The 111,855-nt window shown below is 43.5% G+C and overlaps 4 protein-coding genes across 18 annotated transcripts; all 4 read left to right on the top strand.

The window, feature by feature from the left end:
• The first annotated feature begins 2,414 nt into the window (after window positions 1-2,414).
• Window positions 2,415-55,990, top strand: LOC127600719 (transcription factor HIVEP3). Of its 4 annotated transcripts, XM_052065429.1 has the most exons (10): window positions 2,415-2,686; window positions 34,827-34,872; window positions 40,048-42,382; window positions 42,823-43,118; window positions 43,201-45,117; window positions 46,198-46,328; window positions 50,919-51,094; window positions 51,276-51,377; window positions 53,087-53,787; window positions 54,626-55,990. In XM_052065429.1, exons 3-10 carry the CDS (start codon window positions 40,396-40,398, stop codon window positions 55,256-55,258), a joined length of 5,943 nt encoding a protein of 1,980 aa, XP_051921389.1. In that variant the 5' UTR covers window positions 2,415-2,686; window positions 34,827-34,872; window positions 40,048-40,395; the 3' UTR covers window positions 55,259-55,990. The 4 variants fall into 4 exon arrangements, with proteins under 4 accessions (XP_051921389.1, XP_051921390.1, XP_051921388.1 ...); XM_052065430.1 differs by lacking the exon at window positions 34,827-34,872 and having other exon boundaries at window positions 51,306-51,377; XM_052065428.1 differs by lacking the exon at window positions 34,827-34,872.
• Window positions 55,991-64,128: 8,138 nt separating this feature from the next.
• LOC127600773 (endothelin-2) lies at window positions 64,129-68,726 on the top strand. Of its 2 annotated transcripts, none has more exons than XM_052065568.1 (4): window positions 64,129-65,556; window positions 66,153-66,309; window positions 66,449-66,562; window positions 68,041-68,726. In XM_052065568.1, the coding sequence occupies exons 1-4, from the start codon at window positions 65,469-65,471 to the stop codon at window positions 68,084-68,086; spliced, it is 405 nt and encodes a 134-aa protein (XP_051921528.1). In that variant the 5' UTR covers window positions 64,129-65,468; the 3' UTR covers window positions 68,087-68,726. The 2 variants fall into 2 exon arrangements, with proteins under 2 accessions (XP_051921528.1, XP_051921527.1); XM_052065567.1 differs by having other exon boundaries at window positions 68,020-68,726.
• Window positions 68,727-70,693: 1,967 nt separating this feature from the next.
• phactr4b (phosphatase and actin regulator 4b) lies at window positions 70,694-99,683 on the top strand. 10 transcript variants are annotated; one of them, XM_052065444.1, is made up of 18 exons: window positions 70,694-70,850; window positions 71,731-71,880; window positions 78,746-78,858; window positions 78,983-79,027; window positions 85,309-85,479; window positions 85,732-85,812; window positions 87,803-88,306; window positions 89,455-89,802; window positions 92,041-92,172; window positions 93,139-93,664; window positions 93,881-94,164; window positions 95,171-95,369; window positions 95,531-95,586; window positions 96,029-96,090; window positions 96,181-96,318; window positions 96,415-96,491; window positions 97,976-98,793; window positions 99,015-99,683. In XM_052065444.1, the coding sequence occupies exons 4-17, from the start codon at window positions 79,015-79,017 to the stop codon at window positions 97,989-97,991; spliced, it is 2,607 nt and encodes an 868-aa protein (XP_051921404.1). In that variant the 5' UTR covers window positions 70,694-70,850; window positions 71,731-71,880; window positions 78,746-78,858; window positions 78,983-79,014; the 3' UTR covers window positions 97,992-98,793; window positions 99,015-99,683. The 10 variants fall into 10 exon arrangements, with proteins under 10 accessions (XP_051921404.1, XP_051921406.1, XP_051921409.1 ...); XM_052065446.1 differs by having other exon boundaries at window positions 70,700-70,850; window positions 71,728-71,880; XM_052065447.1 differs by having other exon boundaries at window positions 70,843-70,974.
• A 2,935-nt stretch (window positions 99,684-102,618) lies between these two features.
• rcc1 (regulator of chromosome condensation 1) lies at window positions 102,619-107,947 on the top strand. Of its 2 annotated transcripts, none has more exons than XM_052064527.1 (10): window positions 102,619-102,747; window positions 103,530-103,621; window positions 104,226-104,413; window positions 104,567-104,746; window positions 105,784-105,880; window positions 105,970-106,092; window positions 106,181-106,321; window positions 106,769-106,888; window positions 106,972-107,124; window positions 107,244-107,947. In XM_052064527.1, exons 2-10 carry the CDS (start codon window positions 103,561-103,563, stop codon window positions 107,417-107,419), a joined length of 1,239 nt encoding a protein of 412 aa, XP_051920487.1. In that variant the 5' UTR covers window positions 102,619-102,747; window positions 103,530-103,560; the 3' UTR covers window positions 107,420-107,947. The 2 variants fall into 2 exon arrangements, with proteins under 2 accessions (XP_051920487.1, XP_051920488.1); XM_052064528.1 differs by having other exon boundaries at window positions 102,680-102,747; window positions 104,279-104,413.
• The last annotated feature ends 3,908 nt before the right edge of the window (window positions 107,948-111,855 follow it).

Below are 111,855 nucleotides of genomic sequence, written 5' to 3'. Positions count from 1 at the left end.
GAGTTTGTTTCTGGACAATAAAAGCGGGCTGCACAATGTTTAAACTTCATAGCAACATGCACAGGCGTGTAATAAAGTATTTTCCAACAAAAATACCGTAACCTCCCAAAAAATGGTTTGATTCCACCGATCATTTCAAATGTACACTGTAGTCATGCAGTAGAAAATTGGATGCTCATTGTAGAGCGAATGGCGGACAGACGGACAAAGAGAAAAATGGCTGACTCCCAGCAAGTGTCTTGGAGGATTTTTATCAAACATTAAGCTAGAATGGAATCTAAGAATGGTAAACTGACTGGCCAATATGATAGACAAAATTGTGGAGGGGTGCATAGATGACGTCCTACATGTGCCCTGGAAGCTTTTGTCAAACATTAATGCGGAATCGAACAAAGGTTGATGGAAGGTGAACCTTCACTGACAGCTTTCCCTCCATTGATTGACAAGTGAATAACATAAAGAACTTCCTTTCAACTTCTGAGTTTGTTTGTCATTTGACTTTAATTTGCTAATCCCAGACTGCACACTAAGTGCTTGTGGGACTCTCCAGTATGCATGCATGCTACCATCCCCTACCAACCCCCCCACCACCCCCAGTTCAGAGGTGCAGCTGATGCAGTTATGTAAGTCAGTGCAGTCGGCGTCTGCTGTGAGCCAAATGCCAGGCCAGTCTGGTTACATAAGCCTGTCAGAGTCATATTGTAGCATGCAGTTGGGAACGCTCATGCCGCTGCGTCTTCCTGCACGCCTCCCATCGCCTCCTCTTGTCTCTCACTTCCTCCCACACATTTTTCCTTTTTGCTCTGCTATTTAAAAAAAAACAAAAACTACCCTACCCTCACACTTTTCCATCCTTGCTTACCATGCTGCTCTTCTCAACACCAGGAATAAAGAGAGAGCAGATGAACAGGTGGTGCTGACCATAAAAGAAGTGGCTGTTTTATTATATTAACATTCAATGCACTGTAAATTTAGGCCGTTGTGGTTAACCCATTATTGAACGAGGTGCTACATTCGGTCATTGAAGTGGTTGTTATGAAAACCAAACAGACCTTCGGTTTGAGGCAGTTGGACTGTGGGACTTGCAATAAGTCAATCCAAACAAATCATTCGTATGGACTATTGGGAGTACAATTCTTTTTAAATTTTATTTATTTTTTATGTATTGTCATTCTATTTTCACAACAAACACCGCGATTCAGTGGCATGCTCGTGTATAATAGGTTTGAATTTTCAAGCATTTCAAGGGTCGTCTGAGGTAAACGACTACTAGATGCAGTTCTCTAAAATCCGACAGGGGGCTTCACTCAAATACAAAACAAGTTTGAAAAGCTGCACACAACGCATTTAACCCAGGAAACCCCACGGTGTCTCCCTTTTGAAGTGAAAACTACTTATTGGGTACTGATTAATGCGATTGGCTCACAGTTTAACACACCTCCGAAATTAAAAAAAAAAGTTCAAATTACAGTAAATTATGTGATTACGAATATATATTAATCAATGGGGAGAAGACACTGCTAACCCCCCCCCCCATTTTTTAATTAATTGAGGAGTGTGAAAGGTACGTTTTAGCCACGTGTGTAGGATTTTGCTCTCCTGAAAAAGAACCCCAGCAAACAAACTGGTGAGATACTATACATGTTACGGGGCATTTTTTTCAAAATCAAATCATCCATGTATCTCTAAGGAAAATATTGAAAGATCAGTTTGAATTGCTATATTGTGACTACAGGTCTCCAGGTGCTTTGGGGTCATCGTTTGAAGTACAGTACAGTATATATACATTCATTCATTCATCTTCCGTACCGCTTGATCCTCACTAGGGTCGCGGGGGGTGCTGGAGCCCATCCCAGCCGTCTCCGGGCAGTAGGCGGGGGACACCCTGAATCGGTTGCCAGCCAATCGCAGGGCACACATAGACGAACAACCATCCACGCTCACACTCACACCTAGGGACAATTTAGAGTGTTCAATCAGCCTGCCACGCATGTTTTTTTTGGAATGTGGGAGGAAACCGGAGCACCCGGAGAAAACCCACGCAGGCCCGGGGAGAACATGCAAACTCCACACAGGGAGGCCGGAGCTGGAATCGAACCCGGTACCTCTGCACTGTGAAGCCGACGTGCTAACCACTGGACTACCAGGCCGCCGTATATATACATTTAAGACGATAATAAACATTTTTACTTATTACATATTTTTAGATAGACGGATAGTTGGGAATTCATACATATACGCTTCACATGAACCTTCCAGCAGCTCCAGCGGTAGAGAATGAAAACTAACAGTACAGTTTTTATCGGGGAGTGCCTCTCGATACATTTGCCAGTGGCTGCGCTGTTCTGCTCATGAATATTCATGAGGTGGGCGGTAGGAAGCCGGCCCACTGGAGGAGACTGAGAGGGGGCGGTGCCCACCGGACCTGCCGTGCGGGGTGGTGCGGAGCAGTGGAGTGTGTTCTACGTGATGTTGTTTTGTTGTGGCGGTCAGCTGAATGTGGACCGGCTGTCCGCTCTGACACCGCGGCGGGAAGCCCCCTAACGCCCCTCTACCCTCCCTCCCTCCCCAGGACCCACGGACTCGGAGAGCGGCTCCATCCGGCGCATCACAATCCAGGAAATGCGGACCGCTGGTCCGTTCGTCACTAGATAAATGGCTGCAGCGCTCGTACAGTAGCAAACTGGTAAATATAAACCCGGCTAACGCGGTTTGTGTGTGGCTTTTGTTGTGAGTATGGCAGCGGTTTGTCACGGTGGGTGAAGTTAGCGACAGAATGACGTTGACGCTTCCACATGCGGGCAGTGACGTGAAGTTGGTTCGCTGGTTACCTTGTACGCGAAACGCGATGTGAAACATGAAATGATGATCGTGCTTTTTACGAGAACAGGCATTTAGAATTTTGGTGAGGCGATCCAAACTGCTTCCACCCTTATGTTTGCACCATATTGGGGGACCCCCCACCCCCTTTCGCAATTGAATAATCCTAAATTGACCAGCATGCATGCAGGATACATCTAAAATGTAAATCACTAAATGTATTTGTTGGGGACTACACTTCCACATGGCACATTTCTACTGGATGACATCATACTTTAGCTTCCCAAATGATTGTGAGCTCGGCTTTACTCAACGCTACAGGTTTATTCTCGCTGGATTATGTTAATAGATTTGGCTGAGATGTGAGCCACGTGAGGGGCTCTCCTTTAAAACATGAGCTCTTATTTGAGAGGAACATCTGTACAGATAACAGGTGGATGACTGATGGGGTCTCCTCAGGGCAGGTCAACTTTATTGTTTGCTGTAGTACAACTAATAAAGCAACAATATTTATACATTCTGCCTGGCACAGTACACCGCCGTTTAGTTACATGAAAACATACATTTGTTGTAGTGAATAAACATTTTTGGACCACCTGATAATAATTTTCCTGTAACATACCTCAGGATCTCTCATCAGAGAGTGGTTGTGAATCACTGCCCAAATAATACTCCAAATTAAAGGGGGCAGTTTGCAGAAAGTGCCACGCCCGACAAAGAACATCTTATCACAGACCGGAAGCGTGACAAATGAGGTGTCAATCATTTGCTGTAAACTCACAAGCACGCTTAGAGCAGGTCACCGGCATACCCTCATCGCCTCGTGCTGGACAGATAGCTTGGGGTCTAGGAGCATTGCTTAAACTATTTGGGAATAACCGAGCATAAGCGTAGAAAGCAGAGCGAAGGAATCTCAGGCAGCGGAGAGATTTCAGAAACAATGCACAAGTCATCACATCTTTCTGATTGTCAATTTAATTTACATTCCCCCCAAAAAACTTCATATGAATGTCATTATGAATAAATCAAGCTACCAACATAGCAGCCCTGGCTAACATCGGCTAGTCTACAGTGCTATTGCTAGCTTTGTATTGCTAAAGCTGGTATTTTGTTGAAGCTGGACAGCGTTACCCAATATCTATAGTTTGTTGTCCTACTAGTAAGGGGAATAAAATCCAAAATTCAGAGCACAAATTAGATTAAGGTCTAAAATCCAGTATATTTTAATCCATATAATACATCCATTATCCAGTTAGTTTAAACATTTTTTTTTTAATATTTCGCAATTCATTGTGTCATTTTTGCAGTTTCACTGACTCTAGCATAAGAGTTCACATTTCTGTGAATCAAGGTTACTGACTACCTTTCAAATGGCACTTTGGGCCCATAATCCTTTTGACTGTTTTGAGAGAATAAAATAATACCATACTTTTGTGCACACTTGTCCAGTCACATTTTTTCCAGTTGTTTTATCTTTATCTTTTAACTGAATATTTTATTTTGTTATTTTTTTGGATGGGTCAGTAATGCCAGGTATCGGTATTTCAAGGTATCAATTCTCAAAAGGCCGCCAATACCAGGAACCAATACCAATCAATAGGCCCACTTGTTTCATTTGGTTGCAGGTTTTTCTTGCTTTAATGTAAGTACAACCAACAATTATTTCCACATGTCTATAAGCAGCTACACATGCAGTCCCAAGCATTTTTGTGTAAAATCCAGCCCTTGGGGCTCTGCTGCGGCGTACCTCCTCAGCTCTGTTCTGTAAATGACTGCACAGAAATACAGTACAGTATCAGGCCACAGCGGTGAAGGGGGATGAGTGGAGAAAGGCCAATATGCAATTATTTCTTATTGAATCAGCACAAAGCAGCAGGCTCACGGTGCGTCGCTCTTGTCTGGATGGAGACCACTTGTGGTGCCGGCTGAAGAAAGGCGCTAACTCAGCAGGCGCCCAAGGAGTGGGCTGCACTGTGTACTTTTTTTTTTATGGGGGGGAGAAAATTGACATCATAATGCAGTAGATCCTCAAAACATCCAGGAGGTGCTGGAACCATTATCGGCATTTTTGGTTTCCGCATTGTCCACAGGAACATGGATATTTTTAAAAACAGATTTTTTGACAAGCTTTGGCTTTTGCCCACACACAAATTGGTGGCTGCAGTAGTTAAGTAAGGACTTAAGGACTGAAAATCACAGCCCAGTCCCTTTCTGTATGTTGGTTGGCTTCACCTGATTGTAAAGTAGTTGGGAAAACAAATGATTTTATAATTTTAGAAAATAATGGAAATATAAATACTGTTACATTTGTATTCCTTTTAAAAAAACTACCTTCTATTCCGATATTCTGTAGCAAGTAGTGAGTCTAGCGAGTATGTAATAATTTTATAAACATATTTGTGCCGCCCTGAACCATGTTTGGTCCTGGTCACGTTTGCTTCATGGACCTTTTTTTGCAGACGCATGTTCTGCAATTCAGTGCCATGGCTGCTAGTGAGCAATACAGAGATGGACAAAAGATGGCCATGGTTTGTGGTCGCCTTAAATTAAAATAGGACGAAAATAAAGTTATGTGTAATTACTGCAAAGCGGAGCTGTGGTAGCTTGGGAGTAGCTTGCGAGAAAATGGCCACACGAGAATCATTAGCTAATGTAATATATCCTACTATTGCTAGTTAGAATGTACTCTATGGGGTTTGTACACTACTCAGCTTTATATTAATTTGACAAATGACGCTTGTGTAAGTGCCCCTCTTTCATTCCTTTCACAAAGCGCAACTCAGGGTGTGATACTTTTTCAGTAAACTAGTAAACTACTACTTTACTGGAACAAAGCATCTTCCACTAAACTTGGATCTGCGCAAGCTGAAGCCTCTCGAGCTAACTTATCTTAGCATAGCTTGCTCCTTCCGTCTCTTATCAGCGCATCACTAAGCAGTGATCGTTTATGAGTGTGAAGTCATGTGGGAAATTTTTTGAAAAAAAAAATTCATAAGGAGCAGGCGAATGTGATAGTTGTGGCAATGAAATGCTCCTCCCGTCCACTGCCAGCGTGCCATCGGAACAGCCAGGCAAAAAGTATTCACACTCCATCGTTATAGGTAAAGACACTTTAAAATAGACACCTACTGTACTTGTAAGAGTAGAAGAACTGATTGTGCCGAGTTAAAAAAAAAAAAAAGAAACAAATGCTACGATAGCTAATGATAGCAACTGAAAAAATACACCTCAGTCATATCTGCTTTTTCAGAGCAGATGGAATGTTTTGAAATTCCAAGAAACAGGTACTGTAGTTTTTCGGCTGGCACAAGGCACAATACACCAAGGATCATTCTTGTAGCTGACCACAATCAAACAATTCTGCAAAATATTTATGAAGGACATTTATGACATTAAGTACTTGTATTAAGTATCTAGCATACTTGGCCAATGAATTTGTTCAGACACAATGAAAGTGAAAACACACCGCAGTAATATTACGAGAGACTTGAGTCAGTGTGTGCGCGGCCAGTCTGCGTGTGTTCCTCCATGCCTCCCACTGGCGCAACACTTAAGATGGAAAAGGGCACTTTTCTGCCAATTAACACAGCAACACTCTGCGCACTCAATTCCTTCTTTCACCTGGCATCCGCTCACTCATCCACCACGCTGACTCAGCCTTGCAGGTGGCAACGTGTTGATATAAGCGCACCCGATGCCAACGCTAGAGAGGTCGTGTGGAGTTGCTGCCCCTTCAGACCTATCCTTCTCCGACAGAAAACATGCTATGATAACCGCTGATGGAAAGATCAGGAGCTAATGCGCATTTTTTTTTCTTGACATGGAGATGGGTTAATGTCACCCCCCCCCCCCCCCCCCCCAGGGTGTGAAACAGATGGCGTCGTGTCTGTGATACTGAAGAAAAAAGTGAGCATGAGTGTTCAGTAACGGTCTGGCCTGCTTGACAGATTCCTCAAAGCACTGAATGTTTGCGTGTGTGAGCATGCAAGACATTTTTGTTTTCTTTAGGACAACAAGCAACAACTGTGACAGCGGTTTGCTTCAAGAAAAATCTTTTCATGTACAGTATGTCCAAGGGACGGGTTTTTAACTTCTCATTCAACGATGGATTAAATCAATTCATATTAAGTGTACAGTGTAGGGCTAGGCAATTAATTGTTATTGAGCTTTTGATTTGGGATTTTCGCAGTCCTAAAAACAAAAAATCAAATAATCAAAGTAAAATGATTAATGTACCGAACGGTTCAGTGAGTTTATGCAAGTTCCTATGCTGTGAATGCACCCAGAACGCACCGCACCGTGTTGCTGTATCAACTAGCATGCTCCAAACTGTTCATTGACGCCCTTGTTGAAATTTGAGATTCGGGAGTGGAATAAGTGATACATTTTGACATCAATGAATAATTAAATGCGTTAACCAATCATGATTTCTGTATTAATCAAAATAATCATGATTCTTTTTTTCCCCCCCAAATCACCCAGCCCTGAAATAAAATAATAATGTTTGATGTTGATGCTGAAATGTTGACTTGAACCAGTCAACCAGTTCCACATTGAATTTAGATCAATACTGTTTTATGTTATTTAGTTAGTGTTATTGTCATATTTGAATCACATTTCCAACAAAATCTGTCACGTTGGCCCACATACAGTAAACATTAAGTCCGACATTTGCATGATTGGGGTCAGTGTGTGCTTGTCCTGACCTCATGTTAACCTCTCACAATTGAAATGGGGGACATGACTATACAGTATATGTGCTAGTGTGGCTTCCTCATATGTGCCAGCCTGACTTATGTAATCTTGTGTGGACAAGGAGATAGGCAGCGCGGGCTGCGCTTAAAGAGGACTGGCAGGAGTGACTCATTGAGAACGTCCCTTCATTAGGGTTAATCATTACCTGCATCTGTGCTGTTGCAAACTTGAGGGTTGACTTTTGTCCATTGCTCCAAATAAGTTGATCAGACAGCGTGATGTTATGGCTCCGAGTGTCTTGGTATTTTCGCCAACACACAATGTGTCTGCTTCTTCTCCATACAGCTGATGTTATAATCTCCCCTGTGTATCAACAGTGGTCTTATTTTGTGCGTGTTGACTTTCCACAGTGGCGAGTGTTGTGTAATAGCGTGATTGTATGCTTTTGTGCCTGTACACCACAGGTATGTAAGAGAAGGGCTTGGTCAGAATTTCATTGTTGTAAGTGGGGGGGACGTGATCATGGAAGACGCAGTACACTGTGTGGACAAACGTATTTGGACACATGGCCAGTACATACATATTCACAAAGTGGAAATGGGACGTTTCGTGTCATTTCTCATTATAATAATTAATAAATAATGATTAATATAGGCAGCACGTTGATCGAATGGTGAGCACGTTTGCCTCACAGTACAGAGGTGTAGGGTTCGATTCCGGGTCCAGCCTTCCTGTGTGGAGTTTGCATGTTCTCCCCGTACCAGCGTGGGTTTTCTCCGGGTACTCCGGTTTCCTCCCGCATTCCAAAAACATGAATGGCAGGTTAATGGAGCACCCTAAATTGTCCTTTGGTGTGATTATTATTATTTGGTGTGATCCTGATAGGACGCTCTAAATTGTCCCTAGGTGTGAGTGTGGGCGCGAAAGGTTGTTCGTCTGTGTTTGCCTTGTGATTGGCTGGTAACGAGTTCACGTTGTACCCAGCCTACTGCCCGATGACAGCTGAAATAGGCTCCAGCACACCCGTGACCCTCGTGAGGATACGCGGATTAGAAAATGGATGACGGATGGATCATTAATAAATCTATTGTCTTTCATTGAACAAAGCGGGTCACATTTTGAAAACCACAGCTCTCGCTCAACCCTTAATTAATTGTGCTTCCGCGTTTAAGTCCATGTTTTGTAGCTTAACAGTTATGAAATTCTGAAGTGAACAGTGTAGTAAAACATTCTTCCATGGAGAGTCTGTGATGAGAAATGAAGATGCACGCTGGTATGTCTGTGTATATTGATAAGTAATGCAGCGGAGGGATTGCATTTCACCACTTGCTTGATGGATCTCTTCCAAATACTGTTTTCTCTGCTTTGTTACATCAGGTTTGCAACCACACTTACACTAATTGCAGCTGATAATGCATATAGATGAGTGAATGTGGGAGTGTGGGAGATGCGGCACCCGCACTCACCTCTTTCTTTGTCTCAGCATATACTTTAAGACGTCCCCACAGGAACAAGACCTGAGGATTGCAGGGGGATTTATTGTATGCGGGAATCTAAGAGGGGGCTTTTGGGAAAGTCCTTCCAGGCCTGGTGCGCTTTTGATGAGCACATCTCGCTCATATCACCCAAAATTCCCCTCTCGGCTTGTGACTAAGGTGCAGTGATTCTTAGCTTGGGGATGTCAGAGCAGGATTCTTGTAAGTTATTTTGTCTTTGCTGGTTTCATTAGGGATGGGAATTCCCTTCTTCAACTATGGTAAAAAATGTTTTTTAAAATTTGCATTACTTATGGCATGTGACACTGAACTTCTGTTTCCACTCCAGTATCAAATGGAACAGAACACTGCATCCTGAAAAAGTCCTTTTGGGTTGTGTAAAGAGTCCTCAAGTAGTTAGCGTAAAAGGAAAAAAAATATAGAATTTTTTTTTTGCCTCGGGTACCCACTTGATTGGTGAGCACCTCGGAGAGACAAGACAAGTCAATCGTTCCTGGCATACATGTCAAGATGGTAAGAAGACAATTTCAAAATAAATTGTCCCAAATACCTCAATACACAGACATCAGTGACTTTGTATGCCTTTATTTTGAAGTTGTTCATCTTTCCGGCTGGAGGCTTGATAGGTGGAGCCAAGTTTCATTGCTCACACAAATTTATGCCGCCAACATCAACATGTCATCCTGAAATAATTTTCAAATGCTAATTAAGGAAGCTAAAAAAAAATTTAATTCATTACATTGACATTGTCTTATATGGCTGTATGGATAGTAGCGAACTGCTAGCCACTTAGCAATTGCCCGATATAACTTGACTTCTTTTCAAATGGCAGTTTGCACCCAGAATCTTTTTTACTGTTTTGAGAGAATAAAATAAAGTTTGCTGCTTTGCACGGTTTGAATTTAGGAAAAACAAAAGTTCTAAAAATAAAAAACAATTGGTCATTCATTAAGTGAAACCTTTTTTTTCTGTTGTGGATTTTTAAATTCTTGAACCAAAAACAAACGTATATATTTTTATTCTATCCAAGCACTTGATTATTGAATATATTTTTTAGTAGTATATCCGAGTACGAAAATATTCGATAGATGCAACTTTCAGGTCTGCTTTGATGTTACTCAACTTCCCATAGCTGACATCATGCTGTCCTTCTTTTGACAGCGAAATGATTGACGCTGAATCAACAGCTCCTGTGCTGGTTGCCACCTCATTTCCTGCAAGACAATGAAGGATAAATTCCACAAAAAGAATTCTTAACTAATCCGTTCCTTTGTGTCCAGTCTCTCTCTGTCCCCGGGGTTGCTGTGAAATGAAAGGTCATAGCTCAGTGTTTGGGTCATACATGTAATTTCACGTAACATGAAATAATCCAGATATAAAATGCGCAAAAGACATTAGGAAACCCATTAGGAGTCTGGCATGTGAGGTGTGATTGTGGATGGCCTGCATGTATTTGTTCCATACTGCAGTGTCTTTTGTTGGCAAGCTTCGCCTTACTTTGTCAGTTCAGGTCATTTAAAGAACGCCTCATTTTAGAAGCTGTTAATTATGCACAAGCGTGGTTGACCGTCACTCGGTAAGGTTGCTTACTTTTCATCCTACCAAAGGTCAAAACCCATTAGATTTCCTTCAGATGTTTCCGTTTTCTTGTGGTATCGTGTCTCTTGTGAAACTGGGATGATTTTCCCAGATATACAGTAAGTCCTTTCATGAGACATGGTGTTCTTTTCCATTTGATGTCACTTCACACCATGAGACGTATTTACTGTACTACGTCTGTTTATGTACACTTCACAGGTATGGCCCAACATGTTTATATACATTAAATGCATATGATGTTTTTGCTGATGTGTCCATATTGCTACCCCAAAGTGAGGGCGGCTTTTTCAGGTAATTGAAGGTCAATATTTGCCCGCGTGTGCCCTCAGACAACTTTCCTGGCTTGGTCTAGACAGAACACAGGCTCCCTCTGTGCTTCAGTAAAATCAGGCAGCCTGTCATATTCTTGGTCTTGCTTTGCCAGACTGATCTGACTTCCCTGAGTTTACACCATGAAAAAGCAGTGGTTATCCCCACATGTGGAAGCTCCCTTTTTTTTTTAAACAGATCCACAAAAAGGGATTAAAGTTTAAAAAAAACCCACATCGGATCACTCACAGAGGCATGTGGCTAATTAAATTCAACTGGTGTAACGGTTTCACTGTAGCATTAGGATATTATTTATTAGTTAGAAGAAATATGTAAACTAGTATTTCACAAAAAAAGGTCTTATTTCAGTGCTAGTCATCCGTCGAGCTTTTCAAATGTGAGCATGTGCAAGTGTCCATCTAAATGTACCGCACAGACTGTTGCAATTAATGAAACAGACAAATGACCGGAGTCAGCCTAAGGTTTGCAATTTAACTCATTTCGTCTGTCCTTGTTTCAATTATATTGCTGTGTTCATTCTTTTGATTTGGAAAATGATGGCTGTCCTATTGGCTTGATCACAATTGTAAGTGTACAGGAGTAACGCGATTTATGAATGACTTGACTTATGGGTCTGTTGAGATATGACCCGTTGCTGAGATGAGTTTTGTGTCTGTGTGGAATAAAAAATGTCTATTACGACTACTCAATGGTGGCATCGAACTTCACAACAATCAGAGGTTTGTCAGATGGTGAACAAATGGGGCTAAGTGTTTACTTTAAGTTGTTTATTCCCGCACCGACTTAAGGTTTCCTGAAAAAAATTAACATAATACAAAGAGAATTAGAAATTTTGTATTACCATGACACCCAAAATTTGTCTGGAGAGGAGCCGCTAGCGTAACGCTAGCACCCAATCCAAACCGCTAATTGGCTAAGAAAACTAGCATTGATGTTGTGGTGTTATAACCCTTGAAGCGAAGTATATTTAAACACAATTGGTGCAGCAATGTTGACTACTTACTAATATCACTGAGCATTTGTGACCGTCTTTGTCTTTATTTGGGTCGACATGTATTATAGATTCATCTGCTGGCGAAGTCATGCCCAAAAGAAACCACTCAAGAAATTCATAAAATCATGAAAAATCAACTGGTGATACTTTTCATTCTATTTAGTTAGTTGTGTTTTGACTCTATGTTTCAGTTTTTAGTTTTACTTTCAAATTTGCATGACATCACTCATGTACTGAACTACTGGGAAGGATCCTGGGGGTACCGTAATTCTTTTGTGCTTGTTGCGATTTCAAAGTGGATTTGTGTGGATTCCAGATCTGTTGTCTTGCAAAGGCTACTAATTGCTAGGTTAACAGCCAAACAAAGGGCTTTACCTCTGTTTCACTTGATGGTAAAATTCAACAACAGCACGCAGCAGTGAATCATTGTAACATCAGTGAGTAATCCTCTGTCACATTGGTCACACTCTTCTGGCACAATAACCTCTGAAGATGAATCAGGTGCAGGTCCTGAGCATGAGTTTCTTTATGAGTAGTCAGCAAGTTGGCCATCCGTTGTCCCATCTACCACGCTGATTACAGAAGCGTTTATCAGTGGCGTGAAGACACAATATTGCCCCCCGACCACCCCATCCCTCCCCCAGCAATCCTCCTCCTCCACTCTCTTACCGGAGCGAAACCCCAGAGTTGCTGACACAGACTCACCCATTGTGTAATTGAGAAAATAAACAGATGATGGGGGGGCAAAAAAGCATGTGGTGCCCGTCATAGGACTATGTGTTTATCCTTGGCTGTGGGAATTCCAAGTCAGTTTTCATCACCATTGGGAGAGCGAGAATGGATGAGGTGGGAGAGATTGTAGGTGAGTGGGTGGCTGGAGAGAGTGGGCAAATATTTGAGGCTAACATTCAACATATCTTTCTGTCCGTGTATATTTTCTACACTAACTTTCTTTAAACGGGTGATATGTTTTAAATTATCTTTGGTTATGATTTTTTTTTTAAATCTTGAGCTTTATAGGTCATATATTTGAATTGATGAAGTTATGTTGTTTAATTGCTTTGTCTTGAAACAATGGGGTTGGAATGGATTTTACTGTTTGGAGGCATCCAAGGGAAGAGTGCAAATAATTCTAGTTTGCTAAACAGTCTGTTCTTAGAATTTAAGAAACGTCACTGCGGCTGGACTAACACTGATGACTGGGCTGTGGTAGTATTAATTGTTGTCTTTGTTTGATTCAATTTGTTCATTTATCAAGACAGAGCCTGTAGTCAGTGACGCTTAAGCAATTTCAACTTTAAAATCTGTATTCAAGCGTGGTAAGCATTTGGCTACCACGTCTGCCTTCAAAGGCAGAAGAGACTTCCAATTGCCCTTATTTCTGAATGTATGAATTGGTTGTTTGTCAACGTATGCCCTATGAATGGCTTGCGCCCAGTCCAGCATGCACCCTGCTTTTCGCCCAAAGTCAGATGGTATGGGATCCAGCTCAGCTTTGATTCTGGACTAGAGAAGCATTTGAAAATTGACGGATGTATGTTCTATGTTGGAATGTCCTTTCATAGGCACATCAGTAGGATTCTTGTGTACCAAAGATTACTATATTAAAAACTCATTCACTGCCTGCCCAGGTACAACAATAGACCTTTGACTTCTCTAGGGTGTCATGTAAAAACATTGAATTACATTTTGCAAGTGGATTTTTTACATTTCTGGGAAAAAGTCAAATAAGGAAAGAAAGATGTGCTTCAATTTAAGGTGTTTTCACTTATGTAAGCTTGCCATCCTCAAAAACCAGCAGTCAGCAGTCCTGTTGTTTGCACCCAGGTAGTCCCAGAGTTTTGCACTGTCAGCAACAAGAAGGAGCAACCCCAGCTAGGTCACCGCAGAATTTGAATATTCATCAGTTGTGCTTGTGCCATGGTTGTCCTCCGAGGAAACATTTGCCCTGGTCGTTTGCCATAGATGAGAAATAAAGGCATTCTGGTTTTATCTTTGGATGACTTTGACTCGGACAAAAGCATCCACAGGGAAATTAGGATCTTCCTGACTGTTAGCGTGTGGCCAGCATTGGAGGGTTCAGCTCCCTTGTGTCTCTTGGATTTTGTTTCAGCCTTACAGTCTCCTAACTAGGTGCTATCTATGTAGCTAATGGGCATTCTTTGAGAATACACCATCTGACTGCCACTGAGTAAGTGTCCATTACTGCAGGAGTGCCTAAATTACAAAGAAGAGGGAGATGAAGAGAAACAGGCCGACAAGTAAAAGCTACTGAGTTGGAAGACGTGGGTTGTGGGTTTAATAGGTTTCCACATCAATCTTCTTTGTAAGCATGTGAGAAAGTTGCCCCTTTCTGCAAAGTGGTTTGAGGAGTCAGTACAGAGTGAGGAGAAATTCAAGGAGAGCTGTTGGTCCAGTGTTAGGTCGCTTGCTGACTGTCAGAACTGAAAACGTTGCCCAAAGCAAAATCACAGACCTAACAGTGTCATCATCTGTGGTGTCCCTCAGGGTTGGGTGCTGGGCTCCACCCTCTTCATCCTTTATCTGCTCCTCCTGGGCAACCTTACTAGCAGATATGGGGTTACAAATCACTATTATGTGGTCTAGACACACCTCTCCATAAGGACAACAACCACCTCTTCTGCCCATTTGCCAACATTTAACGTTTGGACAAAAATTACGCTGGCAGGCACACCAGGAGAAAACGAGACACAGCAAAAGTGCTTACAGAAGAAATGAAATAGCTTGTCAACAAAGGAGAAGATGACCCAATCGCGAAAATACCAAAACTGAGATAATAATTAACACAAGCAAACACAAGCTTACAGAAAAGCGGAGAATCAAGAACGGAGGACGAGAATACAGAGCAATATCGATGAGAGCATCTAGAACACTGCACTTGAACAAATGGCATGAGCAAGGCGAATTATCCGACAGGCAGTTGTCGACCCGGATGTACTTAAATAGTCCGTATTCAAATGAGTAACCGGTGCACAGCAGCAAAGACCGAAACACCTCTGCCACCTACTGGAGACTAAACAGAACGGAATTATGACAGCTGTTGGTGCCATTTATGAGACAAGAGGACAGGTTTTTCTTATTTATTTCACAAGTGCAGCCATATTTTTTATAGGAGCTGCACTTTTCTATGCTGAAAATATCTTGTGCTAATGTTCCGTCCCGTGTTTTCACAGCATGCGTCGTGTTGCATTGCTTTCTGCACTGTCATCTCCACAGACGAGATGGTGCTGTCAAACATGCCTTTATGACTGTTCACATATGTGCCTCTCCTCAGAAGCAACATTGGAATTCAAGTAGGAGGGTGGCTATTTATGTATCCAACACGAGTCATCTTTTAAGTATTCCCACTTTGACTGTCCGTCAGTTTTGGCTGCGCATGCCTACAAATGACCTCACTGTGTTTGGTTAGGTTTTCGGTACGGTCCTGTCGGAAATATTTGGCAATTATTCAATGAGGTTTTTCTTATGCTACAGTCAGACCAAATGCTTTGCGCAGCGTTTCTGGCGATGCGCTTATATTGTCAATGTAGTTCGCGTGATCAAGTGTACAGGTGGCGTGCGTAAAGCAAAAATTTTGCTTAGTGAATTGGGAGCAAGGAAGTTTGAATATCTTATAAATCGACTAAGTTGTGAAAGTACCCTGAATGCACAATGTTATTTGGGCAGCAAGGGTATGACGCGCATGTGATTCCGCCCTCCCTAAGCATGCCTAAATTTATGACAACCCAGTTGGAGATTACTGTAAAAATTAAAACAACAAAAAGAAGTATGCACACACATTGTCTATTTAAGTCCAAGACATGATTCATGTTAAAAACATTGCCATTTCTAATGTGAAAGCCACTCTAAAACCCCAATTAACATGCTAACAAAAAAAATTAGGTATTGAATCCCCATGAGCGATATTCCTTCAAATAATCCATATTCACACATAATAACATAACAATATTGCAAGGCACATCTTGTTTCAAATATATGAAAAACTTATAGTACATATTAGTAGGGGTCAATCGCTTCCTATTCTTCTCATCTCATCGTGTTTACTCCATGCATTCACGGCCAACGTGCGCATAGCAGGAAAAGCCAGTATTACTTTTTAAAATTTTTCTATGGATTTCATTTTAGTATATTCCTATTTTACTTTGTTACTCATTTCCTTTCGGATTATTATTTCAATTTATATTTAATTTTTTTTTTTGAGGATTCTAGGAATTTTATTGTCAGCCCAATACACAATTCCACAAGTCCCAGATTAGGCCATAAACCAAGATTTGTGAAAATAAAACTAGAACAGCAAAATGAAATAAAAAATATTTGATGAAGAGATATGGATTTATAATGCCCAAGATTCTCCTTTTTCGAAAACATTTTCGTCTCCACGCATAACAACTATACTTTTAAATGTCCACTGATGTGCTTTTTTTTAACTGAAAAAGAGACTGAGGTTGGAAAAAGTCAAAGTGGATGTTTTAAAAGTGGCAGTTATTTTCATGCAAGTACTGAAAATGCATGTGCTGTTTGTTAAGTGTTTTGTGTTGGCGCGTATGAGTGAGGAACCCAAAACAACAATGGTGGACCACAAGGCTTTTCGAGTTTGGCAAAAAAAAAAAAAATATCAAAACAAACCCCGAAAAAACCTCCAGCAAAGTATATGTTTATGGTACCAATACTGTATATAGCGTAGACGCATTTTGAAGCTCATAGGATTCTCTTGTTGTAGTGTTAAAACTTCATATTCAACTTAATATTTGAGCAGGTGATTTACAGTAAATGTTTTGCGTAAGCTAGTCTGACATAAAAAATGAACAGCTAAATTGTGTTTTTTTTTTAAATAAAAATTAATTGTCAAAATAGCAATGCAAAACTTTAATTACATCATGTGCTTTGCAGAAGCACGTTGCATGATCTTGCTGCACTTCATTGCATGCCGAGACCAACATAAACACCACATTATCTGTTCATTTGCTTGGACAAAGACATTCCAGACGAGATTACTTTAACATTTGAAAACATTAAAACATAACCTTACAACATGCAATTAGGGTTTTGTCGAGTTTATTTTTATGAAATATTTTGCTGTATAACCGTTTTGATTGTTTCTGGGTGGGAAAAAACGAAATATGGAATTGGACAATGTCACGTTCTGTCCGAAGCGATAGCTATCGCTTCGTGCAGAACAAATGAAATAAAGGTTGGATCCCCGGAGAACAGACAACGAAAAAATCTTGTCAACGAAAAAGTGTCTTTAATGACAAAAGAACAGAAAGAGCCCGACAGGGAAAAACGGTAACACAAAACGCTGGTCAAATAAGGACCAGGAAATAACAAGAAGGGTACTCTAACAGAAAACGCTCGCGGAAAACAACACGACGCGAGGAGGACCTGAATTTGGCGGAGAATAGAGCAATACAACAACTAGGAGCAAAACGCGAATAACGGCCGTAAGGCAAAAAGGCAACGGGTCAATTGACAATAGCGAGATCGAGCGCGGGTGCAATATGGCACGGCATGGAATTCTCCGGCAGTGAGATGACTGCCGGAGTCGCTTGATAAAGGCAGGTGATCAGCCCGAAATTAACAACAGGTGTGCAGTCGGGGAAAAGAAAGCCCGCCCCCTGCAGGCAGGCACGGAACGTGACAGTACCCCCCCCTCAACGGACGCCTCCCGGCGGACCTCCCGGTTTGGAAGGGTGAGCGGTGTGGAAGTCGCGCAGAAGGGACGGGTCAAGGATCCAGGAGCGAGGCACCCACTGCCGCTCCTCAGGCCCGTAGCCCTCCCAATCGACCAGGTATTGGAAGCCCTTGCCCCTGCGCCGAGAGTCCAGGATGGCACGAACCGTGTACACCGGGTCACCGTCGACGACCCGCGGAGGGGGCGGCGGCGTGGGAGGAGGAGCCAAGTCACTGGAAGAGACGGGTTTGAGAAGGGAGACGTGGAAGACGGGGTGGACCTTCATGGTAGGAGGTAGACGGAGCCTGACAGCAGCCGGGTTGATGACGGCCTCAACCTCGAAGGGACCAGTGAATCGAGGACCCAGTTTCGCCGAGGAGCCGGCCAGGCGAAGGTCCCGAGTAGCCAGCCATACCTTCTGCCCCACCAGATAGGAGGGGGCCGGGCGCCGACGACGATCCGCAATTTGACGATTCCGGGACGCCGTGCGGGACAATGCCGCCCGGGCCTCCCTCCACACACGATGGGCCCGCTTGAGATGATGCTGGACGGAAGGGACCTCCACCTGCCCCTCCTGTGACGGGAACAGCGGCGGCTGGTAGCCGTAGGCAGACATGAACGGTGACCGGCCGGTTGCGGAGGAGACGAGGGTGTTGTGCGCATACTCCACCCATGGCAAGTGGTCGACCCATGACGCGGGACGGTGGAGACACACACAGCGGAGGGCCGCCCCCAGATCCTGGTTGGCGCGCTCCGCCTGTCCGTTAGACTGGGGGTGGTAGCCGGAGGTCAGGCTGGCAGTGGCTCCGAGGGACCGGCAGAACCGCTTCCAGACGCGAGACACGAACTGGGGCCCCCGATCAGACACAATGTCCGTCGGAATGCCGTGGAGGCGGAAAACGTGTTCGACCAGGAGGTCGGCGGTCTCCAGCGCCGACGGTAACCTGGACAAGGGCACAAAATGAGCCGCCTTGGAGAAGCGGTCCACGATCGTGAGCACGACCGTACGGCCCCGGGAGGGGGGAAGGCCCGTGACGAAGTCCAGAGCGATGTGGGACCAGGGGCGTGGCGGAACGGGCAACGGTTGGAGCAATCCCGCCGGAGGTTGACGGGAAGACTTGCCGCATGCGCAGGAGGTGCAGGCCCTGACGAACTCCGTCACGTCGCTCCGGAGCTCCGGCCACCAGAACCGCTGGGAGACGAGTTGCACCGTCCGGCTCACCCCCGGATGGCATGCCACCTTGGATCCATGCCCCCACTGCAGGACCTCCGAGCGCAGGGACGGAGGCACGAACAGTCTCCCCGCCGGACACCCCGCCGGCACCTGAACCCCCTCCAGGGCAGTCTGGATCCGCTGCTCAACCTCCCACTGGACGACCCCCACGATGCACTGAGCTGGGAGGATGGTTTCCGGGGGCCGGTCCCCTCCCGTGGGGTCGTGGAGACGGGAGAGGGCGTCGGGCTTGGTGTTCTTCGACCCGGGGGAGTAGGTGAGAATAAAGTCGAACCTGGTGAGAAACAAGGCCCACCGGGCCTGACGGGGGTTTAGTCTTTTGGCGGTACGGAGGTAAGCAAGGTTCTTGTGGTCGGTGTAAACGGTAAAAGGCTCCTTTGCCCCCTCGAGCCAGTGCCGCCACTCCTGCAAGGCGGAGACAACAGCTAACAGTTCGCGGTTGCCCACGTCGTAGTTGGATTCGGCCGCTGTGAGTCGACGTGAGAAGAAGGCGCAGGGGTGCAGCTTCTGGTCGATGGGCGAGCGTTGAGACAGCACCGCCCCCACCCCTGAATCCGAGGCGTCCACCTCTACAATAAAGGGAAGATCAGGGTCAGGATGTTGAAGTACAGGGGGACTGGTAAACGCCGCCTTTAAGTCTGTGAACGCAGCGTCCGCGGTGGAATCCCACTTGAACGGGGTCTTAATAGACGTCAGGCGGGTCAAGGGGAGCGCCTTCTGGCTATAGGCCCGGATAAACCGTCTATAGAAATTGGCGAACCCCAGGAAACGCTGCAGTTCTTTACGATTAGTGGGAACCGGCCAGTTCGTGACTGCCTGTGTCTTGATGGGGTCTGCTCGTAACCTACCCCGCTCAATGATAAACCCCAGAAAGGAGATTACGGGAACATGGAATTCACACTTCTCTGCCTTGACGAAGAGCCGGTTTTCTAATAGGCGCTGTAGCACCCGCCTAACATGTTGCTTGTGCTCCTGTAACGACCGGGAGAAAATCAATATATCGTCCAAGTAGACAAAACAGAAGATGTTGATCATGTCTCTTAGCACGTCATTTATGAGGTTTTGGAAGACGGCAGGAGCGTTAGTGAGACCGAAAGGCATCACTAAGTACTCAAAATGGCCTAGAGGGGTCTTGAAAGCGGTCTTCCATTCATCTCCCTCTCTGATACGGACCAAGTGATAAGCGCTGCGCAAATCTAACTTGGAGAAAATGGTGGCGGATTGCAATGGGGCGAAGGCGGAATCTAACAAAGGTAGTGGGTATTTATTCTTTATGGTTATCTCGTTTAACCCACGATAGTCGACGCAGGGTCGCAGGGACTTGTCCTTCTTTCCCACGAAAAAAACCCCCGCCCCTAACGGTGAACGCGAAGGTCTAATGAGACCTGCGGCGAGCGAGCTGTTAATGTACTCCGTCAACGCCTCGCGTTCAGGCCGAGACACCTGATACAGCCTCGAGGTCGGCAACGGAGCGCCCGCCTGCAGGTCTATTGCGCAATCATAGGGGCGGTGTGGAGGTAAGGAGCGCGCGCGGTCCTCGCTAAAAGCCCCCTTGAGGTCCCGATAGCAATCCGGCACTCCGTCAAGGCAGATATCCTCGGGGGGGGTGACGCGTTTATACCCCCCGACGGCTGACTGTAAACAGTGCTGATAACAGTACGGACTCCAACTATCTATTGCTGGGCGCGCCCAGGAAATTACGGGGTTGTGTACCCTAAGCCAGGGTAACCCAAGGATAATAGGAGCGTTGCGGGACCGCATTACCAGAAAACGCCGATGCTCGACATGGTTACCCGAAAGTTGCAGTTTCAATGGCTCCGTTCTGTGCGTAACGACCGCCAGGAGACGCCCATCGAGATCGCGAACCCGCTTTCTATCAATAAGCTCCTCCAAGAAACAACCCAACTCGGAGGCAAGCTCGGTGTCCATCAGACAATCGTCTGCTCCTGAGTCTACCAGGGCCCGAACCCGCCTCGACCGGGAGTCACCAAATATCTCCCCCTCAAGTTCCAGTCTGTTGGGGTGTCCCGATCGCGCGTCGGCTTGTCTAGGCTCGGGGGTTAACGCGCGGGATCGTGACTCACAGTACTCGGGATAGACGTGAAAAGATGATCCCGGAAGGCTGGTTGTGGTGTGAGGAGAGGTTTGGGTGTTGTCTCTGGTCGTACGACGGCTGGCACGGCGACTTCCTTCCTCTCCGCCAACGTCCTTGCCACCCAGCTGCATAGGTTCCGCCGCGGGTGCCGTCTCCCGGAATACTCCCCGATGTTCCTCACGATGTGGAGAGTGTCGATACGGGAAACGGTTTCCCCCACGCTCCCGGCCCCGCTCCCTCAAGCGATTGTCCATGAGGAGAGCGAGGTCAATCAGCTCCTCCAGGTCGGTGCTGTGGTCGCGGGTCGCCAGCTCGTCCTTGAGCTGAGAGTTCAGGCCGCGTCGAAACAGTCCACACAATGCTCGATCACCGTATCCGCTCTGTGCTGCCAGAATCCGGAACTCGATCGAGTAGTCGGCGACCGATCGTCTTCCCTGGTGGAGGGCAAGTAGCCGACCCTCTGCCTCTCGGCCCCGCACGGGATGGTGGAACACCCGGCGAAAGGCTGTCACGAATTCAGGGAACGATGATCGGAGACTCGGCTTGGATTCGCTGGTCGCAATCGCCCATGACGCCGCCGGACCTGTTAACAAACTCATGATATAGGCCACTTTGGCAGCATCATTAGCGTAGGCAGACGGCTGTTGGTCGAATACGAGTGAGCACTGGTGAAGGAAGTGACCACACTGCCCATGCTCACCCCCATAGCGAGGGGGGTGTGGAAGCGATGGTTCCCTCGACATAATGGTATGAGAGGGGAACGCTTCCGGGGTGGCTGGATGGCCCCCGGAGGAATGGGGTCTCCGTTCCTCCACCCGTGTTAGACGAGGCTCGTAATCGTCGAGCCGATGAGCCAGCATGGAGACCGCGCCTCGGAGTTCCGAAATGGCTTGGCCCTGCTGACTCATCTGTTGCTCTTGTCGTGCAAGAGCGGACAATATTTTTTCGACGTCTGCGGGATCCATGGTGGCCGGAGAATTCTGTCACGTTCTGTCCGAAGCGATAGCTATCGCTTCGTGCAGAACAAATGAAATAAAGGTTGGATCCCCGGAGAACAGACAACGAAAAAATCTTGTCAACGAAAAAGTGTCTTTAATGACAAAAGAACAGAAAGAGCCCGACAGGGAAAAACGGTAACACAAAACGCTGGTCAAATAAGGACCAGGAAATAACAAGAAGGGTACTCTAACAGAAAACGCTCGCGGAAAACAACACGACGCGAGGAGGACCTGAATTTGGCGGAGAATAGAGCAATACAACAACTAGGAGCAAAACGCGAATAACGGCCGTAAGGCAAAAAGGCAACGGGTCAATTGACAATAGCGAGATCGAGCGCGGGTGCAATATGGCACGGCATGGAATTCTCCGGCAGTGAGATGACTGCCGGAGTCGCTTGATAAAGGCAGGTGATCAGCCCGAAATTAACAACAGGTGTGCAGTCGGGGAAAAGAAAGCCCGCCCCCTGCAGGCAGGCACGGAACGTGACAGACAAAAAGACAAACCAATGAAATGTGTTCAATACCCCAGCAGGACAAGCGGTCGGTGGCAGCCAACGTCTGGCAGAAGGGGGATCTTTTTGTCTCTGTACATGAAATTATTTTGGTTTTTAGTTGCTCATTTAAACATACTCTCACTGCTGTTCCATTTTGCGTGGCCGCATTTCAATTTACATTAAGGTAATGGACTTACAGGAAATATTTTTGCTTGCACTGTTTGTTTTAGATTTAGACTTTATTGCCACGTACGAGGACGTCTCTTTCCATAAACAGCAAAAGGCTTTAATGGCAACCCACTGATATTTGCCAGACCACAATGAGCAAAGTTAAAACTGCTGGCAGGAAGAAGTGGGTTTATTTGCTTGCACTGTATATTGAACCGTTTGTATTTCAGCTGGGTATTATACGCATATATTATATTAATATATGCGTAAGACTCTTAGTATGTGAATGTAACATCCAGATAGTGTTCTCTGTGAGGCTTGGCAGGATTCTGATGTGCATGTATTTGTAAGCCTGCACTTAACTGTATCGTGGTCACTTTTTGGGGGTTATTTCCCATATACCTTATGTGTGTGTGTGTGTGTGTGTGTGTATATATAAAAACAACATCGGACATCTCAGTCCAGAAATGTGCAGTGGTGGGAACAGCAAGGATACTGTGCAGAACCCTGGCCTCTGGTAGAGGATCCGAGCTGAATGAGGGACGGACACTACCCGAGGAGTGAGACGAGGATTTTTTTTTTTTTATATATAGAGAGAGAGAGAATGAGAGAGAGACCGGTGCGGTACAGTAGTCCACTGGTTAGCACGTCTCACAGTGAAGAGATACAGCCTTCCTGTGTGGAGTTTGCATGTTCTGTCCATGCCTGCGTGGGTTTTCTCCGGGTACTCCGGTTTCCTCCCAAATTGCCAAAACATGCATGGCAGGTTAATGGAACACTAAATTGTCCCTAGGTGTGTTTTGTCCGCTTTATCCGCATGAGGCTCGCGGGCGTGCTGCGGCCTATCCCAGCTGTCTTCGGGCAGCAGGCGGGGTCCAGCCTGAACTGGTTGCCAGCTAACCACGGCGCACACAAAGAGGAACAACCATATTCTTAAATTTCACCCTAACAATACAAGACAGAATTGCTGCCGTGACTGTTGTTTGCGGCCCTAGACAATCAAAAAATGTCAATGTCAAAAAAATTGGGCAAATGTCACTTCCCGTGACACCACTTTATTTTGTCAAAGTGCACTCTGTGACTTGGTGTAAGCTAGTAGGAACCAAATTCATGTTGTGAACGGTCAACAGACAGTACTTACGTTGCTCTGTATTTTTGATGATCTGATAGCCACTGCACTCTATTCGCGCAGCGCTGCTGCTGCCAGTCAATAGCCTTGAGTGATCCCCTGTGCGACACCCGCTAGTAAATATTGCTATCGACAACATTTACAGTACATAGAAATGGATCCCACCTTGAGTCGAACATACAAGTACAGTAGATCAATGCCGCAGCCGTATGCTATGTGGCAAAGAGAAGCGATCTCTCTCTAAAGTTGCATCGTTCACATGCCGCTTGGAGATGTGTCAAGTGTTTTACATTGCAAGCCAGAACTCATGGGATTAAAACTGAAGCATTACCTGTACACTGAGCATTATTTTCAGGAATACTGTGGTAGGCTTTTGTAGGTTTGATTGGTCATCAATCAAACAAAATCACACCGTTGGATTTTCTTGTTTTTTATGTCCTACTTACCAGTACTCGTAAAGAACTCAACACTATTATTTCTGAGCACAAAATAGCTACTATGATATAATAAAGCAAGTTTGGAAATAGTCATTCTTGTTTTTTTTTTTTTAGATTAATGCCTAAAATTGGGGGTGGCACATCTTGGTAGGCGGGCACGGTGAAATGGCAATGTGTGTAGTGAGTAGAGTGGCCTCAATGACAATTTGTCTCTTGACCTGAAAGAGATGCAGTCAGATTAAGTCATTGGAAATGACCGGGTAGTGTTAAATAAGGGCTTGCTTTTGTCTGCTGTTGATTATTTGGGCTCTCTGCTGCAAGGGGGTCAATTTACCTCGGCTTTGGATGTGTTTGGAAGCAAATTGCTTTCTAGAGTGAACAATACGACTGCCGGAATATCAAATAACCAATTGCTCGGATGCAAGGATTGTGTGTCTAAATGTGCGTGCGCATTTGTGTGTTTGTCCTCAAAACTAGAGATGGAGCATTTCACAGATACAAGGCATACGTAGTCACGCAAGATGTAACAGGAAATCAAGGGCCCTCGCCACCTACACTACATCAGTGCACTTTCTCACATTCTCTAGTGTCCCCACGCTCACTTGTCTTCTCGCTGTATTCCTGCACTTTGCTACTGGGAAGGCCATCTCTATTTTAAGGAGATCTTTGCTTAGAAATGATCGGACGACACTGGGATGATGATGCTGCTGTTCAGAGAAAGTGTGCCCGCAGAGTGGAGCGGTAGCCGGTCAGGAGAAGATTCGGATTTCTCCTCTCTGTGGTTTTATGTTGTAACGACAGCTGCAGGAATGCACCGCTAATTCCCCTAACTGGGGTCATGTGGCCCTCGGGGCCTTACGGCTTGATAACCGCCCCGGGACGTTCAAAAAATTTCATATGGTTGTGTCATTCGTGTTTATGCACAATAGGATTGTGGCAGGAAGTGTTTCCAAGACGGTGCCGTCCGTCTTCATTAACTCATTCAGTACCAGCCAAATCTAGACCAAGTCTGAAAAGACGTCTTTGGGAGTGAATGAGTTAAGCGGCGAATCGTCTTCAGCGCACACTAATGGGCAGAGCCTGTGACGTTTTTCCATCTGTATGTCCAGTAACCCAAAAGGGGCCAGTTGATTGGCAGTAGAGTTGGTCAAGTTTGAAATGAAATATATATATGTGCCTATTTTACGTTATTAATCTAAATAATAACAATAATAATTGTCCCAATGATGGAACTTGTTTGTTTTGTTTACCCTTGTTACCAAGGAGCAGATATCGTTCATGATCTCAAGCCAGCTCCACCTTGTTTTGACAGTGTAATTTGTTTGGTATTCTGTTGTTAATGTCAGGATGCTTTTGCATGTTGGTTCTCATGCAGCCGTCAGTGGATTTATCGTGAATCTGAGTGGGTGAGGTATTGAGGAATGCAATTTTAGGAGTCAAATTCCTTTTTTGTCACTGGCCATGTTGTAGTTTTGGTTTCCCTCAGAGGACTGTTGTGACACAGTCGTCTCATACTATTGTGAGTACCCAATAAATTGACAAATAACTATTTTGAAATCAGAAGTCAAGAAAAATAGCTTATATTTGAATTAGTTTCCATGAATTCAAAACAATAAAACGTTAAGTTTGAATGATTTACCAACTGATCATTAATTAGTGAAACATTTATCAAATAATGCTCACATTTCACCCACCTACTGTACATAAAAACTGACTGTTGACTGTTGTTTAGTTTTCCGCAACACAGTGGTTAGGTTGTGCTTCCCTTCCCTGTAAAACGATTTTTAACCATGAGAACTTTGTGGCCCATCTGCAATGTGAATCACCTTTGCATTATAATGCAAAATAGTTAGTTTATTTTATTGAACATTGAAATATCATAATATGGATTTTTAAAAAAAAAGCTTTTGTGACGCCATCAGTTTGACCACAGAACCAATTCTTTCAATTTCTCAAAAGAAATATTTATCCGAACAAATCTGAGCTAGAACTGCAACAAGGAACGCATTATGTTTGACTTTAAAAGTTCAACAGTTTTAGGAGCCTTGCAATCACATGCAATGGGAAAGTTGGAAGATCATTTTATAGTCAAGAAAAACAGCTACTCTTGCCCATTGAATAGACACAATATATTTTTTGCTCAATCGTGTGCATGAGAAGTTACAATATACCGGTAGTCATTTTGAGTCATCGTTTGTCGCAAACGCTGACTCAGTTGACATGTAAGATCTTTTTATACAGTAAAGAACTTGTATTCTTGTGTTGGTTTCTCTTGAATGAACATTTAGCAACACGATCACAACCTAACGCGTGTTTACCAAGAGCTGGTTTGAGACGCACCTCATTCTGATGTGTTAACTACATTTCTGAACTCTAATAACTGCTAGGCCATCTTCAGTACTCCATTATGCATCTTTCCCAGTTTTGCTCATCCCATGCAGTATTTTCACCCATCCTGTTATTTTCAAAATGCTTTCCAACTCTCAAATATTCACACCCACCTCCTCATTTTATGAGCACACACGCTCCGAAGAGATTTGCCCACAGTGTTGGTATATGTGCTGTATGGAAGTTGAAGAGGGGTTGACCGTGCACTGTCCTGTGAGTGTCTGGTGCAGCGTGGCATTGAGCAGAAAGGCCAGCGGGGGCACACGTAGGCGACGTGAGAGTAAACTGTAAACTGACATGTCGGCTGAATGGAGTGGTTTGTCACAGAGGGTAAGTCATTACTCGGGCAAGCTTGGCCTTGAGGAAATCAGAAGGGAGCCCCTCCTTGTCCGGCCAGGGTGAGGGAGGTGTAGATTGGGTAATGTTGATACATTCTGTGGCCTGGTCCACTGTTTGAACCTAGCTCGGTCAAGCTTCCACCTGTCGATGCTTTCCTGCATGTGTGTTTGTGTGGGCGAAGCTAAAAGCACCAGCAACCCTGACTTGACAGGTCCAGTTAACATGGTTGCGCCTTACTAAGATGTCTAGATAAGGCAAGGTGACGGGTCAAGCAAAGTGCAATGGCAGTGCACGTGTTTCCTCCTGTACCCTGGCACAGATGTGCAAAAGAGGAAGTAGCACAAAGGGAAAAGTCATTTACCGGTACTTCAAATCGGTTGTTTTTGTTGTTGAACTAGAGTGGCACTTAGTTGAACGCATACCTCTGCCAAGATCAAACGACAATGCCTGATGGTGGTCCTCGCAGCTAGTGTAATGTTTATGGATTAGCATCTAACAAAATGTGATTCTTTTAAGGTGACGGATTGAATTGAGAGTTAATTTGATTGACTGTCATACAGGCGGCGTGGGTCCAGCACCCACTTCGTGTTGTTGTGAATGATTCTCTCTCTTGGAACTTTCCTTGGCTTAGTCTTTGGCCCACAGTTAGCTGTCATATATTTGCGTTGAAAATACATGGATGGATGGTGAATTCATGATTTTGATGTGATTAATGATTCTGGCTTAAATGAACCTGACTGTCTGCGATATTTACATTTAAAATGTGGGTGGGGCAAACGTATGGTTAAGGCTTCTGTTGAGCTCAGACACAGTTTTTGGACCCAAATGGCAGGAAGCTTCTTTTATTGATGCAATCGGCAAGGTGAAGTAGCACCAGCAGATCACGCAGGCTGGCAGAGGGAAGTTACAGATGAGCAGGAAAGTCTTTGGTGTGCGGCAGGTGTGGGAGTGATCTCACCTGTCTGTGTTTCCAGGTCTGGAAGAAACAGAGCAGACTTGAGTGAATTTCACAGGTTGAGCCTGAAGGGGTTTCTGTGACCCTTCATCGATGACGGACTGGCAAACTGCAGTGGGCAGCTCAGGCATTTGCAGTCGAGGTTTGCACAGGTGCATCTGATCAGCCTGATTGGCCACCACCTGCGGGAGGGAGGGAGCAATTAATTCAGACTTGACTGCCAGATCACCGCAGCTTCATTCAGATGCCTAAATAACAGCCAATCGCAGCTTAAAATCTTTCGGTGGACTGATGACACCGAGTCATGTCGGGAGAAGAAAGTACAGCAAAAATCCGAGATTCGGAGCATCGTGATGACTTCAGGGCAAGTGACGTTAAACAAAATAATATATTTATTTAGTTAGCTAGCCCTTCATAAATATAAAATGTGTTGTTTTTTAAAAAAAAAAAATTATTGTTTATTCCAAAATGACCATTTACTAAAGTCTTCCTTTGCGCTGGAAACTGTTTAGATTTTGTTTGTTAAAAAGTTGCAAGGGTGGTTGTCGGGGCTGGCTCCTCATTTTGTGATGTAGAAATTTGAGGACCCAGTCGTTTTCTTGGATGTGTGTGGATGGGGCTGGAGTGGTGGAATTAGCAAGAATGCTCAGAGATGGTTAAATGGATTAAAACATCACTTTGGTGGTGTTCTTGGTGAAGAATTCACATTTTAACATAGCTAAAAGCTCCAAAACATGTATTTAGTATATTCTATTTCAAGGGAAGGAAGAATCTCGTGGTGAATTTTGTGAACGCTTCCTTTAATTGCAGCGTTTCTTTGAGCAAAACAATCATGCCCACAGGAGTTGCCGTTGGTTAAGCCTGCATTGCTGTAACTCAGCCTTGAATAGCTTTGTCATTGTCGTCCTTTCCACTGAGCAACAAAGTAGTTGCGACTGAATCAGCACAGTACCTCTGTTGCTAGCAGAAAAATAACACTCTATTTTGCCTACATTTGGCTCAGAATTGACCATAAGCTGAACAATGTCCCAATGTCCGTGTCTACTAACATTGTATCCAAGTGAAATAGTGCAGGAGATATCACCAATTGATGATGGCCAAGTCTTAAGTAAAACTATTCTGCAGTTCGTAAAATATAGAAGCGTGGGAAATGGTTGCAGGTATGCACATTACAAACTGTTTGCCAGTTGATGGACAAACAAGAGTAGAACAGTTCTTGAGTGTCTTCTGTGCAAATGCATTTTCCACAGTAAAAAGAGGAACAATGAAACAGTTCCCGTAAGCCAAAATTTAATTGATTGTTTTCACGCACGCATAAACACCGAAACATAAATGAACCAATCAACAACTCCCATCACAGGTAATCTGCATGACCCTAAATGTTGTGGTGTGGCATCTGAGACGGTATCTAGTTTGAACTAATAGGTGTCAGGGGAGTTAATTTTATTTCCTTTCCGATGTTGTGTCAAGGCAGACCATCATTATCACCACCATCGAGGCCCACCATGACCCAGCGAATGAATTGAAAACAGCCCACCGTCGGCCACGGCGAACCATGTGTGTGACATTGCTCTTTAAAGCTTGACATTGACATCCATTTATGAGACTGGTGGGCGCAGGCAGGACAGTTTATGGCAATCGCTCTATTCAAGCGGTCTAATTTCGGCTTTCATCTTCATTTGCAAGATGCCCGCTGCGTGAATTGTCTTGATAGACCAACTAAAGACTGTCATAAAGGACCACGTGGTTTCCTTATATTAGGTTTGCAAGTTCAGAATTGCTGGGGGCGGGGTTTCAGCTCAAAGATGTCGAGTGAACCAGAGGGTTGTTACACTCTGTGTTTTGCTACATCAGATATCACAGCTGCTGAGGACACAAATTGATCTGCATTAACAAAAGAGGACCCGGCTCCGCTCCATTAGCTGGCAGCTTGGTTGCATGTGTAAGGCCTCTTCTCTCAACCCCACCAAGCATTACAGCTCACTTCATTCTGGTGCAGTATGTCGTTTTTCGGGATGCCATTCTCGGAACACAAATTGTTTTGGGATGCCAGTGGACTTTTTTTTTCGGATTTGGATGAAAGAAAGCAAGGAACCAAATATGAATAAATTGATGAGAAAACGAAGCACACTTCAAAAAGGAAAAACTCTCTTCCATGATAGATTCTTGATAAATTGCATTTGACTTGGCATCTTTCATTCATCCATTCATTTTCCAATCGGCTTCTCCTCACAAGGGTCACGGTGTGCTGGAGCCTATCCGAGCTGTCTTTGGGCAGTTGGCGTGGTACACCCTGGTTGCTAGCCAATTGCAGGGCACATATAGACAAACAACCACCCGCGCTCACACTCATACCTAGGGAGTGCCCATGCATGTTTTTGAAATGTGGGAGGAAACCAGTGTACCTGAAGAAAACCCACGCAGGCACGGGGAGAACATGCAAACTCCACGCAGGACGGCCAGTGCTGGAATTGAACCCGACGTGCTGACCAGTTGATCACTTTGCATCTTAATGTTATTATTTCACAGTTCTTTACAGTTGCAGTAAAACCAAAATGAAAAATAATTCAGCGCTTGAGTGAAGTCGCAATGGTGCAAGAAAGAAGTCAATATATATGAAAAGAAGAAAGTTGACATCAGAAGCCCACTCAGGATGCTTGAGATAGAAATGGCTTCTTCTTCCTGTTTTCTTTTCCCCCCAAATTCATGGAGTTTGAGTAAAAGCTGTCCACAGTGGCTTTTGTACACTCGGTGGGCTCCCTCTTGAAATAGATTGTGTTTCTGTCACAACACCACATGCATATGGACACAGGACATCAATTTACTGGAATACCGCACATCTGAAATAATCTGACCTCAGAACCGAACAGAGGCACCCCTCTTTGAGTGCTCCCATATTTGCACATTTTGTTGTCAGTGTCTGCAATTTATGGCACAAACGTCTCAAAATATGCCGTTCTGTGTGACTGCCTACAAATGCGTGAAACGGCACCTTGCGATTGCATCAAGCAGCATTAAATGATTTCTTGTAGGCGCGATGTTGTCGTAGTTGCTTCGTGTAAAAAGCGCAAATTTGTTTTTTTACAGCCCTCTTTCGCCAAACAGAATGTTGCATGCCGAGAAACTTTGCAATGTCAAACTCAGATCTGGCCCTTCAGTCTATGTGGCCAGGAGAAGTTGTTAAATGTTTTTTTGGGGGGGGAGATTTTTCGAGTTAGTCCTTAAAAAAATAAGAATCAAACAAAGGGGGAATGATGTAATATTATTGGGCGATTGCACCTGTCCTCATCCTTTATTTCTTAAAAAGAGGACAAATTATTCAATTGCACTTGACGTTTTTTTTTTTGTTTTTTTTTTGCGCTGGTCCAGAACCGATCAAAATATTTCAATGTACTACTGCATTTTGCATTTTGTTCCTTTGATCTACTGAATGTGAAGCGAACCCAAAACCTTAACATCAAGGTACGTACTGTACCGGGATTTTTAAATGTATTCATTTTTAATGTACCACTACACCTACACCTATTATAGATTCATGTAGCTTCCCTATTACTGTAGGTAATCATGACTTTGATATGGTTCGCAATGAAAACAATTTTGATACCCGTGATCTAGTACAAAAGGGCAATGTGACAACAGATGGGTGAAGGTCCCTCACTGGGAGGTACTGTATTGAAGGTGCGGTGCTGCAAAGGATGACAATGAGCACATTGACTCCAATACAATACGAAGCATCGTCCAGCAACGTATCGCATCAGGGCGGCACCATGGCCCAAACAACGCTCCTATTGAATCGACTCGGAACAAATGAGAGGAACCAAAGGGTCAAATCAAAAAGAGAAAATAGCATCGCCTGAATTGTAACTTCATGATAAACATACTGTAGTATCAGGATAAAATTATATATATATATATATATATGTTTTGGTATTATTGCTTTGGGGCAGCATGGCTCAGTGGGAAAGAGAGAGTCTCCCAACTCAGAAGTTGGGGGTTCGATACTCGGCCATTGTTGACGTGTCCTTGATCAAGGTAGTGAACCTCAAGTTGCTGGTGATGCTGGGTCATTCGTAGCTAAATGGGGAGTCAGTGTGAAGTGCTTTTAGTGCCTTAATAGGTGGAAAAGTGCAATACAAGTGAAAGACCATTTATCATTATTATAGGCGAGGCTTATGCAGAAATAAAGGCAAGCGGACCATGAATTCATAAGAAAGACTTTAATTAAGGCGGCACTATGGGCAACTGGTTAGCATGAAGGCCTCACAATGCAGAGGTGCAGTGTTCAATTCCAGCTCCGGCCTTCCTGTGTGGAATGTGCATGTTCTCCCCATGCCTGGGTGGCTTTTCTCCGGGTGGTCCAGTTTCCTCCCAAGTTCCAAAAACATGCATGGCAGGCTAATGGAACACTCTATGCTTAGGTGGGATTGTGAGCATGAAGGGTTGTTTGTCTATGTGTGCCCTGCGATTGGCTGGCAACCGGTTCAGTGTGCCCCCTGCCAACTGCCCAATGAAGGCTGGGATAGGCTCCAGCACTCCTGCGACCCTGGTGAGGATAACTGGATTAGAAAATTGATGGATGGATGGACTTCAATTAGAGTTGTGAACTGACTAAACACTTCTACTTGCAGTAAGCATTCACTTCGGCTGACTTCACAGAATTCTACCAAATGAGTGTGGCGTAAACATTCAGTAAATCATAAATCGAATTATGACAACTATGCAAACAAATCTGTGGCTTTATTGATTGAACTTTTCATGTTTCATGAAAAAAAATCTTTAAATTGGATATGGACTGCGCTTCTTGAGCATTGGGTTTATGTAGAAACGGAAACACTAAAAATAAAATAAAACATACATTTAGTGTATATGAGAACTGCCCACTATATCGAAAAAATCAATTGTCATCCATATTGGCACGTGCAATACGCGTACCCCAAAGACGAGCAGTAAGTTTCACATTGAAAAACTTCATTTCATGGTGAGATGCCATTCCTATAGATATTGCAATATTAAACCATATTGCATGTTTTTCCCCCATTACGTGCAGCCTTAGCATATAAAATATATCCAAAAAAGCCTTTTTTTCACCCAAATTGCAGCCTTTGCGATTTGAAAATTTCGTTCCACTACAACACCATGTCAATTTGAATTTGATTAATTGTTCGGCCCTACGTCGGGGATAACATATTATGATGAAGTAAGCTGGCAAAAGAACTGTCATGAAGCACCTCCTCCTTGTGACGCATCCCGTCATCCCACCAGGCGACCATGTGTTGCTGGCCTGCGTAGTGCGCCTCTGCGTTCCCTTCCGCCTCCTTTCTGATAAGCCCCGTTCTATGTGGCGGCTCGTCGCTCTGTGAGCGTGTTTATTTTAGAGCCTGTGAGTCACACTTCCTGTACTCTGCCAGTGAGGCAATGCTCTATGGAACAGCAGGAGCCTCGTTCATTCTCAATTCTCGCCTTCTCTGTCCTCGTCTCGCCCTCTCGCTTTCTCTCGTGTTGTTGCACAGTTGATAGGCCCAGCCTCGCTGCTGCGTAATGCGGGGGCTCGCTTGAATGGATGACACTCTGGAATTCATTTACAGATGCACTGCTCCGGCAGGAACCGGCAGATATACGTAAATTACACATGTAGGCACAAAGTTTATCGCTCGTGCAGACTTTCTCCCCGCCGACCTCTCCGATAAGAAGACATACAGCAAGGAGATGCCCCACAATGTTGCCACGTTTCCAACACGCAGCTCAAAAGAGGAAACCCCGATCTGACTTTTGTGTCGGTGGAACAATGATGGCTGTGTCTGCTATGTCGGGTGTGTGACATCAGCATGTACACAACTGTGTCTAACTCATCGGTTACTAAATAAAACGTTTCCCACTAGAATCCAATTACAGCGACATTGCAGATTTTTTTGTGGAACGTATCTACTATCGCAGAAATTCCTGCCCTATCGCCAAAATCTGCAATGCCCCTGCATGTGGAAATGGAGAACCACAATCACAGTCAGTAAAACACGTAAAACCACAAGCAGACTCTGCATAGATATAAACATCTGGGCAACCTCCATTCAATGACACCACAAGGCCCCGCCTCTTAAAGGCAACGCTCAAAAACAAACACATACTATCAAACTTACATAAACGCCTTAAAATATTTCGTCTTGTTTCGATTTTTTTGCGGCGCACTCATCTCCTGCTTCTGTTCAACCACAGAGACAGTCAGCTCCAGTATTCATTTGTTGGAGGTGCATACATGGAATTGGAATTGTGTTTCCAAAGGTAGTCAGAGTGTGTTAATCCATCTTTTAAGAAGTCAAACAATATCCGATAAAGGTGTTTACTAGCATTTTTATCAGCTTGAATTCAATGGAATAAAATTCGGTTTTCTTAAGTGCGTTCAAACGTACTGATTGAGTCAAGCCCTATTCTCCACCTGCGTACCCGATTGTACGTCAACAAACCAGGTGGCATATTTTGGAACCATTTCCTGTGGAAATATTAACAGATGCGTCCCATACGGAACTCAACAGATCCATGTTGCTTGGTAGAAATACCGCGTTTTGAAATCTCTGCTTTGGCCAATGAATGTTTGTGCCAGTTCAAGAAAGAACAACAGACATTCATTTTATCAGGTCGCGGCGTGTGGCTTTTTGTTTCACTTTTCTGGTATGCCACCCCAAAAATGTGTTTTGAAGCGATAGTTACGATGAAGAGCAGATTTACTCGTTGACTGAACTCGACTGGAAGAATATCAATTGCTTTCGATTTCCTACCACGCCTTTCCACCTCCTCTCCTAACGTTTATACAGTACAGTGGAAACATTCATTTGGTGTGCCCCCCCCCCCCCCGCCCCTCCATCACTCTGTTTTTACCTCACCCCCACCCTCTCTGCCTCTCTCGGAAACACACCCACTCAAGCAGTCATATCCGCTCTCACTTTCTGGCTCTCCATGCTTGTCTCACAGAGCCTGTGAAGCGTCTCTGAGGGGGAAGACCAGACTGCTCTGTCAGGTAATCTCAACTCTGACTCTCTCTCTCTCTCTGTCTCTCTCTCTGTCTGTCTGTCTTAGAGACACCCTCCCTTTTTTCTCTGTCTCATTTAAATCCATCTTTGTCTACCTCAGAGTGCTGAGACTCGCTTGACTGTTTTTGTTTGTTTAATTTTTTTTGCTTCGTCACTACCTGTCAGATAAGTTCGTTGACTAATTTCATAAGTGCATTGCAACTGGGATATTTTTTTTTTTACCTCTCCTGAAAGCAATGTTTGTGGGTGTTAGATTACACAAAAACTATTTAACCAAATTTAGCAGCGGGGTGTGACATTGACCAAGGGAGACCCATAAAATTTTAACACGCGTGTAAAATTTTTCCTTATTTTTGTTCATTTATCATAGCTGTCTTTCCCATTCCCCTTTATTTATGTCTGTGAGCAAACTCATACGGAATGTGCATTTCTTCCACCGACAGGATCGGAGCGGAACAACCTCCACCAAAATTGAACATGTTGCTATTTTGTTACCAGTTGCAGAAAAGTCTCCTGCTCACTTTCTCAAACTTCGGAAACAATCAGTGTCCTGCAGCAGCTTTAGTGATCGATCATCAGGTGTCTGGCAGAAAATTATCAAATATTACTTAATTGGCCTGCCTGTTATACATTTACAGATCATGTATCTTTGTTCATCTATCTATGCCAGTAATGTATATTGGCGGGCAGAACAATTAATTGCTCTTCCATTAGATAAGGGTAAATAATTTCTATGTATCCCCTCCCCCCCCTTACTTTGATTCAGGTCTTTTTGGCATTTTCTTTGTTTTGCGTATATGCCTTGATTTGCAATGAGGTGACTTGGCCTATAAAGGTTGGGGAACACTGCGCTAAGCAATTGAAGAGAACTACCGCAATGTTGTATTATTGGCCTGGGTGAAAGCTTTTTTTACTTTTTTCCTCTTTTTGTTATGACATTTTTATGATGCACAGATGAATGAGTCAGATTCATTGTGTAGGTTGAGGTTAATATTCTGTTGGCTGCAGGTAAACATTGAGTCATTTTCACTCAAAATACAAAAATTCTTGGAAAGCGCCTCTTTTGTCTCCCTCTGTCTCTCATCTCCGCTGATTATCTAGCATTGACGGGCATTACTGTTCAAATTGTGAAAAGAAAATCTATTCCTAAAATGAAGAAAACTTTTTTTAAAAATCGAATTTATACATATCTTGTTACTTTGCTCAGAATATTTAAGATTTTGTCATTTCATAACTTCACCAAAGTAGCATTTTGTCTGTTGTCAGGAATATTCCAAAAATGTTATCAATGTGAACTTACGCTCGTATTATCAAAGCCTTGGGAAATCCTCCTAGCAAGGTTCTGTGATCCCCAAACGTCTTGAGTGACGGAGGGCTCCGGTATGTTTTGTTTCCTCAGCTGGTGTCCGCCGCCACCCGCTGACTTAAGTGGCATCCACCAGCGAGTAAGAGTTTCTCTGCTTACGTCTGACATTTGCTTTAGTCCTTTCAATGTTCTCTTCAACCCGACCGTGCTGTTCATGAGTTACTGGGAAGCATGTGGGATTTTGATTGAAAGCATCATGGGATGGCATTCTCACCTCCCATTTTGCATTTGACCAAAGAGTACAACCTGAATATGTTCTCTTCATCATTGAAATTAACCGGCTCTCCACTTCCCAAGAAGTGGTGGATGTCAAAGGTCATGCCAGCTTGTCAGTCCATGCCGAGGGCAAGCATCTCTCACTTCCTGCTGCCACTGTGTGTTTGTAGTCGGAGAGGATGCTGGGAGATATATTTAGACCTCCAGCTCCCTCTCCATCTGCCGTTGCTCAGAGTAGGTTTGTTTCCATGGGAACCAGCACCAGACTACCACCAGTAAGAGAGAACAAGGAGAAAGAGGTGTGTGTGTGTGTGTGTGTGTGTGTGTGTGCGTGTGTGTGTGTGTGTGTGTGTGTGCGTGTGTGTGTGAGAAGTGTGTGCGTGTGCGTGTGTGTGTGTGTGAGTGAGAATATGCGTGTGCATTTCGAGAGGTGAAGGGGAGTAACAACAGCTTTTTAAAAAGCACTTAAGAGTGTTTATCTGTCCTCAGGGTGCATCGCAATTTATTGTTTAGCCCATATTGGTATCCATCATTACCAGCTGTGTGAATACATGTGGGTATTGATGAGAAAATGAACATGTACTGAGCTAAGCGTTTTCTTTTATTGAATACGCAGCTCTGGAAGTAGATTAACGGGACTAGATGTAGGCACGTGGAAGTGTGTTCATGTGTGTGCATGTGCATGTCTTGCGAATGCAGGCATCACCAACGAGCACTTCAGTGTGCCAGGGCTCCCCTGAATACGAGAATCTCACATACTGTAAATTGCTCACTTATTCACTCGCCTTCCCTCGGAGGGACCAACTGTCAATCATAAGAGGCAAGCATTTGACTATGATGAGAGAGAAACACTGGGTTTCATGAATTCTTGTTTGGATGCCACGGTTGTCTTGCGAAAGAATAAACTTTCCAAAAGAGTTTTTACCGTCGCAGTGACTTCACATTACTCGGGCCCAACTTCCATTGCGTTTGTCATGTTCTTGTTCTTGAGATCTCGAATGTGAAATGACGAGCCGATCCGTATCGCCTCTTCTGGTTGTAGCCAAGTAGTCCACCTTGCTTCAAGGCGTGATTTATCAACAATCATTGAGTTGATTGACAAACTCCTGCAGAAATCAAAATCTACTCTGTGAATTTTAAACCATTATTTTAAACAGAGCTTAAAGAGAAAATGACGGCTTAAACATTTTTCCTCTGCAAATGGTTGAGGGGGAAGTCAACAATCGTAAAAGTATTGATTGAATGAATGAAATGCGTTTTTGTGTGTGCAATAACGATTTACCTTGTGTCATTATCACTCAAAAGATTTACTCTTTAAACACCATATTCATTAAAGATCACTGAACTTTTCACCGGGAATAAAAGTGTTTGTTTGTTTGCTTGTTTTTGTGGCCGGCGTTGCATATCGTCATCATCAACGTATCATGATTACCATGTTGTTTTGTATACCGTCTTTGTTTGTAGCTATCTAGCTATGTTGCTATTTATAACACAGTCAGCAAGTACTTAGTACATCTGCACAATAGTTCTGAGATTTTGGATCTGAATTCTGGGTGCTCCGGCATCCTCCTTCAATCCAAAACCATGCATGTTGTGAAACATTTACGAGACCAAAAAGACTAGACTAATACACAAGAAGTAGATATTGTAGTGACATTTCATTTATGTCCTCATTACCCTATTTGCTAATACAATAAGTCAAATGTAATTCATATTAATGTAGTTAGATTAATTTACTTTGTATTATTATGGTATTTGGATAATATTACTAAAGTATTTAACGGGTAAGTAGTAGCTGTATTGGAATACATTTTTAAAGTGACACTCCCAACCCTGCCCAGAGTTAAATTTGCCGGTCTCCACCTCTTTTACACCTTTTGCCAACAGTGGCCATCATCTCCTAGAGGGACTTGAGTAAACGATCCCAACCTCAGTGGATGATGCACAATCGATTTGAGTGAACACGCAATTGAGCACTATGTGGGATCTTAGTGAGTCAGGCCCATTGTGTTGATAATGGGTGATTCCTGTTATACAAATATGATAAAGTACACTTCCCCGCATTAAACAGGGGTCACCACAGGACACTGCAGCTGATTGGCTGTCACAGTCAATATAGAGACTGCAGTCTGGACATAGGACATGGTCTTGTGGGGGTTTTACTTACTGTAGGCTGGCTACGTGTGTGTGTGTGTGTGTGTGTGTGTGTGTGTGTGTGTGTGTGTGTGTGTGTGTGTGTGTGTGTGTGTGTGTGTGTGTGTGTGTGTGTGTCTGTGTGTGTCTGTGTGTGTGTGTGTCTGTGTGTGTGTGCGAGCGGATAAGTGTATGTTTTGGCATCATGCGTAGGCTCCACTCAGGCATTCCTTCCCCTCATCTCTCTGGCAAAGCCCTCAGTGTATTTCCCCCCCCACTCAGAGCAGGCAGACCAGATTCCATGAATAATAGAAGCTCTCCCAAACCTTAAAAAAAATGAAACTCATCGTCCCGTTTAAATTTCTGCATCAATATATGAATGATCATCACATTTAAACTATGATCGCATAGTCCCTTAATAACTACTGTTATTCTAGAAAAAGATGTGCTACTCTTTTTGTGCTGTCCCTCCTTCGACCTTCTGTTGCGTACTCTATGACGTACACATTTAGACATTCGTCCTAATGACCTTTAACCCTTCTATTGTCCTCTCGGGGTGATTCAATCAGTAAACGAATGTCGTGTCTGAGAGTATGAGTGTGGTAAAAACATTCTACTCCCATATGTCCTAATCTCCTACACATGTGCTTATAAAGACTAGGGAGCATGTGCATTGCCAACCATGGACATCTGTATCTAAAGCAAGGGAAAATATTCCTATCGACTACCTAGAACGTGTATTGCCAAAGAGTTGGAGGATTCATTTACTTTGGCTGAAGTAACAAATAATCTCACCAAACCTTGAATGGTAGATGGTAAATGGTTGACTAACATACAGTATTTGTTTAAAAAAAAATAATTGTACGCCGATCTGTACACCAAGTTCACAGCCTTAATTTATTCCACAGAAGTTCTGGCTGTTCAGCCGTGTCTTGCATATGTGTTATGCAGAAAAGGTCTTCAAAGTAGACTTTGGCTCAACCGTACTTGCTCAGTTTACTGATCCAAATGAGAACACCCCCCTCCAGTTATATATTTCAATCCTGTAGCCAAATCAGACAAATGAAATCTGCAATTCCAACATTTGTTTTGATTCTGTGCCCTTAAAACGGTGGTCTCCTCTATTTGGTACCATTGCTGTGCATGTTTCATGTGAAGACCTGGGCTGCTCTGGCTGTGCTGTTCATTGGTTTGTTAATCAAGTTCTCAGATGGAATTATTTTCTTTTGAAATAAATAGAGGCACAATGCTTACATACAAACTGATACAAATGTGGAAATGCATAAACGGACACTGTTCTAACTCATTTTTAATAGTTTACTGTAACTGTGAGAAATCAATAATTGCGATCTCCCTTTTCCAAATTTTATTTGCAACATTTAGAATGACTTATAGTGTATTTTACAAACTCATCCTTGTTTTATGTTTTTGTTTTGTTTTTCTGTAGGACTGTTCAGAGGTTCATCCACCTACACTATCAGGGACCAGCATAGGAGATGCAGTTAAGATATTGAATGGGCTGTTGGGATGGCAGAAACTGGACACAAGAGGAGTTGCTGTATACCAAGAGATGATCTATGTTTACTTACATTAGTCCTGCTCCAGGGCACATTTTAACAATGCCTCTCTTGGCCCTCTTGAATACCTTCAGGCCCACGCTGATCGAGGCGCTTTGGTGTGATTTGTCATCACCGTCCACAACGCCTTGTCTCTGACCTCACTGCTGCCATGTGGTTAGCCGCATGAGGCTCCAAGAGCCCTTGCGTGTGTGTCTGTGAGGCTTCCTCCTCACTCTATGGAGGCTGAGCCCAGCCATCCGGGTGATGGGGATCGCTCTGGAAGACAAGAGCAGCACCATGCGACAGCAGAATCCTCTTTTAAGTCCTGTCCACAGCTCCAACAGCCATCTAATCCTCGTCCAGTACACAGAGCTTTGGGTCGACTGCAAAACCGCCAACCCAAACGTGCTGATCTTCTTCGGTTACAACAGCAAGCAGTAGCATGGCAGCACACGGAAAACCTAGGTCCTTCAGGAGGCAGCTTTTTCTCTCCAGGTTCCGCATCGACTTCATCTCATCACACGCCATCCTCCACCCAGGTTGAACATGGCCAAAAGCTCTCTTTACAGTCAAGCCAAGAGACAAAAGAAGGGGTTAGCTCTCCCAGGAAAGGAGAGAAGAAACCCCCAAAACCAGGGAAATATGTGTGCACTTACTGCGGTCGTCCATGTGCCAAGCCAAGCGTTCTGCAGAAACACATTCGCTCCCACACAGGAGAAAGACCTTATCCTTGTGCCCCCTGTGGCTTTTCTTTCAAGACCAAGAGTAACCTATACAAGCACCGAAAGTCCCATGCCCACCGAATTAAGGCAGGCCTTTCATCCAGTCGTGATGAGCCCAGTTTGAGTGGGCCAGACTGCAGTGGTATTGGAGAAGACGTCGAGGAGCATACAGAGGCAGAAAGCACCGAGTCTGAAGATGAGACAGGCCACCACAAAAAATCTTCCAAGGAGATTTTGGCCCGACAGAAGAAAGGTGGTAAGGATCTACCAGGAGGATCAGAGGCGAGCCAGAGGCCTGAGGATACTCAAGCAGTCAAACAAAGGCTTGCACTGAGGCTTAGTGAAAGAAAACGTGGGCCAATGGCTTCACCTGATGATCCTCCTTCATCCATCTCAACCTCGTCATCTTCTCTTGGCCCTGGCAGTAAAGGCAGCACAGAGTCAGGTTACTTTTCTGGATCAGGCAGCACTGACCTGTCCCATGTTAGCACTCCCAGCGCCAGTGCGAAAACATACGCAGAAATCATTCTCGGGAAATATGGAAGGTTGGGAGGGCAGCAGCGTAGTCCACATCATTCTCAGTCTCCCCTTTCCTCACTCTCTGGAACAGAGGAAAAGAGTGTTCCCTTTGCTGTACCTAAAACCCAAGTAATAGAACACATTACAAAGCTTATAACCATCAATGAAGCAGTGGTGGACACTAGTGAGATTGATAGCGTAAAGCCCAGGCGCTCTTCTCTGTCAAGGAAAAGTAGCCTGGAGTCACCCAAATTGAATGCCCCGAAAGACCCCTACGTGTTTGATCCCAAGGGAGAAGCCCCTGGTCCCAGCGGCTTAAGGCACCTTCAAAATCCAGAGACAGAACCACCAGTCACCCCGGCCTTGTCAACAGTTCCCCTTCTCAGAAGCCGCTCAATGCCATCTTCAAGCAGCCAATTAGAGTCTTCTGCATCTGGAATAAGATCCAAAAGAGGCTACCGCCTCTGCCATTCATTTGATGACCAGCAGGCCATGACAACAGAGATTAATATTGGTCATGCTCACCGCATGTTAAGGCGACAACCTGCCATTGAGGTTCCTTTGGGAGCAGAACTTATGCTGGAGGAGAATCCCCCCAACTCCTCTTCTTCAGCCACTGGCACTGACACAGGTAGCCATCCAGAGCAACAAGCACCTCAAAGTACATTGAACCCATTAGAATGCAAAGTATGTGGCGCATGCTTCCAGCATGGTGACGGCTACAAGGCCCACAAAGGTGTGTGCACAGGGCAGCAAACACTGGAACAGGAGAGTGGGGATACAAGTAAAACCTGCAGAGAGGATCGCCCTCAGATGATGATGCACTATAAATTCAGAGCACTGGCGATGGCTGTGAGGAAAAGGCGGAAAGAGGAGAGCATAGAAGAGGATCTTCCAAGTCCTGGGTCTGGGACCGTGTCAGGGAGTTCTGCAAGCATCATTCCAGCGGCAGGTCCACCAGGACTCAGCCAAGCACTCTCAGGTTCGCTCTCATATTGCTATTGTAGTGCATAAAAAATAAAACGTTATTCTGTGGAAGCAATAACACTTTGCATCCTCGTAATGATTCTCTCTTGATATCACAGAAACCAAGAAATTGTGTTCTCTCAAAAAGCAGTCAAATATATGAAAAGCTAAACACTGTTTTGGACTGCACAAGTCCAGTGTGCAATATAAAATACCCCAAGTGGCAAAATAGTTGTCTTTTTTCTCATTATATATACGGTATATATAGTAGAATATACTTTACCTTCAGGAACATTTCAGTTGCTTTTTTTAATACGCTTGTCCAATTATTCATGTTCATGTATGTTACAGTATTTGTCATTGAATGAAATGCTAAAGCCTCATCCTTCAAAAGCAGTTTATCGTTAATTCACACATAATTTAAAGATGCATTTGTCATGTCTCTGTTCATGGTAGATATAGGTGGTACCATACAGACGGAGTCGGGACAACAGCAACATAGAGATCGGAAGGGTGTGTCTGTAATCCAGCACACAAGCTCCTTTGAAAAGCAGGAGACATCCTCAATGAAAAGTGAGGGCTCAGACGTTCAAGAGGGTCACCAAACACAACAACCCCATCCAAAACCATCACCTTCTGCATCTCGCCTCATCCGCCAGCCCAACATCCAAGTGCCAGAGATTCTTGTTACAGTGGAGCCTGATGCTGACATGCCATCCATGTCACCACCAGAGACTGCGTCATCATCGAAGGTATAATGATTTATCACAACTAAAACGTACTGTATATCTTGTGCAATTTGAACCCTTTGCCTCAACTGTTCATCTTTCCTAGGTGACAGACAGAGTGGAGGAGTTTCAGTGGCCACAGCGTAGCCAGACTCTAGCCCAGCTCCCTGCAGAGAAATTGCCCCCAAAGAAGAAAAGACTCCGCTTAGCTGAGGCAGCGCAATCCTCCGGGGAGTCTAGCTTTGAGTCTGTGTCACTGCCTCGCAGCCCCAGTCAGGAGAGCAGCATGTCCCACACTTCAAGTCTTTCTGCTTCTTTCGAAGATGCAACACGGTCCGAGCCTACAGTCTGGGGCACCAGTAGCCAAAGCACCCAAATGTTGACTGTGCCATGTACTTCTCAACAACACAACCAAATCCACAAGGAGATGAGGCGTTCAGTGTCAGAGCAGGCCCCTCAGAAATCAGAACAGGTCTCAGATACCAGAAGCAAATCTTTTGACTTGGGATCTTTGTCCTCTCAGCAGTCAGCATCCTCCTGGAAAGAACGACGGAAGTGTCTTCTTGTGAAGCACGCAACCTTAGGGGAACCCGAGCAAGAGGAGGGGGCCGGTACGGGTCAGTTATCCAGAGCAGAGAGTCCAAAGCCCGGGCCTTCCCACTCAAGCCATCCTCTTTTCTATTCACGCTCCCACTTCAGCCAGGAAGACACAGGGAATGTCCTGCAGTTGTTACAACCACAGATCCTCCCTCGAGATATTCTTCCTCCGCATGAATGCATCCAACAGACATTACATGTAGGACCTCTATCCCAGCTACTCCCAGTCACCACGGCGTCCCAGTTCATGAACAGAACCTTTTTACGTTCGCAAACTGTTCAACCTCTACAGGTACACCCAATGCAGATCCACATGGCCGAACAAATGGGTATACCACTCCACAAACTTCCTGCTTTAGTTCCTGTCCAGTTTCCTTTCAGTGTGAGTCAGTCTGTGTGCTTGCCTCCCACACCATCACATTCCACACAGGTTATATCTCCTCCTTCCACAGAGGTAAGGACCTCTTACCCCTACCCACGCCCACACATTGCAACGTGTGTGGCACAGCTTACCCCAACGGTGTCTCTTGTGGTACCAGTCCGCCTCCAAACCCACATACCTACCTATACACGTGCCATGTACACCACCCTGTCCCAGATGCTGACCTCTGCTTGTCCACAGGACCCCATTTTTTGCACGACCGTGACAATCCTGGGCAAAGTGGAAAGGCGCAAGTTACAGAGGTCTTATTTGAAGGTCCCAACACCAGACATTAATATTAACCTTCCTGGGGAACTGCAGTCACCTTCTGTCGAGGAATATGGTCCACTTGGAGCCGGAGGGAGTAAACGGATGCTCTCACCTGCAGCCAGTCTTGATCTCAGCACTGAGGCTCAACGTCACCAGAAAAGAGTTAAGGAGGAAGCAGAAGGGGAGCAACACAAGTCTGAAGTAGAGGTGGAAGATGCAGACAACAAGGTACAAACGGAGGAAGAAAGTAAAACTGGTGGGGAACAATTGGAAAAGGTTGAGAAGAGAACGGAGACGCTTGCGGTAACCGCCGTAAAAGAAGAGGGGGAGGTGAATCCAAGGCAAAGGGAAATTAACAAGGAGGAAAAACCGTTGGAAGAGTCAATTGTGAGAAGTCAAAAGGAAGAGGAGCCTCAAGTTAAGGAGATGAGGATTGAGAGAGCAAACACCCGTTCATACCCGAGCCTCCACACAACAACCTCTGTCAACTGGTGCTACCTGAACTATGTCAAACCCAACCCAACCACACAGAGGGACCCTCGCACCTCAGTTTACTCTTCCTGGAGTGTTAGCGGACATAACCCAAACTTGCCAGGTGTCAGCACTAAGGTGGCCTTGTCACTGCTGTGTTCCAAACAGAAGTATAGCTCAGAGACGTACACCATTGCCACGGCTCCGAACCCAGCCAAAATTAAAAATCCCCCCGCAAGTAGCAGTGCTCCACGAATGTCAGAGGTAAAAAAACAAAAAAAGTTTTTAAAAAGCATGCTATGTAATATTATGATCAATATGCAGTTACTGTCTGATGGCAACAAATAATAATGGTGTTTGAACGAGTTCTGGCAGCCATTTGAACTATTAGCAGGGGTGTGGACAAAAATGTTGGCACGGTAAGCAAATGAGCACCAGAGGTTTTTTGGTGTTAATTTTTTTTCCCGACCCAGCCACCTCGTGGATGAACTTAAAGATTTAGGTTTATCGTTAGTCATTTTACTATAACAGATTAACCTTTTTTGTGTTTAGTTTTTCAGTTTTCATTTCCAAATTCCAACAGCATATACCATCGCTATTTAGTCAGTATAATTTACTGTTTTATTTCAAGATATCAAATTCATATTTAACACAATTGAGTTGTGTGGCATGTTCAAAAAACGGAATTTCCCACTTCTGACTTGCAGTGTGGGACTCTGTGATCAGCTTGCATACTTCCGTACAGTTCTCTCGGGCAGCGGGAGTTCTCTTTTTTTGCACCGCGGGCTGTATTTTGACAAACCGTCTCGTTGTGGTGGCCCTCCTGCACATATTAAGCAATCGTCTCATAGCGAATGTAGCTGTTCGCGAGCATCCAGCCTTGTCAAGTCAGCCGCCGCAATGGCTGTTTATAGGCTACTAAGCAACGTGTTGCGAGGATCAACTTCTACATAAAAGCGAAACAAGTACTAGTGTGCATTGATAGCAATTTCTCACGAAGCTTTTATTTTGAAGTTGGCTCTCCGAAGCTATCACTACGGTGGCTCCCTTGAGACCGGTCTGACCTATAAGTGTTCAAAAGCTCGATGACAGACTTGAACTGCAGCGCAAAATTCTGTTTCCAATGCTCATGCGCACTGGCGTACCACTTTTGTGCAGCCCCGACTATTAGTCCAAAACATGTGTAAAAAGATATTGCCATTGCCTATTTAGCTTCACTTTAGTTTTCGAGAGCACAGATAATCTAATGGACCTGGGAGGTGACCTTCAGATATTGCGAGTAGAATGCCACAAAAATATTTATCAATGCACTTTGTCTCGTTTTCCTCCGTGTCTTGAATGTAGGTACATCCGATCCCAGCCTGTTCCTCCACGGATGTAACAGACCACCAGCATGAAAAGGAGGAGAATGAAGAGGAGGCACCTTCCACCTCAAAACACTGCGAAACATCTCGTGTTCGCATCTTTGAAGGCGGGTAAGAGCCATTCCTTCTCATTCACCCGTTGCGGTCATGCATTCACTGTCACAAGCAAATCTAAAAGTCTGTTAACAAAAGTAGTGCACAGGGAAGGATCGGGACTGGGAATAGATGCAATTGTAGCTGCTGCCAACTTTTCCCCGCTCTCTGCTGGCACAAGTCTGAGCATCAGAGGGGTTCATTTGGAAAGATAACAGCATGTTTGTGCATGCGCATGCTGCCTTCTCTTCGACAAACTCATGAATGCCTGAATTCACCAGTTATATAATACACACAATTGTCATGTTGGGGTTGAGAGAGAGAGAGAGAGAGAGAGTGTGTGTGTGTGTGTGCTTTTCTTTAAACCTGCAAATGTTTACTCAGCTCACTGTACTGTGTTCACAAACTGTGTGTAGTTTCCATAAATGCAACAGTGATCTTTTTCCAGTTGAGCCTGTCTTTCGCAAGGTTTGCTCTGGTTTGAGCTCAAAGGTTTACCCAGGAGGTGTACGGTAGATCTCTTTACACCAAAGCAACTCCAGAAATAGACACGATTCAAAAGGAATAGGAAGAACAGATGGAAAGGGTCAATTCATGAGAAAAATAGAACAGTACAAGTTTATTGGTGATTAATCTTGTCCAAAAGAAATAGAAACAAAATGCAATGCACGACTTGACTGCTACTAGTTAGCTGTCTAAACAAGATAAATGGAATTAATGGAAAATGGAATTTCTCCATTGTGAGACTAATAAAGGTTTTTCTTTCTCTCTTATAACATGACATCAACTCGTGTGTCTGTAACCGCGCATTTCAGTTTGTCGTCAACATAATAATGACATATTTAACAGTACTGTAATACATTTAGTAATATTTATTAATTAAAGGTTAGGTAGGGTTTGTCCAGTGGTTAGCGCATCAACCTCACAGTTCAATTCCACCTCCGGCCTCCCTGTGTGGCGTTTGCATGTTCTCCCAGGGCCTGCGTGGGTTTTCTCCCACATTCCAAAAGCATGCACGGCAGGCTGATTGAACACTCCTAATTGTCCCTTGGTCTGAGTGTGAGCATGGACGGTTGTTCGTCTGTGTGTGCCCTGTGATTGGCTGGCAACTGGTTCAGGGTGTCCCCCGCCTAGTGCCCCAAGACAACTGGGATTGGCTTCAGCGCGCCTGCGACCTTTGTGAGGATAAACGGATCAGAGAATGGATGGATGGATTGATAACGGTTAGGTTCAGCAATAGGTGGCTTTTTTTTCTTCACTGAAACATCATAGCTACAGTTTAGATAAAAACACAATGTCGTGTCCGTATTGTGCAATCTTTTTAGGTCAAATCCAAAACCCAAAACCTTAAAAAAGTAAAGGCAATTTTCAAATCAGCTTCAAAAATGTGTTACGGGATTAAAATTTACTGTTGACCAGCGTCATCTACACAAAGGGCATTTGAAACAGGAGCTCACGAGCCTCTATTACTTTTTAAATCATTTGTCAAAAATACAATTTATGGATTAAATGAGTTAATTAATTCTCCATATAGTTCATCCACAAATGTATCTAGTTGAACGTTACTATCCATTAGCTGTCATTGAAATGTAAAAATGATAAATAAATCAAGATGTATTGTATTGTCTTGTATTTCTACTTTGCTAGTAGTGAAACATGAGATGAATACTCTTCCCCAGTTGCGTTCTGTACCTTTCGCTTATTTATTATTATTTTTATATGTAAGAACATTTCAATGACGTTCAAATTTAGGATCCACTCCTTTTGGTAATGTTTTGTGATGACAATTTGATGGACAAGTGTAGTGTCGAAGAGCAAAAATGTGTTTGCGTTTATCAGTATTTTGTGATTCGTGTCAAGATTTCGATTCAGGAAGTGTTGAGGATCAGACCTAACTTTGTTTTGTTGGATTGTGGAATACAGATGGAATCTTTCCAATAGTTTTGTTTCGTTGATGATGACAAGAAATGTAAAACGGACAAATCACGAGTATTTATCGTACCTGTTGTCACTGTCCACATTTCTTCCACTCTTTCCTTTTGAGAATATTTAAATTGTGACTGGCTACCTCACTGAACTCAAGGTTGGTTCTGAGGTCTGTCTTTGAGAACAGAAATGAGCGATTTCCATTTTGATTGTGTGGTAACGTGCAAATTGATTCCCATGGTCAAAGTTGTAATCACTGCCAAATTGTATCCACATCGACAGTCTTCTTTTTGTGTTGATGCGATGTGCTGATGGGATTTAACATTTAAACTGCTCTTTGGAGCAAACGGTGATTGCAATATAAAAGAGTAGAGTGATTCCAACATATTTGCCGTTTGGGTGTGATGCTTTCCGCACAAAACTAGCCTGGTGGTCGTGCAGCTTCCGCCTTGTTTTTCTGGAAATATCATAGGATATTTTTAGCTGTGGTTAGAAAATACATGTCAGTAAACAGTAACGCGCTCCTGAATCACTAAAGCACCGTTGAGATTTTCTTGGTGCTTTTTTTTTTTTTAATACAATTTGCTGTTGCTGCCGCTGGTATACAAAAGAAAGCATTGACAGCTCGACATCTTGCAAATCTGGTTCATGTCCTTTCATTAAACACAGTCAGCACACATTGGGTATTTACAATATCAGAATGGATTTTGAGTGTGTGTGTGAGCATTTTTACAAGACGACAATTCATTCAGATTACCACAAAATACCTTTTGGTAAACATCTGGATTGTGTATACATACCTTTTATATAGAGCAGACCCAAATGTGTTGGTTGATTGGTGCATCGTGTCTATTTTAGGTTGAGGGCCGTAAATAGGTTTCCCTTCCCTCCCTTTAGCGGTCAGCAGGGCCACCCGAGCAGACAAATAGCTAATAATGTGTGTTTGTGTGTGTGTGTGTGTGTGTGCGCGCGTGTGGTTGTGCATGTGTGCGCTAAGGGTGTAGCGGAGGGAGCAGCATGAGACTGAGTGCTGCAAGCGATTTGCTGGGTATCACCAATCCACCTCTATAAAGACAAACTTGTTTCTCCAAGAAATCTTGTGCATGCGTGTGCGTGTGCATGTGCATGTGAGTGTGTGAGTGTTTGTGTGTATACATGTGCATTTGGCTGACTGTTTTTGCAGTGTTCCACATCCGCTTTCATCCTCCCATCGTAGCCTCGAGTACGTTTTTGTTGTCCCTCATTAGCATAAAGTTTTATGGGGGCAACAAACAGCACTGTGATCGGCTCCAGCAGCTGTTCCTGCAGATGTCCCGTAAACCACTCTTATTTACTCTTTTAACCCTCAACCCGAGGGTGTGTTAATTGTTTTTTAAAATTTGTTTGTTTTTACTTTGATGTATTTGGGGTTTTTTTTCCTTCACAGTATTTCGTGGAATAGACCCCCACCGGCCACAGCATTAAGTACACCTGCACCATTCAATGACATTCCAAAGACTACAGTAGTTTGCCGTGTCTATTATGTTGCCCCCGTCATGTGCATTAAGGTAATCGAAATATTAGGAGCACTTATAGTACAGTACAAACTAAAATAACGTAACTGTATTTGAGGAAGAATACATTTATTTCTTTAAATATCTTCAAATATCAACTGCAAGTTCAAACCTCTACATTTCAATAGAGCAGTTCACAACATAACAAAAACCCCCAAATTCATAAAAATGAATCAAATGCATCGTACTCAATCAACCCTTTTTATTTATGGACAAAAGTGATCCTCTTTTGAAGACGCAATTGAATATCCTTAAAGCTAGCAAGTTGTTTTTAATATTGTCCACCTTTATTTTTTTTTTCTTTCTAATGAATCCCACTTGCCCAGCCGTGAACAAATAATCAGAGGATGGAAAAATGTCACATCACACTGAGGCTTTACAATGGCGCGTAGTGGTGAATGTGAAATCTTATTGGCGCCAATTGGTTAGAAATAAATAAATAACAGCTATTTCTGCAGTGTGTGTGTCCTTCGTGACCACTTCTGATTCTGGTTGCCCTGGGCAGACTTTATTCATATGGCAACACAAAGGCTGATCTCTGATTGGACAGGGGAGAAAAACAACAACACACTAACTTCTGGAAGCTGAGCAACCATGACACCAGCCATGAAATAAAGACAAAAGACTGATGGAAATAAATAAGTTGTAAATGTAGGTCAGTGCTTTTGATGGCGTTTAGATCAGCAGAGCAGGACCTGACTGCACACAACTGATTTGATGATTCTTTTTATTTGTCTGATATTTATTGTCATGTCAAATCAATTGTGCAGGTGAACCTAATGTGGTCTGGCGAGTTCGACACCTTATGTTGATATTTTTTTGTCTTGATTTGTGATTCTTGAGTTCCTGCACTGATGAAGACTCGATGCTCTCTGTCTGCTTGGTTTCGAATTGGTGAACTTTAGTGTCAAATTTGACAACTATTAATGATTGTCAAAGTCGAGCCCGTTCGATTGCCACCATGACTGTTTTGAAAGTCTGAGTATATTTTTCATCCGTTGAGGATCCAGGCAGCGAGATGAGCTTATTTGTTTAAATATTCAAGCAACATTACTTTTGTGAATTTATGACTTTATGTTGTTTCTTTTTTCTGTATCAATAACGCATGCCCATCCCGTCTGTCTGTCAGGTTTAAGTCTAACGAAGAATATATTTACGTTCGAGGGCGTGGCAGAGGAAAGTACATATGCGGGGAGTGCGGCATCCGCTGTAAGAAGCCCAGCATGCTGAAGAAGCACATCCGAACACACACTGATGTCCGTCCGTACATTTGCAAACACTGCAACTTTGCCTTCAAAACCAAAGGTTAGGGGACGGACGGTGAAAGAGATATTTCAGTTCTGTCATGTTTGTCCATTATTCTGTCTGTTTAATGAAATCCATCAACTGCTTGCATTTTATCTCTGTTGTCGAAAAATGTCCTAGTTTTCCTTGGCCGGTGGAAATTGGCGGAGGTTTTAATGTGATTTTCATGTTCCCTTCGCAGGGAACCTTACCAAACACATGAAATCAAAAGCTCATGGGAAAAAGTGCCAGGCAATGGGAGTGTCTGAACCATCCGCGGATGAGCCAGAGAGCCAGGAAACAGGTATCGGGGGCAGGGGGGTGAAGAAGTGTCGCTGTTCTGCACTGACAGCTTACGCAACCTCTATGTACTACTCCCCAACCGTTCGGCCTTGCATAAGGAAAAAGGAAAGATAAATAAATGAAGAATGAAGAGCCTTCCGCGGCGCTCTTGTTTTTGCACAATAGCACCTACTTTACCAGCAACGCCTCATTATCTGATCGCCCTCCCACCGTCACGTCTTCTTTGCTGTCATTCTGCGCTCATCACATACAAGGACGCTCCGTTTCTACTGCGATTTCATTCATTCCCTCCCGACATAGTTTGTGAATAGGAATGTGATGCTTTTCAACCAGAGTCTATTTATAACACGACTGTGATGGGTTATGGATTGTCAGCCAGACGACGCCTTTTCTTTTCCTACAGCTAGTTCTTGCACATAATTTGTATTTTGCTTTGCGTGCATTTTCCAGTTCCCAAGGTTAATCTGTTAAACCACATTTTCTTGTCCGCCTCCAACAAAGGGTGAATTAATTAAAATGGAATAAAAACAAAATATGATTTTCTTAGAGTTCCACCATGTTTGAACTATTCAAAATGAATCAAGTTTACTGACGGAAAATTGAAATTAGCATTTTACATTCTTAGCGGTGCCATGGTTAATTCCGTCATTCAGTCTTTTCTTTCCGCAAAGGATTTTTTTTACATGACATTTTCGGGGGGGCGGGGGGGGGGGGGTTCTTCTTAGTCTTGCCAAGATGGAAAACACAATTGCACAATTGTACCATCTACCAACAAATAACTATGAAATGTCCTAAACAGTCCTCATCTGGAAGAACCAGACCACGGTTGGGAGGTGCTCTCTGTATTGTGTACTGTTTGTGTCCCTTGCATTATCGTCCCATCACTGAAGAAACTGCATTTTAAAATGTTTACTCAATTAAAAGTTAGGGGAGACAAAATTAAAATAAATGATTGGCCCTATTTAGTTAATTTTTTTTGACTTAATGGAGAGTGATGTAAGACATGAGGAGTACCGTATTTTCTGAATTAGTGATGGTGAATGCACGCCAAATAAATTCCTGCGAGGGTGCACATTTTTATTCGTATTTTCATGATTATTTTAATCTTTTATTACTCTGCTCAAATGCCTGCCAACTCACTTCTGAACAAACTGGGTTGAAAATAAGTGGACATTTTTGCTGTTACTAGAAGCACATACATACAAGTGCACATTTTGGTGCTTACTAGTAATACCATTCATCCATTTTCTAATCCGCTTCTCCTCAGTAGGGTCGCAAGCGCGCTGGAGCCTATCCCAGTTGTCTTCGCGCAGTAGGCGGGGGGCACCCTGAACCGGTTGCCAGCCAATCGCAGGGCACATGTAGACAAACAACCATCGCGCTCATTTTATTTCGTCATAATGGTAAAACCTTTTCGCATTCCGATCCTTGTTCATGGACACAGTGTACAATCGGAGGCAAGATTCAAACCACCAACCCGTTGGTCATTGGGTAAGCAATACCACCCAGTGAGCTAAAGTGTACAAGTACATTGTTCTGAAGAACTGTTCAAATGGCTTTCCATTCCTCTTAGCATCCTTGCTGGGTGGAGGTAATAAATAAGCCCACGGCAGAAATTATCATACCGAGTTTATGCTTGGCATACTAGGTAATAAATGGAACGGATGTGAATTGAAGTGATGTAACTAAGAGTGGGTTTCTATTTTTCAGCAGGGAGCGGTGAACGTGCATCTTACTCCGAGGAACGGGAAGAGCACCAGTTTTCCAACGCGGAGGAGTCGGAGGATGACGATGACGACGACGACGACGATGACGATGATGATGATGATGATGATGATGATGATGACGGCAACGAAAATGATGCGGAAGAGTCTCGCGATAACCCGCCTTCCTCCTGTTCGTCGGACACCCTGGCGTCGACAGGGGGTCGGTCCAAATGCAGCAGTCGTTCTCGGCAGTGTACACCAGAGCCCGAGCCCGCCGGTCTCAGTTCCAGTCCGGGCCTGGAGGCTTCCCAAAGAGGAGCTTGGCAAGGTAGACGAGCCGCCTCGCCGAGCAGCAGGAGAGCTCTGTTCTCCAGATGGAACTGGAAGGCATCACCGAGAGCCTTCTCCCCCAGCAGCGATAGCTGTTCCCCCAGTCACAGCCTCTCTCCGCGCCTGGAGCTGTCCTCACCCATGCACAGTCTGTCCCCGAGAACTGAGCTACCTTCACCCAGCCGGCAAGTGTCACCGTCCCATGATAGAGGACAGTCTCCCATCAGACCCGTCTCGCCGCTTCGTCCCAGCTTGCCAGGCTCTTATCGGTTATCACAAGCTGGGACTCCACCCTTGCCGATTGGAGTGCAGCAGAGGACCCACGGAACCCTTCCTTGGGAACACCACTGCGCAAAGCGTAGTCATATGAAAGTAGTAAGTCCTTTGAATTTATTGTCCTCAGTCATGTGCATACACTGCTCACAATTTGTACGATACAGACACGACAGAGCGTTTTTTTCCTGCTATGCTCTGATGGACGTCTGGAACTACCAAGGTGGAGAAAACCGTTTTGCCTGGGATACCGTGCGGCATTATGTGACCAAGTACATTTTTTAACATTTGGCCTGCATTTCACTAATACGTTTGAACAACTATCAAGACGTATGAACCAATTTGAAAATTTTCACGAGAGAGAGAGAGAGATTTTTTTTTCCTCAATACATTTGTAATAGGCATTATGTCGACACAGATTTTAGCTATTCGTGGGCCGGCCCAGTCCTATTTCCCCCGCAAATAGTGGGGATCTACATTTTTATTCTGTTAATTAATTGGCAAAAGGTGGATACACAGTTTAATTGCATGATATATCAAGCCGTCTTGTGGCGAATTATTACGTTAATAAATGTAAATAAAATATAGATATCGAAGATGTGGTGTGCGTTGGTTTTTTGTTTTGTTTTGATTTCAAGGACAGCTCCAGCTTTTTGCTCTCCTGGGGCCAAAGATTGGCTTGACCAATATGTAGGGGACGCTGAGAAAAGAATTCATGAATATATTTTAGAATATAATATAAAATGGTGGAGGGGCTTAACTGGGGCTACGCAGTTTTCTGATGTGGCTATAGCACCCCACTCCCCCACACCCACCCCCCAACCTCGGTGTAGCGCCACCTTGTCTATGCTGCCCCTGACCAAATGGCTAGACCAGTGTTTGGGGAGCACTGGTTTAAACGACATTCACAAAATGCTTGTTTTTGTGTTTCCCCCTTCAGGACAAAGATGGCAGTGCAACGGATTGTCACGCAATGGCAGACACCTTCTTGTTCCCGCCTGCTTTTCGTCTTTCCACATGCGAGAGTTATCCCAGCCACCGAGCAGGGGACAACATCTTCAGCCATCTTCCCATGCACTCCCAACAAGCCAAGGTCCCTTATCTGATGATTCCCATCGGAGGGATTCAAATGGTACAAGCCAGGCCAAAGTCGAATCCTTCCACGCCCATGTCCCCGATGTCTCCTTCCACGGAGGGGCCATCACCGGCCAGGCTTGACTCATTCTGGGGCAGGACCCCAGGACCTCAAGGGAGTAGGACTCCCGGGAGTGACTGGTCAGCGGACTATCAGGCAGCAGGAGGCAGCCAGTCAAGACAGTGCAGTGTGGGTGCACAAGTCATGTGTTCCAAACTAGAGTTGGAGACTATGGACTCAAAGCAATATGGCAGCTCAGAAAGTTCCGCCCACACGTGCAGGCGTGCTACGGAGTCGAGCAAATGCCACACTGAAGACGGACGCTCGGAAGCATCATTCAGTCAAGCAGGCCCTGTATCTTTGTGCCTGATTGGACAGCAGCTAGAGGCTGAGGGCACAGCGTCAGAGGATGCGGCTAGAGAAGACCAGAGCACCTAATTTGATGCATCTCCAACTTGCTTTTTCAGTCGCTACATTCGTCTTGTTTTCCAATGGCTTTCTTTTTCATTTTTTTTTTATAATACAGTTTTCAATACTATTGTTAACTTAAATGTTTGTTCTTTGGCAATATTCAGGTTTGTCATAAAAATGCACTTTTTTTTCTCTGTGAAAATAATGTTTCTGTAAATGTATATACAAGAATGATATATGATTATACCCTTCCCGTATCTCTATTGATACCGGTCATGCTACTGTCTGGTTGAATTTGTGTCAGAGTAATATGAACATGTGTAAATGACCAAAATCTTAAATCAAAATGAATTATCTGTTTCAACCCCACCCAACCCCCCCAGTATTCTTACAATTATAGTTACTTGTGCCTTTTCTGTCCAGGTTTGTGTTTTGAGGCGTATTGTACAGATAGAAAATGAGAAGGCTGTGAAATTTTATATTGGACTTTTGTGTCATTTAAGGAAGATTTATATTCGGTGTTCTGTTTTGTTCTTAATAGTCTTGCTTTAATTCCAGGGTAACCAAGAGTCACATCGATTGATATGTTGAAGGAGCAGCAGAAACTCGTCAAAGGAAATGCACTGAAGTTCTATTTTTTATTGTAAGAGACTTTGGATGAGAAATGTCTTTACAGGGAAGAGCGCTCCTTATTTATTGCTATTTGATGACAACGATTGTTGTTGTTTTATTTTTTACTCTTTGTTAAATGGGAAAAACTATGTTTCTGTTTCTTACTTTTTTTTCATGATGTTCATGCAATTTGAATTGGGGACAAAGATGAGGGATGTAGCTTGACTGGTTCTGGCGGATCAAGTGCCCTGCAAATTTAACACGCAACAAAATTTGCAGTCATTGGAAAAAAATAAAAAAAATAGTGCACCAAAGACCCTTTTGGTTTTGCCTTTTTATACACTTAGAATCGAGAGTGGAAGTGTATCCCCCCCCCCCCACACCCCAAAATACTGTGTCTCTAAAAAGCCACCCAGTGAAATAATGCGAGGTTATCACGCAAAAAACAAAGGATTTTCATGACATTAATTCATCCCTTCATAGTGTTACTGTCACGTTGCGCCCGAGGCGATGAGAGATCGCCTTGTGCACAACAAAATAACGAGGTGGATCCCAGGTAAAGCAGACACGAAAAGATCTTGTATGGAACACAAAAGGTTTTAATAACGAACAGAAAGAGCCCGACAGGGAAAACGGTAACAAAAAACGCTGGTCAAATAAGGACCAGGAAATAAGGAAAACAACCGAAAACGCTCGCGGAAAAACAAAGAGCGAGGAAGTACAGAAATCGGTAATCTAGAGCAATACAATTTAGATGCAACGCGAATAACAAGAGCAATGGCCGTAAGGCAAAAAGGCAACGAGTAATATCAATCGAGAAAATGGCGCGAGAGAGCAATGGCACGGTAAGGAATTCTCCGGCAGTGAGAGGACTGCCGGAGCCTCTTAATAAAGGAGGATAATCAGCCCGAAATTACGGACAGGTGTGCAGATGGCGGAGGGAAAAAACCCGCCACCTGCTGGCGGGCACGTGACGTGACAGTACCCCCCCCTCAATGGACGCCTCCCGGCGGACTACCCGGCTTGGATGGATGAGCAGTGTGGAAGTCGCACAAAAGGGACGGATCAAGGATCCAGGAGCGGGGCACCCATTGCCCCTCCTCCGGCCCGTAGCCCTCCCAGTCGACCAGGTACTGGAAACCCCTGCCCCTGCGCCGAGAGTCCAGGATGGCACGTACCGTGTACACCGGACCACCATCGACCACCCCGGAGGTGGCGGCGGAGCGGGAGGAGGCGCCAAGGTGCTGGAAGACACAGGCTTGAGCAGGGAGACATGGAACACGGGGTGAACCTTCATGGAGGCCGGTAGCCGGAGCCTGACTGCGACGGGACTGATGACGGCCTCGACCTCGAATGGTCCAGTGAATCGGGGTACCAGTTTTGCAGACGTGCCGGCCAAGCGAAGATCCCTCGTTGCCAGCCACACCTTCTGTCCCACCACATATGAGGGCGCCGGACGCCGACGACGATCTGCGATCTGCCGGTTCCGTGTCGCAGTGCGGGACAACGCAGCCCGGGCCTCCTTCCACACGTGATGGGCCCGCTTGAGGTGGTGCTGTACAGAAGGGACCTCCACCTGCCCCTCCTGGGATGGAAACAACGGTGGCCGGTACCCGTAAGCCGTCATGAATGGAGATCGGCCTGTGGCTGAAGAGACGAGGGTGTTGTGGGCATATTCCACATAGGGTAAGTGGTCGACCCAGGATGCGGGACGGTGGAGGCACACGCAGCGGAGGGCCGCCCCCAGATCCTGATTGGCGCGCTCAGCCTGTCCATTGGACTGGGGGTGGTATCCCGAGGTCAGGCTGGCCGTAGCACCGAGGGACCGGCAGAACCGCTTCCAGACGCGAGACACAAACGGGGGCCCCCGATCCGACACAATGTCCGCCGGAATGCCGTGGAGACGGAAGACGTGTCTGACGAGGAGGTTGGCGGTCTCCAGCGCCGACGGCAACCTGGACAAAGGCACAAAATGAGCAGCCTTGGAGAAGCGGTCCACGATCGTGAGCACGACAGTTCGACCCCGGGAAGGCGGGAGGCCCGTGATGAAGTCCAGGGCGATGTGGGACCACGGGCGAGGAGGAATGGGCAACGGCTGGAGCAGTCCCGCCGGAGGTTGATGGGACGACTTGCCGCAGGCGCAGGAGGTGCAGGCCTTGATGAACTCCGTCACGTCACTACGGAGCTCCGGCCACCAGAGACGCTGGCGACGAGTTGTACAGTCCGGTTCACCCCGGGGTGACACGCCACCTTGGACCCATGTCCCCACTGCAGAACCTCAGATCGGAGGGAAGGAGGTACGAACAGCCTCCCCGCTGGGCATCCCGCCGGCACCTGAACCCCCTCCAGGGCTGCCTGGATCCGCTGCTCAATCTCCCATTGGACGGCCCCCACGATGCACTGGGTCGGGAGGATGGTCTCCGGGGATCGGTCCCTCCCCGCAGGTTCGTGGAGACGGGAAAGGGCGTCTGGCTTAGTGTTCTTAGACCCGGGAGAGTAGGTAAGGACGAAGTCGAACCTGGTGAGGAAGAGGGCCCACCGGGCCTGACGGGCGTTTAGTCTTTTGGCGGAGCGGAGATAAGCGAGGTTTTTATGATCCGTATAAACGGTAAAAGGCTCCTTTGCCCCCTCGAGCCAGTGCCGCCACTCCTGCAAGGCGGTCACAACTGCCAACAGTTCACGGTTGCCCACGTCGTAGTTGGATTCGGCGGCACTGAGTCGACGGGAGAAGAAGGCGCAGGGGTGCAGCTTCTGGTCGACCGGAGAGCGTTGGGACAGCACCGCCCCCACCCCTGAATCCGAGGCGTCCAGATCTACGATAAAAGGATAGTCAGGATCAGGATGTTGTAGTACAGGGGGACTAGTAAACGCCGCCTTCAGGTTAGCAAACGCCGCATCCGCGGTAGGATCCCACTTAAACGGGATCTTGACAGACGTAAGGCGGGTTAAGGGAAGCGCCATCTGGCTGTATCCGCGGATAAAACGTCTGTAGAAGTTGGCGAACCCCAAAAAGCGCTGCAGTTCCTTGCGACTGGTAGGAACTGGCCAATTAGTGACCGCACGCGTCTTGATGGGGTCCGCTCGTAACCTGCCCTGTTCTATAATGAACCCCAGGAAGGAGATGACGGGGACATGGAACTCACACTTTTCTGCCTTGACGAAGAGCCGGTTCTCCAGTAGACGTTGCAGCACCAGCCTAACATGTTGCCGGTGCTCGTGTAATGACCGGGAAAAAATCAAAATGTCGTCAAGATAAACGAAACAAAAAATGTTAATCATGTCCCGTAAAACGTCGTTAATAAGGTTCTGGAATACGGCAGGGGCGTTCGTCAGTCCAAAAGGCATAACTAGATATTCAAAATGGCCCAGGGGGGTCTTAAAAGCGGTTTTCCATTCGTCACCCTCCCAGATGCGAACCAAATGGTAAGCGTTGCGCAAGTCTAGTTTCGAGAAGACAGTGGCCGATTGCAGTGGGGCGAAGGCGGAGTCTATCAAGGGTAAGGTCAATCTTGATCGTGATCTCATTTAATCCCCGATAGTCTATGCAGGGTCGCAGGGTCTTATCCTTCTTCCCCACAAAGAAAAAACCCGCCCCTAACGGTGAACGCGATGGTCTAATGAGACCTGCAGCGAGCGAGCTGTTGATGTATTCCGTCAACGCCTCGCGCTCGGGTTGGGATACCTGATACAGCCGCGAAGTCGGCAACGGGGCGCCCGCCTGCAGGTCTATAGCGCAATCGTAGGGGCAGTGTGGGGGCAAGGAGCGCGCGCGATCCTCGCTGAATACTTCCCTAAGGTCCCGCTCACTTCCACGCTCCCGGCCTCGCTCCCTCAGGCGATTGTCCATGAGGAGGGAGAGGTCGATCAGCTCCTCCAAATCGGTGCTGTGGTCGCGGGTCGCTAGCTCGTCCTTTAGTTGCGAGTTCAGGCCACGGCGAAACAGTCCACACAGGGCTCGATCGCCGTATCCACTCTGTGCGGCCAGGATCCGGAACTCAATGGAGTAGTTCGCGACCGACCGCTTCCCCTGGTGAAGGGCGAGTAGCCGACCCTCTGCCTCTCTGCCCCGCACGGGATGGTGGAACACCCGACGAAAGGCTGCCACAAAATCCGGGAATGAAGAACGGAGATTCGGCTTTGCGTCACTGGTCGCAATCGCCCATGATGCCGCCGGACCTCTCAACAGACTCATAACATACGCCACCTTGGCGGCGTCATTAGCGTAGGCAGACGGCTGTTGGTCAAATATGAGAGAGCACTGGTGTAGGAAGTGTCCACACTGCCCGTGCTCACCCCCGTAACGAGGGGGGTGTGGAAGCGAGGGCTCCCTCGCCATAGTGGGATATGAGGAGGGCGCTTCCGGGGTGGAAGGACGAACCCCGGGGGGTGGTGGTCTCCGTTCCTCCACCCGAACTAAGCGAGGTTCGAATTCATCGAACCGATGAGCCAGCATGGAGACCGCGCCGCGGAGTTCTGAAAGGGCTTGGCCGTGCTGACTCATCTGTTGCTCTTGTCGGGAAAGAGCGGACAATATCTTGTCGATGTCTGCGGGATCCATGGTGGCCGGAGAATTCTGTCACGTTGCGCCCGAGGCGATGAGAGATCGCCTCGTGCACAACAAAATAACGAGGTGGATCCCAGGTAAAGCAGACACGAAAAGATCTATGGATGTATGGAACACAAAAGGTTTTAATAACGAACAGAAAGAGCCCGACAGGGAAAACGGTAACAAAAAACGCTGATCAAATAAGGACCAGGAAATAAGGAAAACAACCGAAAACGCTCGCGGAAAAACAAAGAGCGAGGAAGTACAGAAATCGGTAATCTAGAGCAATACAATTTAGATGCAACGCGAATAACAAGAGTAATGGCCGTAAGGCAGTGGTCACCAACATGGTGCCCGCGGGCACCAGGTAGCCCGTGAAGACCACTTGAGTAGCCCGCCAGTGCCTGGACATTGTGATTTGCTAGTAGAAATTATGATTTAAAAATGCAAACATTGGCAGTACTGTGAGACATTTCGAAACACGATCAAAGTCTGACAATTTAAATCATCAAGTATTAAAAATAACACATCCTCATATTATTGAAGGTATTTTGGACAAATATGTTATTTCAGACGTGTATCAATTTGGTAGCCCTTCACACAATCGGTACACATGAAGTTGCTCTCACCCTCAAAAATGTTGGTGACACCTGCCGTAAGGCAAAAAGGCAACGAGTAATATCAATCGAGAAAATAGTGCGAGAGAGCAATGGCACGGTAAGGAATTCTCCGGCAGTGAGAGGACTGCCGGAGCCTCTTAATAAAGGAGGATAATCAGCCCGAAATTACGGACAGGTGTGCAGATGGCGGAGGGAAAAACCCCGCCACCTGCTGGCGGGCACGTGACGTGACAGTTACAATTTTCAGTCAGTTTTTTTTTAGTAGCAGTTTTATCCGCATGGCACATCCTGACTCTTTCAAAAGAAAGTAATCACTTTTTAACTTTTTTTGTTTTTTACTTTCTAGGATACACATGAAGACGCCAAATTTACCCCTATTTCATCTCAAGAAAAAAATACTCCATAAAGCATGATGCTTTTAAAACAAGTCGCCACTATGGGTCTCCTTTACTTTTGGTGATGTGCAACCAACATACATTGTATGACCAAAAGGTGATTTGTATCAAACTGAAACAAATGTCCCCATGTTTTTGGGGTGAACTTAATCCTGTTTTGCAGCTATTCATTGGCTGTATACTGCTTTAGTGTAGTTCACCCTACTGACGACACTTGTGTATACAAAATGCAGACTATAATTTTTTTTTGCTAATTGCAACCTGTGACTTTTGGAACAAAACACAACACAGTTTAACAGGGAAAAAAAATAGTACAATATCAGGAATCCAAATCAGAATGTGCATTGATGATGATATAACATGAGTTTGATTGGAATTGGATGAGTGGTTTGCACGTTTGCTCCACTGTCGACAGGTGTCGGATTGAAAAGCAGTCATTGTTTGGCACTGAAAATGGTAGCAGGGCATGTGCTGATTTGCATTTAAACTAAGTTTGAATGTAATTGATTAATCCTAAAGCAACCAAATGAAATTTATAAGAGGGCATGCTCGTTGTTGCAACTACATCTTAGTTGTTTCTTCTCACTTAGAAATCTTTTTTTAGAACATTTTAAATTGACTTGTACAGCTTAGGTCACGGAAAAGGTGGAAACAGTAAGAAGGATTTTACTTTGTCTCTTGTTTTTTTACATCACAAAAACCTGGCATTTCAACAGGGGTGTGCCAACATTTTATATTTTGTATACAGTTTTTACTTACATTTCCCATATGTGTAACAATACTGAATATACAAGTGACAAGTCAATATTGTGGGGTGATTGCTTTTTGTTAGGTGTCCTGGCATCTCGCCACCCCAAAAATTTTGTGTTCTGGTAGTTTTTTAGTTAATGTTGGGAAGTTGAGTGACAGCATTTTTTTTTTAATTGAGTAATAAATGGACCATTGTGGTTCACTTTTTGGTTCATCTTGAGCATGAATGTGAAGAATGAAACATTGTTCAACGTTTCGTCTTGAAAATATTTACAAAGTAAATTTCAAATGGATTTTTAAAAAACTGTTGGCGCATTTGTCAAATAGCCTTGACTTGGACTGTATTCGTGTTTTCTAATACTTTGAACAACCCCAACCCCCAGCCATCCTCCTTTTCTCCTAGGATCCATATTGAATAGTGACTTGAAAAGTAGACCCCGCAAACATCAAACGCCATTCACGGAAAGAAGCTAGTGCATTTTGACAAGGTAATGTGAACCTTTCTTCTCTTTCTATTTTTCTCATTCCGCACCTGACGTGACAAGACAAGTTTGCCCACCAGAGGTCCTTGTTCAATCGTGAACATTCATCCCATGCATCTTGAAAGTAGAAAGTGGCTGTCAGTGAACATCAAAAACATGTTTCGAAATTGGCTCTTTCCAGATCGATTATTTTGGATATTTCCAAATTCAGCATTTCTATTTCATCATTTAGGCCATTCCAGAATTTGACAACATTTTGGGACATTTATAGTCATCCATGCGCAAAATACAGAAACATGCATGTGTTGTGCAAATGTAACTTTGGCTTAAACGTGATTCCTCAATATTTAAAAGCATGCATCCCTCAAATGGCTTTCTTTCTTTTATTTTTTTTTTAACACCTGCCTCTTGATGACCACAATACACCTTTCTAATTGACAAAACAGGCTTCGGTTCAGTCTCCCCCAGTTAGTCATAATTTTGTTTATGTTCCTCATGACGGGTTGTAACTGGGAAAGTAAATTCCTTGTGTGTGTGTGTGTGTTTTTTTTTTTTTTTTTTTTTTTTTACATACTTGGCCAATAAATGTCCTAGTTGTAATCATGCTCTGAAGTTATGCCTTTCTCAACATAGTTGCAAATCTGTGGCAAAGACCTTTTTATCTATCTTCTAGAGCAGTGGTTCTTAACCTTGTTAGAGGTACCGAACCCAACCAGTTCAAATGCACATTCACGGGAACCTTCATTAGTGAAAAATAAAAATTCTTTTTTTTACAAATTCAAGACGTAAAAAAACGTGTTTATTAAAAACAGGAAAAAGTCAACACAATTAGTATATGTGTAAAGTATACATAAGTATTTTTTAACTGTGCACAAAATGAACCAGCCAGTGATGGCCAAGCGGGCATGCCATAACGAATTGACATGTTGAGTCGGGTGTGTCTTAACCTCCAAGGCAGAGGCTCCATTGAACCTCTGAGGATCGAACTCATTTTAGTAACCACTGATCTACTAAAGTAAGAAAAAAGTGACCTAGAGGAAATGACATTATCAGGCCACTGTAATTGATTTGCCCAAGAGCTGGCAGGAAGTAAGGCCACTCTTCTATTTTTTTTAAATATATTTTTCTTTTCAACCAAAATGAAGTGTGTCACTCAAACCAATCCAACTCTGTTGCTCGTATCACAAAAACACTAATGTTTTTCTTTTATTTCATTGGCAAGTTTGCTATTGAGTCATTAGCATAGCCTCTACAGAAAAACAAAGGACCGACAAAGTTTAAACCGAAATTGCAGGTAACAAACTGAGAAAATCCAATAAAAACAAAAAGGGCTTGTACAAGGCAAGATAAAATGGAAATCCAAAATTACAAAAAATGAAATGCCATGAGTCCAAATACGCAAAACTTGAATCAGTAGCTATTAACAAACAAACCAAAATACTCACAAAACAAGAATCTATCAGAAATACGAACATGAAAGGAACATCTAAAAAAACGAGAATCTATCAGAACTTTGAACATGAAAGGAACGTCTAAAAACGTCTCTTGAGCATGAAGAACAAGCAAGGTCAATAGTCTGACGGTGACTAGGCAGCTTGGCAGTCCTTCAATACATGGCAGGCTTGATTGGTCACACAGGTGCAGCTGCGTAAGAGCCACGCCCTCCACTCCAGCTGATGCTGAAAACAAATGCAGAAAGAGCCAAAACATGATAGTATGTCCACACATAAAACATGGCTATAATGTTTCAGGTTCCAGTGTTACGTAAAACTCACTCTTGCTGTGACAAGACATTCCAATCAGGCTTTATAGAAAATACACTACAGCAAGAACAGTGACACCGAGCACCTGCTTCTTTTCCCACTTTTTTTGGTATCCAAACTGTTTGCATGCTATCCGATGTGTGTCCTTAAAGTGATGGGATGTCCGTGGAGCGCAGCACATCTGCGCTCCCGAGGGAACTGAACTTGTAACCTCCCGAGTAAGAATGTCTTGTCCTACGTGTGCAGTCATGATGCTGTGTGGCCATGTCACACATTCCACACATCCTGATGTGCAGAGCAATGTGTTCACCAATTATGATCTGAATTCTATGTACTTACAGGAAACATGTACAGTAGAGTGGCCTTAAACACCCCGATTACCCCCCCCCCCTCGACACACACACACACATACACACACACAATTCAAAAAACATCATGTGACCTGTACGACAATAGTTTGTAAAAAGCAAGACAATGCAACTTTATTTATATAATGCATTTCAACCACAAATGAACTCATTCACTCATTCACATACAGTAGTGACAAAAAAAAGTCATGATCAACACGTTATAGTGAGGGAAAAGCCGTCAAATTCACAAAGCAAGGAGATGACTCAATTTTTAAGGCAGTAAGAGTCTAGACCATGAAAAGGTGATTCACCGTGTTACAGACAGTTCAGGATCAATCATTTAATTCTGAATGTGCACGGTGTCTGACTGCTGACATTCGTAATCAATTGTGTGCATGTTCATATGAATGGCTTACCCTTGGGATGCATCATACATTGTGTAAGAGCAACATAGAAATCACTCATGAGTTATACACACGCTCCATTTATTCGTGATACTGTACAAAACAGGCAGAGTTCAATTGCAAGGTCATCTCAAATAAAGCTGTTGAGGATCTTTTGAAGTGCAGTCTATGAGGGTGGGGTCAGGGGGGGGGTCACCCGTTGTGGTTCCATGGCACCTCAATGCAACTGTGGGTGGAGCTGTTGGTCTGACATCATTAAAGAGAGTGAGGAGTGGTTTAAGAGTGTTACACTAACGCAACAGTGACAACACAGTAATGACACAGTTGAGGACATTACCGACCAATGTGTCCTCTCACATCACCATTTTACTTCTCATCACACTTTGCCTGTCTCTGCAGCATGGTGAGTGCACTTTTATCGTCTTTGTCAACGTTTTCATGAATATCCTACAATGTATCATTCTTGCTATGGAATGGTACACATGACACAAGGTGCATGCACTGCATCAACTTTGCCAGCGTCTCAGTGATGATGGGCAAAGTTCACAAGCAAACTTAACTTGTGGACTACATTGCACACACACACACGCGCGCACACACGTGTGTGTGAGTGTGTGTTGTTTCTTAAAAGTATGCTCACTTAACCATCATTGTAATTGGAAATTCACCAATTTCAACTGACTGTTATTTGATTTAAATAACATGCCACACCACTATACCGCACTGATTGTTGTACTGCCTTGTAGTCATGTGGTTTCCACTTTAAGGTGCCAAAATATGATTCCTTACCATATTAATCCATCTATGGAAGGGGAAAAAAACATGATTCAGAGCATATTACAACATGTCAAACCTCCTATCAACATTAATGCGAAAAAGAACAATGCATGTCTGTTTTGTTTTGTTTTGTTTTTTTCTTCATGGCTTCAACATGTTTTGCTTGACTGGATTCAAACTGCAGTTGTGATGAATTAGCATCTTTTTTTTGGTCACAAACAGGCTGTGGGCGCCCACTGGTGAAGGGCCATGACGCGCGTGCCCATCACGATGTCAGAGCAGTGAAGTTAAGAAGCAAACGTTGCGCTTGTAGCAGTGTGCACGACTCTGAGTGCTTCTACTTCTGCCATCTGGATATTATTTGGGTCAATACGCCCAGGTGAGTATGAAGAAGTGAATGAGTGACTCTCGTGCTTTGAAACTAAATCTACTTCTCGATCTATGATTAAATAGGTTGCGTGTGCAAAGTCAGAGCAAAGTCTTTGCTTACAGCATACTATCATTGTGAATTTGTGCAGTAAGACAACACTTTATGGCCTCGGTGGCGCTAAGGCACGACAACCGAGGTCTGCAGGCAGGTGCACTTGCGCTAACCTCGACGACCTAATCTGCACTCGTTTCTGCTGTCGACGGTGAGTACACCATGTATTAATTACCGGTAAATGCCTCAGTTCAATTTTTAGGACGTATTGTAGTGTTTTTATTTTTAATTAAGTAAATATTTTCCCATGGCGATGACTCATAGCGGTGCAGTGTATTATCATCCTTTGTGTGTTCATCGCCATTTTTTTTTTACATCGCTCGATGTACACACGCTTCGGGTTATGCTCATCAAAATAAAGGCCACACAGGGAAGAAACGTTTGATCATAGTTGACTCGGCAACTTTATGAGACTGGAAACAAATACGTCCGCCTTATTTCGCGTACTGCGCAGTGGAATTCTGCTGAGTAGTGGGCTTGACCGAGGTTAATTTTAAACATTTTAGTGAGCCCGTAAAGATAAGGTGTTCAATGTTAATGTCAAACATGTACACTATAAAGAAAAAATATACAGGTATTGTGTTCTGTTGATACATCTAGATTTTTTTCCAGGGCGCTGAATGACTTGTTTGAATTTATCGTGCTTTTTCTCCATAGCAAATAATAGAAATGGTATTATTTCGTCCCAAAGTGCAATGTTTTCATCATATATCATTTATTTAACCCTCGTAGTCCACCGCTTGCGATAAATGTAAAATTATGTCTTTGAATCAAAGGCAAAGGCATTCGGAAAAACACGAGAGAGCTGAAACGTATGGAGGGGTTCTAAAATGGCCTAAATATCATGACGTCACCGGCTGATAATTCTCAGGCATTGCAGCAAAAATAAAAAAAGGTTTTGATTCCCTAATCTTCACAATTTACATATTTTGCACCATAGAGACCCATTATAATTCATATATTTGAATGCATCGTAAACCTAATGTGTAAACATGCATTTCACGCGATTTTTACGTCAATCGCTTTGTTTTCGCTTGGACAGACGTAAGCATGCCACATTGTTGGGTTGAGGTCATTCCAATTGTGCAACTTTTAGGTGCCGCCAGAGGATCGCAAATGAGTTTGCCTTTTTGCAGGAGGCTTCAAACCAATCCATTTTACATGAACACGTCCGGTCGGGATTGTTAGTAGGGCTTGGTTAGGACCTCCAGACACAATTTTTTTTTTCCTTTTGCAAAAAATAAAGAATAAAAAATCCCAAAGAACTAATAAAAACTATATATGTTTGGATAGCACAGATGCCTCTGAACATTTTGAGTGTTTGAAAAAAAAAAGAATGTTTGTAACACAAAATACATCATTACAAAAATTGTAAAATGCGTAACTTAGGGTTTTTTTTCATTTGAAGGACCCAAGGGTTAATTGTGCAAGAAATGCTTTAAGTCACCTTTTAACCTACAAAGGTAACCCTCTGAAATTCCTAAATTAAAATTATAGTACAGTCCACACCCTTAAGGACATGTTATTTCCATACGCTGTAAAAAAAAAAAAAAAAAAAAAAAAGCTCAAAATTCCAAAGCAACAAACTTTGATGACTTCTTTTCACAGAATTATTTTGTGTCCCCTCAGAGGTGTGACAAGCAGGTCAAAGAAAGTCTACAGTGCATCAGACTGAGGGAAACAAAAGTCTCTGAGGCTAAACATTCGCCAGGCGGCATCTGAACGGTTTACGCTGCTGAGACGGTGATGCAGGAAATGAGCTGACAGGTGATTCCGACGAGGAGAAGTGGAAACACCCCGAGGATGTCCATCCAAGGAATGTGTGGAAGGTGACAGACGTCTTGCAAACACACAGCTGAAAACTGATGCGGAAGATAAGAACTGTCAGGTCCGGAGCACTTTGCCTCCAGATGTCAAGGTCTTGCCTCAACCATCTGAGAGACGAGCATCACACATGAAGAACATGGAAGTCAGGAAAGTTTTACACTTCACCCAATTTTACTCATTATATTGTAAAATGAGTTATCGTGCCTATTCAGGGTACTTGTTGTTCATCATGGAAACAGACATTCAAATGTGGAAAGTACAGCACCTCTTAATCATTCAGAGTTTACCTGAAAACCTCTCTGCGCTGCCTCCTACCTAGCAGGTTTATTACATTTGTATGAACTTCATCAAATGAACCAGAATAGTGATTCAATCAAATGTCACAATACTTTTATTTGATTATTGATTTGATTTGTAAACGGCCGTATCGTGAATTTACATGATTTTTTTTCAATGAGAATAAACGCATGCCCTAATAAAGCACACAATTTGCTCGCTTGTATTGCCAACTTTGAGCTTTTTCGTTTGCTTTAGGAAAATGTACTGCGCCAATGAGAAAAATGATTCAAAGGGTTCAATATTTGACGAGCATTTCGGGAAAGAGAGGGGCGGGGGTGGACCAACCCCATCGGTCTGCATACGGAAAATTGGCGAACACATCTGTGACTTCAAAAGGGGGTCCGGGATGGATGAATAATCCCGAAATTCTCCACTAAATCAATATTCAATTTACTGTACTCGCTATTCAGATTCAGTACAAGCGCTGTTTGCACAAGGATCCAAGCAAAGAATGCAGTCACTTTGCTCAAGGGGATGAGTGTCTGGTACATACGGCAAAATGGCCCTTTTACCGTGTGATCGCTTGTAATACGCATACCGTGCGTGCTAACGTGCTTTTGCTGTTTGACTGAATAAGTGATTTTCATTGTTCCTATGACAGTGAGGATGAAGCTCTATTCTGGTCTAGTTTACCGTTTGTCTGCAGACTGTTAGGCTCCAGCTTCCTATGACCTGAATGGGACCAACATTCCATACAGAATATAGATGGAGGAGCACCACAGGTTTCAAGTGCGCGTCCAGAAGCTTAAAACCTAAAGTCCAAAGACAGCCTGAAGAGACTCCAGCACGCCTCCCACCCTCATGAGGAAAAACAGTTCAGATTTTTAGATGGATGGATCATTTTAATTTACTATACTCATTGCAATCCTCAAAGGGAAATTTAAAGTCACTGTACTCATGTCATACGTCATTTTAAAAATCATTAAGCGGGTGAATCTGGTAAATAGCTTCAACGCCCCACTGGTGTGGTCCATTACAGTATATAGATGTGCCTTTGACGACTACAGCCATTTTAGATGCAGCGCTCTACTTGATGGCCAATAAAGATTCATTCAATACATTTACCTGTCATATACAGGTACTTTATCACTTAGAGATAAACTACAAAACTTGTTGCGCACACTAAACCATAAATGTTGATTACAAAGGATTTACAGTATTTGTTTGTCCAAAATAAAGGTTACTCTGAGTTTGTATTTATGGTTAAGAATTACATGGATAAGCCTTCGGGGCAAAAGGTTCCTCACCTTTGCAGTGCAGTCATGTCAGCTGGAGCAGTCAATATAATACCATAACAACCCAAAGATAACATTTGAGTTTTATACTGTGAATTGTTTTATCAGTAGGACCCGCAAACAGCATTCAGTGCCTCTCCCGTTAGAATCCCTGACGTATCCTTCTGTTTGCCTGTCTCAGCCAGCCATTTGAACATCATTTTCCTTTTAGAGCAAGATGATAACACTTGAATTTAAAAGACATGTCTCTGACATATCCACTCGGGTGAAAGAGTCATGGCCTCCTGCAGAATATCAGCTTTGTGCTCAATCATACAGCCACAGATTTCACATGGAATCAGTCACACTATGAGTAAATTGAGATGAGATCGTTATTATAGTTCATTCTTATTTCAGTATACTTTCGTGACATTTTTGTTCGGTGGTGTGCGGTGAGATTTTTCTCAGTTGAAATGCTGTGTTTTGGCCCAACAAAGGATGGGAAACGCCAAATAGAGGTCTGCTCTGACGCCATCTGTCCAGTAGATGGCAACGTCGAGCCAGAATAGCTCCGATCCGATGTTGCCATGAATAGCTTCGCTTCACTCCACGATTAATCCATTGAAAAGGATCATAAAGGCAATGCACGTATAATCTACATTTACCAGATCCATGTGAACTTGTAATATAGTCAAGAGCTAAATGGCTATAGTCACGAGAAAACAAGATTGCCTTTATTCCTATTTGTAGGTCTGAAACGCTTCATATCTGAGTTAAATCTTCTCGATGTATTTGTGAAATTGGAGCCACGTTATTCCTCTCATTGTGAAAAGTGTAGTCGAAGAAATCACATCGACGGTCGTCCGACGACCCAAGATAGGAAGTTGGCTAACAATTATCCACCCTCTTCCCTACTCGGATTGCTGGCTGGTCGCAGTGCACATTGGGTAATGTAGTGTTTACGACACTGATACTAAGCATTTCACAGCGGCTACGCAGGAGCCACAGCCTCAGTCAAGGACTACCCGTACCACCATGCCCAGCTCGGGATGGCTTCCGGTAAGTGCAAAGTGTTTGGACTTTGGGGTTTTGGGAGTATTTGAAGTGGGTGAAAGTGTTCGTCGGTGGAATTCCTTGATTGATCTTTTTACTTTGCCGATAATTTGGGGGAAAAGAAAAGAAGGTGAGTCACCAGCGAGGAATGCGAGTGCTTTGTGTACACAGTTGTTTTGGAGGCAAGATAACCAAAATTGGCTGATCGGCTACGAGACAAACACTTCTCACGATTAAACATTCGTGTTTTTCTCCTGGGAACCACTGTAAAGTAACAGTTATTATTTTTATGGGGTAATTGCTGGTACTCGCATTTAATTAGGCTGCATTTTGTACCTATTGCCTGCTCAGGGCGTCCACGCACAACAATGGGTGCATGGAGATCTGTGATATGTGTATATGGAGCGATATATTTGTTTCATCTGTAGTTGCAGCGAGCTTCGTGAAAACTTACAGGTTAATTCGAATGATTGATATTGCATTTTGACAACATGCCTCTCGCCGCAAGGCCTCGGGTCATGACTACCCCGTTTTTCGCCGCCGGTATGCGCCAACGTCAGGCGTGATCGATTAATTATTTAACACTGAATTTAGTGCGAATAGCATGAGTTGGGTGTCAAATGACAGATTATGAATCATGAATAAGAACACGATCGTAAATAATGTGTATGTACAGTACACTATCCCGGCGAATACGCTGGGAAAGTCAAACCTGTCGACAATCGGGGGAAATACTGAGACAGACATGTTGAGTCAGGTCAATGCTGTTCAAAACGCGTTCCATGAATAATGAGCTGGGTGGGTTTTACTCTGAAAAATCACAATGGGATGTGTACGTTTTTTCTCTTCCGCCGACTTGACTGGTCCTTGTCATTCACGTTAGCAGCATCTCCAGCCCACTTGGCGCGAGGAGCTCTCCGGCTGAAAGACGCAGGTCGATACTTGAAGCCTTTCTCCTCTACACACCTCCGCTTGACAGCCAGCGTTTAGGGACTGCTTCGATCTCAGCTCGCTTTAAATATCGTCATCTAACCAGGTAATTTTTGTTCATTGTCGCGGAAATGAAGCACTTAAACTATTTAGACAGCCAGCCACGTCGTTATGTGCGGAAAGTAGCACGCCATGAAGTGCTAATCAGGTGTTGGGGGCCTGCCTTTCAAAGTGTCCAGTCTGTCATACATTGGTGTGTTCGTCTTTATTGTCTCGAGTGTTAATTTGTTTTTTTTAGACATTGAATGTCATATGGTGATTGTCATTTGGTTGAAGTAGTATGAACGTGCCATACGTTATAAGTTTATAATCTATGTGTTTGTTGTTGTAGTGTCTCTTGTTGGCTACGCCTGTTCTTGAACCTATATATCACCCACTGTTATACCTATACAGTATTTCCGATGGGTTCATGTTCTTCTGACTTAATAGCTCCTGAAGTCAATTTGCCCCTGAGAGAAAATGCTGTTTGGAACAGAAGCTCTTTCCATCCACTTTCAATTGTACGTTCCTCTGTAATGGGCCGTTTAGAAGCAGCTTAGATGGGTTCGCTGTCAGCCGGGCTTGATTGATTCGCACGAATAAGATTTAGCCAAGGGCTCTAATTAAAAAAGCTATAGGTCGTTTCTCTCGGATACAAACAACTGGTCGAATGTAGCTGACGATAGCTGATGTAAAGCTACAGTACAACCTCAGATTTTGTGATAAGGCTGCCCCCCCCAAAAATAAAACTAAAAGCAAGTTATATGAAAACAGAAACAATATTTACCATAGGAAATCATGTAAATCAAGTGAATCCATCCCAAGCACGAAACAAGAATCAATTTTATAAAGAATAACTATATTTCAACAACCAGAAACCAAGGTGAAATTAATATCAATGATAAAGGAAAACTACACATCACATTTACTTTTTTTGAAGACTCTTAATGGTAAAGGGTTTGACATTGACTCTTAATGGCCCGGGCCAGTGTGCTGCTGTGTCTGGCCTCTACCTGCGGTAGACACTAGCCTCAGGGGGTCACTAAAGCAACCTATGCATCATTGGAAATGACCCCTGAGAAACTATCATCTCCTACCTGCTCACATTTAGAGACAAGTTATAGAGTTTTTAGTCACAGACTTGTCTCAATCTGAGAAAGACTGTGACTTTGGCAGCATCACTATGTATAAGACTACAACTAGATTCTTTAGGGGGGGGGTTCCCTCACAATGCAACATTTTCCATCATGCTCGGTCACAATTTTTGCTGTCTCCCCCCCCCCCCCCCCATCATCCCTGCCCCTCTTATGATTGTTTGCAAAGTTTCTTGTTTCTGTGTTTAAAAAAAAATTAAGATCATCTATTTGTTGTTGGTTATGTCACATCACAACGAAGACTGAATGACTTGATATGATAATATAAAACACATTTGATATTGTTGAAAGGTCAAGACTAGGAAAAGACTGATATAAAACAGCAGGGATTACTGACTTAGAAACCTCCTTCTGATTTTCAGTTTTTAGTGTTAGACTGTGAAAAATGTTCGGTGTAAAGACAGCATTAGTCACCAATGTTTTCGGCCGCCCATTTGGACTGAATGAACCGTGACAACCCAGCACAGTTTGTAACAGGATGTTGTGATGACCCAACTGACAAATAAAATTGGTGCACACTGGAGAGGACAAACTGGTATGAATTGGGGTTTGCCTCATGTTGGATATCTGAAATTTTGGGGGAAAAATTGGGCTAAAAAAACAAAAAACATTGAAACTAGGGAATACGAAGTTGCCTCATGAACTTTGCACCTGAACCACAAGAAATGTTACCAGGGCTGTAACATAACGCTAACACACCAATCAGATTGCAATAGTGTCTAATTACTGTACCGTATTGACTGACTTGACCGTTGTGATAATACTCAGCAACATGTGGATACATGTAAGCGCTTCTATTATGGTTTCCTATGTATCAAGATCCAGACTTTAAATGCAGGTGGAGAAGCACTAATGAAGAAAACAATTGAACAAAGCATTGAGGAGTACTTTATTTATTTATTTATTTAGCTGATGTAAGTGGGCCGCTGGTCCCTACGGTGCACATTTCTTTTCTGGGACAGACTGAGCGATGGCGCTCACCTGACCCTGATGGGGAAACAACATCCTCATCCATTCTTTTTTGGGGCGGGGGCAGCGCAGCTGACTTGAGACAATGGGGGACAATATGGCCAACATCGTCCCATCTATTCTACTTTCTCTGGCCCAAAACATTTCTGGAATCATGTTATTTGTTCAGAGGTTAAATGTAATTCAGTGGATGTATGTGCACTTAATGAGTTTCCTTCACTGAGTTGCTGGCCTTTGTGCCCATATCCGAGTGCCTGGGAGTGTGAAGCAAACTGCTATTTAAGGATGGCATACTTAGCCTAGCCAGCTGCTGCCCTTTCTTCTCTTGTCGTAATTGAATTAACGCAAGTTAAGTGTAGTGGTGAGGGTGTGTGTTCTCCACGGATGGCTGGTTATAGTAGTCACCGCTTTATGGATTGGTATGTCCGTATGCTTTTGCATGCCCGATTGGCTTTTATCTGCCCGATAACTGTGTTTGTGGAGCAGCAGCTGAAGAGAAATTGCCGTCTGATGTCATCTACAAGTACAAATGTGTATGTGGGAAGTCTTTGATGTGGTTTATTGTATTGAGAAAAGCCCCATCCAGACTTTGACAGACACAATTTGGGGCCAAGTTGTCAAGCAACAGCCAAATATAGGGTACATTTATTGCACAACAGCAAGAGTAATTTGAGGAAAATGGAAATTGTCTTCACGAACTGACAGTGAAGTGATGTTACTAATCCCGAGTCGTGATGATCACATTTGAATATCGATGTCAACAAAACCAGTTTATATCGTCACTCAGAGGTTGTGTGTAACATGCCAGAATGTCCTGCCAAGTCACTTACAAGTTGACATGTACATTGTGTTGCCACACGATAAGATTGCCAGTGTCATTACTGTTCTGCAGAACGCTCATGTGCTTGAATATGAGAATGTCCATCAATTTCTATATGGCTTAGCCCGTTCAGGGTAGCGTTCGACTGACTCTCGGTGAAAGGTTTTCTCGACCCCGATGCCAGTCAGTCACATGCACTTGTAGATAAACAACCATTCACACACTCATTCACACCCATTGACAATTAGTCGTTATTGAAAGTAACATTTGTGTTTTGTTTGCGGAAAAGGCCGATGCAGGTACTGGGAGAACCTACCAACTCAAAATATCAGGCACTCTTGTGCTCGTGTGAGTTTAAATGAAAGAGGAGGATTTTCATAGCATCATATTAGAAAATTATATTAACACGGGAAGTAGGCCACCAACATCCCATTTTCATGGACGGTCTAAACCGGCTGCGTGTGTGACAGAAACGACAAGTGAGGCAGTGTTGTGTTTGCACATGTAACATATTTACACAACTTACATGGTCTACACTGGCGTTGACGTGTCATGCAAGCGTAACATTTGCGTCTAAAGTGGCGGAAAATATCGGTGTGTGTGTTTTATGAACAACCTGTCAATCTCTCATCTGCTCTTACGTTTTTATACATCAAGATTAATTTAATACTCCTTGAAGTATTTTGCATTGAGTCATAGAGTTTTTTTTTCAACTTTGACCTTGCCAGTCGATTTTTTTTTTAATCTTTAAGAAGTGCCGAAGAGTGCGTTTACAGTCTACAACTTAAACAGACAATTTAGAGCTCATAGCCACGTATGTTGAGCAGAATCCCCAAAAGACCATAACTCACGTCTAAAAATGAACCAAAGAATGTCAGTTTTCCTCGTTTGTGAGATACGCACGCCATAAAGCCAGCCAATACTGAAACATTAAGATTGAAAGACACGCCGAAGGTATTCTTATCTCGGACACGCGTATTTATGAACCGCTCTTTTCTCACTTCACTGCACGTTGATTTTGGGTAATGCAAAGGGGTTCAATGAGAACGTCTTTGGAATGGATCACTCACACTTGTGTTTGCATCTTTAAAGTTATGAAGAGTAAGTGTTGAGAATATTTCACTAGAATATAATATCATGTAATATAAAGCATATGTGGGTGCGTAGTCCTAAGTCACAGAGCCAGTTCACTTGTGACACGAGTCCATGTATGACGTGACCTCATCTTCAGTAGTACCTCCATACTTACATACATTCCTCTGTACATACTTTGAAGTCAAGATGGCGCCCGAGTAGGCAGCCGTCAGCAAGTGCTCTCATGAGCCTTGTTTTTCTTGTTGTTTTTGTGTTTGTTTTGTCAATGTGTGTTTGTTACGTCGTGTGGACCTGATGTGGACTTTTTTCAGCAATTTTTGGCCATGACATTCATCAAGGAGGAGACTCTGTGCTCGGTGGTTGCGCCTTCTCGGCAGCATGGGTATACCAGCACTGTTTTTGACTGGGAGGAATGTCGGCGCCATTTGACTGTCGTTGGTGGACAGTCCCGGGGCACTTGTGTCTTGCGCTTGTGATGGGCAGCATTTTTCACAGGCCGCTTTGTTCAGCGGAGAGATCGGTGTTGTTGAACGGTCTGCGGCTGGATGGATGTAAGGCTTGAGGAGCCGACGATGAGAAGAAAGGAGAGTTAGCGCGGAGCACCCATGCCGATTTGGAACTGGGAGTCGCGGCTTGGAGTTTGAAGCGGATTACGTGGGACAGGAGAAGTGAACTAATCTCTTTTCGTCAATGGACGCTACAGCTTCGTGTTTGCTTTCAAAACTTAGCTTGTTGCAGACGTGTGCACATTTTCAGCATGACGTCTCTGATCCACTGTTGAAAGGACACTTTGATCCTCTCCTCTTTCATATATAACTGCTTCAGACAACAAAGTGTATGCAGAAAAGTGGTGAAGATTGCACGACTGTCTGTGTCCTATGTGTTGTGTTGTGTTATTTTTGTTATTTTGACTTCAAAATAGCGCCGCCAGAGTGGCTATCTGTGACGATCCAGTTTTTTAGGTCACGCTAAAAATTGTTAATAATGTATTAATTTGCTAGATACTGGCATCTAAAACCACCATATTCACTGTACAGAAACTATTCTGGTCCCCTATTGAAAGAAGTTTCCTTCTTTTATCACGGAGAAATCATGTGTCCTGTATTTTATGGTCCATTACGTACACAGTAGGTGCAATATAACTCACCTGCTTGGTGTCAATATTATTGGACACCCTTTTAGAGTCCTGTCTGCAATTTGCAAGCATCAAACCTTCCGCTCCACTCAGGGTCATTCATGACCCCTCTCACACACTATATTCTGGGTACAAGTGGCTCCCATCAGGTCGCAGGCTGCGACATCCACATTTTAGAACACAGTGGAGGAGGGCCACTTTAGTCCTGAGAGCAATCAAGCACTGGAACAATGACCCCTCCCTGTCCCAACTGTGACGCATTGCACTTTAGCATCCAGCAAAGAGCACATTAATGGACAGTAGCGGGAATATTTTAACTGCAACACCGAATAAATGTTATTGTATTTGTTGGTGTTATAATTTTTTTAAATGCTGCTCCTTATACCTTTTGAATTGGCCCTTGGGGCAAATAGTGTTTGGAAGTGAACTGAATATCAATGAACGGCTCTATTTTCAAACATTTTCACCGCACAGCTTTGTGAAGCATGTATGTTAAATATCCATCCATCCATTTTCCGAACCGCTCAATCCTCATTAGGGTCGTGGGGGCAAGGGGGGCGGGGCTGGAGCCTATCCCAGCTGTCTTCGGGCACTAGGTGGGGGACACCCTGAACCGGTTGCTAGCCAATCGCAGATTTGTTAAATAGTGTAATTCCATCATATGTTTATTTGTTAGATTTGGCGCTATTGTGTTAGATTCAGACCAGACGGCAAATGTCTAGGCTTGCTTTTTTTGTTTGCCGTGCAACTACACGGGGATTGTTACGAGGGGAGAAGACGAGGGAATCCTCTGAAAGACTTAAAAAAAAAAAAAAGTGAACAGCGCTCGTCAATCCTGGTCACGGCAGCTATTATTTGGTGTCGGTCCAACATTGTATGCTCAGCTTGAGTTGGTCTGCCTATAATAATAGGCTAGTCGGATTATGTTTCCCATGATTCTTAGATATGGAAGCAGGAAGTGGTTGTATCGTGCTCTCCCAGTGTGAACATAGTGCAAGTGCTCACCGATTCCTTCCAAGCAATGTGCACGCTTTCACGGCTGCTGGAGAGGCAGTCTTCGGTGGCCGCTGTCCAAGCAGACGTCTTGGGGCAATGGCCTGCTGCCGTGGCCGAGGAATTTTCACTCTGGGCTCTTTTCCCCGTGTCAAGCCACCACCTTTTGTTTACTTCAGCAGGCCGTCAACGCAAACGCAAACAAACGCATCCTGTTTCAGCCGAATGACTTTCGGACCAAAGCTGAAAATGCACTTTTGGACAGTTTTCATTCACTGAATTGTCAGTGCATCCCTAGGAAAATATACATTTATACACTTGTGAATATGTGTAATGATGTTAACTTTACTCCTCTTAAATGGATTTTCTGAACAGACACCAAAAATGATAGGATCTTATCCGCAGAAAAATTTTAAAAGCTTGATGTTGTGTTCTCTCGGCTTCAGCGCTATAAATAAATCATCAAGATGTGTTTTTCCCTCCCCTGACTCTCTAGTTCTAATGCAATTTCCAGCTCGTTTTGTAGATAAATGATTAATTTCATTGTTATTTACTTCTGTTTCCTGACAATTAAGATTGTCCGTATGTGCGTCATAGACTGTAAATATGAAGAAATAATAACCCTGCTTCTGTTTCCACTTTTTTACGATTGGAATATTAACCTGCAGATTGCACAATTGTTTGTAATATGTTGATACTCTCTGAAGCAGAGCCCCCTTAATTTTGTGTGGCATCATTTTCTTGTCTTCTGCTTCTCTTTGTCAAGGGCGGATGAAATGGGTGGAGCGGCACTTGTCTCTCTGCTGGCAACCTAAGGGGGACAAAATTCAATATTGCTGCTGAGGAAATCTGCCACCCCCACTCATGACTTTCTGTTTTGTACGTTTACCTTTTTTATGACATTTCTACAATCAGTCTTTCATTGTTATTTCTTGTGGAGCAACATAAATGCTGCCTCCATCTTGACTTGTTTAACTGAAGCTTTGTGTATGTTGTTTTTCAGGAACATTGGATCGGTACGCCTCAATATCTGTGATGGAAAATCGTGGTGAGTACCAAGATGAACTTTGAGTTTTTTTTTTTTTTTTTAAAGTGCTGTGTTAATGCTGCACAAAAAGCTTTGGAAACACACGTTTTCCTGCATAGCCACAGTGTTTATGAGGTCTGTCTAGCTTGCGGACACTTTATGAGCCACTCAGGGATGCAGCCACACATCTCCAGAGCCTCGGTCTGTGGGTCCATTTGTTCTTTTGCTCTACATTAGTCTCGTGTCAAGTGTTTATGCTGCATAGCTGGAGGGCTGTGTCGTTTGAAGTTCATTAGTATGTTAGTTTGTTGTCTTTGGATCGAACCTCACACCGTCGGATGAAAAGGTGCAGTCTCGAAACTGAACTTATGTTAACCCATTAAACTTTCAAAAACAGGGCATGCTTACTGTATATGCTCATTATATCCCATAATTTATCATATAGTGAGTAGAAGAGAAACATTGACAATGGAATGTCTTGTCTAGAAAAATTGTCAGTGGGGCAATTTTAACTCGTTCATTCCGAAAGACGTTTTGAAATGTCTTTTCAGACTTGGTCTAGAATTGGCTGGTACTGAATGAGTTCAACAAATTGTGAATTTTTGCTTATTTCTAAAAGAATCGGTACTTTAGCAAAGGGATCGCCTATATCACTCAAGCATCTCTTGTACCATACCATGCAAAAAGAGGCTTTTATTCCCTTACATCTTCAACGTCGCTTTAGAACAGCAGTGATTTATGATTTGTGTTCAGTATTTAAATGATGTTGTTTCACATTAGTAATGGCTTTAAAATTGGAAAATTAAACAAGCCTTCCCCGGTGACAGTGATTAATAACTTCCCGCTGCCACCTATAAAATCGATACAATCCTTCTCGGGCAAGTACATTTGAAACAAATGACTCATTGCTTCAAATAATATTTGCCTTTGCATGTATGCGTGTGTGTTTGTGTATGCATACTGTATGTGCTTAACAACATAAACCTGCTCCAGTATGTTGCCTGTTTTTGCTGAGGTTTGGCCCAGTCTGTTATCCAGGTCAGGCCAACAGGTTCTGGGCTCATGTGGATTGGCTCAGCTCTTTCTGGAAGCTGGCCCGGAGTGGAGGCTGTATGTGGGGCACCCAAAGAGAAAAGGAACACTGTTGAATGCACACACTAGCTCACCATCTTTTAGAAACAGCCGAGATGCAGCCAAACAGTAAGAAAAAGCCATCCGTGATGCAGTTCGGTGCTGAGGACTCCTGTGAGGCAAACTTGGACAAGGTTTTTTGAAGACACTCAAACCTCAGAGGGAATCAAAGCACATTCTTGGGGTCCACTGCAACCTGCCGTGTGACTGTCTTGTCTTTGTGCAGTTCCTTTAGTAAACATTTCAAGTAAGTTAAGCTAATTCTGTTAAGTATAGTCATGAGACAGTTGGAGACGTATGATAAACTGTGCTTGGCTGCAATGAGGGCTGAGCATGTTGGTCAACACCATTTCCTAGTTCTAAAAAAAATAGAATGCTTCATACAAGGTAAATGGCATTCTAAGTGACCAACAAATGTATCTTTGATCATATTTCATCCAATTTCTCCGACACTTTGTAACAGGTGTGATTGTTTATGAATCCATGTCAGCTGACAGTGTTCAGTTGCAGTATCTATCCAAATTAGATTACAAATTCACAAGTTGGTAAATGAGTACTTTAGTTTTCAGCAGCATCGTATTTCGTTCCGCATGAGAATGTTTTGGTGGTTTCATGTTTGTCGCGCCCGTTGCCGTACATACTCACTCGCCTTGTTTAAAACATAACTCAGCTTTCCCAAGAATGGTTGGCATCTTTCACTGACTACTGACCTGCGCTATGAGCCAATGAGGGAGGGTCAGATGTGGGGAGGGAGTCCAGCTCTTGCAAGGAGGGGAGGACTTAAGGAGATCGAAAGAGGGAGGGGGCGAGGGGAGTACAGAAAGGAATTGGGGAAGGGTAGACAACAGGAACTCTGAGAGGAAGAAAGAACTTGAGCTTGGGGAGACTTGAGGACATTCATTTAAGGACGAGGAAGGCAGGTGCGGCCCCATGTTGATCCAGGTTGCATGCATTTGAACTGAAGACAGGTAGAAACCCCGCAGGGGGATAGACCATGGGACAGAGTCTCCGTGTGGAACCCCCAGCTCAGGAACCACTACAACATAACAATGGCGGTGAGTGTCTGCACTCATTTCTAGCCTCTCAGTCTATATTCTCAATTCAGGACACAAATACAGGACTTACCTTTTAAGTGTTTTTTTTTTCGTGTCGTTGCTGCGGAGAGAGAGTAATCACGGTTAGTTTTTAGTTTTTCAACAAGTAATGCACAGTCTCTCTCTCTCTCGCCATCTTTCCTTGTCGGTTTCCCCTTCACTTTACCACCACCAGGAATGTTAAATCACTGGGATCACGTGGAGGAATGTCAGCTGTGTTTTCATGTAGTTGTGAGCATGTGTTGTGCACTTATTTACATCTGTTAAAATATTAAACACGACATTTATACAGTGAAATGAAGTAATGGAGAAAAACATCTTTTCATGGAGCTGTCTTGTCATTTTTCATAGTTAAAATATAGGGTTGCAGTTTTTCCACAAATGAAAGTACTGTAAATATTGGTATGGTCCATTCATTGATACATTTTTGGTTGACTTCAATATTTAAATTTTGATAACAATCCACTGTAGTTTCATTTGTCTGCTTTGAGATCGCATTGTTTTTTAAACTTTGAAACGGAAGAACTGCGTTAATTTAAGTGGCATAATCTTCTCTGCCAAAGGTTTGGTGATTACTGCAGTTTGTTTATTATGTAATGATCCGGAAGGATTGGCAAGCAGATTGGGTAAAAGCAAAGGCCTTTTTTTTCCTTTTTGTTCCAAACAACATTCTAATGTGATAATATGCTCACCTGACCAAGGCTGTCATGACTCATGGAACCATGAGGTCAGGGGGAAATTGAACTTCCCTGACGCATGTTTATGGGACCAGTAGGTGTGGCCTCCGAGAGTCACACGCCCCCGTGTTTCCTGACTCTGGCACCTTATCTCTGTAGCTTCTGATTACACAGTACGGCAGCCAGAACTCCTGCAGAGTTTTGCGCAGACTTGTTCTACACAGGCAGGACATTGTTAATGTGTTAACATGCAGTGGTAATGATCTCAACTGAGTGACTGGCACTGGATTGGTCCTTGCAGAGCTGTGTGACTGGGCTGTACAGTGGCCTGAATTATGTTTTTCGAGGGGAAGAGGTTGTCTTTGTTCTGTCACAGAATCAGGGTGGAGTGTCGTTTCCTCCCTGTGTTTCCAGGCTGCCCCCTTCACTCTTCTACTTTTTATGCCTTTTTCCCCTTTACGCCCATTTTCAGTTTCACGCTTGCTCAGGCTCGGACACAACCACGTACATTTTGAAACCCATCTGTGAAGAATAACGGAGCTCGTGAATGGGAAATCTAATTTGGATGTTTTGTACTTTGTGTGTGTGTGTGGTTTAGTGGGCTAATTTCATCAGGCTAAAGTGCTTGTCTTCAAAGGATTTAGTCAGTCATCTTTCTCGAATGGATGCCTACTCCGCGAGCTGAGTAATCGTCACCTCTGCAGTGCCGTGGTGTGTGCTAGCCTGGCACAACCTGCTTTTATCCTGCTTGACTGGCTTCAGCTGAGGCACTGTGATTCAGTCGGCTGTGCGAAAAACATTTGGACAGCAAATGCAGCGATTTATTGGGATGTTATAGCAGCTGCTCTTTACAATGCAATTATAAGCTGGAGTTCCTCAGTGCGGACGCATCCCTCGAACCGCATCTGATTCGACTCAACGCTGTCCTTCGTCGTGATTCAACTGTTTGTTATTTGAATTTGGGGATTTTTTCTTTCCCATGGCATGCTGTTTTAAAACCCGCCACCATGGAAGCTGGACACTTAACAGACACTTTCCAGGTAGTATCTCTTCGCATTTCCAAATGATAAAGTCTGAGCTCTGAATGCCGCAATATTATAAGATATTTGTAATATCTGCAAGTGACTGTGGCCGTCATATGCTGAGAAGCAAAAGTAGGAAACTGCTCTGTTGTCATTGATGCGCGTCTCGTTCCAAATCATACCTTCAGCGCTGTGTGGTTTTCATAATATCTAGTGATACTGTTTAGAATTGGAACAGTCGAGCGAGGCCAGATGGCAGAACTGAGCCGGTAGTATGCTGTGGAGAATTTCCGTTTGGATACTGAGTACTGTAATCCACGTCAGCATTTCAAGATTTACATTGTTGGAATCGGACCGAAAGGTATTAGTGCTGCCAAGTCGTCCTGTATGTGCGCATGGGACTGCATGTTTTGAAATGCAGAGCAGAGGCACACACTATGCCTGCTGAATTCAGCATCTGCTCCATTGAGAGCGCCAACATATAACCTCGCAGTATCCTGTCGTTTTCAGGATGCTTGTTAATCACCTATTCAGAGTATGTAATCATGATTGTTGACCAAGTTTCATTTTCAACTGCTCCTTCTTGAATCATGCAGCACGACATGACTCGGTCATTTGTGCTGACATAATCCACGCATGTACTTTATTTCTCTATTGAGGCCGCAAGGGCTGGAAGACTGATAAGGTACTTGTCTCTGCCACACCAAGGAATGTTTGTGAACTCTCGCTGAACGTCAGACTCAGAGACCCTTCTCGTTAACTGGATATGAGGAGTGTCCATGAGCTCTCGACATCACCCTGCCAAAGCACACTCAGTCCTCGAGACCACTGAGCTAAAGATAATAACCGTCTTTAGTAAGAATACTGTTTGTCTTCTTTGGAGGCCGTAGATAACCTTAGTTGAAATTGCCAGATTATTGCCGAACTTTCGGGCAGCTTTATTGTCCTCAGAGTTGCACATTTTGTGTATTTAAGCCTTGCAAACATTTGTTTATTACCCTTGGTAGGTATGAAACGGTTTAATTACCTTCAACCTGGGACGAGTCTCAATCGAACACCAATTATTGACTGTGCACATCGCAAATACAGTTGCATGTCTTCAGCTCTCTGTAGCTTTTTTCCAAACTTGAGTTCACTAAGTTCACTTTCTCTCACAGTCTTGTTTACTTAAACGGTCAAGAAACCTTTGAAGAAAATGTCCTTTTTCAATATTATGCACTTGTTCTCCAAAATTACAGTTGCCTTTAATTTTGTAAAATGTAATAAAAGCACGGCTCTACTGATGGTCATATTTGTGGATTTGTTAAAGCTGTCGCTACGCAAGCGTAATCTTTGCGTGTAGCCTGCATTCTGATCATGATGAAAAAGAAAATACAGCACAACCTCTGGGGTTGTGCACAAGATACCCCAGGATGATGGTAAATTGTTGACCATTTGTGGTTATTTTTTGAAAAGAATTTCCCAGAGAACGAATGGAAATAGTTATGCTACTTGTCCACTCCGCGCCGCCCCAAAAAGTTTAATAACTGTAATTTTTTTAATAATCTTTTGTGTTAACATTCTTAACTGTTACATAACAGTAAATATATACTAACTACTTTAATATAAATTTAAGACAAGTTTACAAAGAACAAAAGATAAATTAAAGATAAGATGCAAAAACAAGAGAACATTTTCCATGAACCTTTAGAACGCAAGGTAAGTTTATCTGTATAGCACATTTAACGTACAAGATTATTCAAAGTGCTGTCCACAAAATATTAAAATCGTTACATCAAGAGAAACCACATATGAAGACATTGCAAAAATAATTAGATTAAGATAATGAAAACCAGGCATCATTCAAGATGAATTAAAAGACTGCTTGCAAATGGGGATTAAAATGGAAATAAAGGAGAGATTCATGAGAATATGGCAGTAAACAATCATGTTTTTAAATACAACACCGAGAACTAGCAATACCAAGACAGTGATTTGAAGGCATCATTATTCAGATGGTATTTAAGTCCAGAATGAAATGCATAAAACAGATGGTTTTGCATCAACAACCCTTTCAATGATTTTCCCCCCAAAACGCAACAACATATGGCAATGTGGTTGTGCTAACTTTTGTAGTTTAACCTCTTCTGACATACTCACAACACCCTTTGTTGAAGCTGGTTCTCCCCTCGAAAACATGTCGTTAATCTTTTGGTCACCTATCGGAAGGGAATCAATTGCTTGCCGAGTTGATGCAGAGATTTGTTGAGGCCTGGCCCTTGTCAAATATTCTAGTCTCATAAATGCTGATGACAACTCGGAAGTAAAATTTGATCACATTGTACCGCAGTTTTGTCCTCTGACTGCTCACTCGTATCACATTTTCGCTTTCATTTCAGATGATGAAAGTGAGCAGCACCACGGCACGATGGTGGGAGAGACGAGCAGCACAGGAGACAGCACCCCTCCCCCAAAACGCAAGGGCAAGTTCCCCAGCCTTGGCAAGATCTTCAAGCCATGGAAGTGGCGTAAGAAGAAAAGCAGCGAGAAATTCAAGGAAGCGTCAGAAGGTTTGTGGTTTTAATTGTGTTTGGAGTGATGTCAACTTCCCCACCTCTCCCACTCACTTAGGGCTTTTTAAACCCCGCAATGCATGGTGCAACGTACCGTGATTGCAGCCCAAGTTGAACAACGACAAGATGTGCTCATGTGAAACCATTTGATGTTATTCCAAACTTGCATTTTTTTGAACATGCAACTGATAAATGAGCACCATAACAATGTTTGTAATGTGCTGCCATATATCTTTGTCGATATGGCAGAGCTGGAGAGAAGGATGTCGACGAGGCGTACCCGGCAAGAACTTATAGATCAGGGAGTGCTGAAAGAAGCTCCAGACAACGGTACAGGTTCTCTGATTCATCTGATCTTTGCACAGCAGTGTCCGAATCCACTGTAATCTAGTGCAGCACTGCTGAGGCTGTCACACCCACACAGTCGGCAAAGTGAAGTCATGAGTACATAAATTGCAGGAACACTGTACTGTCATTCAGCAGGAGTCTGAGACGTACTTAGAAGAGGTCAGATGTCCTTTAACCTTGCGCGTTGCCTTGTTTTTAAAAGTAGTGTAATATCTGTTTTAATATGGCTCTCGAGAGCTGAGAGTGGAACAGATGGTGCGCTGCAGCAAAGTGGCTTCGAAAGGGGCAAATGCAATCATAATGCAGGCCCCGCTGCTCTGCTTTCTTAAATCTACATCTGCTCCTTGATCACTTGAACCCACGTTCACACATGCTCATATCTAATGTACGTGGCTGGCTAGGCTTTTATGACGAATTGATTGGAACCATTGATTCCTTTCACTCTGGAATATACAGACAAGTAAAAGCCAGGATAATTAACCCTTGACGCCTGTCAGAGACAGGTTTGCAACAATAAGCGTCAAGGGGGTCACCTGGTTTCTGAAGCTGAGCCATGATTGGTTATGTGAGCCCTGAGAAACTGATGTCATTTTCAGTCAACAGCAAGTGACAAAACTGTCCCCCCCCCCCCCCCCCCCAAGATGAACAAAAACGGGCGGATTGTACTGCTTAACTCATATTCCCCAAACACAATATTAATCAGAATGGCTTGTTTAGACGATGAGGATTACATAGTTTTCGGGATGTATTCCCTTTTAAATGATAGTATTCCAAAAGAAGCGAATGCCTGTGCATAGTATGCTGGAAACATGCTTGTTAAATGACTGAAATTTCAATGACATTTTCAAATCACTTCTCACTACATCCATATAATAAATAGACAATGAACCATGTAATATTCTAGATTATTTTAAAATAGATCATGCAGGCTATGCTTGGTCTTTTGTACAATTGACCAAATTTAGTTGGTCTACAACAGTCGTCTCCAACTTTTCCCAAACTAAGAGCTATTTCTTGGTCACAGGTTAATTTGAAGAGCTACTAGTTTGACACACACTTCTGAAATAACAAATTTGCTTAAATACCTTGATGTGATAAGAATGGTGTTCATTTATGGTATATGAAGACACGATTACTTGAATGATTTCTCACAATAATTAGGAAACAGATAAATATCATGCGACACTTTATTTCTATATGTCTCTCCCAGTGTTTACATTATACTTGTACAACATTACTAGACGATCATGATGTAGCCCATTTTCAAGTATTGATGGAGAAAGGGAGCAATATTGTGAAGTTTGATGAATAGCTGGTGTTCCCACTTTTTGTTTCTAGTCTTGTATTTGTCAAAATAATCCCTAACACTTCATTTTAATGCATGGTGTGATATTGGGAACAACATCCCGGGATCCCCCCCCAGGCCGGTTAAAAGGCCATGACTGTGGCGTCCAGATTTCAATATTTCTGTTTGATTACTTAAACAGAGAGGATGTAACCTGACTCTCATCATAGAGAGGCTTCCGCCTGCCGTTTATTTATCATGGGTTACAGCACCTGCTCGACACCTGTCACAGAACAAAACGGGGGTCGTCAATCACAGCTGTTAGAATGCCTCTAATTTCTCAGAATCTTGGTCAGAATCTGACCAAGAAAGTGCGAGGTTGAATTGGGGAAACGCCCGGCCCAAGATGATTGTCAACATTGTCACGGCATGGCTCTGCGTCTTGCATGCAAATATGGCTGCGCGCATTAGCTGTCATGGCATCTGGACAAATAGGTTCTTGGGCTATTATGAGCTTATACAACCAGTGTAAGAAATACACTTTTGGATGCAGTTTTTCTTGATAAACCACATATACACTGTAAGCATCTATCAGGTCCACACCATCGACACATTACTGATTGAAATGACTTGATGCGTTCTCTGAAAGTCAAACGAAGGGAAGACTGACATTTTCTCCTTCTTTAGATGCAGATGGAGCAGCACAGAGCCTGAAGCAGCCCTATGTGAAGAATGGCCACACTCTGCCCGTGAATGTAGGAGTGGGTGTTAGTGCTGGAAGGAGTAACCAGGGCCGAGTGTCCTCTGATTCAGAATTTAGGATAACCCCAACTTGGCTGGCCCATACAGACGACCATAGGGGCCAATCACCCCCAGATGCAGAACGCCGAAGAGTTTCAAGCTCCAGGGTTTCCGGTCCCCCGGAAGAAGTGCAAAGAGGAAGCGGGGTGATTGGGCCCCGTGTACATGGGGAGGCAGAGCGGAAGCCCAATACATCGTGGCATGGACAGATTCACAATCAGATGGATGAATCCAGAAGTGGAGGCCAGTTTTACCCTGAAGATGGACAGAGAAGGCCTGGGCTGCAGAAAGCACCCTCAGAGGATGGCAGGAGGAGTCGACCGGTTGACGTAGATTGGAAGCCTACACTCCCCCGACATGCATCTGCAGAAGAGGGAAGGGCCCGTAGAGGTGAGTCATTTTTGCACCCCCGTGCCACCTCCTTCCCCCATTTAGACATTGTTCCTGGAAAGGAATGTAGAAGTTTTAAACATGATGCATATGTTTTAGCGTGCTTGGCTGGTGCTGTCCTCTCAAATAAGAGAGAGGTTCTTGGCAGCTCCCTGGAGTCCTGCTCCATCTTCTTATTCAGGAACATTGGGGAATAGCTCGTCCTCTCATCTCCTCTCCTAATTAATGTGGCCCAATCACGATACTCTTCATTGCCCTTTAACGCAACGCTGTAGAGAAATTTTTGACTCGGATAAATGGTGAAAAGACACAGTGAATTGATTTTAAGCAACATTACACTTAGTGAAACAGTGATGTTAAATGCTCTTTTAGAGACGGGTTATGCCTCATCTGACAAAGAGGCCACTTCAGATTTTTATTCTGTTGTTTTCATTTGAATGCCCGAGTTACAGTCGAGAAGATCCACATGTGAATTTGGAGTTTTACGATGAAAATTTCTATTAAAATGGTATCACAATTCTTCCAAATACTGAAATACTCACCAATGGGCAACCAGCGCCAACTCACTTCTCATCTTCACTTAAGATGCTTAAAAACACAATTGCATAGGCTGGGCTGTAAATAAATAGTTATCAGAAATTTTTGTTACAGCTTTAAGGTACTGTGTGGAATTTGGGTTGACTCGGATATGTTTGGGCCTGGCTGTGGGTTGTTAGCGTGTGTTAATTGCAGTCACCTGTGCTGTTTATTGTCACTACTGATCCTGCGGTAATGCGATTCTACATCGAGTGCTATCACTGTTCTTGGTTGTAATCGTAAAACGGCAGCAAATGGTTCACTGCTGTGTCACTCAACAGTTTTTCCTCACGTTAACATTTTAAAATGATCTCAAAATGAGATTCATAAACAGGTTGTTTGTTTTCCTTCCTTCAATGTAAAAATATAGATTAAATCCTAACTATGATATACCGTATAAGCACAGGCTATTGGCTTTTTTTAATCAACACACAAATGCACACGCCAGACAATGTGCATTTGAAATAAAAGCAGACTAAATGTGGCAAATTACTATACATTTCGATTTGAAGGGTAATGTTGAAAAATGAATACTTATGTAATATATCTAAGATTGTGTCATGTTTTCATAGAATCAGACAACCATTTTGTCCCTGACCCTGAGGCACTGAAGGACACCCTTCGTGAACCTCTGCCACCTAAACAGTCCGTCATGCCTCCAAAATGGTTGATAAGCTCTACGCCTGAACCAGGCAGTGAGGGGTCACCTCGCCCCCCATCGAACCACAGCTCGGCCCAGTACCCATCACTCTCTGCTTCCCTGAGTACTGCACCCAAGCCTACAAGGAACACCTCAGCTATTGGTACGACCACACAGCTGTCTTCATCTGCAGTCTCGTCGTCCGCCTCTCAGGGCACCAAGCAGCCACCTCTGCCTCCGCCCAAGCCGGTGATGAACAGGGGCAACCCTGGCATGCTGGGTAAGGTTTCCTCAGTTGTGCTTTCACACTGATGACGACTTGATCGGGTGGTGCATCGATGCATTGGTTGATTTGGTACATTAGTGTCACGTTTTGATATTTTTTCTGTATAATACATCATTTTAACTGCAGCATTTTTATGTATTTTACTTATTTATTTTATCTTTGATACCTCAATTGGTAGACACAACTTTTTGGTATTAGCCTTTAGTTGCCCCGAGCCCCACTCTGCCCCACTGTCATATGTGTTCCGTGTTCCACATGGTTCAATTTTGGGACCTCTGCTGTTTCTATTATATTTGCTGCCGCTGGACTCCAACCTAAGAAAACATGCTATTTCCTTCCGCTGCTAGGCGGATGGCAGTCAGACTTATGTCCTGCTGAGCAAAATGAACGCTTTTTCATTAAGGCCACATTTGTCCTCTCTGGAGGAAATCTAGGCCTGGGTGGCACTGAATTTCTTGATTTTTAATGAAAAGCCAACATAAGTTATCGTTTTTGCTCCAAATGGCCCCTCACACTTTGCTGACACAGACACCAACAGTCTTGAACTTTTAAATGGGACAGTGATTTTAAATTGGACCAGCAAACTGGTGCTGTTATTAAATCCAGATTTTTTTTTAATCTTAGGCAGCCAGCTAAGGGTAAAGCCTCTCCTTTCTCAACAGCACTTAAAAACAGAAATCCATGCCTCTGTTGCATCTTGTCTTTATTTTGGAGTCAGCCAATCCTCCATGAAGTATCTCCAGTTGGTCCAAAATGCTGCCGCTCGCCCCTTGACTCCCACTCGTAAGAAGAAGCACATAACGCCTACTCTGGTGTCACTTCACTGGCTCATTTTAGAGTTATTTTCAAGATTATTTTATTTGTTTTCAAATCTTTAAATGGTATCACCCCACCATACCTCTCTGAGCAGTCTTCTCTCAAGCATCTTCTCTTAGTCCAAAATGCAGTTGCTCTCCTCCTAACTGGTTTTCGTAGAAGGGAGCACAAAACTGCAATTGCGTCCTCCCTTCACTGGCTCCCTGTACATTGTAGGGATAATTTTAAGATTCAAGGCGAAAATTTATGTGTCAGCCAATTTTGTGATCAACCATTACAAGTTTGTTGACTTAATTTCCCTCCCCTTCTTCCCCAGTTGTAATTACCAGTAAAATACTTATAGTACGGTAACTAAATATTTTTGGGAATGATTAAATGAAGTTGGGGGCGGCCCGGTAGTCCAGTGGTTAGCACGTCGGCTTCACAGTGCAGAGGTACCGGGTTCGATTCCAGCTCCGGCCTCCCTGTGTGGAGTTTGCATGTTCTCCCCGGGCCTGCGTGGGTTTTCTCCGGGTGCTCCGGTTTCCTCCCACATTCCAAAAACATGCGTGGCAGGCTGATTGAACACTCTAAATTATCCCTAGGTGTGAGTGTGAGTGTGAATGGTTGTTCGTTTCTTTGTGCCCTGCGATTGGCTGGCAACCGATTCAGGGTGTCCCCCGCCTACTGCCCGAAGACAGCTGGGATAGGCTCCAGCACCCCCCGCGATCCTAGTGAGGATCAAGCGGCTCGGAAGATGAATGAATGAATGAATAAATGAAGTTGGATCATCCTTTGTTACACTAATGATCTCTGCAAATGCATACTGGTTGGGAATCATTGCCTGAATGAATCTAAACATTTGTGCATTTTCTTGTTTTTTTAAATGAGCAAATGACTTAAGGCACCAAGGCTATTGTAGCCACAACTGTTTTTAGCATTTGACTCTCTGAACAAAACAGGGAGTCTTGTGTGAGCCATAGCTCACAAGGCTGCATTTCAGTGGTCGTTTTTTCTTATGGGATTGTTTGCTAATTCCAAATGAGGTGAGGGTGTCTACTTTGATTGTTGTAAATCTTTAGGATGATTCAACTTTACGTGTTTCGTTGTGTGTGTGTGGGGGGGGGGCAAAGTTTCTGGCTTGTGCGGCTGCTGTGAGACATTTTTTAGAACATCACGGCATGTACAGTACTCATTTGGTGGCTTGGAAAGAAAAAACAATTTTATTCACTTTCTGACTATTCTGTCAGAATCTTAAAAGTAAAACAAATGTTTCGAACATGTATTGCAGGAGCTGTCAGTATTACTGAGAATTTTCTGCCAATTTATATTAAGTTGACAGTGTCTTAACATCCCTTGGCACTCTGTACATAAACCCAGTAGCCATGTATAATATTAAAACACTAGCGCTGAAGGCCTCCATCTCCTCCTTCTTAGTCTCCGCCCTCCAGGGTGGAGAGCACGCACAGCTTCCGCTCTACTGGTCCTGCTGGAAGCGAGAGTGCGAGTACGATGTCTATCTTTCCCTGCCTGTGTACCTGTGCCGGCGGGCTGGAGGCCTGCGCTCAGGTAAAAGGATGCACTCTGGTATCTGTAAGCAGGGTGTTCAATGTCTGAACTCCCCCCTCCCCTTCAGAGTCCGCATTCTTCATCATATGGCGTCTTTTCTAGCTGTCCGCATATTTTATTCCTAATGTCTTTTTTTCCTGATGGACCTTGTTTGCGCCCCCTTCAATGTGAGATACACAAGTTGCATGCCCATACTGAGCAGACAATGTGTGCGCTGTTTGCTTCATGTATATAAACGGCAAATGCTGTTGTTGTTGAACGTATTTAGTTTGGTACTTTCGTTTGGCATGTGAATCAGAGTGAGCCATTAGCAGGCCTGCGGCCTGCCTTGCAATGAATGCATCAATGGAATTTTAAGGATGTAATCCGCTCAACTCTGCTGCTCGACTGGGATGGATATGAATGAATGGACAATAAAGACTGTAGCATAATGGTTGACTCAAGATCTTATATGGCACTCGCATGCTTAGGGTTTCTCAGCACTCACCACGGCTCTGACTTAACATAAACCTGAGTTCAAGGCCTTTGTATACATTTTATTCGTAATAAATAATATGGTAAAGTTGTGCATGTCACTTGAGCGCATCTGAGCTGCCTGTCCACAATGTTTTTGTCACTGACAAGACACCAAGTTTGGCTGTGTTGAGCATGCGGGCTGTTTTTTGTCTTCTACGTGACATGGGGCACATGGTGAACACTCGCGTGTTAGATCAACGTGTGCATCCATGTTGACACAGTTATGTGATGTCATTCTCTGGAAGCATTCATGCTCAGTCAGACATGTAATTCCAGTTGTTAATTTGTATTATGTCAAACTGGATGTATCCAATGTTTACAGCTCAAGAAGCATGTGCTTTCATTCCACATTAGCCGAAGCATAAAACAAAGGCTGGGACAATCACTTCATGGCCGAAGAGCTTTTACATTTTGCTTCAGGATTCAATGTAACTGTGCTTCTGTCCTCAGGTGACATCACCCAAGCTGCCGGGGGTGCCGTTGTTGTCCCAGCGAAGCCCTCCCCTCCAATACCTCCAAAGAGAACCACCCCTGTCACCAAACGCAACACTGATGACTACTCCGCTTCAAGCCATCCCCTCACGCCCTCGCCACTTTCTCTTGAGGACGACAGCTCTGTGAGCTTTCAGCTGCCTCCCGCTCCTTCATCCCCTCCGCTTCCGTCGCACATACCTCCTTCTCCACCCCGACAACAAATACACCCCCACCACCCTCATCTTCAGCACTCTTATCCGCATCCACTGCCCCAACCTATACCAATCTTGTTTGATCCCCCAAGTCCTGTCAGTGAGTCACCCCAACGCCCAGCCCCTGTCCCACTACACATCATGATCCAGCGAGCTCTGTCCAGTCCTGGCCCTGTTCACCCCAACCCAGATGGGTCACAACGTGCTCACACATTGCTCTTTGAAACGCCTCCAGACTACCAAACTGATCGAAGTCGCCCCCTTCCTGTCAGCATCCAGCCCCTAAAGCTGTGAGTTCTACTATGCAGTAACAGAAGCCCAGAAAAGGATCGAGAGAGGCTCTTTCTTCATCTCTAAATTTGCATGGCTTATAAATTCTGTTTAGATGAAAAGTTGTTCAAACAACACAACATTTTAAATGTGATTAATAGGAATTCAATTCCAGTTAAATGTGTGTGGAAAATTCATTATAAACTATTTTCTTTGACACTTTTATTTTTTGCTAGACCTGAAGACGACTACTCTGAAGAGGAGGAAGAAGAGGAGGACGATGACGAGGAAGAGGAGGAGTACGACGGGGAGATACCCCAGCCTAAACTAGAGCCACGGAGTCGCCGCGGCTTGGTTGTCGATACTGGAGTTTGTGTCATCCCCAGTGGAGAAAACAGTGAGGAAGAGGAGGAGAATGATGAAGAGGATGAAGAGCATGACATTCACCGAGAAGATAGTGACTCAGATGGTCCTGTGCCTTTTAAAGAGGAAGAATCAGATGAGGAGGAAGAGCCACTGAGTAAGCATCGTCATATCATGACTTAAACAAGTATCCATGTATGTTAGTTCCCGGCATAACTACAAATCTAGGTCATCTGAATAGCACGGTCCAAGATTTTGTATTTTCTTTAGGAAACTCGTAGAACAGTGCTTCCTAAACTCTGAGCCAATACTCATTTTACAGATTAAAAATCTTGTGGCACACCACCAAAAACAACGTCACAACGGGTAAATATAATGACGTAATTGATTCTTTTTGTCTCAATTTATTCACAGATTTAATTGGTGTGAAATATGGGCACATTTATTTATTCTTTAAAACTATTATTTTATTATAGGAATGGCAACTGTTGGATACACAGATTAATACCTGAGTCAATATCACCATATGTTGGCTATAAGACTTCTCGATTTCAGGAACAAAATGTTGAGGTTTTCCATTGAATTTCATATTCATTGCAAGTACATGTTATGATGTTAGAAATATACTGTATATTGATTGAGGTCCTACACTTCTTTCTTTTTTTTTTATTTTTATTTTTTTTTTAAGAAAACATCAATAATGTGCTCGTGTTCACAGGGTGAACAGTAATAGGTTAGAACAAGGCCGGCTATCTTGCATGTTGTTCCCGTCCACCAACACACCTCATTCAGATGAGCAGCATCGTTGTCTGCCCTCTAGTGGAAGAGAATTGAATTAGCCTGCCTGTCACTATGGGTTCTTTCATAGATGAAAACGGAGATTTATAGTGGATGAAATATATTTTTCTGAGTAATTAAAGTGACACTGGGTCATATCCCACCTTGTGATCTCTTTTGGATGGCTAATGTACAGTTATTAGGAATCACTGTAAAATGAGAGATGTAACCGGATCGTGATGTGCATTCCTGCTACCTTCAGGGCCGGAGTAAAAAATGTATAGACTACATTTTTCAACTCCTAGGATCAGCAGAATAGGTTTTTCCAAACAAGTCAAACCGTCTTACAAAAAACAATTGTCATACTTGTCTCGTCTGTTCTCCAGGTGCCCTGGCCAGCAAAGTGAAGAGGAAAGACACTCTGGCTCTAAAACTGAGCAGCCGTCCCTCTGCACCAGACAGGGACAGATTTGCACAGGAGAGAAGCACCAGAGATGACCAGCTACCAGGACAGGCTGGCCTCACCTGGCAGAGTAGAGAGCAATGGGAGGCCATTCGCACGCAGATTGGCACTGCGCTTACCAGGTAAAAGGCACTGCTTTTATATCATTCTAAACGGCAAGTGTGTTTGCAATTTGAAATGAAATGTGTGGACAGGTTCTAAAATCTTCTGTTGTATTTACGGCTTGAATTACAAAGCAGTGAAATTGTTTAAAAATAGACCTGCTCGCTTTTCTTCCCATCAGACGTCTAAGCCAGAGACCCACTGCTGAGGAGCTTGAGCAAAGAAACATCCTTCAACGTTAGTGTCAACTTCCATTTTCCTGTTCGATCTTTTGTATGACTCATTTAGGAGTACCATGCTACAACTCGACCTCAGATCGAGTGTTTTTGAATTTTAATGAAATTCTGTCACTCCCATTTCAGTAAGTTTCTATGTACAACCGAAATCTCAACTTTATCATTCATTGCTCTAGCTGACATTTGAAGTCTGGTAACAAAAGTATTTGTTTACTTCATGTACAGTATGTACTGTATATTAAAACATTTGCATACTCCTAAACCATTACTGAACAATCACATGTATTACAGTATATCATTGAGAGAAAAGAACCCTCAATAACTGAATGCAATCTAATCTTGTGAGCTGCTTTTCATCTCCTTTGTCTGCTGATCAAGCCTGAGGCTTGACTACGGTGTCTAAATAAAGCCCCTTTGTTGTTCTATCCCCTGTCTTGTTATAGCCAAAAATCAAGCTGACAGGCAAGCAGAGGTTAGAGAGATTAAGCGAAGACTGACCAGAAAGGTGAGCGCCTGATGTATTTTACTGACATGCGTCCATTTGTAGATTTGCCCAATATTGAACTAGAACTTTCCTAAATCCTCTTATTTGTAGCTGAGTCAAAGACCCACAGTTGCAGAATTACAGGCCAGAAAAATTTTGCGATTCCACGAGTATGTGGAAGTCACAGATGCCCAAGATTACGACCGCAGGGCAGACAAGCCATGGACCAAACTGACACCTGCTGATAAGGTATTCACTCGGCATATCAGCTATAGAAAACTCGCAACGTGTCTCTTATTAATGTTCAGTGTGGTCAAATATATATGTCCATATTATATCTTCTAGGCAGCCATCCGGAAAGAGCTTAACGATTATAAAAGCACTGAAATGGAGGTTCACGAAGAGAGCAAAATCTACACAAGGTATACTTTCATCTATGAAAATGTCCTCAAAATTTGACACATGATAGAAAAGATGAATTGAATGAGTTAAGCAATTGGCAATCATAGAATGTGAGGCTTCAACTTGTGAAAAATCTGGATTTTGTCTCTGCTCTCAAACGCTGTGGTTGTGTCCGTGTGATACATGAAACTATGCCCTGCTGAAAAATAGATGCTCCTTTCTTATGCCAAAATGATTCTAATTGGCCAAAAGGATACACGCTGAAAGCCTCCAGTGGTTGGAATATACTGTACGAGGTCGTCACGGGGCATTTTCACGCCGCGACGACAATCTACAGTAGGGCTGGAAGATTAATCTTAATTTAACCACGATTTTGATATTGCATTCTCTCAATCTTTAAAATGTAATAATCAAAGAAATGTGCAGAATGGTACAGTGCCTTTACTAGTTCACGATGTTGTGGAAGTACCCTGAATGTACCATGATGATGGTTGTATAGCAAGCGTGTAGTGTATGTGATTCTTCTGTACCTGATTCTTCTGGACTTAAACTGTTGAATGATAACCAGATGGAGTTTACTTGCAAAACACAACAACAAAAATTACACACATTATATATCTAAATAAGAAACATACTTCATTTTAAAACATGACATGTTAATACTAAAGTGAGTGGTGGATCCCATTCAGAGGCTAACGGGAAATTAGCATTGACTTTGGGAATGATTTTTCCCCAAATAACGAATATTTACACAAACGTTGAAGAAACGCATACAAATGGGGAATAATACTCAAAAGCGCAAATTCTTCCCAATCTGTGAAGTTATATTGGGTTCAAATGCAACTTTCTTCTGTTCTCATAATATGTGTATACAGTACTCCATCTTTGCATGGCACCACACTGCCCATAAGAGGCCAAAATGCACAGGAACAGACAGCTTTTGTTGTTGTTCTTTTTTTTCAATTGCTATAATTTCATTATATATATTTATTTATTATTCTTATCTACCGTACTTTCGTCCTAATTTAATCATTGTCTCATTGCCCTTTCAAGTTATCTTTAAAGTTCAGTTTTCAAGGATTCATGGAATTTCTTATTTTTCTGGGGGGTAGTGGGGGTCATACCAACACACATTTCCACAAGACATGGCATAAAATACAACCCCCAAGGTTCAAGGACAACCACTGATGCAAACTGAGGTCCTCAAGCTCTTATAAAGTGGGAGAGGGGCCACTCACACTGGCTTGGCCCTGTTTTAGGCACTCACAAAAAGAAAAATCAGGAAAACTGAAATGGTGAAAAACAGTTCAGCGCAAGAACGAAACAATTCACTACAACATACAAAGTAGTTCTCAGACTTTGCACATTTTCAGCAATTATCTTCAAATATGTATCATGTATTCCAAAACAAATTTCAGGATTTACTTGACAGTCTTTAACAGAAGAGATGGCATGCAAATACAGTCTTTGTGCCTGTTTACAGTTGATGTCTGTTTCCTTTTAGGTATCACCGGCCTTAACATCCACACTCTTCAGATGGTGAAAGAAGCACTTAAAAGTCTCTGTGGCAAGCAGCTGCTGACTATGCAGACAGATCGGCCCTTTCATGTTTCCTGAATGTATCGTACAATTTATCAGGGACAGCCTGGAACTGACTAGAGACAAGAATGCTTCTCGTTTCACCTCCATCACAATTGTTTTCAGTAAACAGGTGGTGGAAGAAGATGCAGTATTTATCCCAGACAACAGGGGGAACCACGTGCCAACCAAATGGAGACATTTGCAAAGGACCGACAGTGCTGGGCTTCTACCCCCCCCCCCCACCCCCCTCAGCTGTAATGTGGTGTCCTCAGGGACCTGGATCTAGTTAATACCTTTAATGCGGCCTCATTCTCTGTTGCCTTTTTTCTTTACCGTGTATGGAAACGCTAATTCATTCATCTTGTTTATGTGAGAACATAAAGTAATAATAGCTAACAAAATGGTAATTTCTAGTACTAACTATTGAGATACATGGCTGTAGTGCGTGTGGACTGGAGGATGCAGACTGGGATTTTCTGTTTTAGGATTGGACATCTCTGGGATATTGTGTTTTTATAAGAACTGTACAGATTTCTATTATAATATCTTAGATTGAATCTCATATCTAATTCCAATATGTGTAATGCACAAGATATTCTATATCATGATTTTGATCACATGAGTAGTGACCGTTTTTTTAGATTTCTTTGGCTTGCCTGTATTTAAAGTTGTGTTGTGAGGTGGCCGTTTAAGCGTGACTCTTTAGAAAAAGCACAGAAGGTGCAGGCCAGGATGCTGTAGGTCAGGGGTGTCAAACTCAGGTCCTGGAGGCCGCTGTCCTGTATGTTTTCCAAGTCTCCGTGTTGCAACACACCTGATTCAAATGAATAGGTTCAATGTCAGCCTTCTGCAGCGCTTGCTGATGATCTCATCATTTGAATCAGGTGTGTTGCAACAGGGAGACTTGGAAAACATGCAAGACAGTGGCCCTCCAGGACCGGAGTTTGACACCTGTGCTGTAGGTGAATTTGTGTGCCAATGTACCTAATGCCTAAGGAAACGATAGGATATTGGTATTCATAACAGTCATTTCTGAAATCTGCATGAGCCAACATGAATCTCAGTGTCATTGGATCTGGAAACACTCTTCATTTCTACTTTTGTATGAGTTTTGTACTGCCCTTTATTCACACAATGCATATCTGTAGCCATTTTGTATCAGGTCATACTGGTGTCGTTGACCAAGAATACAATGCAAGTTGCTGTGATAGATCAGGGGTTTATCAAAAACAACAAAAGAAAATCTGAAAATGTATGAACGGTCAACAGGGGATCGTTTTGGCTGGAACTTTTTATCTGCAACTGTTTTATTTTGTAGTTTCATCTGGCCAGTAGCTGACAGGGTTCTCTAATCTGTGTACAGGTGGATTGGAGGTTTCACTGATGCTTGTGTATATCTTGTCTTCCTTTCATTTGAAAAGAAATTTTAAATAAAGTATTATAGGTTGCTATTTTTAAGCACGGAATCTTAGTTTATGATTAAATGCTACAAGAATGGGAATGAATATGTACCCTCTCTGTAAAGCTGAGTTCATTTTTAATTGAATGTGAAGATGTACGGACTGATAGTAGTTTTTGTTTTAATTGTACATAGTGACTTCTGGATCTAATTAAAAATCTTACAGCTTGAACCTTTTGTGCCATGATTCAACACTTGCTCTGCAATTAATTCACTCTTTCTGTTGTTCAAAGAGCAATTCTGTCTAATTCCTCTGTTAAGCAAGAACTAGGGATCGATCCAGTGACAACTGTTATATTTGTTAAAGGGGAAGTCAAGTGAAAACCTTTCTTTACAGTGTTCTATGTGCCCCCATTAGTCTACACACAGCAGCCTCATTAAAAATGTGTTGGTGGAATATGAATTAAGTAGAAAAATCCACTCGTTTTTATCCAGGTCATGGGGTGGCCGTTTTGCCGTTTGCTGTTGGCTGAAAATGACAAGAAGGGCTCTTCTTGTGAACATCATAGGACCAAATCCAGAAAACAGGTGAGCCGTGACAGCCATTGCCTGACCCATTAGATCAGGGGTGACAAACTCATTTCATATTGTGGGCCGCATACGGCCTTGGTCAATGTCAAGTGGGCCACACCATTAAAGTTATACCATACTATATGCTATAATGTTATATGTTATAAATATATAACATATAATGCTATATGTTCTTCTGAACGACAAACTGGACTGGTCTACAAACACGGACACCCTGATTAGGAAAGGATAGAGCCGACTCTTCCTACTCGGGAAACTGAGGTCTTTTGGGTTTCAGGGGTCACTCCTTAAGACGTTCTATAACTCGGTGGTGGCCTCGGCCATCCATTATGGCATTGTCTGCTGGTCAGGCAGCATCTCAGCCCGGGACAGAAAGAGACTCGGGCGACTGGTCAGGAAGGCCAGTTCTGTCCTGGGTTGCTCCCTTGACACTCTGGAGGAGGTGGGCAACAGAAGGATGCTAACTAAGCTAAAAGCTATGATGGCCAGTCCCTCCCACCCCCTCCAGCCCGCCCTGACAGCACTTGGTAGCTCCTTCAGCCAGAGACTGTTACACCCGCGCTGCAAGAAGGAGAGATACCGACGCTCGTTCCTACCGACTGCTGTCAGGCTGATGAATAAAAAATAACAATCATAATAATAATTAAATGATGTGAAGGAAAATTGTAAATAGTACTGCGATTTATCCATTTGTGTTCATATTGTATTTAATTGAAAGATCTTGTTTTTTTTTCTCTTTCTCCTTTCTTCTTTCTACATACATTCTTGCTGCTGGAGGCTGTAAATTTCCCCAGTGTGGGACGAATAAAGGATATCTTATCTTATAAATACCCAAAATATCATGTCTTTGTTTTGATATAGCGAAGCACAACAACATGAGGAAAATGTTGAAATGTACTTACATTTCATTTACCTAACATTTCATAAAACACCTTCGATTTCTGACAAATGTGCAATTTACTTTTATCATTCACATATATGCAGCGCAACTCATCCCACTGATTGTACAAAGGCACAAACTTGAACAATTAGTATTTTAAAATATAGTCATGCATTGTAAGATTAATCGAGATTTAGAAAGAAAGGATTTTTAAAACACACATGTGCATATGAAATCTAAATGTAACCCCGCCTACACTTTACAAACTAAAGAGAAAACAGTGTACCCCTGAGCTTATAATACATGAATTGCATCTTATTAAAAATGTTCATTCCGTGTCTTTTATGCATTTTTTTTCATTTTTAAATTATCCCGCGGGCCTGATAGAACTCCCTCGGGGCCGGTTCCGGCCCGTGGGCCGTATCTTTAACACCACCGCCTTAGTTACTTCAATGTAACCCAGCATGTCTCCAAAGATTAACTGCGGCATTCACGTCGGTGTGTGGGAAGAGGCGATACCGGTAGCAGGACAGCACATGGCTGCTTCACCATTACAACGCACCTGCTCATTGTGCCATAATCATCCCTACTCACCCGACCTGTCTGTGTGTGATTTCCACCCCCGTTTACTCTAGGTCAGGGGTGTCAAACTCAGGTCCTGGAGGTCTGCCGTCCTGCATGTTTTCCAAGTTTCCCTGTTGCAACACACCTGATTCAAATGATCAGATCATCAACAAGCTCTGCGGAAGCCTGACATTGAACCTAGGTCATGGAATGATCAAGGAGGTCTGTTTTGGAAACGTGGATGACATCAAGATGCTGCAAAGGACCCTGGGCGAATCCTTATTGAAGGTTGGGAATGTACATTGAGACACCAAGGGTAAAATTTTATGTGTTAAGACACAAAGGGAAAACTTTGTATTTCAAATATACCTCTTGTGACACCGGTCACCTGGTATGTTAAGTTACGATTTTTCAAGCAAATGTGGTTATTGGTGAGATTACTGTACATTGGTGGAAAAAGGAAATACTGTACAAGGTTTTAGTCGACCACCAATTCAGCTAATTACAATGGACAAGAAGTACCCTTCGAGATTCTAAATGAAGATCTAAGGCAGGGATGGGCAAAGTATGGCCATTTTCACCCCTTTCCAAACTATTCCTCTCATATTTCCAAAATAGTCAATGCAAATGACAATCAGCAGTATTTTGAAGTCGTCAACCACAAGAGTAAAATTGTAATTACAATAAAATGTTTATGAGCAAACTCTCCCCAATGATCCAATAAACTCAGAGACTGCAAAGAAATTCATACAGCAACTATCCCAAACTTTTCCCCCGAAAAGTCACAAAATTAATGGATGCAAGAATTGTGAAGCTACTCTCAATTAAGGGGTTCCATTTTAAAATTTAACTTGACCCGTTGAGATATTTTGATTCATTATTTTGCAGTAAATAGGACATGATCTAATGTGTCTAAAAACTCTGTTCCACGTAATCACGTGGAATAGTGCGTTTCATTTTATTTTTTCCCCCGAAACAACTGTTATCATTTATAGGTTATCGCATTCAAATTATACTCCGATGGTTGATGACTTGAAATGTATGCTGAGTTTCACTTGCATCGATTATTGAGGTAAAAAGGCGCACACTGTTAGACTGGTTAGCACGTTCGCCACACAGTGGTTCGAAACCTGTCGCTTTAAGGAGGCGGAGCGCCGAAATCACGTCCAGGATTATCGCGAGAATAGTCATCCAGCTACTGAAACTTGGAGTAGGTTGCATGTAGCCTATGCTATTAAGAGCACATTTGCACTAGTCCCAGGTTGGTACATTTAACACATGTATCTGTCACGTTGTGTGACTCGCATAAAACGGTTTAGCGTAGGTTTAGCTCCAGCACAAAGCTGCACGTGTCTGTGGTTAAAGTCTCAAGCTTTTCTGAATGCCACGCTGAAGTAGCTAACTAATGCTAGCATTAGTTGGATCATACCATGCCGTGTATATCTGTGGTGTGAAGTTATTTCGGCGGCAAAGTTTCATTTTTTGTGGTGTAGTTGTGTACCATTTAATTCCAAAACCAGGACGTTGTCGCCTTATTTTGGAAACGTTTTTTTTTAATTGTTATTAGTTACTACACGCCAACTCTAGGCTATATGATCTTCGGTTGGCACACGGAAGTTGCCAACGTAACACAATGCGACTAACGTCCGACGCTTGCAAAATGTTGAAGAAAGCGCGTTAGCGGTTGAAAGCCTCCCCTCGCATCCTTATTACAAACTCCATACATTAACGGGGAAGTATGTTCTGGCTGTGGTAAAAGCGCGTTTGAATTCGAACAGAACTTGGCATTCACATGCCCAAGAGTAGGAACGGAGCAAGGTCGGATTTGAGTCGGGTGGGGCGAAAGCCTGAGGTTGTGCCAACCAACTGTTTTTTTCGACACTAATATAATGCCTCTCTTATTCTTCCGCATAGTCATTAAGGACTGGTTCTTAATTTGAAGTAATATACGGTATTTTTAAGAAAACGCGTTTTGCATTTACGAGATAGTTGTTCTTGCGTTATTTAATTGAGTTCCCCCCCGCCCCCATGTCTTCCCTATAGGATTCAATTGTTCCTGTCTTGGCCACTAAAAATGTCCCCAAAGAGGAAGTCGAACGTGACTGAAGAGGTAAAAGACACGAAAAAAGTCAAAGGTAAAGGCCCTTTCAAGTCAATCATACTAACTCTATTTGCATTAAATAACTAGTCGTGTCGTGCAATGATTCTCAGCTGCTATGTCTCTCTGTAAGCAAAAGTGGGTGACTAGCCAATAGTTGGAATACGCTTCAGCACGCCGCAACCCTCGTGAGGATAAGCCGTTCAGATAGCGGATAAATTGATTGCAGCGCATACCCCTGTTTGAGTTTCTTTTCGTCCTTTTGTACCCCAAACCTACGGGGGGAGAGGGGCAGCTTCATTTCTGCTCATCTCCTTTCTACCCACATTCTTGCTGTAAATTTCCCCAGTGTGGGACAAATAAAGGATATCTTATTTGGCAGGTCCGAGTCAAGAAGTGTAACTACAAGGACCCAACTGATATGGATTTTCTTTCCCCAGTGTTATGCCACTTATGAACAATGGCATTTGTTTACTCTATTTAAATAGCACTCTTGTAACAATTCACAGAGTAGGTATAATAAAAACAAACAAACAAAAAAGTTGACCTTAGTCGAATCAAGAACATTTTCGTTCAGAAGTAGTTCATATGGTGATTTGAAATGAATGCTGTTCACTCATTGATCAATGGGTTTGTACCAGTTTATCACAGGAGTCATTGTAAGGAGGCGGGTCACGTTCTTGTTCTGGGCCAGGGTGATGTTGGACAGCTGGGTTTAGGAGAGGACATCATGCAGAGGAAGAAGCCTGCTCTGTTGTCCCTACCTGAGAAAATTGTGCAGGTAGTCGCTGGGGGTATGCACACAGTGTGCCTCAGCGACGCAGGCGTGGTAAGTAATACAAATGACTTTCACTCGCAATATGCAATGCCATTGAAGGCACCCAAAATGACACTTCAGGGACCCAAGGATGCATTTGACCTGTTGAAAAAGAGACCCAATCTCAAGGAAGACTTTGAATATGAGCAAATACCTTTTCCTTAGGTTTACACTTTTGGCTGCAATGATGAAAAGGCCCTTGGTCGAGACACGAAAGAAGTGGGCTCTGAGATGACTCCAGGGAAGGTGGCGCTTGAGGAGAAAGTGGTCCAGGTGTCAGCAGGAGACAGTCACACAGCTGCACTCACGGAGGAAGGAAAAGTATACGTATGGGGCACCTTCAGGGTCAGTTATCTTACTTTTTCCTCCCAGGTCTTCAAGATTGGTTGAAAGTGTAAACGTATTGTGGGAAGAGATGCATGTTCATGTTTTTTGCTTGTGTGACACGTCAGACTATTAAACAACATAAGCAAGACTGAGAAAGGGCTGTTAATGCAAAAAAAAGTATATTCATTTAGATGCAACTATGAAACATGCCTAGAGCGACACTGACTGCATGGGTTGAGTTTAGCATCAGTGGCTCTTCTTACAATAAATGTTGGGGGGGGGGGGGGCACAATTGTCACATTCCTGCATGTTCTTTGCAGGAAGATTCATTTGAGCCCAACCCTTCCACCTCAAGCTGTCCAAAAACAAGTTTTGTGTTGTTCAGTCTCCTGCACCATGTCTTACCATTGTCAGTTTGTCTTTTATCATATGCAACCCTTAGTTGATTACGAATACAGTTACAGTTGTCCCCACCAAATGAGGATCAGCTCAGACATTGCACACACACATGCGTACGCAGATACCCCAATAATGCGATGCAACTGCTTATCCTCTCCGGACATATTTAACACATGTCGCTATTAAAACATTTCAAAACCAGGAGACAGAAATTCATCAAGTTAAAGTACAGTTCTAACCCCAGTGCAATCTCACTGGATTTTTTTTCATCCCTCTGGGCCTAACGTTTGTCGCTGATATTTATATCTTTTTGGGTTTTTAGTCATTGCATTTTCATTAATACAGTACTCAGTGGCACACCGGTAATTACATCTCTATTATCACTGCCTACCTCCTCTATTCCCACTCCTTTTATTAAGACTGGAGCAGATTTCCCTGAAGAAACATCATGTACAACTTGAAGTACACAGCACAGGAACTGTTTGATCAGCATTTGTATGTCCAATCAGATTGGTTGATACAAATGTATACATACACGAAGTCAGCAAGGATTTCATCAATGTTCTCAGGGTTTTTTGGGTCAAGGCTTGATTTGCCAAGCTGGCTTTGCAGTGTTTCTGGGCGGGTTCATCTCAATGTTGCTCCTTTCTCCACAGGATAGCAACGGCGTTATCGGTCTCTTGGATGCTTTGGAAACAACTGACGTTCCAACTCAAATCTCCTTGACAGAAACTGTCGTGAAAGTTGCATCAGGTAGCAATGGATCATGTGACCATCGCATCCTTTTTACCTACGAGCGGGAGTAAAAAGGCTTAACAAATTTTATTCTAATCTTTTAACAGGCAATGACCATCTTGTAATGGTGACCATGGAGGGAAATCTGTACACATCAGGCACTGCTGAACATGGGCAACTGGGAAGGGTGCCTGAGCAATTCTCAAATAGGGGAGGAAGGAAAGGCCTCGGTGAGAAGCGGAACTCCGCCGCTGTAGTAATATTTGTCATGTATGCCCATGTACTATAAGGGTTCGGTTCTTGTTCCTGTATTTGTAGATCGTCTGTTGGTTCCTCAGATGGTCAAAGTCAAAGGGAAAGTTCATTTCATAGACGCCTTTTGTGGGGCCTACTTCACATTTGCTTTGTCCAAAGACGGTCACGTATATGGTTTCGGCCTCTCCAACTACCACCAGTTGGGTAAGTGTGCCACTATTTTCATAGCCTGCACTTGTTTGTGGCATTCCTTCCCCAACAGATACACATTTTCACATTGTGATCTCAAATAATCAACATAATACAATTGCGTATGTCCATACAAGGGATGTGGAATACTTTTTAATGAACGTCAATCTATCACTTATCTATTATGGAAGTTATTGTGATGTGCCAATTTGGCTAGTCGGGGGAACCACTGAGATCACTTTTCAGTCATCGGTGTTGTGGACCTTGTAAATGGTCCCAAAATACTCCTGTTGCAAAACGTAACTTATTCACTTTGATTTTGGTTTTCTTTAGCAGTTTGCTCTGGCAAACCCTTCCAATATTGGCAAAATCCTACGTCCACGCCACTGGTTTAAGACAACAACAAAAACTTGGTGATGTGACTAATTGACAAGCTTATGTTTTATTCACGCATCCATCTAGGCACAAAAAGCACCAAGATGCATTTTGTCCCTGTGAAACTGAGCTCCTTCAAAAATTCGACCTCAACTTGGGTTGATTTTTCTGGAGGACAGCACCACACTGTCTGCCTTGATTCTGAAGGTAAACTGAAGGATTATTTCAAGCCGCTATTTTGTTTGTGCAAAACTCAGTTTACCCCCCCCCCCCCCCCCCCCCTTCAACAGGACAGGTATACAGCCTGGGCAGAGCAGAGTATGGGCGCCTTGGCCTTGGTGAAGAGGCTACAGAGAAAAGCGAGCCCACAATCGTTAGTGGGATTGAACCAGCCAGCGGAGTGACATGTGGGGAGTCTGTCAGTTTTGCTGTCACCAAAGAAGGTGAGAAACGCTTACAGATAAGTGGCAAGTGCCAATCTACTCTTCAAATGCAGTTTTGATCGCATTCGTCTTTTTAATGTTTGCTTTGAAATGCCTAACGTTGGCTGTGCCTACTCCAGGGTGTGCATACGCTTGGGGAATGGGCACCAACCTACAACTTGGCACTGGGGAGGAAGAAGACGAGTGGACACCCGTGAAAATGACTGGCAAGCAGCTGGAAAACTGCACAGTACTGATGGTGTCCAGTGGGGGGCAGCACACCGTCCTTTTGGTCAAAGACAAACAGGAAAGCTGATGAAGCTCCCAGGCATGTAATGATGCTCGAGCCGTGTTCACTGTGCTTAAAATCGGGGGTGGTTGGTGGAGGATGATCATTGATGTCTTATGGCGCCATCAGGGTAGAGTAGACGAGGTGAGGTCAGCTAAATGACCCTTTTGATGACGTGACTACATGGTGGTAGAAATTTTCATTGTCATGATGAAAAAAAAGCTATTTTTTTAAAACCTTATTCTTTAGATTCCCTTTGTTGGGTTTTCAATAAAAAGGCAGTATGGCTGTGACCTCATGTGAGATTTGACTGTGTACATAAGAGCCTTTTTAATTAGTTAATGCCCAGGCTAGACATTTTAAGAATTTTTTTTCCCCCCTACTTTTTTTTTTCATCGCAATAATTGCATGGTGTTTGGTCCAGACAGGACATTTATGCCAATTGAGCCTGTCGAGCTGCTGTCCAGAAAAGACACTCAAATGTTTTCATTATAATTGGGTCACTATGCTGTAATTTGCTACTGTTCTAGTCTGAGAATAAATTGAATCATTTTACATATTGTTTTTCTCATCCTTTTATTGCTACGTTGCATTTATCTTCTGTGTAACCGGAGCCTCTTGGGTGTGATTATTATTATTTTTTAAACTATGCTTTGGATCTACAATGCTAATATGACACCTGTCAAAGCTCTTCACCTGCTCTGTGGTTACCCGTCCGCCTTCTCACTAGTTCGTATTGCTCAGATATGACTACCATGGGTTATTTGTCTTCCACTTGACTAGGTGAATTTAGTTCAAATGCCTCAAAAGGTCCGAGTTCAGACCTTTATATTTAAGTACCGGTAAAATGATGAATCGCTTCAGGAAACGCGAGCACTAAATACGCTTGCTTGTGATACAGCACTTGCTTCCTGTCCAGGACCGGGGCGAGTTACACAAACTGGCATCACGATAAATGCAAGAACCCTGCACTGATGAGTGTTGGACTATGATCTACCTCCATTTCAAATTATTAACTTCAAAGTGCAGTAGCAATGTGAATTTGAAAATGTGTTTCTTGATTACTGTCCGTTTGGCCTTATTGGTTCTGTTGGGCAGACCTCCTGTGTGCCAGATAGTCTGTTGATTTGTCCTCACCAGTGTACCATTGATAATTACTCCTGATCCTATGTCGTAACCTCAAAAGTTGGCCACTGATGTATGTGCCAATGGGCTGTGGTGCAAAGAGTTATGTGCCACCCTCTGCTCTGACACACTGTCTTCATCCCGACCAGTCACATGAAACCCCTGGGGAAGTTTATGGATCACTGTTCATGGAAGATGATCATTTAAATGTTTAAGTTTGAAGAAATAGGCAAATTAGGACTGTTCCGTAAGTTTTTAATTCAAAATGCCACCCATCTGGACTGAAAAAAAGAAAACCTCCATACTATTAAATCTGCTAATCAGCAGTTAAATTAGAGTGCCCACACCTTGCAGATTACCGGTAATTATGAATCATAACTCAAACACAAGAGAAAACAATAGCATTTCAATGTTTTTTGGGGGGGTTAAATTGGAAAACCAAACAAAAATTGCCAAATATTTTTTTTATCCCAGACAGCAATGTCTAAAATCAAGACCCAAGTATCACAAAAAATGAGAAAGTATAGTTCAAAATGGAGAGAAAAATACGTTTCTATTTCTGCACTATACGGCAAAGTAAGAATGAGGCGGCCGCTAAATCAGGCAGATGATGGTGTCGAGGGCTGAAGAAAAGAAAATTAGGGGCGGCAACAGAAAGAGCCAGAGAGCTTGGGAGATCCTGGTTTTTGGAGCGAAGACACTTCAGAAAACAGACAGACAGGAAGATTTTCTTTTTTTTTTTTTTACACACATTTTCCTATGAAGGTCATTTTTCTGGCAGTTTATAGAGAACATCAAATATTATGCTTGTATTTTAAAAGATACAATGAAAAGAGAAAAAAGTGAGAGAATAAAAAGAAAGAAAGACACTGTATTTTTCAGTATTATAAGGCGCCCTGAAAAGCATTCAATTCCTCAAAAGCCGACAGTGCGCCTCATAATCTGATGCGTCTTATATGGACCAATATTCTGATTTCTTGGGCGTAGTATTTTAAATGTTCTGGAAAGCACTTTGTTACAGCTGCAGCGGTTGTGAAAGCTCTATTGTATTGTATTACGTTAGCATAGCTTCATCTAGTGGATGCATAACACAACCTCAGCCACTATTGAAGCTTCTACAGGTATTTAAAAAAATAATAAATCCTCTTTTACATCAAATCACGTGTGCCACCATTAGAAGCACCCCTGATGTTAATACTTTGTACAGCCCCCTTTGGTCAACAAAGCAGCCCCTAATCTTTTTCTATAATGCTTCACAAGATGGAGGTATTCAGAAAGACCCCATTTCTCTTGACACAAACCATCCAAATAATTCAGTGACCTGGAAATTAAAAACGGTACCTGCTGAACAGGAAACGTATAAAGACAAGAATTTATTTTAGGCGATTTTCTGAATTGTCTTCAACAGTTACAGTATCTTCTCATTGCTGTGATAAATCTTTTAGTATGCTGATGAATGTGCAAGTTGGACTGGCATATTTTGCAACGCTTTGAAATTCAGATGAGGCAAAAAAAAAAAACCTTGAACCCTTTCAATGTTGCCAGCACAAAGAAGCACATACAGAAAAAATATACGTACATAGACACCAGGAGTTTGTCACACTCATAGAAATCTTGTTAATGCATGTGGCTTTTAATGTACAGTACTGGATTCGGTTCATCACAGGGGAGTCCCATGTACCTGCGGCAGCACAATGAGGCCAAGGAAAAGTCATTACGGCAGCAACTTCGCTCGAAGGTGGAGAAAAGCCCCTCCCTCACATGCGTTCAGTTGCACGGGTTTGATTTCTGCTGTGTGTCTTTGATGAGCTTGTCAGGCTGCAAGTGCTGATGCCTTGCAGCCTGACAAGCTGCAAGGCGCCTGTATAGTAAGGCGTTTTTTAACCAAAAAAAACGACCATGGCGTAAGGTGTTTTTAGCCGGAAAAAAATGAGCCTGTATAGTAAGGCGTTTTCAGCCCAAAAAAACGACCAAAAATAGTAAAGCGTTTTTAGCCAAAAAAAAGACCTTATATAGAAAGGCTTTTTTGGCCGAAAAAAATGACCATGTATAGGAAGGCATTTTTGGCCCCAAAAAAACCCGACCATGTATAGGAAGGCGATTTTGGCCGGGAAAAACGACCATGTATAGCACGGCATTTTTAGCCCAAAAAAACAACCAAAAATAGTAAGCCGTGTTTAGCCCAAAAAAAGAACCATGTATAGGAAGGCGTTTTTGGCCGGAAAAAAAATGACCATGTATAGTAAGGCGTTTTTAGCCCCCAAAAAAAGAACCATGTATAGGAAGGTGTTTTTGGCCGGAAAAAAAATGACCATGTATAGTAAGGCGTTTTTAGACAGAAAAAAAAAACGGTGCAAATGGTTTTCTTGATTGGCTATCAGCCGGGTGAGGGTGCCCCCTCCCCTCTGCCGATAGCCCGAAGACAGCCGGGGAGGCTCCAGCACACCCTCCCGACTCGCCCTTGTGAGGACAAGTGGATGAGAAATGGGAGGGTGGACGGACAACACCAATGTCAGCAAGAAGAGAACACGCAAGCACGACAACCCGGAGCTGGATTTGAACCCTTGACCTCTGCGTTCGCACACCAACGCACTAACCAGTGGGTCACGGAGCCAGCCCAGTGTGACACTCAAATTTAAAAATGACAGCATAAAACACTTAAATTTAAAAAATATTAACACAACACGTTAAAAGTCATGATACTCTTAATTCTCTCTGTGTTGTCATTTCTTGCTCTTGTGCAGCTTTCTTGACTTCAATCTTCTTCACCTGTTCCTGTCGGAGAAAGGGGATCTGTCATCTGACCATTTCAATCAGAACAGGACATTTCAAACAATTCAAGTGGAAGGGTTGTTGTTGGGTACCAAACTTGGGCACCCAATGACAACAACCCTTCCACTTGAATTGGTAGAAATGTCCTTTTGTGAGTGAAATGTCATCAGCCATCTAAGTCACAACAGGACATTTGCGTTTTTAGCCGAACATGGTCGTTTTTTTTGGCTCAAAACGCCTTCCTATATATGGTCGTTTTTTTCGGGCCAAAAACTCCTTACTATACTGTCTTTTTTTCGGGCCAAAAACGCCTTAACTATACTGTCGTTTTTTTTTGGTCTCAAAAACGCCTTACTATACTGTCAGGTTTTTTTTCGGCTCAAAAACGCCTTACTATACTGTGTCATTTTTTTGGGCCAAAAACGCCGTACTATATATATACTATGTCGCTTTTTTCGGGCCAAAAACGCCTTACTATATTATGTCGTTTTTTTCGGGCCAAAAACGCCTTACTATACTGTTGTACTTTTTTGGCTCAAAAATGCCTTACTATAACTATGTGGGTT

This window comes from Hippocampus zosterae, chromosome 5 (assembly GCF_025434085.1).
Source record: "Hippocampus zosterae strain Florida chromosome 5, ASM2543408v3, whole genome shotgun sequence".
Classification (NCBI taxonomy): domain Eukaryota; kingdom Metazoa; phylum Chordata; class Actinopteri; order Syngnathiformes; family Syngnathidae; genus Hippocampus; species Hippocampus zosterae.
This window is presented reverse-complemented; position numbering and strand designations above follow the sequence as displayed.

Excerpts from the sequence above, each read along its gene's own strand:
- LOC127600773 (XM_052065567.1), top strand. The coding sequence starts at position 65,469 with ATGACACAGTTGAGGACATTACCGACCAATGTGTCCTCTCACATCACC. Across the intron at positions 65,557-66,152 it reads TTGCCTGTCTCTGCAGCATG|GCTGTGGGCGCCCACTGGTG; the intron begins GTGAGTGCACTT and ends GGTCACAAACAG. Across the intron at positions 66,310-66,448 it reads ATTTGGGTCAATACGCCCAG|TAAGACAACACTTTATGGCC; the intron begins GTGAGTATGAAG and ends GAATTTGTGCAG.
- phactr4b (XM_052065442.1), top strand. The coding sequence starts at position 81,132 with ATGGGACAGAGTCTCCGTGTGGAACCCCCAGCTCAGGAACCACTACAA. Across the intron at positions 85,480-85,731 it reads ATTCAAGGAAGCGTCAGAAG|AGCTGGAGAGAAGGATGTCG; the intron begins GTTTGTGGTTTT and ends TCGATATGGCAG. Across the intron at positions 96,091-96,180 it reads AGCGAAGACTGACCAGAAAG|CTGAGTCAAAGACCCACAGT; the intron begins GTGAGCGCCTGA and ends TCTTATTTGTAG.
- LOC127600719 (XM_052065428.1), top strand. The coding sequence starts at position 40,396 with ATGGAGGCTGAGCCCAGCCATCCGGGTGATGGGGATCGCTCTGGAAGA. Across the intron at positions 43,119-43,200 it reads AGACTGCGTCATCATCGAAG|GTGACAGACAGAGTGGAGGA; the intron begins GTATAATGATTT and ends CATCTTTCCTAG. Across the intron at positions 51,095-51,275 it reads CTTTGCCTTCAAAACCAAAG|GGAACCTTACCAAACACATG; the intron begins GTTAGGGGACGG and ends TTCCCTTCGCAG.
- rcc1 (XM_052064527.1), top strand. The coding sequence starts at position 103,561 with ATGTCCCCAAAGAGGAAGTCGAACGTGACTGAAGAGGTAAAAGACACG. Across the intron at positions 103,622-104,225 it reads AGACACGAAAAAAGTCAAAG|TTTATCACAGGAGTCATTGT; the intron begins GTAAAGGCCCTT and ends GGTTTGTACCAG. Across the intron at positions 106,093-106,180 it reads GGGAGGAAGGAAAGGCCTCG|ATCGTCTGTTGGTTCCTCAG; the intron begins GTGAGAAGCGGA and ends CTGTATTTGTAG.